The sequence below is a fragment of the Schistosoma haematobium genome, chromosome 6, assembly GCF_000699445.3.
Source record: "Schistosoma haematobium chromosome 6, whole genome shotgun sequence".
NCBI classification, from domain to species: Eukaryota; Metazoa; Platyhelminthes; class Trematoda; order Strigeidida; family Schistosomatidae; genus Schistosoma; species Schistosoma haematobium.
In genome coordinates this window covers 1,161,331-1,265,658 of record NC_067201.1, presented here as the reverse complement: position 1 = coordinate 1,265,658, position 104,328 = coordinate 1,161,331, and the positions used below count along the sequence as shown (strand labels likewise).

The following is a 104,328-nucleotide window of genomic DNA, read 5'->3' as shown; positions in this document are numbered from 1 at the left end:
ATCCCTATAACTAATAAAGTATCTGGTGATAAAAATGTAAAATTTAGACCCACAGCAAAAATCTCAACTTTCCTCAAAACAATGGAATAATTACTGATGTTTCCACCTCACCCTACGATAAAAGGGCACATTGATCCGTATCAGTTTGCTTATATATGCAAAAGAAGCACCTTAGATACCGTTGCTGTTCTGCATCACAATTTAGTGTTCAGCTTGTAAAAGAGTTAGAAGTATGTTCAATGCGCTCTTCTGGACTATACTTCTGCTTTTGATTCTATCCCGAGACACATTTTACTTTTAACTTAACAAGTTAACCAGGTTTGAATGACTAACTGGAAATGTTCTTACCTCTCTGGAAGAGAACAGTAAACTGTGTTTGGAGGAAAATGTTGAACGTCTCTAATGTCCCATGATGGTGTGCCACAAGGAGCTGTTCTTCCACCTCTTCTTTTTTTTGCATGGTCTGCCATCTTCCACATAAAACACTTTTGTGAAATATGTGGACGATCTCACTGTATGTATGACAATTTCTACCACTTTACATCCCATAGAAATGAATGGGTTTTTGTCTCGTATTGAATGTCGGTCTGTCGTCGATGGTTTCATACTTAACACTGAGTATCTCTCATCTGTATGATGTTTGGTATGATGTAGCGAATCGTTTGGGGCCATTATTATTACGGTTGTGGATGGACATTTAAGGTATTGCAAACTCCTGACCGGTGTTACCATATCATATACTAACCAACCCCTTCACTCATATCCTTCTCCATGTAAACCCTCTGATAGAACGAAACGTCAGCACATTAAAACCCATGCACGCAAGCAAAGGCATAAGAGATATATACTACCTTATCCAGCAAATATACTCTGTGACGTAAAGGTTGTTAGAGTTGACCTAGTCAATAACCTGTATTCTTAAACATGTCTCTAGTTGAAAGTTGTACAGGTTTAGTTCTTTTTCAACTTTTTCTTTTCTTTTTCGCTGTTGTTATTTTTTTTGTAAAAGAACTTTTTTGAAATACCTCGTGCTGGGAATTCCATATTGTACCTATATATATATATATATATATATATATATATATATATATATATATATATATATATAGATAGATAGATAGATAGATAGATAGATAGATATATAGATATATATAGATATATATAAAGTCGTTAATAATAATAAAATATCAAGGTGCAAGGTGTCCCATAAAACACAGACCCCAGCAATACAGACTATGATATTCTAGAGTAGAAATTGCAAAAGCAATCTTTGAAGTTCAAGAAAATATTGACTCAAGAATCTATACGATTAGCCAAGAATAGCGAGTATTCTGGACACCAGCTAGTGAAGATAACCTTCCCATCATCTCATATGGCAGTTGCTACTCTTGAAGTATTTTGGCTAATAAAGGCCGGCTGCAAGCTGAAAACCGCGTGCGTTCCGACAGGCCACCTGATTCAAGGACAAAAGCATGTTGAAGCTGATTATTCCACTTGTGGACTGTCAGAATTGTTGAAAAAGTTGAAGGGACTGGGACTACCAACTCGGTAAGTTACTTGTCAATTTACATAGGTTTCATCAGATGTACAGGACAGGTAGACTCATACGTTTCAAATTGAGTACACAATTTGATTATATATGAACACTGATAGTTTACCAAAAATCTGTGAGCTGACTCATATTACACTTATTTTCACGGTGTGTCAGTGCAGGGAACCCTCAAGCTACCGACTGGTAGCACTACCGTCAAAACCCTCGTAGTAGTATTGGTCCTAACCACACAATCCTCGAAACTGAACATGAGGTAACTGGGAAAATAGATATTCAAGATTTGACACGGAGAAAAGACTATGAATGATGAACGCAGGAATAGAGAATTGAATCGAATAAAGTGGCTCAGCCTCGCAGGCGTGGTCATTCTGTATAACCTGTCTTTATTCACTTTAAATATATTATTATATCTTTAGCCTTAAATGGTACTAAGTATCATATTAGTGTCATGTTACGATAAGTCATTATAGACAACGATGTGACTTCCATATTAGGTCTTATAGATTAGGTAGTCATGACAAATCTACAATTTTAGAATTAGGTCTATTATTAGGGCAATACTAATAATTCTACAAGCTCGAAAATTGTGGAATCTACGTGACAACTTACTATTAATAAACCTGTTTTCACCCCAACAGCACGGTTTCAGAAAACGTCACTTTCGTATTACCAACCAGCTAGTCAGGGTGTACAGATGAACGATCAACCTCGGAATGTCCTAATGGGGCCCTTCAGGATTCAGTACTAGAACCACCTCTTTCCTTAACTTATGTAGATGACGTTCCTCAGCAAGTATAGTCTGATTCATTACTCTTCTCTGGAAATAAGTTGTCAACCAACGTGACAAGTCGGCACCTAAGAAGGATTTGACTCGACTTCAAAGTTGGGCGGATAACAATGGATATATTTCTAACACTTCAAAGTGTGACATAGTTCATTTGAGATATGTTTTAAACTACGAATACAACTTAGGTAACTCCCCTCCACAGAAATCACAAATTGAAAGAGATATAGGATTGTTAACACCCTACGGTCTGAAGTCCTGCTCTTACTGCGACAAAAATGCTTTCCGAACAAACCTTTCACTGATAACGTTGAAGCCCATTTCTGGCCTGTTTGACGGAAGAACATTCCACGTTATCTTCAGCAGTTTTGCTTAACCCTATTTGGATTATGGGAACATAACGTTATCCCCTTACTCTTAAACGGTAGTAATATACTGGGATATATCAAACAGAGAGCCATGAAATCAGTTCAGAGACTCAAATTCAAGAGTCATGAAGAGCATCTGAAATAACTGAACATTTATTTAATAAAGTATAGGCGTTTCAGAGATAATCTCCTAATGACTTACAGCATCCTAAACAGTTCTGTACATCGCTATGAATGGCAATCTTAGCTGAGTTCCAAAACAAACCCTAGCGATAACACCCAAATCTGGGGACACAACATAACAAATCGGACTGCTCACACATCTTATACTCCAAATGCTGAAATTCGCTGCCAACTGAGCTAGTCCAAGCGATTTCTCGAGAGTTCTTCAAGAGAAAACCTGACTATTTCTCAAGGACTTAGGACAGTACCTAGCTTCAATTTACTATTATTTTTTTTCCAATTTACCGTTAAATATACCTAGGTTCCTATTTAGCAGCATCGGTGGTCGACTGCCACTAGATGTGAAAGTTCATTAAAGGAAAGCTTTCCTTTTTGTATTAGAGGCGTTTTAATCATTTTAGATAAAGATTACTTTGAGGACAGCGGACGAGCTGAAAAAACATGAACGAACGGAACCCAACTTTGATCAGTTCATTTAAGCGAAGATTGGAGATTCATATAAGATTTCCAGAAAAAGACGAACACAGAACCTCACTGTTTTATCTTTAAATCACAAATCTGGGAAACCTTAGTGCTAAAACGTGGACATGAGGGATAATGACATACTGCGATATTAATATGTATTACTAAGGTACAGTACATTTAGACGCTATGTGGAATATATGTGAACGGAAGCTGTAAACAAAGGTTTAATTACAGTTTATAATTTAAATTTTTCAAGACACTATCATTAATGATTGTTTTACTCTACAATCAATAGTCCTCTGGCGATCTTTTAAATTCCTTACTATTGAGGATGGTTAATTTTAATTAATTCCTTGGAAGTCTGTTCTGGAAGTTTACATTTGATGTAAAATTTGTAAGTTTGGTTTCGCATTTCAAGTGTTACCTCGAATTGTTGATGCTTTAACTCCTTGGTTAGATGTTCATCTTTTTAAGTGTAGCATAAACGAACTCTGGTTTACTCGTTTATACTTTTTTCAGTTTTACTATGTTAATTGATGCTTCGATTTAATTTTTAACTAGTTCCTTTCTACGTTATTTTAGTAGTTCGACAGTATTCTGGGCAGTGGTATAGATAACACGCCATTCTTGAAAATCTTACCTACAGTTTTCTGGACATTGGGGTAGTTAAGTACATTAACAAGATATGTGAATTTTTTAGATGGCAAATGTTACGGATGAACGTAGTTGTATCATATTCTTGTAAGATCGATCCTTCGGATTGTATTCCCAACATTCGCTTGTGACCAGTATATCAACTGCAATTGATTGATTTGATTTTCTTTTCTTATTAAGCATCATATAAAGACCCGTCTAGACATCTCAGTTTAACTGAGACACACTGCAACAAACGTTTCAAAGGACAGTCACTCATGTTCATCCTTTCTACAAAACCTCAGTTTCCGAAGGTCGTATCAAATACTCTCCACGTTAATAACTGAATTGGTTCTTTATCTCTCCTTAATATCGGTTCTCGGATGTTTTTGAAAAAGGCAAAAATAGTCATTTTAAGCTACAGTTGTGACTGAAAGCTCTTCACATGTTTCCGCATACATATTAGCCCACGAATATCCAACTCCTATCACAATTCACCTACCCTAACTCGGCTTTCTAAGCCTAGCCAGAATATCTCATACACTGGCAGTATTATTCTTAATAAAATTACCGTCACATCTGTCAGGTAGATGTGTTAGGATGTTTAAAGTTAATCCTGTCGAACACGATAGAAATCAAACACAAAATGGGACTCCGAAAGGGTCATTTTTATCTGGATTATGTCGTGGGGTTTGCCGTGTATTAGCCGAATACATTCAAATAGTGTTTCTTAAACACATTCGTAAAGGTTAGTCTTATTGTACTACGTTTCTGAACAGAAGCAATGACATTGTAGCCGCATTTTAATTTAAAAACCTAGTATGTTGGCAAAAAACTTACTTTCGCCATAGTGTAGCTTAGTGGTTTGAAAACGACTTACGATCATCAAGTTGCAGGTTAAAATAGCCCTGACTACTTCATTAGTTAGCTGGGTGGCATTAAATTTCGTTAATGGTTTGCACCTTCATATTAATCAGCTCTTCACAGCAAGATGCGTCAACCGTTGCTCCAGTTTAGAAGCTCTACATACTAGAAAGAGCCTCGCTCATCTACATGAACCATTTGTTGAAGTTAGCGTAGTTTTAATTAAATCCGTCATATAAACCATGCATAATTTCTGTTTCAGAAGACTAGCTGATTTCGAGGCTACTTTTAAGAATCTTGTTGACTTATATATAATGTTCTCCATCTCAAGACTGTCTAACGGTTCATTAAAAAAACTCCTGTAATGTTATACGCTTAGAGGAAAAGTATTCATTGCTTCAGTTGATGTTTTATTGGAATTCATGAAAGTGGTCGTCATAAGTTGTCACTGAAATGTATCTAAACTAATTCTGTTTGTGGTGGGACTATAATCTACGGACGACCTTTGAGCGACGCTAGACTTACCTTGAGAGTGTCCACCTGATAACTATGACGGAATGAGGGTTATATATTAGTGTGAGGAATTCGAATTATGATTTACAGTTGATGGTTAAGGTTAGGAATTAGATTTAGGGTTTTCATCACGAACTGACATCAGTTATAATGCCAAGACTCTATTTGGCCAAATAGTTGAGTGAATTTCACGCCAAAATCTGATACCTGTCATCTTATACCTGATTGATGTATCCGTAAATTATAGTCTCACCCTGTTTGTTAGTGAAGTTAGCTTATTGATGGTTCAATGTATATAGGCAATCTTAATTTTGTTAGGTTTTTATTCGTATACTTTTCTTCCATAATGTTAAGAATGGCCATACTAAATTAAGTTCAGCGTAAGAATATATTATCTTACCCATCAAACGCAATTTAACCGGTGCGTCTACACATCACGTTAAACACTGTTTATTAAAAGTTGGGCATATCGTATATGCTCCGAAATAATAATATGAAGTCATACAAAATTCTCGATAGCAACTCAAAATGGTGTTCTGAATGAAGAAACCCTGTTAATCGTAAATGTGTGTTTGTCGGCTGTTATTTTCGGGAATGGATCTTAGATTCTCGGTATACACTTTTGGAACCCAGTGGTTGATTGATGTTGAAACAAAGTATAATGGGAAACAAATGTAACTGCTTTGTAGTCATATCATGTACTGTCCTCCCCGACGTATAATGTTGACTGGATTAGAAGTAAGTTCGAAATTACTAGGAGCTAACTAAGACATGAAGCCAATGTATGGTCACAGACTGTTGGTCTGACTCATTATCATTATCAGTGGATGGAAACGTGTGATAAAAGGTCACAGTGGCGCAAACGTGTTCACTATTTTTCCACGCCTTATGTCTTAAATTCTCGTATTTCTTCTCACGTCCTTTCTGGACTCCATCTCGAACTATGTTCTTAATGTTTAGTCTTTATCATTGTCATTTGTTCTGAAGGCTTTGCTATTTATCTTTCTGTACTGGTGAATTATAGGAACTTGAGTTAATCGATATTTGTGTCAGGCACGAGGTTGATTATAACTGACTAACTCATAGTATGTCACATACTTTGGAGTTTTTATGTAGATATTTTAAATACACTTTTACATTTTATAGCCGTATTGACGTAAAAGCTTTTACTAGCTGTCGAATATGTCCAGGATGCTTGCAGCACTAACAGCTGTATCTGAGTAGTTTAAATACTCAATTTTTCACGTTCGAGTGTCACATTTGGACTTATTCTATTCACTTTAGTTTGGTTAGCCCACTTCATATAATAGGTAAGGTTCAAATTATAGTTTACGAACATGAGGTATGTCACCCAGTTACGTAATGTGGATCTAACAACAGTTTTTACCAAGAGAATATTATAAGTTGTGGTGTATGGTCAGAATAACAAAATACTTTATGAATAGTAACTTAGAAGCTGGAGTATGTAATCGTACGCTATATGACTCATCATTCTATGACACGTTTCCTTTATTTGACCAAATAAAACAACAAGCCCTGCTGAGACGTTAAAATTTATTCATATTCTTTGTTTAAACACATAAACATTGGTAAAAGAAGGCACCAAATACGTATGCGTCACACTTCGTCGTTTAATTTGTGTGAGGGCAGGAATATTGCCCAATCGCCAAAACTGAGACAGGTGGTTTTCTTAGGGGGCCACACCCGGAGCATTCGACCTGAAGGTCTGATCCACAAGGCAACGGAGCATCGTAAGGAGATGCAGTCCCGTGGTAGCCGGTGACCAACGATTGGTTCATACGCCATTTGTTCCTTCAGGATACTGGAGCCCATGTGCACCATTGGTTTGGAATCCGGTTAAAGCGCCGGACATTCGCTTTTCGTCCTTTCATTTTCGTAAACAACACCGCCACGAGAATGCAGTGATTAGGACTTGCCTGGCAGAGGCCATATACGCGTGACTATGTGAGAGCATATTGAGAGGGAGAGTGAACTCTCCCTACTCTCGGCCGTACTAGAGCATTTTGGGGCGGGCCTCCAAATGCCCGGGTGTTGAGATTTCGTCAGACATCAACCCATTAGGGCTGATCAGACTTCCAAGATAAGTGAAGTTGTCAACGCGTTCGACTACTTCACTCCCTATCCTCAGTTCAAATGTAGATGCAGACCAGTTTTGAATCAACAACTTGCATTTAGAGGGAGAGAAGCGCATTCCAAACATTCTGGCATTGTTGCTCAATGCTACCAGAAGACTCTGCATTTTATCAGTGTCTTCACCAAACAGGACTATATCATCTACGTATTCTAAGTCGATAAGTGGACCTCCTTGAAGGAGATCAATACCCGAGAATTCAGTAGACGAGAATGTTATTTCCATCAATAGGTCTATGATGAAGTTAAACAAAAATGGAGAAAGTGGATAGCCTTGACGGACACCACTTGAGGTTGCAAAAGCAGATGACAGTTCGCCATATACTCTGACTTGATTTTTAGTGTTCGAGTAAAGAGCCTTCACAGGGTTTATGTACTTCTGAGGTACGCGTTTCAATGACAGACACTGCCACAGAATCTCGCAGTCTACCGAGTCAAATGCTGCTTTTAAGTCTAGAAAGACCACCACTGTCGGACGCCGATAAGCATGCTTGCGTTCTAGAACCTGACAAAGGCTAGCTGAACTGCTCCTTAAAGTGTTCCGCCCATCGTTCTAAACGTCTGGACTGGGGGCAGATAAGATTGTTTCATTTACACTTCACTTCTTAGTCCCAGTTTCTTTTATTAGTCTGAAAAGCTGTTCGGTGTTACCTACGGCCGCTGCCTTTTCCATCTTTTTTATTTCGTTGCCCACCACTGCTCACGGTCGTTCCTTAGGCTTTTGGTTAACCTAGGTCTGATTTGTTTTCGTTATTCATCGTGTTCAGAGCCTGGTCGGATGAGTTTACGAGAATCTATCAGCGTAATAAACTTAGTAGAAATCCATTGGTTTTTCGTAACCGTTTGTTTTAAATCACTAATAGATTTCGATCACTATAATACAAATGCATCCACTTGTGATTTAAAATCATGGAAATGTTATCACTCATCATTAATTATTGTATAACTCGTTGTTTTGTTCACCTAAATATCACATTTTTGTTGGCATTCTTTTCCTATGATGGTGCGCTTGGCGTGGCAACGTAAACTGATATACTTTTGTACAATATTCGCTTTGATTATCTCTAACAAAATTTCACAAACCTAAACTTGTGTAAATTTTTCACACATGGCTATTTGCTTTACTAGTTTTAACGATTTCATTGTATAATTTTGTTCTTCAAATCAGCGTCCATAGTTTCCGTACTCTAGTATTTCCTGTTAGGTAAAGTTGAAGAGCTGTGGTAAAAACTAACAGTCTAGACCAAATTATGTCTCAAATACCACTATCAAATTTTGTTCATTCTCATGTTTTTATCTTTTCATTAATCTCTGTGTTGTGCCGGTACAAACGGTTCCATGTTGGATTTATCTGTCTGACTAACTGCTAGCGTGAGCTTTTATGGAAAATGTTGTCTATTACATTAACAGTGTTATCCTCGTTTGATATCTTTGATTGTACATTTTTTTCTAAGATGTCATCCTATGTAACATTTCATCGGCAAACTATGGTACCAGTTTTATGCTCTTTACTAATTACCTGCATCAACGTATCTCGAACATCAACCAGTAAGAATAAAAGCGACTTAGAGCATTGCGCAAACGTGTATCGATTAGAATTACCATGTTTAACACTAAAGAGAGTAATAATTTGTCTCACTAAAGTAGAATGTTTTGAATGGTTGTGACAGGAGTTGATATATCGGCAGTTGAAGTCATGGATTACTTAGACACTTATGTGAATCACTAAGACTTCGTGTATTTATCGATTGACCGTGATGCGTACAGAAACATCACTAGTAAATCTAAGGATTGATGAATACTTATAGACTGAACAACTGAGTTGAATAGTGCTTTCCTTTTTCTAGTCATCAGAAGCATTTCTTCTGTTATTTTGTTTACATTACTGTTAAAATGTTCTGTAAACTTTTAGTTCCTGTCGTTTATTTTCAAATCACTTTGAGAACATCACGAGATTTACCAATGTTCTATTTAGTAGACAGCGGAATAGTTGTGATTCATTATCTTTTTTCCTTTCATTTACTTGCATTAACAAAAATAATAGGTATAAAATACGTGCTAGTAAAAAAAAAAAAATCAAAATCTATGGTTTGTTTTGTATGAGACAACAGATACTATTTATATTATGTTTATTTATTCATTATTGTTTCCGAATAGCTCTGGCGAATGAATAATTGTCCACTATATGAAAACTAAAGGAAATTGAAGGAAAAAATTTAGGTCTATGAACCTAGGGTTTAATAACTGAGTGCTGCTTAGATTAATTAATCAGTTAATAGTTGAATACCCTGATCAAATAGGCCAAAGTTGTATTTATTTGAACATAAATACTGGTACAAGGGGGCACCAAATAGATATGCACCACATAAATCATTCGATTGGTGTGAGGGATGGGATACTGTCTGGGTGCCTGAATCGAGACAGGTGATTTTCTTAGGGGGCCACACCCCGAGCCTTCGACCTAAAGGTCTGATCCATAAGGCAGTGGAGCAACGTCAGGATATGCAGTCCCGTGGTAGCCGGTGACCAACAGTTGGTTCATACGCCATTTGTTCCTTCAGGATACTGGAGGTCATGTGTACCATTGGTTTGGAATCAGGGTTTTCCAACTCCCTTAGGTGAACTCTCTGTGCCCACCAACCCAGTTAAAGTCGGTGCCGGACATTCGCTTTTCGTCCTCTCAATTTCATAAACAACACTCGTGCGAGAATGCAGTGAGTAGGACTTCCCTGGCAGAGTATATACGCGTGACTATGTGAGAGCATTTGAAGAGGGAGAGCGGGTTTTCCCCACTCTCGGGTGTACCAGGCCATTTGGGGGCAAACAGTGGAATTCAGGACGTGTGTTTCGTTCTATTTGGGACTCGTCAGCCGGATGTACCTGCATCTCAGAGTTGATGTTTACTCTGGGACTTGAACTCAGTACCGTTCGCTCTAAACGCCATCGTGTTATCCACTTAGCTAGTGAGTCTAGCAAAGTGTATTTAGATCTATCATAAATATCATTTAAATGATACCTGTTTGTAAAATGACTTTGTAGACTTTGATTCGTTTACTAACTTCTGAATCATAAGTTATTCTTAACTCAATCTTTATTTTTATTGTTAAACTAGTATCTGTCATGTTTCCATATTCATTAAAGCTTAAATTAAATCATCATTTTATTTTGTTGATATTTATTCATTGTACTGATATGAGATGTGATAACTTTGATCAATGTTGATAATGATACATAACACTTGTTTTGTACACATGGGTAATTCTCTTAATTAAAGAAAAGTAAAAAAACAATGATTTAAGTAGTATAATATAAATTTATTGTGTTTTTACTCATTTCATGTTATTTTGTATCATTAACTTATACAGATCTTGCAATATAGCACAAGTAAACATGTTATGTTTTCATTACTTATTATAAAAAGATTGTTTTTTCGTCTTTTTTGTTTTTAAGAAAAGATCTTTTTTAAGTATTCGCTTATTACATTTTTTTTTCTGTATATATCTATTTATTAAAGCATTGAATTGGAACTAATTTGAAAGCACACACAGTATGTCAAGTGGTGGGGCAACTAGTGTAGTGACGATGAAAGCAACCGCATCTGCATTCCCACAGTCCAATTCACAAGCACAAAAACAACATTCACAAAATAATTTACAACCAACAAATGTGTTTGATCAACAAATTCAGTTACAACAGCAACAACATCAACAACACCAGCAACATTTGTTACAACAACAACAATTACAGCACAATCCAAGTCAGCATTCTCAATTGCATCGACTATCTCAGCCACATTTATCTGCATCAATTCATCCTGTTCAATCGATTGCTCAAAATGTTGTTGCTGCCAGTGGTCATTCAACTCATCCAAGTGTCTTTCCAAATGCTGAATTTTTTCAAACATTACAACAAACTGCCGCAGCGGCTGCATTACCAACTGTATTACCATACGATCAATCACAATATATTGGTCAATTAATGTATTTTCCTTATCCCACAGCTGCTGCTGCTGCCGCAAATGGATTGTTCAATACTGGACAATCAAATGATACTACTACTCATCATATGTCGATTGGTTCGTCTACACCTGGTGGTAGTGGTGCTGGTAATCAAGCAACAATTATTAATCAAGCATCGTGTCATGCTACAGCTGGACAATTATTAACTGGTGGACTTGTATCAGCCACACCTAGCGGAATGATGACTTTGAATAATGCTACTGGTTCGAATCAAGTCAATAATGCTAATCATCTCTTTGCATCTGGAGCAGGATTAGTTGGAATTGGTGGCAGTGGCGTCGGTGGTGCATCCGGTTCAAATGCGGTTTCTGTGTCTAATTCCGCTTCTTTAGCACCTTTATTTACAACTGCTCATTTTTATCCGCACCATCATACACAGCAAACTGGTCAACAACCGCCACAACAACAGTTTCAAATTCATCATTCATTACAACAACCGCATCATCCGCATACATCTGTACATATGCAACATGTTCAAACACTTACAGGTCATCCAGGTGTCCATCTACAACAACAACAACAACAGTCGACCGCCGCCGTTGCTGCGGCAGCAGCTGCTGCTGCTGCCGCCACTGTTCTGTTGCCAAGCTCCATATCGTCAGCATCACAACTTAATATGCTATCCTCTCAACAAACTCATCAACCGGTGCATTCAACTTCACAAAATCATTCAAATCATAATAATAATAGTAATAATAATAGTAATAATGAAAATTTACAAAAAACTGAAGAAAAATTACAATCTACTACACCAGTGCATACACCACAAAAACAGTCTGATCAAGAACTATTATCCCAGTCTACTCAACTAGGTACACCATCTCAAGGAAATAATAGTAGTTTGGATGCTAGTTCAACTACAGTGAAACGTGATAACAATGGTACAGGACATTTTGTGTAAGTTTATTATTCATGAATGCTTTATTTTACTGATTGTTCCTCTGTAATGAGAACTTGTGATATGCTGCCCGAATACCTTAACTGGAGTAGGCGGGTAGCAAGATTCGAGCTTGTGATCTAGTGGCCGGAAGTCGAACGCCATCGTTTACTACTAAACCACCATTCCGTTTTAAACTTACTAAGTGATGTATACTTGATAAACATGTTAGAGTTTCTTATGTATGCGAGATTTTCATGTTAATCGTTAAGTCAGAGTTTATGACAAACTGTCGTCAAGATTTTCAACCTCAAGCGGTGTTCGTCAAGATTGCTTACTGTCTCCCTCTTTACTTAATTTTTTCATAGATATTCTCCTAGTGGCAGCTCTCATCGTCCAACTTTTCAGGAATCGACCTCTTACCAGATGACTCACTTGTTGACTTAGGATATGCAAATGATAAAATGCTGTTTAATGAGGACGCTGATAAATACAGTGTTCATATCTCGTTGAGCGATGATGCAAGCGTGTTGAGATGGGTTTCTATCCGTCCAAATGCTAAATGCTTCTTCGCAACTGGTCTATGTCAACGTTTGGACCCATGGTAGGGAGCAAAGTAGTTGAATATTATGTTCTATGGCCCGTCAAATATTACATGACAGGATCTCCAATCAGAACACCGGCTTATATGACCTTGTCCCTGTGCTGAACCACTGATACACCAACCAGCACTAACAACCTTGTGTCAACTCAGAGTCTTTAGTGGTCCTCTGTATGTATAGTAGCTTCTCTCCTAACCCAGTTCGTTCAGTCCAGAACACGAATATCAGCCTGCACTGTGTGATTTGTATATTTCAGACATACGTGGTTTATGTACAAACAGGCCAGACCACCTCACACCATAAAATGAAAAATAACAATTATTCAAGATCAAGCCAAAAGTGGGAATAAATTGAGGATGGTAAATCGTATAACAGTAGCCAATTGGTCAAATGAAAGCTTATGATAAAAGGAATATGAATATAGATATAATCTAGTTACTTAATAATTATCCAATAAGAATATATATGTAATAATTGTCCATAAATAATCCCTAGTAGTTACCACTCATTTATTCTTCGTTCGGATATAACATCGAGCGTTTCGATCACTTCATTTATCTTGGAATTCTTATCAGTCCCAGTGTTTTGGTGTCTGATGAAATATTGGTACGAATTCAGAAGGCTCTATTGGTTTTCATCAATTTATGTTGATTATGGTGTAGGCAAAATTTTGAATCTCAGTATTCCTTCGTATATTCTTTCCCACTTTGTCTTTTAAAACTATAATCCCAATGTTCAGTCGTTCTTATTGTCATTGTTACCACATTATTTCGATCTCTTTTCCCATTCATCTTGTTAGTACTTCAAGTTGGATCTTTCTCTACGTTGGTGTTCCGTACTAACTGACTGACTTAGCTATATTTCTCATTATTAATAAACATAATTTCCTGTTTATTATTAAGTGTAATATGTCATGACTTTCTACCTACATCGATTAGTTATTAAATGTTGATTCAACTGTTCACATATCTATAATTTCATATTCACAAATGTGGATCATTCTACGTTGAATAATTGCATGTTCACACTCGTTCGGGGAAAGTGAATTTAACGGTGTTTGTTTATACACATTATGATAAGATTCATTAACTCTTTTTTTTATTTTCTCAAGTATTTGCTGTTCTAAGAGAAGTGATATAAGAATTTGCCACTAGAGTGCAAATAATACCTTTTAGATTTTTAGTGAACTTTAGATGCGTTATAAACTTCGATCAAATGTACAATGTAATTCATCTGTATGTGGGTATATTGTTACCGTTTACTACTTTTAACTTGATATAAATGAAATAATTCAATTAATTTTGTTTATTTAATTTTAGATGCGGTGTATGCGGTCGAGAATTCGGTATGCGATGTCGTCTTATCGCTCATACTCGACGTCATACTGGTGAACGTCCTTTTCCTTGTGCTGATTGTGGACGAGCTTTTTCAGATAGAGGAAATTTACAACGTCATCGTTATACTCATTCAAGTCAACCAAGATTTCATTGTACAGTTTGTGGAAAATCTTTCCGTCAAGTAATCAATTAGTTAATTAATATTTGCACTTGACGAAGTTAGTTGATTTTATTAACTCGATTTTCAGATGCAAGGTCGTGGATGCCCACTCTTAAGGAGTCCCATGCCAGGGAGAAATAACCATCCAGTCCTTACATATTTCTATTGATGGCCTAACTAAGACTAGTTCGTGATTTGAAACCATGTAATCGGCGAATCTTCTTGATACTCCGACAGTAGGGAATTATGAAACATTACCCCCTACTATCTTGCTTTTTTAAATCTCACTAATCCCTCACATCATACCACTATTACTGTTTATGCATACATGTACAATTGTGGGATATACACTGACCATTTAATCTGGCTGTTCTACTTTGTGACAGCTTAAACCGATGCACACATCTGCCAGGTTCTACGTTGCATATGCCTAACTACCTTGTTTCCATTCACCTTTAAATACCAGTGACCCTTGTATAGTGGGACGAAAAATATATATGAGGATTATCTTGAGGATACACAGATAACATCAGAGACAATGTAATAACGGTGGCTTAGTTGTTGAAACACTCAGCTTCTAATTAATAAGTTAATTATTGATACTGTTTCGGTCTGGGTATTCAAATAAAGAATCGCCATTCATCCCATCAAAATTGTGGCTCAAAAGTAATATCCAGCATATACAATAGTTTTGATATCACATTGAATGGTATGAAAGAAGTAAAACTAACATCTTTTTTGGTTCTTATTTTTCTATTTTAGAAATAAATTTGTTCACTAATGTGCGTTTATACTTTTCACTATTATTATCCCATATTCTATGTTCGTTTTTCATTAGGCTTCATGTTTATCAAATCATCGACGTTTTCATTGTGCTGGAGCTACAGGTCGTCCTTGTCCTTTCTGTCAACGTTCTTTCCGTTCTTCATCCAGTCTTCAGATGCATATTCGGTGGAAACATCGTGCTGATGCTGCGGCAGCTGTAGCAGCAGCTGCGGCCGCCGCTGCAGCTAACGGTTCATCTTCACTTTCTGAAGCATTCACACATTTACCAGGATTAACATCATATGTTACAACTGCAACAGTTAACGGAATTCCAACAATGTCTCTAAATGGAAGTAAGTGAACTGTTTTCTTAACAGAGGTATCAGTTATTCAATGTTAGCTCAGATTATACCACTTGGATCCGCTAACGATAAAGCCTTTTAATATTTTTTAAACATAAAAACCCCTTGTATCACTTGTAATTTTGTTTTTTTTTATCGGTTTTAAATCATGATCTGATCGTCATTGAAAATCTGTAAGGACTGAACAATCATTTCTCCCTAGCATGAGACTCCTCAAGAGTGGGCATCCACGACCTTGCACCTAAGAATCGAATCCAGTAACTTCGTTATCGCGCATGAACACTTAACCTTTAAACGAGTCGGTATCCAGTGGTTTTAGTGTCTACACTGATCCTTTTGCCGTATTGTGTGATCATCTATAGCCTGGGCTGATTAATTGTTTCACTCACGACGTAGTTGAATTCCTCAGGCTTTTTTTGCTAACTTGGTGTAGGTCGGTAATATCCTCTGTTCAAGTTTATTTCTGCCTCTTTTTTACGTGTTGTAGTATAACGCAAAGATTAACCAATCTGTCTAGTTTCAAATGAAACCAAAGGTGTTCATTAGGTACTGTCAGTCCAGTCAGTTTTCCTTTTTATTTAAACAGGTTAAATGTGTGCGACTGGAATCTACTGGAAAAATCCATTTTCCACTCTTTAATTTGTTACCTACAAAGTTACACAATATTACTGTCTATAAGCGATAAAAGAATGTAGTCTTGATTTACCATGTTAGGTATTTAAAACCAAGTAAAATAATCATAGTAGGGTATTGCAACCGATTTCATCGGCATAAACAACATACCACTGTGGTTGAGTGTTCTTAAAATTCAGTTAGCGAGATTTATACGATTTAACAGATTTTAAACACTGAGAACTCTAATACAGTTTAAAGCATAGTTTGAGGAGATTAAGAATAAGGCTTAGTGAAATTAAATCTTTAGCATTAGTTACCCATACTGAAAAGAATACAATCAGTGATGAATGAATGATTATATATGAGTAAGCTAAAAAGATTTATGATACGAGGAGGAATGTTAGTAGTGATGAAGTATATGGACTTCAGTGATAATAGTTGTGTTCGTAGGTAAATACTTTCCGGATACCTCACACTATTAAAGGATATTTCTTTTCTAAGGAACTTGAATTAGTATCAACTATTTTTATCGACGTTGTAATGTGACGACAACCACTCAGGAATTGATTGTTCTTAAACATGCACTTGATCTGTTTGACAACATTTGTTTCCAATCACTACATACAGTAACCCCATTGTATAATAGAAGATAGGTGTTTATATTAAAAACTGATTTATTCTGATTTTATTTGTGTAACTGTGAGAAGATAGTTGATATTCTGTTTGAGAAAACCTACTTTTACTGCACTTCGGTACATTCAGTATTATGATTTCATCTAATCTCAAGTTCATCACCTTTATTTCTATCACTTCCAGTATTCAAACTTCGAAAGTTGTTTCTTAGTCAATATGAATGGTTCTGTTGTAGTTTCAATAGGCAAGCCTGATTACTCAACCAGAGTCGGCAGCTTTAACACACTACATTAGTTACTTCAACATAGTGATCATTCCATAGTCTTTGAATCATAAATTAAGTAGTTGTTTTGTCCCCCTCCCAGTTTAGGATTGGTAACTTAGCATGTAATTCATACATAATCCCGTTTTCACAGGTGATCTTCAAAATGAAACCCTCATGTCTTCCACACCCCTTGCTTCTTCAAATGTGAATAGTAGTAATGTTTCCAGTCTTATGGCTCCTATCACTAGTAATAATGGTGGAAGAATGGATTCTATTTTAGGTACAACAACAACGACAACTAATATTGGATCACCGAATAAAAGGAAATGGCGTCGAAAATCTAAACCGAAGCAAGCTCAAAATGCGTTTGGAAAATTGGTAAGCAGTAGTTTTTTCCATTCATTTCTCAATTATTCTATTATTGGAAATTTGAGACCATATAGTCCAATGTGACACTAATTCTTCAGCTTACTCACAGCTTCAATTTCTTCATCTTCCTCAGTGTGAATGCGACAAAGGATCATTCAATTTATTTGCCTTCCTTACACTAACAGTCATAACTCGGTATAGTGCTGTATTTATATATTCATGATTCTATGATAGAGATGACAATGATCGTGTTTCGGTTAACTTCAATTGCCTTTTAGATGAATTCCTTTATGTTTTTTATATCATCTATTTCTTTTGGTTTCATCAAATCAGTCACTAGCTGGAATTGTTCAGTCTTAGGAGATAGAAAATCTCACAAATTATGTTTAATATTTACGGTTGTGAATTGAAGTCGACTGTGGTCATTACAAACTGTTTATAAATCTTCTTCAGTGCATGTTTTCGGGTGTATGTAAGAGAAAGTGTTAGGTCATGAAATTATATAAGGTGTATGATATAATTGTGTATCACTTCATATGTCAAGTGATTACACTCCCAGCATTCGTTAATAATACTAACTGGAACTGATTCACACAATAGGTTCATATTTTGTCTTTCGTCTAATATGATTAGTTGAATTATAAATATCTTTTAAAAACTTCTTAACTGTACTACTGTTAGCTGTGCAATGGCTTATATTAGTCAAAGCACTAAAGTTTCAAATAATAGCTTGAAGGTTCGAACCCCGCTCTAGCTACCTTTATATGTGGAGCGAGAGAGAGAGAAAGTGATTTATCCCATTTATATTTCTATAATAAATTATAATTATATACATATCGTGTATTCAAGCAAGAAAAAAATTATTTCTATCTGTTAAATCGTTGAATGCTATGAAATTTTTCCAATTGGGTAACGTTGTGTAACTAGTTTGGCACATTGTTTGATTTGCACATAATTTATACAATTATTTAATAGCATAGTTTTCTTTACCTTTTATTATTGTAGACCGGTGATGGATTGAATTTATTAGCTGGGATTAATTTAAGTGAAGGCATCGATGTTAATGCTGCTGCAGCTGCTGCTGGAGCGGCGGCTGCTGCTATCGGTGGTCCAGTTCCATTAGATCGTAAAGGTCGTCCATGTAATTATCCTTGTCCTGCTTGTCCACGTCGTTTTGCTTTCCAATGTCGTCTTGCTGCACATCTTCGATGTCATACTAATATTCGTCCATTTATTTGTATTGATTGTGGTCGTGCATTCACACAAAGAGGTTATTTAGTTCGTCATGCAGCTGTTCATAAATTAGATAGACCATTTTCATGTGGATTATGTGATCGATCCTATAAACATTATGGTTCATTAGTAAATCATCGACGAACTCATAGTAAAAGTAGTGGTAATGCAACAAATCTTGGTAATTTAAATCTTTTATCAAATTTAGGAACAATTACATCAACTAATATTGGGACATTATCTAGTTTAGAAGAAGTAGTCAGTGGTGCATTAGGTCAATCACATAAAACTGATTCAACATCAGATACAATGAATAATCAATCAACTACAACCATTACATTATTACCAGTTAGTAAAGTTGAGGAAATTTTACCCGGTGATCTTAATAGTTCTATTCAACAAGTATGCTTATCATCAGGCAGTAATATATTAACTGTTTCTGAGGGTCAAGAACAACAGCAACATAATTCAGAACAAGTAACATCTCATCAGCTTACTGCCACTGCAGTATGGCCAATTTTAGCCACAGGTGGTGGCGGTGGTAGTGTTGGTATTAATCATGTTTCACAAGCTCAATTAATTCCTTCCTCTATTGTACAGCAACAATCAAGGCAAGCTATGGTTTCTGGTTCACATTTCTCTACTATAACGATCTCACCTACACAATTAGCTCAACCTAATCAACCGTCTTCATCATCATCTCAACAACAACAACAACAATTACCACTTGTAACTGCTCCACGACCACCTCACTTAAGTCAATCAACCAGCACAACTATGTTACCAACTGCTAGTGTAATAGCTGGTAATGGTGGTACATCTGCTCCTACATTTGTAACTCTTCCTTTATTTAATGGTTCAATACAAAATAACTTAACAGAATCTGATAGATCTATTATTAATGGTCAGTTAACTCCTCATTCACATAATCAATTTCATTGTCCAACAAGTACATTGTCCGATTCATCACAACAACAACATCATATTCAAATTGCACAAACAACGGCAACATTACAACAACAACAACAACACATTCAAGCAAATAATTCAACTACACGAGTAAGCGGTGTCGATTCAAATAATAATAATAATACAGCTCCAGTACTACATGTACTACAACCATCACCGAGCATTTTCTTCTCACCGTACTATCTACCACATTCGGCAGCATCTCAAATGTAGGCACATACTCACACACTTGCATACATACATGAAAGGAACAGTTGAACTTTGGTAGAATTTATTCTTGCTAATACAAAACATCTATCTATGCACTTATATAAATGTATTTATATGCATGACTATATATATATATATAGCTCAAATAGTGATGAAACTCACTGGTTTACTACTAAATTTTTTTTTTCCATTTTTATGTATGAAAAAGACGTTCCAATTGTAATTTATACTGATAATTAGGATCATGTTCTCTCTATTGTCCTCTATTTTTTTTCCAATCATTTTATCCCTTGTTTACGTGTGTGTGTGTGTGTGTGTGTGTATGGATGTAAATTTGTGCCATATACATGTGTACAACAATTACACGCGTACATTAATTTATCTGCTTATATTATAATTATTTGTTTATTCATTATTTAATAATAATAATAATACTGCTACAATTGTCTTATTCCATAATGATCGATTCGATTCTCATCATTAAAACTACTAATTATTATCTCATTATTATTATTATAGTCAGTATTCAGTATAATTATGATTATTATCAATTCATATGTGATCTCTGTGTTGTTTTCTTTTTTCTCTCTCTCTCTCTCTCTCTCTCTCTCTCGTTTGTATGTTTGTTTTACACCTACTTTCCGTTCTTTTCCCCTCTCTCTTACACACACATATATATATTGGTGTTAGATATAAAAAGATCATCATGTAGAGGATTTCAATCAAGTTGTCTTCTGTTTTGTTTTTTGTCCTCTCTATTTTTAAAGTTGCTTATTCATATTGCATTTCTTTTAACTCGTTGTCTTGTTCACCTATTCTTATTCTCTCTCTCTCTCTCTCTCTATTTCCTTTCTTGTTTGTATTCCTAACTGACTGACTGATTGATTGATTGATTGACAATAATAAAGACACATTCGTCAGAGAGAATAATTAATATATATATATATATATCTTTATCTTTTGTATATTTTCAAAGTATATTATATGAATGACATGAATGTTTAATTGTTTCCATTCTTCTCCTTTCTCACTCACTCATTTACTGGATTTGGATCCCTATCATTACTGCTGTCTCTTATTGTATTGTATTGTATTTCTCTATTATTTTTTTAACAAATCACTTATTGTCTATTGTATTATTATTATTATTATTATTATTATTATTATTATTATTATTCATTGTATGTCTATGTGAATGTGTATTTGATTACATTTTTTAAAATGGTTATTCATACACCATTCAATAATGAGATGATCATTATCATCATGTAACTGGGAGTTTTTTCCATTTAATTTTTTTTCATTTTCTTAAATGATTACTATTTTAAATGAATATGTTTCGTTTTAATTACCAAACTAATCTTAATCTTACAGACACACACGCACACAGACAGATACATAGAGACAAAGAAGATGTCATCATTGTTTGTTGTGTTTCTTTTATGATGTACGAATGAAAATTTCTATCAACAAAAATGTTTCCCATATATTTGTTGATTAGTTATTATGTGTATTATGATAATGATAATGATGATGATGATTGTACTTCCATCAAATAACCATATTAATAATAATCATAGTAATAGACAGAGTTGATTTTAATATTCCTTTTATTTATTTATTACACACAACAATTAGTATGTGTAAATATACGTGTATCTGTGTGTGTGTCTGTGTCTCTTCATTTCTCTTGTAGACCTATATATCTATATACGTGTGTATATTTTCAATCCAAACACATTGTCTTCTTTACCTTGTTATTGCTTGTTTTGTTTTAAAAATGATAAACATATATATATATATATATATACCTTTCATCTATCTATCCATCTCTTCAAATGCATTGAGTGTATTTGTATGTATCTATTTATTTATGTATAATGTATTTGTTTCTTCTTTTCTCTTCTCTTCTCTTCACTCACTCATTCTCTATCTGCCTCTGTGTGTATGTGTTTACTTACTTGTGTTTTTGTGAATGAGTGAATAGGTGAATCAATGATGAGTCTCTCTCTTTCTCTATCATTCATTCATTCATATATACATTTTAATATGATCAGTACTATTTAGTAATGTGTATATCATGTTTATTGCAAAGTATTATTAATATTCACATTATAAATACAATACAAGTATTATAACTATTATGTATTGTTATAATACTTATTTGGTATGATTATCAGTAGTATTTTTATCATCATCATGTTAACAATAATAATAATAATTATAATAATAATAATAATATTACCTAACAAGCGCATACATAAGATAGAGTAGTTAGTTAGCCCCAATTCTCTTCAATGTAGTCTATTTCACATGGATATAAAATGATCAACCAAATAACATGGATATCACCACCACCACCACCACCACTACTACTACTACTGCTACTAGTACTAGTAGTAGTAGTAGGGTAATCTGGAAAGAGAATCTATTCATTATCATCAACAATGAATCCATTTGTCTCTTTCTTCTTCTTATTGTTTATTATTTTTTTTGTAAGAAAAAAGAAAGAATTTTTTTTGGTTTTTCTCTTAAAATAAATTTTCTAAAAAAAATTAATGATGAGGATAATGTGAATGATTTATTCGATTATTATTTTTTGTCAGATCATACATTGTAAACTGATAGTCATTGTGTATGTGTGTGTGTGGGGGGTAGGTGATTGGTTGCTGACGTACATAAATTCAACTTGACAATTGTTTATATATGATGATTCCAATAATCGTTTACGTGAATTGACACATAGCAACATATTTAATAGACGATCAAATAAAAGAATATAAAATAATCGAATGTACTTTTGTTTTATTATTACTAAATTAGTGTATTCCATCAAATTGGGTATTGTTTTGTTTGTTTGCTTGTTTGTTTAATCTACTTCTCTGTTGTTGTTTTTTCCTTTTTCCAATATCATAGTTCACTATTTACTAACAATCATTTCCATATAGGTAACCAATGAACAATAATACTAATTAGAGAGGTAAACAATTGTGTCTATGTATTTATTTATTTATTCATTTACATTGTTTCTTATTTTAACCCGGTACATTTTACTCGTATAAATATATATATATATATATATATATATATATATATATATATATATATTCATTGCATAAATATATATGTAGACGACTTGAAAATATCATATGAATAATGACATATATTTTTATTTGCACTATTGCCACTACGACTAATCGTATTGTTACAATGAAATCAGTTTCTTTATGTGTCTTCCTTTCAAAAAAAGGGAAAGAAAAAAGCAACCAAAAGCGAAAACAACCAGTTTATCTTTGCTGACTCCTCATCTTTTTTGTTTGTTTGTTTTTATTACTATTTACAATGATGAAATGTTGACTGTTATCACATTTAGCCAAAATTGGTTTCGATATATATATATATATATATATAACTATTTATAACACAGGATAGTAAAATTATATTCTGTGGTATGTGTAAAACAAGTTTTAATCGTAATTTTCTCTCTTTTTTTCACTTCTCTATCTTTTTATTCTTCTGTAAAAAGCATTTTCTCTCTCTCTTTTTCTTTATGTCAATTAATTCATTGTTAATTATTATTAATTATGATTTGTGTTTTATTATTAAATGAAATAGCTGGGAAAATAAGTTAGAAATTAGTAATCTCTTTAAACAGAAGAGCTAATCATAATTTAGGTTTACCAGTATAGGGGTTGTGAAGATTATTAAGCTTTCAATTGAGGTTATGGGCTGGTTGATGTTAGACTACTTTTGGAAACCTGCAAGCACTGGACGGCCGTTTCATCCTATTGTGGGACTCCTCAAGCAGTGCGCACCCACGATCCCGATCGCGGGATTCGAACTCAGGGCCTTCAGTCTCTTGCGCTAACGCTTAACATACTGGACCACTATGCCGGCATTCAATGATGTTAATGTCTAACATCAACCAATCCACGAAATTGCGCGACCATCTCCCATTGTATTGAAGTAGATACCTGTGTCTACTCGACACTGATTAGCTCACTAGAACCCTAAGAATTCCCTCATGGAGCTAGTCACTAGTGAGCACATGTGAATTAATTGTTTTATTTGATTGTTAGCTGAGAATAGATCCATAAATATGGTAATATAGTTTTGAAAATACAAAAAGAAAATCACTATTAATCTTTATAATTAATTAAGATGAGTTCATCATTTCCTGACTAATTTATTCATCCAATGATTATCGTCATCATGTTCGGTTAATGGCAAACAGTGTCAAGGTTGTTCTTTTTTTGTGTGTGAAGTAAAAATGATTGCAGATTATAGGTAATGAATTCCATCCACTTCTGTTGGTTTGTTTTAGTTAGAAAGTTTGCGATGAAACCGTTATCATCATATAATGAAGATATTTTAAGATCAAATCATATTTTATCATTGATTAACTAACAATCTAAATCAGGATTAGACAGAGTTATTTAAGATGTACTAAAGATGGATCAATCGTCTCTTTTTTTGTTGTATATACAAGTTTATCACAATTTAAAAGCTGGATATATATTCATCGATTGTTGATGATCATGATTAAGGTATTTTGTAGATATCGGAGATTTAGCATTATAAATATGAGATTGTTTATTCTAAGATGTAAGTCAATTCTATCTTGTCTCATAATGGCTAATTCATATTGTTAAGTGGAAAAATATGGTATACTAGTTTCTTTTGATCTTCATTTACTTATCTTATTGAAAAATCTAATGCTTAATTTTTATAATTTAAATGTGATTAAGTAGTGAGAAATGTTTTTCTTTAAAAATAAAATAGCTGTTAAAATGAACATGAATATACTTTTGTTGTCATATTTGTGACTATCAACAGCATTCACTATGAAATATTGTAAATAGTGATACGGGGTGTGGCCCCCTAAGAAAACCACCTGCTTCGGTCCGGGCAGTATCACAGCCCTTACACATATCGAATGAGATTTGTGTGGGTGTAGATATATTAAACTGATGAATAATAATCTGAAACGCGTTCCTTCGATTGCTGACTGCAACCTCAAAGATGCCGTGAACTTTAATCTAAGGCCATTTCAGATCACTTGCTCAGAGTACGAGTATGTCAACCGAGAATGATCAAACGCAATCTTGAATACATATCTATATTATATTAACGACAGCAAAATGCAAGCGGACATTTATGTCTTTCATCATGTAATATCATACTCACTATTCGATATTACTTGCAAGATCAGAAACTTACCGACTTGCTCACCTCATGTGGAGTAAGGTAAAGAGGTCGAAGCCTACGCTCACTTTCAACATGTATACGTGGACATATCTCGGTATGGTTCTACAAGGATGAAGTGGAAGAGGTTAGTGTTTCCGTCATTCAGCATTTGAAGTGAAGGAGAGCAGCAATTTCAGAAGTTAAATTAACTGAGATCGTGGCTACAATCTGAGTTCATCTGACTGGCCTCGATCTCATATTGTCCTAGATTATAATTAGGGACGCAATTCCGCCTATGATAATCATGCTAAATGCTTCTTCACAACCGGTCTGTGTCAACGTTTGCACTAATGGTAGGGAACGAAGTAGTCGAACGTATCGATCACTTCACTTATGTTGAAAGTCTGATCAGTCCCCGTGTCTGATGAAGTATTGGCACGAATTCACGAAGGTTTATAAACTTTTATCAACTTCTGTCGTTTGCGGCGTAGACGAGACGTCCGCTTGTTAATCAAACAACGAATTTACTCGATATCATTTCATTTTGTATTACCTTAGAGCCGTAACACATAGTATATGAAAGTAGAAAACATTTTTAAAGTACAGGTTTCGATAATAGGTGTCTTTGAAGCCTTGATTGTTTGAAAGATCAAGTAAGGAATATTGAGGCAAAAAAGCCATACAGATTTATGATGTGAATTTCCATCGACTGATACGTTTTAGTTATAAGCAATCACTACGTAACTCGGCGGGACAGGTTTATTGTCGTAGGAGTATGACAGACAAAAGATAGTAGGCATAAAACGTGACGTCACCTAATAAAGTCGTTGACTATAGGACTGATCCGCGTTATTAAATGTAAATTACATGGTTATGGTCTGTGGGCACGGTTAAAACGTTAGGTCCTTTCGAAATGTGCCCGCCCTTTCGTCTCAACGACCTTGAACGGCTTGACTAGAGGCGGTCATTCCGTATTTCAATTGCCGTGGGTTGGTTGGATTGCATGAGTATCAAGTTTTTTCATATATAAGTCGTCTTATGCTGTATAAAAAAGCCCGAAATAACTACCAAAAGCATTAATTTAACATTCTCTGTTTTGTAGTGTACAATTTGGCTCTGTTGTTACTTTGTAATTTGATCTGTGATCCCAACAACTGTAGTAAACCTAAACGAAATGTCAAGTCACAGGTAAATCCTAATTATTTCTAGTATTTCTTTGGGTTATTATTGTTGCAAGGAATAACGTTTTTATAATTAATCATCTCTCTTTGTAGTGCTTCATGCTCAAGTGACATTTCAGTCGACCTTAGCGAAGCCTTTCGAAGTATGATACTGAACAAGCGTTTCGCGTTCTGGGATGACTTTGATATCGCCTTAAAAGAGTTCCAAAAAGTATGGAATAGTAATTTTATCGCTTCTCAGACTACTTATACTCGTTACATTCACACGAAAAGCAGGTTACTAAAGGATGTCAGGTTGAAATACCTGTTTTTAACGTTTAACTGTACGTTTGGTCATAAGCGGAAATCGGAAGGTTTGAAAGTGAAGCAAAAACCGTAAGATCTTTAACTAATATCTTATGTTTAAGGTCTAAATTCCGTAATTGCCAATCTAAATTCCGTGTAAGACTAGTGGAGCAAGGATATGTCATCAAATCCTACAACATGCTCCATAATCATCCATGTGGTAGTTCATGGATGGTATGTGATCCATGGACAAGGAGATTATCATCAGAAGAAAAGAGAACTTGAAGCCAGTAATACTGCACTGTGAGTCAGCAGATGAAGTTATCGAAAGTATTAAGGAGAGAACTGGTAAGCAAGTAACCGCTGCCGATATCAAAGGTATGAAAGCTACACTCTCCACTGGTAAGTGTATATAAATATATTTCAGGTTGTACTCGGAAGCAGGTAATGCACATGATGCGACAAAACGGTGAAGTTAGAGAGCATGTAGAAAATGGATGTATTACGGCAATATGCTTCAGCAGTTATGACCAGATACGGTTGTACAATCAATATCCCGAAGTCGTGTGTATTGATTCTACGTATAAAACTAATAATAAAAAGTGAATATGGTTTTCGTTTTGTTCTACTATGTAGATATTCATTATTCCAGTTGTGACAGACAATCGGGGTCGAGGACGAACTGTTATGTTTGCGTGGACACGAATAGAAAAGCGTGCCGATGTGATATGGGTTTTAGATAAATTTAAAGAGATAATGGGTAACGCAACAATAACAGAAACATTTGTGATGGATTGCGCACGATGTGAAAGCGCGGCTGTCCGTATAACACACGGGCATGCAAACATCATTTTGTGCGCCTTTCATGTAATTCGCGCTTTCCGGAAAAGGTACACCAATGGTTGCTTACATAAAATTTCCCTTAGACAAATGATAAAATACTAAAAACCTACTTGACTCGATTGGTAACTGCAGAAACGGTCGGAAGGTAATTTTTAATGTATTTATTCACTAGATTTAATCAATATTACAGAATAATAAACCGGAGAGACAGAGTGATAGGCCAGTACCTATCACGTTTCTGGATGCCACGTAAAACAATATGGGCGTGTGCCTTTTACGGCAGTGTTTTAACTTTGGGTAACAACACGAATAATCGTGTTGAGTCACTAAATAGGTAGATAAAAGATATGTACGCAAAACCGACAGGTTGCACAAATGCATGTACAAAGCTTTGAAGTGGAGTTCAATGACTTTCTCTAGGAAAAGCATTGAAGACCAAATAATCAGTGGAAGAACGTACAATTATGATGCTCCACAGTGTCTTATCCCCTTGCTTAACATGTTGACTCCATTTGCAAGATCCAAGGTGTTATACGAACTTAAAAAGTGCGTTTCGTTTACGTGGAATATGAAAGCGGCGACTGGTTGTTTATGGTTGACCGCGGACAACATTACGAAGTGGATGTAAGTATTTGTGTCAATGCAATTGTAGCACGTTTATTATGTGTCGATATCCGTGCCGCCATCTCCTACTGGCATATGTTAAAAGACGAACTCTAACAGGTAAGCTATATAAATTATAAAATGTAAACTGCATAGCTCATCAACTTCTTAGGTATTGCTGCAGATGGAAGTTAGATAATACGCACAACTTACAAAACAACACAACAATTTCATTACTGAGACGGAGTAAAGAATATATACCAATTCAACGGCTCCAAAGAATGTGCAAACAACAAATTGTTGAGAAATATGGTGAACGATTCGCGAAACAGGTGAAGAAAAAAGTCTTTACTCCGTCTCTGTAATGAAATTGTTGTGTTGTTTTGTAAGTTGTGCGTATTATCTAACTTCCATCTGCAGCAATACCTAAGAAGTTGATGAGCTATGCAGTTTACATTTTATAATTTATATAGCTTACCTGTTAGAGTTCGTCTTTTAACATATGCCAGTAGGAGATGGCGGCACGGATATCGACACATAATAAACGTGCTACAATTGCATTGACACAAATACTTACATCCACTTCGTAATGTTGTCCGCGGTCAACCATAAACAACCAGTCGCCGCTTTCATATTCCACGTAAACGAAACGCACTTTTTAAGTTCGTATAACACCTTGGATCTTGCAAATGGAGTCAACATGTTAAGCAAGGGGATAAGACACTGTGGAGCATCATAATTGTACGTTCTTCCACTGATTATTTGGTCTTCAATGCTTTTCCTAGAGAAAGTCATTGAACTCCACTTCAAAGCTTTGTACATGCATTTGTGCAACCTGTCGGTTTTGCGTACATATCTTTTATCTACCTATTTAGTGACTCAACACGATTATTCGTGTTGTTACCCAAAGTTAAAACACTGCCGTAAAAGGCACACGCCCATATTGTTTTACGTGGCATCCAGAAACGTGATAGGTACTGGCCTATCACTCTGTCTCTCCGGTTTATTATTCTGTAATATTGATTAAATCTAGTGAATAAATACATTAAAAATTACCTTCCGACCGTTTCTGCAGTTACCAATCGAGTCAAGTAGGTTTTTAGTATTTTATCATTTGTCTAAGGAAATTTTATGTAAGCAACCATTGGTGTACCTTTTTCCGGAAAGCGCGAATTACATGAAAGGCGCACAAAATGATGTTTGCATGCCCGTGTGTTATACGGACAGCCGCGCTTTCACATCGTGCGCAATCCATCACAAATGTTTCTGTTATTGTTGCGTTACCCATTATCTCTTTAAATTTATCTAAAACCCATATCACATCGGCACGCTTTTCTATTCGTGTCCACGCAAACATAACAGTTCGTCCTCGACCCCGATTGTCTGTCACAACTGGAATAATGAATATCTACATAGTAGAACAAAACGAAAACCATATTCACTTTTTATTATTAGTTTTATACGTAGAATCAATACACACGACTTCGGGATATTGATTGTACAACCGTATCTGGTCATAACTGCTGAAGCATATTGCCGTAATACATCCATTTTCTACATGCTCTCTAACTTCACCGTTTTGTCGCATCATGTGCATTACCTGCTTCCGAGTACAACCTGAAATATATTTATATACACTTACCAGTGGAGAGTGTAGCTTTCATACCTTTGATATCGGCAGCGGTTACTTGCTTACCAGTTCTCTCCTTAATACTTTCGATAACTTCATCTGCTGACTCACAGTGCAGTATTACTGGCTTCAAGTTCTCTTTTTCTTCTGATGATAATCTCCTTGTCCATGGATCACATACCATCCATGAACTACCACATGGATGATTATGGAGCATGTTGTAGGATTTGATGACATATCCTTGCTCCACTAGTCTTACACGGAATTTAGATTGGCAATTACGGAATTTAGACCTTAAACATAAGATATTAGTTAAAGATCTTACGGTTTTTGCTTCACTTTCAAACCTTCCGATTTCCGCTTATGACCAAACGTACAGTTAAACGTTAAAAACAGGTATTTCAACCTGACATCCTTTAGTAACCTGCTTTTCGTGTGAATGTAACGAGTATAAGTAGTCTGAGAAGCGATAAAATTACTATTCCATACTTTTGGAACTCTTTTAAGGCGATATCAAAGTCATCCCAGAACGCGAAACGCTTGTTCAGTATCATACTTCGAAAGGCTTCGCTAAGGTCGACTGAAATGTCACTTGAGCATGAAGCACTACAAAGAGAGATGATTAATTATAAAAACGTTATTCCTTGCAACAATAATAACCCAAAGAAATACTAGAAATAATTAGGATTTACCTGTGACTTGACATTTCGTTTAGGTTTACTACAGTTGTTGGGATCACAGATCAAATTACAAAGTAACAACAGAGCCAAATTGTACACTACAAAACAGAGAATGTTAAATTAATGCTTTTGGTAGTTATTTCGGGCTTTTTTATACAGCATAAGACGACTTATATATGAAAAAACTTGATACTCATGCAATCCAACCAACCCACGGCAATTGAAATACGGAATGACCGCCTCTAGTCAAGCCGTTCAAGGTCGTTGAGACGAAAGGACGGGCACATTTCGAAAGGATCTAACGTTTTAACCAAGCCGATCTTTGGGAATCATAAGTCTGATAAATAATCTTTCTTACCAGCACCACCACCACCACTGACATTATAACAAATAAATCACTCATTAAAACTATGATATTTTAAAGTAAATTCCAATGAATTATTTCATATGAAAAATCTTTTGACGGTTAAATTAGTTATAATGAACAATTCTCTTTAACTTAGATAGATAAGTTTACTTATGCAGTTAGATGTTACAGTGGTACATTACTATATTCAACAAATCATTCGAGGTTTGAAATAGAAATCATAATCCATGAAAGCATATGCTATAAAAGAAAGGTGTGATTTGATCTCTTTATCCGTTTATGGTATAATAGAAACATTCGACTGTATAAATATACAGGATTTCTATTAAACAAAATACTGTCATTGAGTATTTGATACAATTACAATGTGATTTAACGACATTTGCTTCCGTCATAGAGATGAATGTAGAAACTGAATTATATTAGTGATTGTATCAAACTTGAATGGTTGGTGATCCTCGTGATTAGTTTTAGTTTCTTCCTTCAATAGATTCGAAAGTTTTCTAGTAATCTTTACATTAGAGAATTAAAAGAAGTACTTTGAGGTGTCATTTCTAATTTATGATCAAAACAACATTATTGAAAACTCTGGTTACCTATCGTAATATATTGACTCTACCTAACATATTGACTGAACTAAACTAGGATGTAATTCACTTTTAGTCTTGCTACTTTCTAACTAGTGAACTTCATGGTAATATAACATCAAGTGAAATAATACCGGTTAGTTGAAATTGTACAATGGAAAATGATAATTAATATAGCAAGTTAACATTGACAGTTTGAGGATATTTTTCTTTCCAATTTGAGTATAAACAAGTCAAACTATCGACACCATCTTCAGTTTTACTGATATTACAATCAATTAGTGTTGTCATCTTGTGCACAAACCTAATAATAATTTCCATTAAGTGTACATTGTATTTATTTATTTTAACACATAGATATTGGTACAAGGAGGCACCAAATACATATACACCACACAGATCTCATTTGATATAGGTAAGGGCTGTGATACTGCCCAGGTGCGGAAACCGAAGCAGGTGGTTTTCTTAGGGGGCCACACCCGGAGCCTTTGACATTAAGGTCTGGTCCACAAGGCAGTGGAACATCGTAAGGAGATGCAGTCTCATGGTAGCCAGTGACCAACAACTGGTTCATAGGCCGTTTGTTACTTCAGGATACTGGAGCCCATGTGCACCATTGGTTTGGAATGAGGGTTTTCCAATTCCCCTAGGTGGACTCTCCATATCGTTTTTCGTCCTCTCAATTTCGTAAACAAACACTCGTTATGAGAGAAGGCAGTGTTTGGGACTTCCCTGACAGAGACTATATACGCGTGGCCATGTGAGAGTATTTCGAGAGGGAGAGCAGAACAAGCTTTGAAACACATGGAGAAATTCGAACACTTCACTTCTATTTGAAGTTTGTGCTGATGATGTCGTTCAGAAGAACGATGAAAGCTCCACGACCAAACCATCAAGCTCAGAGAACAAAACTCCACCAAAAAAGAGCAGACTCTCCCCACTCTCGGCCGTACCAAGGCATTTGGGGGCAAGTGTACAGTGACCTGATTAATTCTCAGTAAATGAGCACAGATATCGTTTTTGTGATTAACCCTATAGTATAATCACGAATTGATATAAGCTATAATACAAAAATATGGATGAATGGATTCCAATCAAAAAAAGAAAACAATATATCCAACATACGCTATATGGATAGTTTGTGCACTATCAGTCTACACCTACCAACATGGCTCACTCAGTCCACTTATCAGTGACTTCATGGACTTGTGCCATGTTTTGGTCTGGCCACCCCTAGCTTTCTTCCAATATACTCCTATACCACTGAACATTGCACGTCGAGGCAGTCGGTCGTTGAGCATACGTAACACGTGTCCCAGCCATCTCAACTGATGAAGTTTCACTTTTTCATCAATCGATTTGCCATCCTAACCTAGTACCCGTTTCCTAACAACTGCATTACTTACTCGATGGTCCCATGATATACGAGCAATGTTTCGAAGACACCTATGATAAAATAGTAGTAACTTACGAATATCCTCTACTCTTACCGGCCATTTTACACTGCCATAAAGTAGGATGGAACGAACTGCTGCACAGTAAACACGTCCTTTGGTTGATAGACGGATGTCTCGCCTACGCCATAAATGACGCAAGTTGGTAAAAGCTAGTCGAGCCTCCTGTATCCGTGCTGAGATTTCGTCACACACCAGACCACAAGCGCTGATGAAACTTCCAAGATAAGTGAAGCGATCGACACGCTCAACTACCTCACTCCCAATCATTAGTTCAGGTGTCGATGCAACCCAATCCTGAAGTGACATTTTGCATTTCGAGGGAGAGAATCGCATTCCGAACATGCTTGCATTGTTGCTCTCACTCTACCAGTTGTGTTCGAGTAGAGAGCCCTCATAAGGTTAATGTAATTCTTTGGTACTCCTTTCAGTGGCAAACACTGCCATAGAACCTCACGATCAACAGAGTCGAATGCCACCTTAAGGTCGCGAAATACTACCATTGTGGGGCGTCTGAATGTGTGTCTGTGTTCTAGAACCTGACGTAGTGTGAATATGTGGTCTATACAACCACGTCCAGGTCGAAAACCAGCCTGATTTTCTCTAGTCTGTTCTTCACGAGCCCTGGTTAAGCGTCGAAGCGTTATTGAAGCTAATATTTTGGACACTATATATTAATCAAACTGATTCCTCTGTGATTGTCACAAGAGGACTTTTGTCCTTTCTTATAGACTGGCACAATCAGTGATTGAGACCAGTCAGATGGGATTACGTCCAGTTCCTAAATTCTACCTAAGACCTCGGTTAATCTCAATGCTAATACTGGACTACCATCCTTAAAAATCTCAGGAGTAAACCTGTCAGGGCCTGTTGCTCTCCCTCGTTTCAGATTTCCTATGGCTTTTTCATTTTCGTAAAGAGACGGAGGACCTACATTAACTTGCCATTCAGGTTGACTGGAGATCGTGAGAAACCGAAGTGTGGCTGAAGGTCAGTTGAACTGATCCCTGAAGTGTTCTGCCCATCGATCCAATCTCCTGGATTGACAATGAATAATATGTCCATTTTTCTTTGAGATTGTTTCGCCAACAGTCGGTTTCCTTAACAAGTCTGAACAATTGTCTGCTATTACCTGTCGCCGCTGCCTTTTCCATCTCTCTTGCTTTCGCTACCCATCACTGTTCACGGTCATTGCGTAGACTTCTTGTCAGCTTGCGCTTAAGCTGACTCCGTCCCTCATTATGTTCAGAACCAGGTGGAATGAGTTTCCGAGCATCTATCAGTGCGATAGATGCTGCTGAGATCCAGTGTCGCTCCCTAACCTTACGGGTTACCGTACTTGCAGATATCACAGCTGTTTCCACAGCTTTTCGAATATCATTCCATGCTGCCTCAGGGTGGGCATCACATACATGGCTGCCTAACTGTTTTCCTAGTTGTTCCTGAAATATACTCTTAGTTTGACTATCATTAAGTAGGCCCCTAAGAGGTTTCCTTGCTGCGTCTTCCCTACGTCCAGTAAGACGCAGACAGATACGCGCTCGTACTAGAGCATGATCTGAATCTAAGCATGTGCTCCAGAATGAGCGACAGTCTTCTATCGAGCCCCTTCATCGGTGACTGATAGCGATGTGATCTATTTGAGTCCAACGTTGGGACGAATTAGGGGGTCGCCATGTTAAAAGATGTTTTTCTTATGCTTAAAGTTAGTATTTGCAAGAAACAAGTGGTTATCTGAGCATAGCTGCAACAGACGGTCGCCATCATCTGTTTCTTGAGCCACGATGCCATAAGATCCACCCAGGTGTCTTACCCTATCGCACTGGTATGAGTGAAACAATCTGCGAGGATGATGGGATGCCAATCACTAACATCCATCGACGTCTTGGACGATGGGCAGAATTTTTTGAAGGGCAGTTCAACTGGCCTGCTGCTCCGGCAACATCGGTCAGACTGTCCTGCCCTCCATGGCCGGTGACGACTGATCCACCAAATAAGGCGGAAGTCCGCAAGGAACTCCAACTTTTGAAGCGTTACAAATCACCTGGCCCAGATGACTTACCTCCGGCTCTTTTTAAAGACGGTGGTGACTTATTGACTAAGGAATTGACAACGTTGTTTACAAAGATTTGGGAACTAGAGAGTGTACCAACGTCATGGAATGAGTTGATAGTTGTCCCCATCTTTAAAAAGGGTTCACGTCGTTCCTGTAACAACTATCGGGGGATAAGTCTACTTCCGATTGCGTCCAACATATTGGCTTCCGTCATACTTCGTAGGTTGTTCAAAACCAGAGAAAGATTGACTCGCGAGGAGCAGGCTGGGTTTCGTTCTGGTCGAGGATGTATTGAGCATACAACCACCTCTCTCTATTGTTCCATTCGAGCAGTGGGGTTAGCCAGGGTTGCCCAATCTCACCATTCCTCTCCAACTTTGCCATCGATGACATTCTGGAAACAGCTCTGATGGATGTAAGTAATGGTGGTGTGGATCTGTTGCCTGGAGAAAGACTTCTCGACCCTGAGTATGCGGATGATATTGTCTTATTGTGCGATAATGCCCAAGGTATGCAATCCACACTTAATCAGTTGGCAATCAATGTCCGTAAGTATGGTATGTGCTTTGCACCTTCGAAGTGCAAAGTATTTCTACAAGACTGGCAGGATCCTAATCATGTATTCACCCTGGATGGTGAGCAGATAGACGTAGTCGAGAAGTTCGTGTATCTGGGTAGCTGCATAAGTGCTGGTGGGGGTGTGAGTGATGAGATCGATGCACGTAAAGTGAAAGCCAGAGCGGCTTATGCCAATAGTAATAAAAATAATAATAATGGGGTAAACGAAAAGGTATGATCAAAAGAAATCTTTCAGTTAAAGAAGAAACAACCATTTTTTCGAAAGTAAAAGAAGGTTACAGCAAGATCGCCACTGGCTTCTGTTCTAAACCATATCTGATAACGGCTCAAGCCACTTATTTTATTATTTATTTAATTGAACACATGAATATTGGTTCAAGAGAGCGCCATATATATGCGCCACACAAAACAATGAGAATTCGAAGAGAAATAAAAAGAAAACTAAGGAGCGCAAAAGAGAAAAAGAAAACAATAACGAAGAGATTGGTGTAAGGTAGTGTGGTAGTAACGAGGGAACGGAAAGGTACAATCAGAAGAAATCTTTCAGGTAAGGGAGACACAACCACTTTTTATGAAGAAAATAAAAGAAGGTTACAGCAGGATCGCCATTGGCTTCTATTCTGAGCCATATCTGATAACGTCTCTAGCCACTGTGTTGCACCATCTCTTAGACCCCAACCAGGGAGTCGTGAAGAACCGACGGAAGCCAGTCCTTTGCAGCTTTCTTTCATACCACGACACCATGTCATGCACTGACCACCTCTCTGCTTCTCCCAACCAGTCCCAGAGTCGGCAAATAATGCACGACGTGGAATTCTCTGGGACGACATTCGGAGAACATGTCCAAGCCACCGAAGTCGGTGTTTCGAGATGGTGACACCAATTGAATTATCATCTCTGTGCCCGAACACACGATGCCGAACCTCTGCATTACTGACATGGTGTTGCCACTGAATGTCAGCAATCCTTCGGAGACAGCGACGATCGAACACAGAGAGTCGTCTAACGTCCTCAACTCGGAGAGACCAGGTTTCACAAGCATAGAGCAAAACTGCTCTCACCGACGCGTTGTAGATCCGACCTTTTACAGCCAGACTAACATCACGAAGGCGCCAAAGGTGGCCCAGATTGGCATAAGCCGCTCTGGCTTTCACTATACGTGCATTGATCTCATCACTCACACCCCCACCAGCACTTATGCAGCTACCCAGATACATGAACTTCTCAACTACGTCTATCTGCTCACCATCCAGGGTGAATACATGATTAGGATCCTGCCAGTCTTGTAGAAGTACTTTGCACTTCGAAGGTGCAAAGCACATACCATACTTACGGACATTGATTGCCAACTGATTAAGTGTGGATTGCATACCTTGGGCATTATCGCACAATAAGACAATATCATCCGCATACTCAGGGTCGAGAAGTCTTTCTCCAGGCAACAGATCCACACCACCATTACTTACATCCACCAGAGCTGTTTCCAGAATGTCATCGATGGCAAAGTTGGAGAGGAATGGTGAGATTGGGCAACCCTGGCTAACCCCACTGCTCGAATGGAACAATAGAGAGAGGTGGTTGTATGCTCAATACATCCTCGACCAGAACGAAACCCAGCCTGCTCCTCGCGAGTCAATCTTTCTCTGGTTTTGAACAACCTACGAAGTATGACGGAAGCCAATATGTTGGACGCAATCGGAAGTAGACTTATCCCCCGATAGTTGTTACAGGAACGACGTGAACCAGAGCGGCTTATGCCAATCTGGGCCACCTTTGGCGCCTTCGTGATGTTAGTCTGGCTGTAAAAGGTCGGATCTACAACGCGTCGGTGAGAGCAGTTTTGCTCTATGCTTGTGAAACCTGGTCTCTCCGAGTTGAGGACGTTAGACGACTCTCTGTGTTCGATCGTCGCTGTCTCCGAAGGATTGCTGACATTCAGTGGCAACACCATGTCAGTAATGCAGAGGTTCGGCATCGTGTGTTCGGGCACAGAGATGATAATTCAATTGGTGTCACCATCTCGAAACACCGACTTCGGTGGCTTGGACATGTTCTCCGAATGTCGTCCCAGAGAATTCCACGTCGTGCATTATTTGCCGACTCTGGGACTGGTTGGGAGAAGCAGAGAGGTGGTCAGTGCATGACATGGTGTCGTGGTATGAAAGAAAGCTGCAAAGGACTGGCTTCCGTCGGTTCTTCACGACTCCCTGGTTGGGGTCTAAGAGATGGTGCAACACAGTGGCTAGAGACGTTATCAGATATGGCTCAGAATAGAAGCCAATGGCGATCCTGCTGTAACCTTCTTTTATTTTCTTCATAAAAAGTGGTTGTGTCTCCCTTACCTGAAAGATTTCTTCTGATTGTACCTTTCCGTTCCCTCGTTACTACCACACTACCTTACACCAATCTCTTCGTTATTGTTTTCTTTTTCTCTTTTGCGCTCCTTAGTTTTCTTTTTATTTCTCTTCGAATTCTCATTGTTTTGTGTGGCGCATATATATGGCGCTCTCTTGAACCAATATTTATGTGTTCAAATAAAATAAAATAAAATAGCCTATCGCTTAGTTTACCTACTTGAGCATTAAAGTCACCGGCCATTATTACTACATCCGAGCGCCTAGCTTTTCGGAGAAGGTCGGAGAGCTTTCTGTAAAACTCATCTTTTACATCAGCTGTGCTGCAGTCAGTGGGAGAATAGGCAGAGACGACGAAGAGGCAACGACGAGTGTCCCTATCTTTTCGGATCCTTACTGTTCCGTTTAGTCGGACAGCGCACAGGCGACTGTTTACTGTAATCCACTCTAAGAAAGCTAGTTCTGCCCTGGGACTCAATGCTATACATACACCGGCGAAGCCACGGGAAGCAGAATCAGGGCTTCCAGATACACGAAGTGTGAATCGAGTCGGTTCTTTATTTTGGCATGGTGAGGTCAAATGAATGACGCTACTCGGATCCTGTATGCGCGTTTCGGAGACGCAGCACACATCGATGGTGCGAGACTCCTATGTCCTAGCCAAGGAAGCTTATTGTCCTATTTGGTACAGTGTTTGGACGTTATAAGCTCCAACATGAAGTTTAGAGCGTGGTTTCAGGAGACCAGGAATAATGTTCCGCGTACTCGAATCGTTTGCCCTAGCGGTGCGAGGTGATAAAAGGACGTCAAAAGGGTTAGTCAGGGAGATAAGAGTGGTATTAGGTGTAGGAAGGATTTGAATGTGACCGACTTGGTCTCGTGTGCTGTTACAGGTATGAGGGCTGGTGTCACTTCCCGGCTGCCCACACCGTGGAAGGGTATTTTCTTGAGGAACCTGAAAAGGAATTCGGATTAATGTCGGCCTTAACGACTTGGGAGCGTGACCGCAGAGCTCAGGGGACAACTGCTTGAGGCCGGTCGCGTTTATAAACATAACATTCACAAGGTTTAATAGTGAATAAACAGACCTGTTACTTATTAGTCGGTAAATTATACCATGCCAGTTAGCTAATCAGATTGAGGTGAATGTTTTTTAAATATCTTGCAGGGAATTATAAAACCTATACTACCATTAACATAAACGATATTTATTTATAAAAAAGGAGTTCTAGATTGCTCCTAAGCGATAAAAAGAGTTCAGTAAACCAGCTACAAAGTAGAACCAGGCACATATATGCATCGGTCCAAGTTGCCATATCTCAAGACTTGATTCACTTCTGCCCGACCGTTGTTGCTACCTTGACGTAGTGGTCGGGCTTGCCTATCGTGATGAAGCAACCAAGCTGTACTGGCTGGAACAACCGTTCCTCAAGGTCATACCATGCCAGACAGGTCGGTTGAAGAACGGTAAGAATAAAAGCAGCAAACACAAGGTCTAAGGGCGAAGCCGTACTGCTGAATGTACAGAGGTGTGATGGCAGTAAGTTGTTTCCTTCAGACAACCGGCATGACAGCGATGCTGCCTTCCCACAAGCAGGGATGGGGTTAGAAAAGGTCGGTACTAAAAATGCACACCTCGCCACATCACACAGATATCCGTCTCAGGAGGTAAGGTCTCAACAACTACTGAGCACACACGAAAATTACTCACAAAAAGGTCGTGTGTGACCGACCTCAAGGAGTTGTCCCTTGGGCACTGCGGTTACCCTCCCAGGTCACTAAGACCACCTCTAATCCAATTCCCTTTTCAGGTACCTCCAGAACAACCGTTCCACAGTGTGGGCAACCGGGAAGTGATAACCGCCCTCATACCTTTAACAGCACTCAAGACCACTGTATTCATAATCAACCTCCGTCTTCACTTTCAACCTCATTAACACAAGATGGACACCGGATTCATAAAAGTAATTAATTCAGTTGTGGTAATATATAAAACTAAGATTGCAATAAGGATATAGTACAGGAAGAAAGAATTAGTTCGTAGAAAGATATGAAGCGATTTTAATCTCTCAGTTTAAGGGAAGACAGATAGTGTATACACCGACACCGTTGTGATCGATTCTGAGCCATGTCACCAAGAGTCTCCAACCATTGGTTACGATAGTCAAGCGAACACCAACCAGGTAGTGTGCATGTACCAACATGGCTAAGACTAGAAGTTAGTGACTTCAGGGACTAATGCTACGTTTTGGTTTGGCCACCCCTAACTTTCTTCCAACCATCCCGAACACCGGTTAGCATTGCACATCGTGATAATCGGTGTTCAGGCATTCGTAACACGTGGCCCAACCATCTCAGTTGATGAAGATTCACAACGTCATCAACTAATCTACCATTATTCCCTAATACCCAGCGTCTAACCTCACTATTACTTGCCCGGTGATCCCGGCAGATGGTGGTAATATTTCCAAGGCATCTGTGGTCAAATACTAGTAGCTTACGAGTATCTTCGACTCTTTTTAACCTGATTCAAGAGAAACAAAATCATAATTTACGACGGATATTCTTTCAGCTATCTAAAAAGATTATGAAAGATTAATTTATATACTTAGATTAGCTCAAATTTGGGAAAGGATAACTGGTCTTTACCAAAGCCGGTATCACAGTCAGTCAGTTACAACGTAGGACTAGGCACATATATGCATCGGTCCAATTTGCCATTACCTTATTAGCACAACAAGATGAACACCAAATCCATACAACATATATATCTTACTAGTCAATGTTGCCTTATTACGTAATCAATGTTATACGTAAATATGCATATGTAGATTGGGTAACATAAACACATACCTACACACACACATACAAAAGAATACAGATCATAATTGAATAAAGAAAAAACAAAATTATGTCATATTCTTATGCATTTTATAAGTGAACATTTTGTTGGCTGACATTAGAAATCCTTGTGAAAAAGAAGTGGTTTTTGGTGGAGTTTTGTTCTCTGAGCTGGATGGTTTGAAGTTTGTACTGATGATGTCGTTCAGAAGAACGATGAAAGCTCCACAACTAAACTAACCAGCTCAGAGAACAAAACTCCACCAAAATCATCCACCTGAGCTACAAATCTTCTCCACTATCTCAGAAGAAGAAGTACACAATCACATAATACACAATCATACAGACGAATAGATTCACAAACAAACAAACAGGGAGTAAAGTAACACAAATCAACAACAATGTGTTAATGATTTTTTTCTTCTTTTTTTATTGTTATCAAGGAAAAATTGTACATTGAACAGATTATTCATTGGTTCTTTATACAAATTAGAACAAAATTCAAACATCATCATAAGATCAAACAAATTTTTAATTTATCAAATGAGAGAAAAAAAAAGTGAATTACAATTAGATAGTATTATGTAAACAATGATAGATACTACTTATAAAATTATTAAAAACAAAATCTTATTTTATGATGGATACAATTGTTCTCAATCAAAATATATACCATACATGTATCGAGTAGAGTATGCAAGTATACAAGACCTACACATAGATAGATACACACATAGATACACACTACTTTACATATACACAATGAGTATAAACTTTAATACTACACTGTACAAATGTATTAAATGATGTAAAATAAAATGAAAAAGTAAAGTAGCACATAAAATTCAATAACAAATACATGTAACTAAAGTTGAAACTTGAACTGGTTTATCCTTTGTGTGTGTATCAGTGTATATGTATGTGTATGTATGCATTGTTTGTGTTGGCATGAATATTCTAATCACAGTGTTCATACATACATGCATTGATATATTGGCACCAAGTGATTACATATATAAGTGGGGGGGTGTGAGTGTGACGGAGACAGCCATGAAAAAATAGAGAGACATATAGATACAGAGTATATTTCTCTGGATTTCTTTTTTCAATCTAAATTTTAAAAAAATGATGAACAGTAGGCACTCACTTTGTAATTTTACATCAAGTAAAATGAAAATGAATACTGTAACCAGCTGGATTAGTCTGTGGATTTACAAAATAAAAACAAACAAAAAAAGGAAGATAAAAAATGATAAACAGAATTAATAATCATGGAAATAAACTATTATTACTTTCATTTCACTAATTATGAATTAAAGATTCATCAACAATTCAGTTCTGAGTATCCAGACATGATGGGGATGCTATAAATAATGTGAATGAGAATCAGTGAGTATCTGGACTTAGTAACTCATTGAATAATCATTTATACATTCTGAAAATAATAATTACAGAATTCACGTCAGTTTACAGGGGCATGATCAATCTGATATAAATAGTAACATTAGATGTACAGAACAAACATGTGATAGAAGTAAGTTTTAAGTATACTAGTTCAGTAATTGTTGAGGTAGTAGTACATGTATTATACAGCGATCCAATGTATCAGACGGGAATTTTTAATATTTCTTAAATGGACACAACCTGTTGATTTATGAACGGTGTTATATTAAGGTCATTTCCTGTGCCAGATCGAATTAATGATAATTATCTACAACTAGAGAAAGTAAGATGGAAACAGGGAACACGGAACAATAAAGCAGTAATTACCCAAATATATCAATCAGGTCTACCTAAATGCGTGTATCATGTGACATAGTGATATACTGTTGATGTTATTCACATTAGTTAAAGTTGCTAGGGACAGTGTTAACATAAAATGACAGCAAGTAGGTGGTTTTATTTAGAGAATGCACTAATAAAAATGTCTAAACATTTAAAGTGCCTATAATATCACTTGTGGAGTGAGATACAGTCAGCATGCTTATAGTCTCTATATTGAAAGGTTTTTTGAATGGGTCGGTTAAAAGAGGGATAGATAGGGAGAGCGCAAACTACTATCTTATGGTCACTGCTTTTAAATTCATCGTATACTTTTACAGATAGTGGGATAACATCTTTACTAAATATTAGATCGAGTATACTATCGCCTCTAGTTGGGGTACGAATCCACTGTGACCAGCAGTGCATATTAATGGTTGCCGAGAGCTCATCTTTACATGACTGACAACTACCGGTACTCCAGTTAATCCCAGGATAATTGAAATCCCCAGTGATAACCTTAGTATTAAAGTTTAGAGAAGATGCATGTATGAATGCATTGATAATAAGATCATTCCCATTATTCGAACTATCAGGAGCTCTGTATATACATCCAAGGAGAAGACTATGATTCAGGGTGTTGACTGATATCCAGACTGATTCTGATAAACTATTCAGGACACTATCTTCAACTTTATTAGTTGTTAGGGTATCCAAAGCATATACAATAAAACCACCTCCTCACTTAGTTTCTCTGTCACAGCGATACAGTCGATAGTTCTGGATATTTAATTCTGAATCATATACTGTTTGAGAGCACGATGTTTCAGTGATAAGTATGAAAGAAGGCTTGGCTAGAAAAGATAATGTTCTCAAGGCTGAAATTTTGTTCAGAAGTGAACGTGCATTGATAAGTAATAAGTTTAAAAAGAGAGTTAAAAAACCGAGAGCTTCCCTATTGACGTTGTGCATTTTGGATTTGCATAGACTGTGGTTTATTATGTTTGACTGATCACATGGGCTTTCGCTTGAACAAACTGTAGTGCTAGTGAGACAAGGGATTTCCGAAGGCCAAAAAATCATTATTTTGATAAAGTGGATTAATTTGTTGAACTTGACTAGACGGACAGTTAAGACAAGCACCTGCTAGTTGGGGTTGGGTTGATAGTGAGTAACCTAGTAGTCCAATCTTGCCCAATGGGAAAGTGTTGAGAAAAGTTACGTCTTACAGGTTTATTATTTAAAACATTTGAGGATAACCGTAGGGTGCGTTGGTTCATTGTGGTCTGTCCAATATTAGGCCTGCTTACATAACGATAAGTCATGATTGAAAGTGAAAAGCACTGGGCTCGAGTTCTAATGTGAACATTTATACCGAGTTCCACGTAGATTGCAACTGACGAGTCCCAAATAAAATGAAAAGTACGTTTTGTATCCTACCTACTGCTAACCTTAATTCATCCATCCTACTTATAGTGGATGTATAGAAATAATTATTTGAAGTATAATTCACAAACTATGTAAGGTATATATAGTTTGAATGCAGTTTACACAATCTGATATTAGTGTATTATAGATTAGAATATTGCTATTTCTAAATTATGCCTTAAAGTTAGGTAAATACATCTTGTGATGATGGGGAAGATTTGTAGCTCAGGTGGATCGTATCGATGGAGTTTTGTACTCTGAGCTACATGGTCATTCAGAACAACGATGAAAGCTCTACAACCAAACCATCCAACTCGGAGAACAAAGCTCCATCAAACAAAGAAAAAATCTTGTATTTAAGAGAATGAGTTGAATTAATTTTATAGTATTGGATTTGTAGAAACAGTTCAATTTGTAATTCATTTTTTATAGATGACATAGATATTGCGAGGTGATTACAGTTAGGAATTATGTAAAATCATTGAATTTCAACTTAATCATCTTAAGGTACTTTATACAGAACGAAATACGAAAATCTGAAATAGAGACTGATAGACCCTGGGTTCGAATCCCGCGAGGCGAGGTCGTGGATGCGCACTGCTGAGGAGTCCCACAATAGAACGAAACGGCTGTCAAGTGCTTCCAGGTTTTCCATGGTAGTCTAGCTTCAATTGACTCATGATCTCAACTGTTGGAATTACTACAGTCTCCACAAAACTCCTGATACAAATAGAGTATGATTGAAGATTATTACTGTGTTATAAGCTAGAACTGGTTAACATCATTTTGTAATGAAGAAATAAAACTACCATTTAGACTATTCAGTGATAAATAAGAGACATAATACTCAATGTTTTATTGCATTAAATAAGTTAAGGTTGAATATACATATAGACACTATCGAAATGTTAATAGGAAAGATTAAGTCTACATAGTGTACGGTTTGACGTTGGATGGTAGTAGGAAATTACGTATACAGTGACGTGGTGCAAACACTTCTCTTATGAAATACAGTGAGCTAATCAGAAATCTTCAAATGATAACTACATGTGATTGGCGGTAATTCATGAAAAGTCGCACACGAAAAGCCTATATGTGATCGGTCTCACGATGTTGTTTTGTGGACTCAGCAATTGTACTCCTGGATTGTCGAGATCACTCATAACCCAGTTTCCTTCACAGGTACCTAGACAAGAATAATCTTCCCATGATATGGGAGACAACGAAGCAAAACCACCTACACAACTGTAACACCATTTGAGCTAATCTAGCCTACAATGACTGGGAGATACGATCCTGAATTATCAAATTCATTGAGTAATAAACGTAAAGTCTGAGACAAGTGTGCATCAATTCAGGTATTTATGCTACATGAGCACGACGATGAGAAAATAACAAGATGAATAGTGAAGAAGTGGAGTTAATGTAGTAGCAGTGATAGAGAGAAGTACCAAAAATTGAGAACATAGTTTTAGAAAACGAAATGAAAAAGGTATATATGAAGAAATGATGTAAATGAAGATAAAAAGTGAATGTTGTAGTTGATTTCAAGTTATTATCACCCGTCTCTAACCATTGGTCACGATTGTTACCAGTAAGCGTGGTTATCTTTTGGACTTTAACCGAGTAGTCCACATCTACAAACATAGGTCTGATCAATAATCAATGACCTTATAGATTGATCCCATGTTTTAGTCCGAGCCTCTAACTGTCTTTCCACCTAATCCTAACACCAGCTAGCTAATAACGCGCATCGAGGTGGATAAGAGTTGGATATATGTAACACATTTTTCAACCATTTCAATTATAGAGCTTAAAGAAAGATGTCCGGTAATACTGTTAAGAATAGGAAATTGATGAGAGAATCGTTATATAATAAATACAATTTACACACACAGTTCAATATGGAACTTACTAGATCAAATAGAAGGTAAAGCGGACATTATCATCATCATCATCACCATCATGTATCATGAATTGATTCTTTATAAGAATTTGTTGTAAAAAACTTTTGTTTCATTATTTTCCTACCTGTAGGACTAATTATAGGTGATATGGAAGAATTGCAATGTTTAATAAATGTATCTTCTTCATTCTCTCCCAATGGATTTAATTGACCAGTTTCATTAGAAGTGATTAACAATGAGCTAGTAGGATCATAGTTTTGTGATGGATGAAATTCAGATGAAGAAGTAGTAATAGCACTTTTATTATTATTATTATTAATAAAAGGAGTAGTAGTTGCTGTATTAGGAGCAATAAACATACGTCGGAAATGATGTGCACGATAATTACTGAGATCAGCTGCTTCCTCGGATTCACCAGGATTTAATAATAAAGGATTAGAAAATAGTAAATCATTCTTTGATATATCGTCTAAATATTTTGGACTACTATTATCTGATGATGAGATAACAGTAAAGGGCAGTCTGGAATAATGAAGACGTGCTTCATGATCAAGAAATCCACCACCACCACTACCGCTAACACCACAACTACCAATATTTCCATCATAAGTTTTTCGAATAAATAATCGACGAAATGGTTCTACAATACCTGCCGTACTAAAACGAGTTTTTGATTGACGATAAACACGATTTGGTCGTTGTTTTATATAAACTGGATTACGAAAATCTGTAAGACCAGTCATTAAGCGATTCCAAATACCACTGTTATCGATTGAATTACTGTGTGAAATGCCACTTTTTAGATTATATTTAGACATTTCAACAGTACTCATTATCAATTTCGACTTGTCACTATCACCAGTGTTAGGTGCACCCATTCCACATGTGAATTGATCAAAATCCGCTGTAGTTTTATGAGATTGACCTGATGGTGAACTACGCCTTAGTCGAGTTTCACCGCCATAAATATTGGCACCATGTGTTGATTCATATGTATCAGTGATAATTTTTGAATGACTCAATTCAGGTGATGTCTGCTTTTCCGGTATAAAAATAGCTACTAGAATTGCTAACAGAACTAGAATAGCACCAAAAGCAAATGGTGGTCCTGGTATTAAACGCTTGAAGAGAGAAAAGTGTTGAAATGAAGAGAAAAAAAGAATTAACATCTGTGTAAATAAAAACCCTAATGAATAACACAGTAATGATAAACTTATTGTTATTGATGTTTGAGACATGATTAAATGACTGACGTTTGTACTGATAATTGAGTAAATACTTGACAATTGATTATGTAATTCATTTTTATTAATGTATGGTATATTACATAATGATTATCTTATAAATCAAACATTCCAGCTTTTATATTCATTTAAACCTTTAATGTATAAATGTACATAAAAACAATATACAGAGATTGTATTAATTAGATCAGAGATTATGACAACTACAAGGTATATCAATCTACAAAAGTAGGGTTCTTAAATGAACACTTCTCAAGGCTTGAACTTGAAGATTTAATTTATGAACATTGATGATTATTTAATTAGCCTTGGTTTGAGACACTAACATAGGATATACAATGTACATGTGATGAGTAGAACGCTTTTCGCATAGATACGTTAAAAGTACTATAATACTTGAGGGTATTTTTTTATTTATTTTATTTGAACACATAAATATTGGTACAAAAAGGAACCGAATAGATATGCGCCACACAGATCTCATTCGATATGTGTGAGGGCTGTGATACTGCCCAGGTGCGGAAACCGAAGCAGGTGGTTTTCTTAAGGGGCCACACCCGGAGCCTTCGACCTGAAGGTCTGATTCACAAGGCAATTGAACAACTTTGGGAGATGCAGTTCCATAGTAGACGGTGACCAACGATTGGTTCATATACCATTTGTTCCCGCACGATACTGGAGCTCATGTGCACCACTGGTTTGAAATCATGGTTTTCCAACTCCCTTAGGTGGACTCTCCATATCCACCAACCCAGTTAAAGCCGGTGCCGGACATTCACTATTCATCCTCTGAATTTCGTAAACAACACTCGTTGTGCGAGAAGGCAATGAGTAGGAATTTCCTGGCAGTGACTGTATACGCATGGCCATGTGACAGTATTTGAAGAGGGAGAGCGGACTCTCACTACCCTCGGCCATACTAGAGCATTCGGGAGCAAACCAACCTTGATCGCACTAGCAATTACGATTTGATAGTTTAATCATGAACCCATGATACAAAATATTCACTGTTGTTGTTTCTTTTTTAAAAAGATATTCACAAATTGATGTTGATTCATCAGAAGAATTAACATTTAAACTTTAATAAATGAATCATTACAAGATCATCCGATCATATGAAAGACCTTTATAAAAGATAACTAGTTGGGAAAATGCTTAAGAAGACGTCAGTTTATGTTATTGCATTGTAAAATAAAAAGAACAATGTACAGAAATAGGAACTATTGATCCATCACAACCCCTTGGTTATAATCTCTTAGTCTTGATCGATAAGAATGCATCAGCAAATGACATTGTAGTTTATCAGTGTAGGGTTGTGGAGATTGTTAAGTTATTGATTGAGATCATGAAACGATTGATGTTAGACCACCATTGAAAACGTGGAAGCACTGGACGACCGTTTCGTCCTATTGTGGGACTCCTCAGCAGTGCGCATCCACAATCCCGCTCGCGGGATCCGACTAACTTCGTGAGAGATTTCTCGGAGTTCTAGTGAGAAGACGTGACCATTTGAGCTAATCAGTGTCGGGTAGGCACAGGTATTTACTTCAGTAAAATGGAAAATGGTCGAGCAATTTTGTGGATTGGTTGAGGTTAGAAATTAATACCGTTTGATGCCGGCCAGCTCAGTGGTCTAGGTTAAGCGTTCGCATGAGAGACTGAAGGCCCTGGGTTCGAATCCCGCGAGCAGGATCGTGGATGCGCACTGCTGAGGAGTCGCGCAATAGGATGAAACGGTCGTCCAGAGCTTCTAGGTTTTCAATGGCGGTCTAACATCAGTCGGTTCAAGATCTCAATCAATTTTAGTTTATCACTTAAATCTTAGTTTCATCTCAGATTAGTTATTATTTTGTTTAACTACCAACTAAGAAAATTGTACGCTTATTATAAATGTAACTAACACTTTCATTGATTTATTTTATCTTATTTCTACTCAATGATTCGTATGGGTAGGTTTAAATTTCCTTTAACTTTCTAACTGATTAGATAATCTTACGTTTTTTGCACTGATTGTATAGAAGAAGTAAATTTATATGGATGATCCTGATCAATAAACCAGAATAAAGACAGTGGTTATTGGTTATTTAAAATACAATGATGAATAGCTCGTCGAAAGCTAATATTTTGCTTTTTAGACAATAAAAACAAACATCATGAAGCTAAATAGAATTGAGACAACTTTGAACACTTCTTAGAATAATGATGTAAAATTTATTAATTTTTTTTTAGGAGAAAATACTAGAAATTGGAATTCTCGTGTGTTGTAAGGTAGATTGAAAGTTCTTGAGGTGGTGCCCAACTTTATGGAAGTACTAAACACACTTATATCCATTTATTTGTATACTGTAAGAAATAACTCTTATGAAAAGTTTCATTATTCATGTCTAAACTTTTTATTACTCATAATTTGATCGCATTTTTATTAGGAAATGCTTCATTACCATGACACATTTTTATTAGCTAGTTGTCAGTCGAAGACAACGATGTCATTGAAAACTGGACTGAACCATATTGATAGATGTAGATCACCTAGTTGGAGTCTGCATGATTATCGTAATCAATGGTTAGAGGCTTTGAATGATATCGCTTGAATTGGTCTGGAATCGTGCAGGTGAATCCATTCATTGTCTTCCTTTGAATTCTGAGCTTTTAAATTCTTAATTTTGTTTCAATAATTTATATTTTGTTTTAGAGCCATATCTTCGATGCCTAATTTTTCTTATTACCGCTGATACTATTACTACCTCTACTATTCTAAGATTTAAACAGCGATAATGGGGTACGAGAATTTGAACCGATCTATATACATATCATGCTCAATGATGTGATCGATTGACTGAGACTCGTACTGGATCCAACACAAAATGATTTATTTATATTGACACCATAACCACTAATGATATGAGTAATAATAAAAAAACTCCGCCTGTAGCTCTTCCAGAGTTATTGCCGGTCCCAAGCCGAACAATGTGGGAGACCGGGAAGACCAGTCTAATAGCAACGGAAATGAAGAGATACAGCTTGGCAGTACTGGGAATCAGCGAAACCCACTGGACCCAAGCTGGACAGAAAAGGCTAGCTACGGGAGAGATGCTACTATACTCCGGTCACGAAGAGGGAAATGCTCCACACACTCAGGGAGTTGCTCTAATGCTGTCCAAAGTAGCACGAAATGCACTTGTAGGATGGGAATCTCACGGATCCAGATTCATCAAAGCATCATTCAAAACAAAGAAGGAGGGGATCTTAATGAATATTATTCAATGTTATGCACCCACCAATGATAGCAACGACGACATTAAAGATCAATTCTACGAGCGGCTACAGTCAATCGTAGAGAAGTGCCCAAGAAACGACCTCACCATTCTGAGATCTAAACTCAAAAGTCGGAATAAACAACAGCGGATATGAAGATATTATGGGACGACATGGACTGGGTGAGAGAAACGAAAATGGAGAAAGATTTGCGAATCTGTGTGCATTCAACAAATTGGTCATAGGAGGCACAATATTTCCACACAAACGTATACACAAAGCTACATGGATCTCACCGGACCACACTACAAAGAACCATATAGATCATATCTGCATCAATAAAAAATTCCGAAGGACAATGGAAGATGTGAGAACCAGGAGAGGAGCTGACATAGCTTCAGATCACCATCTAGTTGTAGCCAATTTAAAACTGAAGCTAAAGAAGAACTGGATAACTGGACAAACAGCACTACAAAGGTTTACTACAGCCTTCCTTCATGATACTAACAAACTCAATGAATTCAAGATAGCTCTCAACAACAGGTTCCAAGCTTTACAGAATCTACTGAAGGAAGAAGAAACTACCATGGAGGACAACTGGAAAAGTATCAAAGAAGCATTAACTTCAATGTGTCAAGAGGTTCTGGGTCTAAAGAAGCACCATCATAAGGAATGGATCTCTATAGAAACACTGGACAAGATCAATAAAAGGAAGAACAAGAAGACAGCAATTAACAACAGCCGAACACGAACAGAGAAAGTCCAAGCACAAGCTGAATACATAGAAGCAAACAAGCAAGTGAAGAAGAGCATTAGAGCCGAAAAGAAGAGATACGTGGAAGAACTAGCAACGACGGCGGAAAGAGCTGCAAGGGAAGGAAATATGAAACAACTTTACGATACAACGAAGAAACTAGCAGGGAAATACAGTAAGCCAGAGAGACCGGTCAAAGACAAAGAAGGCAGGCCAATCACTGAAGTTCAACAACAGCAGAACAGATGGGTAGAGTACTTCGAGGAACTCCTGAATAGGCCGGCTCCAATGAATCCACTGGACATCGAAGTAGCGCACACAGATCTTCCTATAGATGTCAATCCATCAACGACGGAAGAAATCAGAATGGCCGTCAGACAAATCAAGAGCTGGAATGCAGCACGACCCGACAACATGCCAGTTGAAGCACTGAAGTCAGACATCGAAGCAACCACAAGCATGCTTTATCTTCTATTCAAAAAGATTTGGGAGGAGAAACAAGTGCCGATGGACTGGAAAGAAGGACACCTCATCAAGATTCCAAAGAAAGGAGACCTGAGCAAATGTGAACACTACAGAGGCATCACACTACTGTCAGTACCAGGAAAAGTCTTTAACAGAGTTTTGCTGAACCGGATGAAAGATGCAGTAGACGCCCAACTTCGAGATCAACAAGCTGGATTCCGTAAGGACCGGTCGTGCACAGACCAAATTGCGACAGTGCTGATCATTGTCGAACAATCAGTTGAGTGGAACTCATCACTGTACATCAACTTCATTGAGTATGAAAAGGCATTTGACAGTGCAGATAGGAGGACGTTATGGAAACTTCTTCGACACTTCGGAGTTCCTGAGAAGATTGTCAATATTATCCGGAACTCATATGACGGACCACAGTGCAAGGTCGTGCATGGAGGACAGCTGACAGATGCATTCCAGGTAAGGACCGGAGTCAGACAAGGCTGTCTACTCTCCCCCTTCCTTTTTCTTCTGGTGGTTGACTGGATTATGAAGATCTCGACGTGTGAGGGAAAACGTGGAATACAATGGACAGATCAGAATCAATTATACGATTTGGACTTCGTAGATGACCTGGCCCTCCTATCACGTACACACGAACAGATGCAGATGAAGACAGCCAGTGTAGCGGCAGTCTCTGCATCAGTAGGCCTCAGCATACACAAAGGGAAAACCAAGGTCCTCAGATTCAAAGCGGAAAACAGCAATCCAATCACTCTTGATGGCAAAACTCTGGAAGATGTAGAGTCCTTCACATAACTAGGAAGCATCATCGATGAACAAGGAGGCTCAGATGCAGACGTAAAGGTGAGGATTGGCAAAGCAAGGGCCGCATTCCTTCACTTGAAGAACATATGGAACTCAAAACAACTTTCAAACAATATCAAAGTGAGAATCTTCAATACGAACGTCAAGGCAGTTCTACTGTATGGAGCTGAAACTTGGAGAACTACAACAACCATCATCAAGAAAGTACAAGTATTTATAAATAGCTGTCTACGCAAGATACTCGACATCCATTGGCCGGATACCATCAGCAACAGCCTTTTGTGGGAGAGAACAAACCAGCTTACAGTTGAAGAAGAAATTAGGAAAAGACGATGGAAATGGATAGGACATACATTACGCAAATCGTCAAACTGCATCACGAGACAAGCCCTAACCTGGAATCCTGAGGGAAGGTGGAAAAGAGGAAGGCCGAAGAACACATAACGTCGGGAAATAAAAGCAGATATGAAAAGGATGAATAACAACTGGAAGGAGCTGGAACGGATTGCCCAGGACAGGGTTGGATGGAGAATGCTGGTGAGCGGCCTATGCTCCTTCACGAGGAGTAACAGGCGTAAGTAAGTAATAATAATACCAATGATAATCATCTAAGAATTTAATTTTAATCATAACAATACTCACTTCTTGTAAAAGTTGTACAGTATCAGATACTAGGGAGTTACTCTTATCTTTGTTGATTATATGTACACCTGATGTATGTTCATTGAGATCAACCTGTGTAAAAAAAGAAAATTTAAGTATATACATATGCGATAATATTTTCAATAGTGTATTTCTTAGTCAATTGGTCATAGAAAATTAACAAGGATCTGTATTATGAATACATAAAACTGATATAAGTTATTGTTATCTGTAAGTGTAATTCAAAGAGTAAACTATCAAGATGAATAGTAGGCGATATAGAAATACCATTAAATGTTGATGAAAAAGGTTTACCCACGTATGGGTCAACCAACATAAACAGCAAATATGACAATATCTATTTGACAACAATTGTTCAGGCAAGAAATCTGTCTATGTAAAATCAAGTATACAACATTATAGCACTTGATTAGTTATCTAGGACTGTCCAGTTCAGAAAATCAGTACTGAATTGTTATATCCGAACGAAGAATAAATGAGTGGTAACTACTAGGGATTATTTATGGACAATTATTACATATATATTCTTATTGGATAATTATTAAGTAACTAGATTATATCTACATTCATATTCCTTTTATCATAAGCTTTCATTTGACCAATTGGCTACTGTTATACGATTTACCATCCTCAATTTATTCCCACTTTTGGCTTGATCTTGAATAATTGTTATTTTTCATTTTATGGTGTGAGGTGGTCTGGCCTGTTTGTACATAAACCACGTATGTCTGAAATATACAAATCACACAGTGCAGGCTGATATTCGTGTTCTGGACTGAACGAACTGGGTTAGGAGAGAAGCTACTATACATACAGAGGACCACTAAAGACTCTGAGTTGACACAAGGTTGTTAGTGCTGGTTGGTGTATCAGTGGTTCAGCACAGGGACAAGGTCATATAAGCCGGTGTTCTGATTGGAGATTCTGTCATGTGATAATTGACAGCGCCATAAGCCATGACATGAATATATATTGCAAAGTGAAAAATATAATTCATTTTATAATTTGCATCAGGGATTGATTTTAGTTAGACAACCATTGAGAATGAAGAAATACTGGACATCTCTTTCATCCTAATATGAGACAATTTGTTAATGTACGTCCATAACCCCAAAATGGATCGAGCAAAGGATTTCCGAGACTCGTGTCGAGCTTAATTAATTTGTCCACCAATCAGAATACGACTTATACAATCTTAGCACTATGCCAAACCAATGACGTTCAACCGATATGAGCAGTCTAGCGTCTTTATTGGTCCTATGTCCTGCTAACCCGTCCACTTAGTTCCAGAGCACAATACCAGCTTCTGCAATATGAATCGAATCTTTTATTTCAAACATACTCGGTTTATAATATATCAACCAGACAGGCCACAACGTACCATAAAATAGAAAACAACATTTGTACAAGATTTGGCCAAATGTGGCTGTGAGCGTGGGAGGTAGTAGTCAATAAACTGAACATAGCCTAAGAACCGTAATTTGTACAATAATAAATTATAGGTCAAAATAAAGCTTAGAATAAGAGGAATATAAATATACATAATCTAATTGCTCAATAGTTATACCATAAGAATATATAGATAATATTAGTCCATTAATAGTCCTCGGAAGTTAACCATAATTTATTCTTCACTGGAATATAACAATTGATAGTTAATAACTGCACTTCAATCACATATCCAACTGATTATTGACTTCAAAAAAAATCGTCCATTTTTCAACTGTAAGTTGTATATCAATATAAACTGTAATACATGTAACAACATGTAATGGCTTACTGTGATAGTTTTACTTACTATTATAAGTAAAACAATTTTAACAATGTTTAACTATTCTAATTTTAGACAAATTGAAGAAAAATCTTATATGAACATTATTTTTGTAATCGTTGAAATCGACAAATGATATTCGCTAGACCATCATTGGAAATCTAAGGATATTGGATAGATGTTTTGTTCTAGTGTACGACTACTACTCAGAAGTAAGTATCCATGATTTTTTTTCTCTCAGTTAAACATAATTTTGTTTAGACACATACGCACACAGGCAGACTGTTACCTAAACATTGTACTATTATTATTATCATTATTATTATTATTAATGTTAGTAGTATTTTTCTTGTGATAATGATGATTCTATTAAGATTATCAAGTAGATATGACAATTGAGATCATGAACCGATTGATGTTAGATCACCTTTGGAAACCCGGAAGCACTGGACGGCCGTTTCATCCTATTGTGGAACTCTCCTCAGCAGTGCGCATCCACGATCTCGCTCGCGAGATTCGAACCCTGGGCCTTCGTTCTCGCGCGAGCGGGATCGTGGATGCGCACTGCTGAGGAGACTTCCACAATAGGATGAAACGGCCGTCCAGTGCTTCCGGGTTTCCAAAGGTGATCTAACATCAATCGGTTCATGATCTCAATCAAAAACTTAATAATCTCCACAACCCCTATATTAGATATAATAATGTTTCATTGACTTAATTTCTAACAATGAATGGTTTATCTTGTTTATGCCCTTTTATTCCGAATCTTTACAGGTATTACTAGTATATCACCAACACCAACAACAACAAAAAAATAAATGAGTTGTTTGTAAAAAATTTTTACAATGTAAATCAATCAATAAGTTACAGAGGTGTATAAGTGTGTGTGTGTGTTTATGTGTCTATAGATTTCTGCACATAAATTGGCATAGATACATACGAATACATACAATAATAAAAATAATAATGTGGACTAGAAGTCTATTAGATTTTATTGAAATAATCATGATGTACACACAGATACAACACATACAAACAAACAAACAAACAGACATTGATACAAACTTATCGTGAAATGTACATCAATTGATAAAACTTTTATCTGTCCAAAAGTAGACCGATTGAAAACAAAAAAGAACAAAGAGTAAAAGTACTCGATGAGATGGGAAGGGATTTGTCAAAAGTTGATGACGTCATTTGTTTAAGGTAATTTGTATACATGCTAAATAATATTGTAATTAGGTTGGTTAATGCAAATCAGGGACTGTGTGGTAAAATAGTTCAAGGATGTGATAGATTCGAAATTTGGAATTATCATTAAAGAAGTCTTTGTATCAGATTAGTTTAGATCAACTAATTATGTCTATTGATTGCATGACCTAGTACGGCTGAGAGTTGGGAGAGTCAGCCCTGCCTCACGAAATGCTCTCACATGGCCACGCGTATATAACCTCTGCCAGGGAAGTCCTACTCATTGCCTTCTCCTACAACGAGTGTTGTTTACGAAATTGAGAGGACGAAAACCAAATGTCCAGCGCTTTAACTGGGTTGGTGGACACGGAGAGTTGGAAAACCATGATTTCAAGCCAATGGTGCACATGAGCTTCAGGATCATGAAGAAATAAATGGCCTATGAACCAGTTGTTGGTGACCGGCTACTATGGGACTGTATCTGCTTATGATGCTCCACTGTCATGTGGATCAGACCTTTAGGTCGAAGGCTCTGGGTGTGGCCCCCTAAGGAAACCGCTTGCTTCGGTTTGGGCATTCGGGCAGTATCACAGCCCTCACACAAACCAAATGAGATTTGTGTGGTGCATATGTATCTGGTGTCCCCTTGTACCAATATCCAAATGTTCAAATAAATAAATAAATACTAATAATCGCATGTATTTACGCTTTTATAATCTATTAAGAATCTAATTATACAAACAATCAAGAATAGCACTAAGGTAGTTTGTACACTTATCATTTGTAAGAACAAGAAGTGATTACCATAGAGTTCATATACCAAGTATATTCGGCAATGAAAAATGGTGTCACGAAGACACGACTAATGATAAACATTATTTATCCCAATTTTTTATGAGTAGATGAATAATACATTCAACTGATGAGTCTTAAATTCTACTGTTAACCAAAATCCCCTTCTATTGTATTTGTTTGCTCATTAAGAAGTTTGGTATTTTTGTATGTATATTCGCGTAATATGTTATCGGTCTGGACAACCGGATAATATCACGGCCCACACACAAAATCAAATGACTTGTGTGTATTCAGTGTCCCTATGTATCAATATTTATGTGTTCAAATAAATAAATATCATGTAATCCAGTATATGTATGAAGTGAATCCTAAAGTACCAACTTAATTCACATTTATATGTTAGCATATGCTCACTAGAGGTATAACCTCAATACTCCTCACTCGGGTATTCCACGAAACGTAGTGAATTCTTCGAAGGCACCCGTGATCTACAGTCTATGTGTGTCTTCTTTCACAGATCGTGTTACACAACCATAGACTATAGGAGAGCGGATTGCCGTGCAGTATACACACTCTCTGTTTGACAAACAAATATCTCGCCTTTACCACAAATGATGCAAGCTAGCAAATACCAAGCGTTCGGAATCCGTGAGGATATATATATACATATATATAAACCTTGATATACACATATTTATGTGAGGAAGTTAAAATTGACAAAAGAAAAATGCACAAACATATAGGTATGGTAACTATAGGCATTGTCCTTGACCTTGCAATTAAATGTATTTTGCTATTGTCTCTTTTTATTCATGAAGTCTTTTATTTCGTGCATAACTTTTTCAACGAATATTTGATAAAACCACCCACATACATGTTATTAATTACTAAGCCGAAATTTTGCACAGAGATAAAAATATACACATTGGAATGATGTTTGCTAAGTACAGACGATTGATTCATCATAATGCTCTTGTTGATTCACACACAAACATACAAATAAAACAACCATATGATTGACATGAAAATGATTAGAGAACAAAGAATTAGTTTTAATTACTAATTTTATATGTGAGTTTATTCATCCGGTTTACCAATGTTGAATAAACATGCGGTAACCAGCATTTCAAGCTAATTTCCCGTTTGTTTAAGTTAGCAATGAACTTAAGAGCTAAAGTTATCCATATATGCATGCTATAAACACGTCAGTGTAGTGCATTCGAACACTCCAGATTCAATGAAAATTCAAGGGGTGGTTGAAATTAAATGTTATATGAACATCATATTCTTTTGTACAGTAATCACCAATTCAATGAACGTAAAAAGCATGAAAAATATTGGATGCCGTACACTTATTGAAAGGCGGATGAATAAACTGAGATATTTTTCTCGAAGGTCAGTAACTCGCATAATGATCTTTTAATTAAAAAGGTGAATAGACCGAGGTATGATTTGGAAAGGAGCAATCGTGACAAAAAAGATTGTAGTTAAGTGAAAATGCAAACCAACAGCATTACAATATTAAGTATGAGGGGAAAATTACTTTCAAATTGTACACAACCAATTATATAATTATGTGCTTACACAAGTGACTAACTAGATGTACATCTCTGGAAGATCAAATAGGGTGAAAGCCATAGCCGGTTATTGAATCAACTTGTGCTAATACATCAAAGTACGTAAGATGTGTTAAATTCTACCAAATTGGCTTAGATCGATGTTTGACATTTTATGGAGATGTTAGGGTATACCCATTGATAAGGAGTGGGAAACTAATTTATAACTCTAAGTAAGACTAATTGTTGTATACATCTTAAAGTGTAGACAGAATCAAATTATACCAGTTTAAAAGTAACTTGCGGTTTAAAATGTAACAACATACCAGTTGAAATGGTGTTAAAACGGAGTAGAAATTAATGTTAGTCAAACATTACTTTGTAAAGATCCAGATTGATTACACGACTGTTGGAGTTGACTTTTACATACTGAAACAGAGTGTGAGCTAGTTCAGGGTATAAAAACTGCTTTTAATATGTGATTTACATCTATCTTGACAAGGAAACACTAAACATGTTTAAGGTTTACCAGCCCACATTAGTTATGGTATCCATTTTTGCTTAAGAAATCGTACAGTGAATAGTGTTTAGTTCAGATAAAGCGTTACATTTCGTTGAAAAGATAAGTACTTTGAGAAATTAAAACAAGTTACTTTGGTTTAGGAGACTGGATTTTATCAAACAAGTCAAATTCTAACTTAATCCACCGTGCTAACTGAAGTAGGATGATAACCAGAGATGGATGATGATCACCAGTGGAATCCAGGACGTGAGTTTCCTACTATTTGGAACTCGCCAGTTGAATGTCCTAGCATCCCAGAGTTGATATTTACTTCAAGAATCGAACCCAGTGCCAAGATATATGTGAAAAACATCCACCGCATTGCACAACCCGGTAGCTATCCGAAATCAGTAGCTAAATGGATAGTGCGACGGCGTTTGAAACGAAAGGTACTGGGTTTAAGTCTCAGAATAAACATCAACTCTGGGACGTTGGAACATACAGCCGATGAGTCCTACGCAGATCAAGACGCACGTCCTGGATTCCAGCTCTGCTTATAATACTTGAGAATTAAAGGACTATCGAGGCAATCCACACATAATGCGCATATGTCAATACGAGACTGACTAATTGCAGTCCTAAACGTCAATGGGAAGAAGAATGATGTCTGAAGAGAAAAAGCCAAAAAGTACGCAAATCTAATCAAAATACACAATACAAATATTTATGATATTTTCTTGTGTTTGAATTTACAATAGGAATTTCCTGCGAGAGATTAACAGATGCAGCGCAACAACTATCATTAATTTTCATTTTGGCCATACTACATAATGGCAGAAAGAGATACAATACTGACAAGATGAACAATAAAGGAGTAGCAATATTGGTAGTATAAATGAGAATAAGAACGATAAGTTCTGTCGCCAACCAGTGGTCACGATAATTACACAGACCCTAACCAGGCAGCTTACACGTACAAAACCGACTCAAATCCATAGTTCACAGCTATATGATTTGGTTATTGTTAGATTCGCTTCAACGTACGCCAAGCAAGATTGCACTTCAAACTGGAGTGTGGTTGGAGATACGTAATGTTTGTCCCAGCATCTCCTTGAAGAGAACATTAGAAATTAGTGATAGGAAACTCGTATTTCACAGTCGATCACGTCAACTACCTAATATCAAAACAATGCTTCCGATGTCGAGTCACATAGACTAACGACCATATTGTAATTTGATCAACAGAATCCGACCGACGTTAAAAGACTAGACAAACATAAATTTAGAATTAAAAATCAGTAGTCATTCCATTGTAACTATTTAAGTGCTACAGACAGTCAGTCGTAAGTCTGAATAGCTTGGTGGTAACATCTCAGATTGTACAGCTGGTTATCGAAGATTTGAATCCTACAGAGAACATCAGTAATGGAATGCTATAAAAAGAATCAAAAATTATTCCAGGAAATCCTGTTGACTAGCTGTCTAACCACTACTAGTACACATGATCCTTCATCAATATCTATTCATTAGTCACTATCATAAAAACAGTTGTGAATTCTAATATGTAAACGGAGACATAAAGAGAATACATAATCAATCAATTAATCCACACTAAAATTGTTAAAATGAAGAGAGAAAAAAAAGAGAAAAAATAAGTAAAGAATTTACAATCAGTTTTCTTTTAAATTCTACATTCATTTCGATAGTAATTGTGAACCACAAATAAAACAAACGACATTTATCTCTATTTTCATCATCCTCCTCCTCCTTCATTGAAACCGAAACACAATTGAATTATAGTAAAATAATTAAGTACATAAAATGAAGAGAAAAGTTGTAACCACAACAACAACAACAACAACAACAACAACAAATAAAAAAGAAATAAAATAAAAAATTAAACATAATTCTTACAAGAGACATGATTTTATTTTGTAAATGTGATGTATGATGAATTTGATAAATGACGATTAGAGTTAGAGATAATAGAAAAAAACGAGAGAAAAGGAAAAAGAACTCGAAAATATAAAAATAGTTACCAAAAATCCAGACAATACGTGCACATGGTAGTGAGCATAATCTGAGAAAAAAAAATGAACAGCGCGCGCACGAGAGAGAGGGAGAAGGAGCACGAGCTCGCTCAGTTAATCAATAGTAGTATATGAATCAATCATAATTGTCTAAGAAAAAGTTAAATAATTAATAGTGTAGACAAGTCATAGACATAGAAACAAAAAGTGAGAGGGACATAAAATAAGCAACAAAAAAAAAGAAAAGTTGTGGTACAGACACATATACACATGTGTAGATATACAGACATAGAAATGTAAAGTGTTGAATAATCCAAAAAGAAAATGATCAGATAAGAAATTAGTTAAGAATACACATCGAGTCTAGGCACATATAGAATATGTAATCAAGGCAACAACAACAAAACCCCCTCAGAAAACTGGTAAGTGATGATAATAATAATAATACACGACAAAGTAGAAAGTTACTAAGAGAAAAAGAACGGAATAACTAGTGGAAATTAATTTTTGTTAATTATAGGGTTTAAATCAATAATAGTAAATTTATGTTTAGATGACAACTATTGTTACTATTGAAGAGAGAGAGAGAGGGAGGGAGGAGAAAAAAATATTTTGAAAATGGTTATTAAATAACATTTTCTGTAAAATGAAGAAAGTAAATAAGAATGTTTGTATGTCATATATACTAAGACAAAGAAGGAACGATCAAAATAAGAAAGTATGATAGATTAGTTAGTTTAGTAATTGAAATGATCAATTATGGAAAGTGTTCCCCCATAGATGTATTTCAATACAATGAAATTACTTGAAAATTATTATATACAAGAAAAAATTAAGGGTAGTGATTCAATTAACCTACTGATTTGTATTAAGTAGTAACATTGGAACATGGAAAATACATAACCTAACTATTGAAAGAAACTAACCATATAAATTCAATTGTTGAATAATGTGTTACAGAATTTCACAGGTTGAAATCACGAGTCAACTGAAGCTAGACCACCATGGAAAACCTGGAAGCACTGGACGGCCGTTTCGTCCTATTGTGGAATTCCTCAGCACTGCGCATCCACGACCTCGCTCCCTGCGAGATTCCAATCCAGGACTTACTGGCTTCGCGCGTGAGCACATAACCACTAGACCACTGAGCCGGCATCCAACGGTGTTAATGTTTAACTTCAACCAATCCACGAAGTTGTGCGACTTCAGGAGATACTTCTGGAGTACTGGTTAGAAGCCGTTACCAGTGGAGTTCAACCAGGTCTGTTGTGAGATACTACCTCACTGAAGATAATGGAGTATGGTGTCGCAACTTCGTGGATTGGTTGAAGTTAGACATTAACACCGTTGGATGGTGGCTCAGTGGTCTAGTGGTTAGGCGCTAGCGTGCGAGACTAATAGGTCCTGAGTTCGAATCCCGCGAGGTGCGGGGTCGTGGATACGCACTGCTGAGGAGTCCTATGCTAGGACGAAACGGCCGTCCAGTGCTTCTAGGTTTTCCATGATGGTCTAGCTTCAACTGACTAATGATCTTAATCATTGAAAATATATATTTGCGATTGTACAGTTTTGAAAATGAATTCGCCGAAAAAGGGAGAACTCTTCGCTGAACTAATCTTTCTTATTGAATAAAATAACTAGTCAAGAACTCATTATATCATGGAGGAAGAATGTAATTGTAAAATGTCAGAGAATGAATTTGAATGAATAAAATCAAACGTTTCACTTGATCATCCAGTTCTAGCTTTTTCAAGGAAATATAATCAAAATGATCGAATGTAAATAAGTATATACTTCTCTGGTTAATTGTATATTAAATAGGTCATCCAATCAATGTTAACAGTATTTAAAGTACATATTAGTTTTAATGTGTAAGAGATATATGGTGTGATTAGATGACCTATTTAGTAATATAATTAACCACAGAAGTATATACTTATTTATATTCGATCATTTTGATGATATTACCTTGAAAAAGCTTAGACCAGATTATCAAACGAAACGTTCGATTTACTTTAAATCCATTCTCTGAGATTTTAAAACTACATTCTTTCACCTTAATGTCTGAAATACATTTGGCAACCAAATACTGTGAAATTATTCGATCAAATTTAGACGCAAGTTCTTATACTCATAATATTTTTACGCTCAGTTGTTAGAGTTAGTTATAAGAAGACATTGTATCAGTTCGTGAAGTCACTATCTCAGTTATGTTAGTAGATGTAGACTATCTGGTTGAGATCTATAGTTTGAGAGCCTTGATGACATGGAACAGAAGTATTTACTCTTTATCTTCATCTCCATGCACAATTCCAGTATTTCTTCATGCATAACAACCAACTATTTTTTAAAACCATATTTCCAATATTGACCCGTTCTCATTATTGCTGTTACTACATTATTTAGATCTCCTTTGCTGTTCATATCTTTGTGCTAATATAGTATGGCAACTTGAACTAACGTACATTTTTGCCGGACTCTACTTTGATAATGACTACCTATGAATCGATTTAATCATTATCACGCTCTAAACGCTTGACTAACCATTCGATCAGGTATGCAAACGGTGCAAAGAAATTGAATGTCGAAATTCAGACAAACATGCTGACAACTCATGCTAATACAAATGTATTCGAATCAATTCAGACAGGAGAATAAGGAAGGTGGATTAAGATAGGTGAATAGTAAGAAAAATACCCCTACAATAGCTTGTCAGCTTACATAGTAGGATTAAAGCATTAGATGATATATTCGACCTTTTTCTAAAAGATTAAGGGTCGTCTTGAAGAAATAAAACTTCATCTATTCCAAGAGTGAAATACCTGTATACCACACACAGACAGGAGAACACCATTGAAAAACAAGAAGTAAATAATTACAAACAACTTTACAAAATACATAATATTTATGTTAGTTTACAGTGTACACAACCGATTATATCCGAACTGTATATACGAATCTCACTATACTTATCTTACTTTTGATATTTGAATAGTTTGAAACTAACTCTCTCTTACACATATACATGGAAAGAGGTGACTTGAGCAGATTCGTATCCTAATAACAACGCTGGTGGAACAATAGGAAATTAGTAATCAGCAATCTACCAGGCTCGAATCCCAACATACCGATTACAGACTAGAGGTAACCAATCACTATCTCTAACCATTTATACATGAAAAGTACTGTTCAAAGTCAAGTGAACATAGTATTTGTACTTGAAAGGAAAAATAGTCGACAATAGACTCCATAATTTTCTACATTCTAACAGAATAATCTTTGAGAAGGCACAATCTATCTAACTTAAAAATGATACCAATAAAGTAATACACAAAAAACACACACGCTGAAACTGACACACAGACATTGAGAGAAACAAGTAGCACAAAAATGATCGATTATATAATAAGTAAGTCAATCTTTATAGAGCGCAAGAAAGAGAATAACACAGACTAGGTCACAAATTTAACTTGACCTAAACATAATTAGATAGAATAGTATTATTTTCTAGTGAAAAAAGCATCAATTAGTCTGGTTATGAAATAGAAAAGATTTTTATCTGTAATATTGAAAGAGAAGTTTATTCATTGAAGAGTGTTTAAAATAAAAAATATCAACGAGACGAAGCGAAATACATAAGCAGTAGTTATGGTCCATATATATAGTTTGGATATTTTTCATGAATAACCAAGCTCATTTGATGAATACCATTGTTCATAGACCAAGAATGAAAATTTTACAAACAATGATTAACTCAACAGTAAAAAACACAATACAACACATTATTGAATAAGTGATGGCTCCAACGTAAAGAAAACATAGGCGAACACTCATACACTTTATCTATTCAGGAAAGTCAACATTCAACAGTCTTCTAATAACCAAGAAATTACTGGATTTTATAATACTGAGTCAAGTAGAGCTAGAAACACTTAGAAAATATGGCAAATTGGTAGATGAAGTAATGAATCTGAATGGATGTGTTACATAAGACCAACCACCGCCTACCTCGATGGGTGATTTTATTTGGCATAGAAGTAGGTTAAAAGAAAGCTAAGAGTGGCCATACAAAGATATGGCATCAGTCCATGAAGTGACTAATAAGTGGATTGGGTGATTTAAGTAGATGCAGAATACCTGATTAGGAGTCCGTGTGATTATTGTAGTCAATGGTTAGAGATCTGAGATGAAATCGCTCAGAAACGTTCCCGATAGCTCACGTGGATTCACATTATGTATTCTTTTAGATCTTGAGTCTCGAAATCTCATTATACTTTTGTTTCTGTATTCAATCTTTCCTACTATTCTGAGATTTGTCTCGAAGTAATTTCATCTTTCTCTGCTAATGTACTGTGGCAACTTGAACTGATACACATATGTAGCAAGATTCTATATCATATTTGACTGACTGGGCAACAATCAGAAAATCAATAAAATATCTGAGCATGATACAACATGGTATGGTTGGGTTACAAATTAAATACACAGCAATAATTAAAAAATAATAATCAATAATGATTACGAAAGTGATGTTAAATATAAAATTGCACTACAACGGATAAAATTCTTCATGTATTTACCCGTTCAAAGAAAAGGTGTGGTATTTTAAAACATAACTTTGTAGATATACTCCACACACACACACACTTAAGATATCAATGTTTTATATACACTACTTAGTAATAACAGTTCATTGTTTACAATAGTTATTATTAAAACGACATGTATTTCGTCAATAACGATATAATATTGTTGTATACTGCTGATGAAACACTCCACATCATTATTATTCAGTTAAACACAATTTGCGGATTATATATCTTTTTAAATGGTACAGTCATATATACTTCCTTAAATATCACTTCTCTTTTGTTGAATCAACGTGATCATAGCTGTATATTGGGATGTGGGTTTGGATAAATTATTCAATGTATCAAGTGTTTGTTAATGTGGAGCGTAGCATAATATATGCGTTCGCCCGAGATACTGTGATGCCAAATTAGTACGGTAAGATGAAATTAGCAGGATCAATAACATTGGCATCGAGATAATTGTGATGTTCAATGATGATGAAAGGCTAGGCATTGAGAATATGGTTCTAAAAGACGTGATAAAAATGTATGAACGAAGAAACAGGGGAATTCAGAACTTAATCGAAGAAAAAAGAGTAAATGCATTGGTTCTAATTCAAAGTCCTCAACCAGGTAGTCTGCATTTATATAGCTGCCTTAGACCAACCATTAATTACTTCAGGAATTAGTCACATCTTTTTCGTTCAATCACCACTAGCTTTTTCTCAAACTACTTATCTCTGCATTGAAGTAGACAGTGATCGGTTATATGTAATACATGTCCAAATCACTTCAGTCCACTAAATTTTACAAAATTATTAAGTGGTTTACTATACTTGGTTCAATGAATAGAATGTAATTTAGTTTGTTGAAAAAACTCAACAATTTAAATAACTTACTCGAAATATATAAAAGAATAACCCAAACAGAGCAGGTCCAAGTCCGTTGCATAAACCTCGTATTCCAGTGATAAGACCCTGACAATTACAAAGAGCATAGTGAATTAACTCAGATTTTAAGTTAAAGAAAACGTTGTTGATGGATACCCGAATTCAACTGTGACTGTTAGGCGATCCAACTATCTCAAGAAGGTCGGAATGAGGACAATTACAAATTGATGCTTATTGCATAATTATCACGGTAATGTTAGATATGGAGTAATACAGTCTGTCTAAAGGTTGAGCTCACTGACTTCGATGATAATTCCTCGAAAGTGTTCTTAGAAACCATGGAAATGCAGATAATACATCGAATGATCGGTGTTCTTTTTAAATTTCAAATACAATTCTAAGAAACGAATGATTTTCTTTATTGTCCCGACTGAAAAACCATCGATTTACTATTAATTTTTTTCATGTTTGCCAAAAAGATCTAGAATTTTAAAATCATATACAATCTTAAAGATACCCTTGTTTTTTGTACCTACAATAGGTTTCGAAGTAAAGCATTCAAAATAGATAAGATTTACCTCTTAACACATTTTGGCATCTTTTAGTCGAAACTAAACATTTTGTTAGTGAATGCTAATTTAAATTAATAATTAACTCATTTAACAGATACTTGATTAGAATTCACAATCGAAAAATGAAGGGTAAAGATGTTACTCCGTGTAAGGTGGTAGCTAGAGGTAGTCGACAAGAAACCTTGAACCTACGTCTTATGGTATTTGGCACTCATCACCAAGGCGCATTTGTTATCTTGAGAGAACTGATACTTCCTTCGGACTTGATCTTGTGTCACATAGCTTCACAGTCAGAGGCGTTACCACCTCCTGTAATATTGAGATGTGTTTACAACTGATTGATCACTGGGTAGTGACCAATGTCATGTACGAATCGAATTATATCAATAAAGTTAAAATGTGGCCACCAATCTAAGTGACCCGGCATCGTAGGTACTATATTACTCGATTACTGAAACCAAAATAGACGGAGTGGGGTCCAAACCTAGGACTTGATGACTGAAACTCGAATACTTTATATCAGTGAATGTAATCAAATCATGATAATCGAAAACTTTATATTTAGTCAGAATCTGATAGTAATCAATAATAATTAACTTACTTGTGCTACACCTTGTTGATCCGCTGCAGCATGAGTTGATATAAATGTACTTAGAGCAGGATATGTGATAGAGCCCGTAGCAGCAATTAAACCAGCTGACCATAATAAGCCAGAATTTGTAACAAAACCATATAATGTTAATTGAATTGCTTCAAATATTAAACCAAATATAATAACACGTTTTGGTCGCATAATACGATTTAATAAAGATAAAATAAGTGTCTGTTAATATAGAAAAGAAAAAAGAAACAACAGAAAAATAGATTAACTCATTTATCAGGTAGTTTGACATGTGTCATACACAAATTACGAAGGCTATTGATACTAACTAGTTGTGCAAACCGAAGTAGAAGAAAGATATAATCAGGCAAATGAAAACATGGTATCAGACCATGGAGACACTGACTGCTGGGACTTGGTCACGTACATAGGTGTAGACTACCTGGTTACGTGTCCACGTGACTATCATAACGACTGGTTAGAAATGTTGAGTGCTATGGTTCTAAATCATTCGCAATCGCACAGTGCATTCACTATTTGTCTTCCTTTAAATCTTAAGTTTCTAAAACTGCGATAAATTTCTTATTATCTGATTAATTTATATTTTCTTCTCGAATCGTATAACCGTATAATCGTATAATCTTTTTATGAACAATAATATTTTTACTATATCTATTACTCTGGGATTTCCACCGACAATTTCATCTTGCTGTTATGCGGAAACATAAACCAATGTACACATGAACGAGGTTCTATGTTACCTACATTTGACTGACTGGAACCAAAGTAAGGGAAGCGTATTTGGAATCTAAGGCCTAGTGATTGGAAGTCAAACGACTAAACCACTAAGCCAACATTCAAACTTATACCTTCAGGCATATGAATATCTAGGTAATTAAGTCAAATCGGTTAACGAGGTAGAGAATCCTCAACGACTGAGATGGATGGGATATGCTTTACAGATATGATGGGAAAATGATATATGATTGATTTATAGTGAGGCCTGTGTGATTGGAGTGTAATTACAGGAGAGCAGTTGTATGATCTATTCCGAGTATTGAATTATTTTGCCTTGATTTATTCATTTGAGCACATAAAAATTAGTATATAGAGGCATCAATTATGTGTGTACCACACTTTGTAATTCGATATGTGAGAGGGCTGGATTACTGCCCAGGTGTCCAGACCGGGACAGGTAGTTTTCTTAGGAGGCCACCCCGAGCTTTTAACAGATAGGTCTAATCCACAAGGGAGTGGAGCAATGTTAGGAGGCGCGAACGCGTGATAGCCGCTGACCAACAATAGGTTCATACTCCATTTGTTCCTTCACAAACCTGGAGTCCATGCACACCATTGGTTTGGAATCAGGGTTTCCCAACTCCCCTACGTGGACCCTCTATATCCACCAACTCGGTTAAAGCACTGGATATTCGCTCTTCGTCCTCTCTATTTCGTAAACAAAAACCTCACCGCGAGAAAGCAGTGAGCAGAACTTCGCTGAAAGTGGCTGTAAGAGCATTTCGAGAGGGAGAGCTGAATCTCCCCCATCCTGGACCGTACCAGGGCATTTTGCGGCTTTGCTTTGAATGTAAATTTTGTATCAATGGCTTTCTGTTAACGACTATTGGTTCAGGCAAACAGTATGAAAAAATCTCTACAATCCTCTAACAAGAGTGAAGATAAACTCTACTTTTGTACGTAGTTTCAAACTTGAGCCTGGCGACCAATTAGAATGAAGCGAAAATGTTTATTTACATTATCCTAATCCATGATAGAAGGAGTGTTTTATTATAAGATTTTCGTCAGCTTATATGTAAAATGTAGTTTTCTACGACGAAAATACCACTCTATTATGCTACGGACATGTAGGGCAGTCAGTCAGTCATGATGGGAGAAAAATTACAACACAGACAAACCCAAACTTCCAATTAATTCTACAATGGAAATTAATAAAAATATCTACAATTTAATAATTGAATAAACGAAAACATAACCGTGATTACTGACTATAATATACTTAGATTGATTTGACAATGTAAAGTTTATCCCTAGACTCTTACAACAAGAACTTTACACTGATTCAATTAAAGGTAAGGCTGATTCAAATGATCAATTAACAAATGAGTAGTTCGAAAAATATTAAAATGATCAAATCGACAACAATCTTAAGTATGAAACACCAACGAAATAAATTAACAGGTAAACTGTACTTGATTTGTTTTTATTTTTCGGTTTGTTTAAATACTCTACAATTGAAATGAGTTATGTCGACTACAAAATTATACGTTATATGCACTGAATTACATGTGTTTTGATTTTAGTACCTATACAGTGTATGTAATACAAATCGAGTAACATATATCCATGTCGAAAAATTGGTGATATACATAGGCTTTCTCTCTCTCTCTCTCTCACTCCCTCTTTCATACACACACACACAAAGCATAAAATAACAATAAAGAAATTGAAATAGAAATACAGATAATAGAGAAGATTGGATATGATTACGGAACAATGAACAAAAGTGTTCAACATTGCTACTATTATGATGATGTAGTTTATACTTTAATGTCAATATATTAAGTAATTTAGTCAATTGATTATAGACAATTTATGATATAACATAAATGAATATCAGTATAACTTGTGACATTTGCAGTTCACAGAAAAACGGAGAAAGAATAAAACTGTAAGGCTCAACATAAGAATGAAACATTCAACAAATGAGATAGAAGAATGAAAAGTATGCAGGAAATCGGTCAGTCAGTCAGTCAGTAACAACGTAGAACTTCGTACATATGCACATCAGCTCGAGTTGCGATACCACATCAGCACAGAGATGCAGTTGTCGATTCAAATCCCGTAGAGGTAGTAAAAGTATAAACAGTAGTCGGAAGCATTAGGGTTTGAAGATGTTATTCAAGGAGTATAATACAGTGAAATAAAGTCGGAAAGAGAAAAAATAAAGGGACATGAAGAATTCAAAATATTAGAATTTGGGAGAACACAAAGAGTAGATTCGCCTGCGCCATTGCAAACGATTTTGAGTCATGTCATTCAAGGTCTCTAACCATCATTCGCTATCGTCTCGCAGATCCCAACCAACATGGCCCAGTTCGCTTGTTAGTGACTTTATGGATTTGTACCATGCTTTGGTCTGTCAGCCCCTACCTTTCTTACAATCTACTCCTACATCATAAAACATCGCACGTCGGGACAGTCGGTGGTTGGGCATACGTAACACATGTCCTATCCATCCTAACTAATGAAGTTTCATTACTTCATCAATTGATTTGCCATCCAGGAAATCGGTACAAATATAAGAGCTTAGATTTTAAATACGTGATTATTTATCATAAATTATTGTGAATTAATTACGGACCGATTGCTCAAGTTTGTATTACTTAAAGTTTATAGTGAAAGTTCTCATTTTGAAATGTATTGTAAAAAGAAGAACGAATAGAACAAAGACACTTTTTTTTAAAATTAGTCCTTCATTATGACTTTTACACTAACATATATATGATTTTAGTAGTTGAGATCATGAGTCAATTAAAGCTAGACCATCATGGAAGCACTGAACAACCGTTTCGTCCTAATGTGGGACTCCTCAGAAGTGTGCATCCACGATCCCGCCTCGTGAGATTCGAATCTAGGACATATCAGCGCTTAATTATTAGACCAGTGAACCAGTATCCAACGGTGTTAATAACTAATTTCAATTAATCCACGAAATTGAGCGATACATCTACCGTTGTCTCCAGTGAGTTATTATCTTACAACAGACTCAGTTGAACTCTACTGGTTACTGCTTCTCATTAAAACTCCAGGAAATATCTCTTGTATGATTTACAACAATGAAATACTTTAGGAGTAGTAGTTATGTAACATAATAATTATATATAATGTCATATTGATTATAAAATAATAGTGAATAATTAGAAGAAACAAAAGATTTTAATAATCAAAGTAATTATTTGAAGAATTCAATTAAGCAGTTACTACATTATAATTTAACTATTGTGTAAACTATGATTTCTTATTTGTAGCGCTTTGTAATCAAGCAATTAGTAATGTATATAGATTTATGAATATATAGGGTTTTATTTACTTGATGTATTCAACTCATGATTAACTACTACTACTACTACTACCAGGATAGATGGAAGTTTAATCTTGGAGTAAAGGTTTTTTTTGTGCAATTATTGTTCAAGTTTATTTGTTGTTAATCAAATTGGGTCATTGGTTAAAATGAAGAACAATTTAGTCTGATCAGTATAAAGCATACTTGTATTAGTGGAGTATAACCTCACGTGATTCAATTAAGAGATTTATAAGATTAGAACAAATAGCCAATTCATAATGTAACACCATAAAACTTCTAACAAAGTCTTAGAAATAAAATAAAATAAAATCGTACCATATTAGTGATTTATTCTATAATAATCATATTTATTAAAATGAGATAGATTGAGAAAAACGCACATACACAAATACACTAAATGAATACATTTTTCAGTGGTTAAGATCATGAGTCAGTTGAAGCTAGACCACCATCTGATATTAAACAACATATGCTCACTAGTGACTGGCTTCAAGAGGTATATCCTGGAGTTCTAGTGAGAAGTAGTGACCATTGGAGTTCAACCAGGTCTGTTGTGAGATAGTAACTCACTGATGAAGACAATGGTGAATGTGTCACTAAAATTTCGTGAATTAGTTGAAGTTAGATATTAACACCGTTGGATGCCGGCTCAGTGGTCTAGTGGTTAAATGTTCGCGCGCGAAACCAGTAGGTCCTGGGTTGGAATCTCGCAGGGGGCGAGGTCCTGGATGCGCACTGCAGAGGAGTCCCACAATAGGACGAAACGGTCGTTCAGTGCTTCCAGGTTTTCCGTGGTGGTCTAGCTTCAGTCAGTCAGTAACAACGTAGAACTTCGTCTGTACGTACATCAGTTCGAGTTGCCATACCACATTAGCACAGAGATGCAGTGGTCAATTCAAATCCCGTAGTGGTAGAGGTAATAAGAGTATAAGCAGTAATCGGGAAGATTAGGGTTTGGAGATGTTATTTAAAGAGTATAATCCAGTGAAATAAATTTGGGAAGAGAAAAAAAACAGACAAGGAGGATTCAGGAGATTAGAATTTGGGAGAACACAAAGAGTGGATGCACCTGCGTCATTGCAAACGATTTTGAGTCATGTCATTCAGGGTCTCTAACTATCGGTTGCTATCATCTCGCGGTCCACAACCAGGTAGTCTAGCTTCAACTGACTCATGATCTTAACCATTGAGAATACATTTTTCTTTAATTACTAGTACAAGTAGTTACAGAGTAAACAAAATATAGTCCAGGTACGATAAATAATAATAACTATATAAACAATATTCAGAATCAATCGGATCATTATTACTATTATTATAAGAATATAATGATGATGATAATAATGGCAAAATCCTTCTTTTATTGTTTCTTCATCTTCATGACTCAAATTCAATCATTAGTAGCAATAACAAACAATAATGTATAATATGGATTCAATTTGTTTATTTTCAACACTTTGTTACTACTAATCTCTTATTTTCTTCAATCACTCACTTAATCGCTTGCTCATACATTCATTGAATACATTTTCTGTGTGAATGCAACATGAGTGTGTGTGTGAGAGAGAGAGAGAGAGAGAGAAAGAACGAAGCTGTAACAGGATATTACATATTATTGTTGTTGTACAGGTAATGATAGACACAGTCACATATTGTTGAACCACTTAATTAGTACAAATATGGTACGATTATTATGTACTAATTATTAAACAGATAACAAATACATAAATATGAATCATTATGAAAAATTTTATGATTGAATATAAATATATTTATTGATAAGCTTAAAGTATTGATAAATTCTTATCAACAACTCTATAGAAGTTTTCTTCTTGTAAAGTAAAGACCAATTATGAAACACTAGTTAATGTAAATTCACTTTGTATTGTTTGTTTTCCTTGAATCTTCCCACTGATGTTTAAGACTGCAATTGATCCATCTGTTATTGGTATATGTGCATACTGTGTGTATTGCCTCGATATTACCTTAATTCACAAGCTAATTGTAAGCAATGATGGATATTGGCTAGCAGTGGAATCTAGGACGCGCGTTTCATCCTATTTGAGACTTGTCAGTTTGATGTACCTGAATCTCAGAGTTAATGTTAACTCTGGATAATGTATTTTGTCTTATTTGCAGACAACCATAATAAGATAGGAGTTAGTCCAGGTCATAATACATAACATCAGTATGAAGAGACGAAAAGTAAAGAAGTTGAAGTAACGTGGTTAGAATGATAATGAGGAAGATTGAATACAAGGAGTATGGCTTGATAAGACGGAATGAAAAGGTATGTACGTATACTGAGAAAAACAAAATCTACAAAAAGACGAAGATAAAATACATATACACTATTATGGCTTGTTCCTAAACCTCTGTAAACCACGCCCTTAAATATTGATCAAAATAGTCGCGACAATCGCAAAAAAGTAGTCTTCAGCTGATAATATGTCTCGAAAAAAACAGTGAGTGGCTTCAGGGAATGATTCCACATGTGAGGTTTGACCAAACCTAGTTTCCTGTCAACCCACCCTTACACTCTAAATCGACGTAGATGATGATTGAGCATATGTAGTACATATCTTAGACATTTCAAGCGATGAAGATTCGCAATCACATCAACTGACTAGATTGGCTAAACATAAGTCATATCTTGATGGTTAGTTACTACTTCTCAATAGTACTTGTAATTCTATGGCCATAAGAACGTTACAATTTATTATAATAAGGGAGAAAATTATACTTACTTGTGCAATACATGACATGATACCAACAACAGCAATGAATAGTGCCACATTTTCTTCAGTGAATCCCATGACCTATTATTTTTATTAGAAAGAACAGCATGATTAATTTGAAGTATAAAATATAACACTACTGACCATCTCTTCGGTATCCCTGACGCGGATGCAATGTGAAATTTTCTGAATATAATTGTATACCTACTACAGGTTATTGGAGCACTATAATATCATCTGATTGTTTGTTAGGGCTTGTATAGTCCAGTGGATAACATGTTGGGTTTTTGAAATGAGAGTTAGTAAATTTGAAATCCAGTGTTAACATTAACATTAGCATGCACGCATATTCAGTCGATCAGTCTTGGATAGGACAAAACTTGCTTCGCGGATTCTACAGCTAACCAGAATGAAAATCTATTTAAAAAATTGTGACTAAATGGCAATATCAAGACTATCCGCTTAGGATCCATGAATGCCAGTGGATAATAATTAGTAGCCGTTCTTACTATCAATTATGAAGAAATACAAACTGTTATAAATATAACTAATGCTAGTTGCACAAGCTATTAGCTATCCGGATTAAGCGATTCCATGAACAATGGGCTGTCATCTGCAATTAATGATACCGGGTTCGAATCCTGGTATCAGTGGTGACACTGGGATAAAGAGATATCTTGGTTTTCTCTTATCTTGTTAGACTGTTGTTAACTGATGTCTTCCTGTTTTTCCTCTCTTGGATTCTGTCCAAGGTGTTGATAGAGATCCATTCCATGTGATGATGCGTTTTGAGGCCAAACACATCCTGGGACGCTGAAGTTAATACTTCTTTAATCCCTTTCCAGTTGTTCTCTATTGTAGTTTCTTCTTCCAGTAGATTTTGTAAGGCTTTGGACCTGTTGACAAGAGCTATAGTGGATTTGTTGAGTTTGTCAGTATCTCGAAGTAATGCTGTTTGTCCAGTGCTTCTTTAAATTGTTACATCTTAGCAACCACCACGTGGTGGTATGAAGCTATGTCAGCTCCTTTTCTGGTTCTCACATCTTCCATTGACCTTTTGAATTTTTCAGTGATGTAAATATGATCAGTCTGATTCTTTCTAGTGTGATCTGGTGAGAGCCATGTAGCTTTATTTGTGCATTTGTGGGAGAATATTGTGCCACCTATAACCATTTTGTTGGATGCACATAAATTTGCAAGTCCCTCACCATTCTCGTTTCCTTCTCCTAGTCCATATGACCTATGATATATTCATACCCGGTGTTGTCTATTTCGACTTTAGCGTTGTCAGGTCCTTTCCTGAGCAGTTCGTTATAGTTGATTGCAGCCCCTCGTAAAACCTATTTTTATCGTCGTTTTTGCAATCATTAGTAAATGTATGACATTGGATAAAATTCATTGTGATTGCCTTTTTTCTTGAAAGATGATTGGATGATTCTGGATCCATAAGATTCCCACCCAATAAGTGCTTTACGTGCTACTTTGTACAGAATGAGAGCAACTACCTGCGCGTGCGGAGCATCTTATTTTTTTCATGGCCAGAGTACAAAACCATCTTTCCCGAAACTAACTGTTTTTGTCCAGCTTGAGTCTAATGGGTTTCACTTATTCCGAGCACCAACAGGTTGCATCTTCTCATTTTCGCAGCTATTTGACTGATCCTATCAGTCTCCAACATTTTTTGGACATTTCATGTACCAATAATAATTGTTGCTCTGGCTATCAGAAACGGGCATCGACTTTGAGACTTTCGAAAAATCTCGGCTTTCACCATGAGACATCGTCATAATACTTCTGAATAAAGATCGTTCAACTCGAATAGCATAGTTTAAATGGTTTAATTTGCTTATTCTGGTTAGTATTTTTTTTAGCAAGGTTGTTTTCTACAGAATGGGGATGCTGATCCTATACCCGACCCTCCTCTTCTATCCGAACTTGAAACTGATAGTAACCCTAGAAGGGTTCTAGCAAAAGAATAACTTAATAACAAGGACAAACAACACAAACGATACTCTATTGACAAAGTTGACAATTGGATTTATCATTTTAGTAGAAAAAAAAGGACGCACCAAAAAAACTGATTATAAAAGATGTTTGTAAAAGATAAACACACTATTGATCGATAGTAACCAAGTTGTTTACGATATAAATGTTGCTTATTTATTTACAAAGAAAGAATGAAAATGACAATAATGATGAACTAAAACATGTATATAGTTTGTCTATAATTGTATTACACCTAAATTGTATAGCTTTTTAAGTAGAAATAAGATATCGTTTGTCCATACAGCTATATCTATATATCTATATATGAACGCATACATGTTCTCATACATGCATACTTCGTTTTATCATTTAGAAATATAATTTCTTTGAGATTGATATCTCTATGTATGCGCATAAGTAAATTCATACCAAAAATATATATATAACAAGGTATAGAATGCTTGTTGTTATCGTAAACAATTTGTGTATATTTACAGTACAATCATTGTCAATGTATCATATTATTTCATAGATTGAAATCATGAGTCAGTTGAAGCTAGACCACCATTGAAAACCTGGAAGCACTGGACGGCCGTTTCGTCCTAGTATGGGACTCCTCAGCAGTGCGCATCCACGATCCCGCACCACGCGGGGCTCGAACCCAGGACCTACTGGCTTCGCGCGCGAGCACTTAACCACTAGACCACTGAGCCGGCATCCAACGGTGTTAATGTCTAACTTCAACCAATCCACGAAGTTGCGCCGCCGTACACCATTGTCTTCAGTGAGTTCCTATCTCACAACAGACCTGTGGAGTTCAACCAGGTGGTGGTCTAGCTTCAACTGACTCATGATTTCAATCTATGAAATTTCTAAAATCTCCACAAAACCCATTCTGATATCATATTATTGTTTAACAAATTCATTGACTAATAATGCATGAAACAAACAATAGACACAATCCATATTGCAAGACATTAAAATGAGTTGAAAACACTTATACAATTATATTAGAATGAAGTGATTGATTGTAAAAGCAAGGAATATCCATAGTTACAAACTTGTTTATGAAGTATCTACAAAGTCAATTTTATCATGTAATTAACGATATTGGATTTGAAATCTGGTGACAGTGTCGTAATTGAATTCAGATGACATCTACACTTCTTACTATTGAATATTTTCGATTTTATGATAAAAATATTACATAAGGTAATTATTTAAGTTAAGATTTATTTTACTATCGATGGTTGTGAGACGTGAACTTTAAAAATGCAGGATATTCGTACGTTACTAGTATATCATTGAACTGTTTGTTCGTATGAGTTGGGATCGATGAGGCAACGAATTTTTATCAGCTGAGATAGTGGTTGGAGCGAGTATTACGTATGTTCAACCACCGTCGACCTTGATGAGCAGTGATAGCTAGTTTAGGACTAAGATAGAGGAAAGCTAGGGATGATTAAGCCACGGGGTGAAATCAAACAATCAATTCATTGACTGTTGAACTGAACCATGTAAGTAGGTGCAGATCACCTGGTTAGTCTGAGCAACTATCATAACCAAGTTTGTAAGCTTTGAGTGACAAGCCTTGGAATTGTTCATGATGACTCGGGTATATTCACTTTTTTTCTTCCTATGGTCCTAATTTTCAATATTTTCTTTCCCAATCATATCTTCTACACATAATCTTTCTACTATCACTAATACTGTCCCTTCTTATATTACTCTGGAATCTCATTGTGCTAATGTGGTGTGGCAACTTGAGTCGATACACACAAGTAGCAGGTTATACGTTGTATATGCCTAATTAACTGCTGACTATCGATCCACATTTGATAGAACAGAAAATCAGACGATTGAAAAGACGTAAAAAATCGGGACAATATGTAGATGTATACAATAAATTGTAAGGTTACACTAATTTCGTATAACGATTCACAATATATACGCTTAATTATTCAAAATTTGAGTCCTGGGACAGGGTTCTTGAATTCAGATTTGATATTTTTATTTTTTAATTAATTTACCAAACACAAATCAGTATACTTAGCATCAAGTCACACTTTAAGTGTGAGGACTAGTGATATTTACTATGTCGTGGGACAGAGTTCGAACCTAAGACTCAACTAAATATCTTAACGATTCAATAACCATTTCAGACTCCATAGTAAAAAAATAACGATAAAATATCTTCCATATATATACTTACTAAGCGAAGATAAACGAAGAAACATGAATATTGTCCAGCTTCTGGCAAATAGGATAAAAATGTTGTAATACATATCATAAGAACAAGATGATCATTTGTCATTTGACGTAATGTCTGTAGAATAGATAAACAAGATATGAACATAAAAAAAACATTGTACAATTAAAAACGCATACAGAAAACAATTAACCTTCAAGCATTTACATAGATATATAAGTAAGTAACATGTAAATTTAAGGAAAACACTCATTATTGGAGGTGTTGTGTTCGTTGAGCTGATTGGTTGGCTTGATTATGAAACTGTCATTGCTCTTCTAGACACGACATCATTAGCACGTACTTTGATGAGAAGTGAGCAATTAGAATTTCGTATTAACGCATTAACGATGCCGTGTTCAAAATGTAAATGAAAACGGCAAGATTACAATTTATGGACAAACCAATCAGATTTAAGATGGCAAGTTTTGGATTTTGGCGAGAAATTCATTCATCCTTACGATTAGATAGCATCTTGGCATTATAGCTGATATCTAATGGTAATAAAAATCCTAACCCTCTAAATCTTAGTCATAATTCCCCGTACTAATTTGTAACCCTCTTTTAAACCTATTAAGTAAGTGAATATTCTCATGGTTGTTTTATTGTTGCTTAAAGGTCGTCCGTAAATTATAGTGCTGCCATGAAAACTTCCCAACTAAATTAATCATCCATCTCCGAGGTCAACATATATGGTTTAATGAAACTTGTTTGATTTGTAATTTACACCATAAACCAATAAATAAACAAATATTCTCCATAATGAATAAATTTGAAAAGGATTGCTGAAGGTGCAAGAAGAGAAATAGCAACCAATGGGGTTCGAATATTTCAGGATTAAGAGAAATATCATCCTGTGGCAATATGATGATGATCATGAAATAATGCGAACTATCTGAAATTGGAAATATAAACCATAGTATGATAATTCGGCAAAGATGGATAGTGGCTAGCAGTGAAATCCAGTTTGACGTGCGTTTCGTCCTATTTAGGACTCGTCAGCTGAATGTACCTGCATCTCCGAGTTGATGTTCGCTCCTGGACTCAACCCAGTACCGTTCGCTTCAAACACAATCGCGTTATCTAGTTAGCTACTGAGTACTGATAGCCACCTGCTAATTTATCTAACTAAAAAAATACCACGTTCACCGTTGGGTCTGATGGTGGTCATATAATGAAATTTAATAAAAACACTCTACACTATTTTTGCTTCTCAACAACTGTCTGGCTAAAGTTAGTTCATGACTTTAGTAATAATTTAATCAGGTGTCAACCAATATCAAAGTTAGGATCATCAATACGAACGTCAAGACAGTTCTACTGTACGGAGCTGAAACTTGGAGAACTACTACAACCATCATCAAGAAAGTACAAGAGTTTATAAATAGTTGTCTAAGCAAGATACTCAACATCCTTTGGCCGGATACCATCAAAAACAGCCTACTGTGGCAGAGAACAACCCAGCTTCCAGCTGAAGAGGAAATTAAAAAAAGACATTGGAAATAGATAGGAAATACATTACGGAAATCATCAAACTCCATCACGAGGCAAGCCCTAACTTGAAATCCTGAAGGGAATCAGAAAAGAGGAAAGCTAAAGAGCACACTACGTTGGGAAATAGAAACAGATATGAAAAGGATGAATAATAACTGGAAAGAGCTGGAAAGGATTACCCAGGATAAAGTTGGATGGGAATGCTAGTGGGTGGTCTATGCTCCTCCACAAAGAGTAACAGGCGTAAGTAATCAGATACATTACACTGTTTATATAATACAAAAATCAACAATAGTTTTCTTTAGCACTTTCTTTTTTCTTCATGATTTATGTATATTGTTTTAATATATCGAATTGTAAAATGTGAAAATTTCAATGGGTATTTTTGTTTTGTTGTTGTGGTGATTGTGGTTGTTTAAATAATCGATTACAAAAACAACAACAACAACAATAACAAAATGGGGCGAGAATTTTGAAAATTAAGTCAATTAAACATGAATATTAATGTATCAATCATTTGACTTTAATTTATTGTAATATCTAAGAGAGAGAGAAAGAGGGAGAGGGAGGAAGGAAGGGAGGGAGGGAGGAAGAAAATAATAATAATAATAATAATAATAATAATAATGAAACTGTAGAATAATTATTTAAATGATATTAGTTCATGCTTTAAACTAATGTGAACTTTATGTCAAAACAAACGAATCCGAGTTTGAGTGTTCACATTGTTCATATTAAAAAAGTTTATTTGTGCATTTTGACACAATAACAACAACAACAATAATAATAATAACGGAAAAACTCATCCTTCTAAGCTATAATACATAAAGCTTAACGATTGATGACATCGACACTACTATCTGAAGTTTGTGCTGCTACTAATGATGATGATATTGTTCAGAAGAACGATGAATACTCTACGACTAAACCATCCAGCTTAGACAATAAAACTTCATCAAAATAAAAAAACAACAGTTGGATGATACTATTCAACTGTCAGTGAAATGATGTTCATTTTGTAACTGTTGAAAACAAGTTCAGTAAAAATCAATCCTCTTAAGATAGATAATATTTAGTTCTTATCTTTTCCTAGAGCTTGAGAGCTTTAATAGTATAATACGGAGGCGCTTCTCACTTTCTCGAAATGCTCTCAAATGGCCACGCGTATATAATCTCTGCCAGGGAAGTCCTACTCACTGCCTTCTCGTGGCGGGGGTGTTGTTTACGAAAATGAGAGGACGAAAAGCGAATGTCCGGCGCTTTAACCGGATTCCAAACCAATGGTGCACATGGGCTCCAGTATCCTGAATGAACAAATGGTGTCTGAACCAATTGTTAGTCACCGGCTTCCATGGGAATGTATCTCCTTACGATGCTCCACTGCCTTGTGGATCAAACCTTCAGGTCGAAGGCTCGGGGAGTGGCCCCCTAAGATAACCACCTGCTTCGGTTTCGGCACCCGGGCAGTATCACAGCCCTCATACATATCGAATGAGATTTGTGTGGCGCATATGTATTTGGTGCCTCCTTGTACCAATATCTATGTGTTAAAATAATAATAATATATATAATGGTATACTAATTAAATTACCAGAAAATGTGATAGAAAGTAATAATGGATGTGTCGCTGAAGTTCATGGATTGGTTGAAGTTAGACATTAACATTGTTGGATACCAGCTCAGTGGTCTAGTGATTAAGCGCTGGCGCGCGAGACTGATGGGTCCTGGGTTCGAATCCCGGGAGGCGGGGTCGTGAATGCGCCGTGCTGAGGAGTCCCACAATAGGACAAAACGGCCTTCCAGTGCTTCCAGGTTTTTCATGGTGATCTAGCTTCAAATGACTTATGAATTCAACTACGACAATCTCCACAAAACCCTTTATGATACTACTAAATCATAGTTTACAATTGTTACAAAATAAGAACTATGACAGAGACTCGTTTGAAGGTGATGAAATATGTATGAATTGGTCAATTTAGTTAAATATTGAATGTATATTAGTCATTTGTTGAAAAAGAATAGTGAATCACCTTGAGAGAAGTCAATCTGTATAGCACACATATATATATATATATATATATATATATATATATATATATAGGTACAGTTACACATATGTGTACGTTTAGTCCTTTTTTTGCTTTATGTCCAAGATACATATTATTCACATGTCATTGTCCAATTAATGGATTTCGTGTTTACGCATAAAGATCAATAAATCCAGTGCTAGTTAATATATATATATGCATATGGGTGTATTGATTTGTTTTAACCAGAGAGAAAAAATACAAGTGTCTTTATACTTCTTTTTAGTATTGTTTTCTCTCGCCTTTCTTGACTGCTGAGCCGATAATCTGCCACTCTGTGTTAACTCAATACGTACCTAACAGTTTACTTAATTTTGTGGGACAGGTTCATTGTGTTGGCTACATAAAGTGGTAGCTAAATTTGTTAAGGTGTTCGATTTTCAACCACTAAGTTCTAGGTTCGAACCTCATTTTATATACTTTAGTTGGGGTAACCGGGAAATATCATCAGCTTATAATCAAGTATCTGGTGGACGAATCAATTTATTTTATACTCTACCTAAACGTGTTTTTGATGATGGAACATCTCGTCAATTATGATCATGTAGTTTCTGCCTCCGCGCTCCGTTCAACAGAAGTAGTAACTTTCAAAGTTATCAATTTGATCCAAGTAGAATATGAAAGCTGTTCAAAGCTGAAGTTTTGAGAATTTATTTATTAATTATTTATTTGATCACATAAATATTGATACAAAGGGGCACCAAATACATATGTGCCACACAAATTCCATTCGATATGTGTGAGGGCTGTGATACTGCCCGGGTGCTCAAATCGAAGCAGGCGGTTATCTTAGGCGGCCACACCCGGAGCCTCCGACCTTAAGGTCTGATCCACAAGGTAGTGGAGCATCATAAGCAGATTCAGTCCCATGGAAGCCGGTGGCTAATAATTGGTTCAGACACCATTTGTTCATTCAGGATACTGGAGCCCATGTGCACCATTGGTTCGGAATCAGGGCTTTCCAACTGCACTAGGTGGACTCTCCGCGTCCACCAACCCGGTTAAAGCCGATGCCGGACATTCGCTTTTCGTTCTCTCAGTTTTGTAAACAACACTCGTGCGAGAATGTAGTGAGTAGGACTTCCCTGGCAGAGATTATATACGAATGGCCATGTGAGAGCATTTCGAGAGGGAGAGAGGATTCTCCCCACTCTCGGCCGTACCAGGGCATTTGGGTGTGTATGTTCAAAAAATGAAATGACTAAGTGAATCCTTTTATTCTACGATGATTTTAAAATGGCTTACTCTTTTCTTCATCACCTTTTGTTTCGTCTATTTCAGTATTTATCAAGTGGACAATTATCATTTTTTTATTTCTTTTATTATACTTCTCATCTACGATCTATTTGCATTTGATCATTTCTCATTATCATTATATAATTGTTATTTTAATTTCCGAGTGATTTTCTTTTCATTATACAGTGAAATACTAATTTGATTTGATTATAAACTTATCTGTATAGTAAATGATAGTGTTGAAATGAAAATTCACTATGTGGAATTATTTCAACTTCTTTCTAATGAATGAAATTATAGGATTATATTATTTTTAAAATGTTACTTATTTACTAAGTTCGCGTGTCTAACCATTGGTTACGATAGTCACGCGAACACCAACCAAGTAGTCTGCACCTACCAACAAGGCTCAGATTGGAAGTTAGTGACTTCAAGGATTGATGCCATGCTTTGGTTTGGCCAACCCTAACTTTCTTCCAACCATCCCCAACACCGGTTAGCATTGCACGTCGTGATAATCGGTGTTCAGGCATACGTAACACGTGACCCAACCATTTCATTCGATGAAGATTCATAACCTCATCAACTGATTTACCATCATTCCCTAATACCCTGTGTCTAACATCACTATTACTTACCCGGTGATCCCAGCAGATGCGAGCAATATTTCTAAGACATCTGTGGTCAAATACTAGTAGCTTACAAGTATCTTCTACAATTAATGACCACGTTTTGCAGCCGTAAAATAAAACAGAACAAACTGCCACGTAGTATACCCGTCCCTTAATTGATAGACGGATATCTCGCCTTCGCCATAGGTGAAGTTGACAAAAGCCAAACAAGATTTCGTCAGACATCAACCCATTAGGGCTGATCAGACTTCCAAGGTAAGTGAAGTTGTCAACGCGTTCGGCTACTTCACTCCTTATCCTTAGTTCAGCTGTTGACGCAGGCCAGAGTGATGTACGTGGGGGCAATATATATTTGAACTTGGGTAAAAACGTAGTGTTTTGTGAACTATTACGTCACTACAATTTATATTGAATTAGATCATACAGTATTCATTTAACAACAAACATTATATACATTATGAATTCAATATTTAACATGGAATGGCAGCAACTCAAGGTCTAGGGGAATAAATATTTGAACCGTTGACTGTACAGGGATTTGATGGCACCAAGATATTTCCCTCATACAATCAATATGTGCAGTGATGCTGCCTTCTCACAACGGAAGGAGTGAGTTAGACAAGGTTGGTCATAAGGAAAGCAAACTTCACTTTACCCTTACAGATTTCCATCTGCTGGGGTAAAACTTTCAAAGTGCGAAGCTAACACATAACAAGCACTAACCACAAAAAGCCGTGTGTAACTGACTTCAAACATTTATCTCTTAAACACTCTAATTATGCTTACAGGTCGCCAAGATCACTACTAATTCTGTGTGTTCCTCAAGTACCATAACCAGAAGTATCTTTCTATAGTGTGGACATCCAAGAAATGAGAACCGCCAACATACCACTAACGGTACTGGTAAACAACTTGTTCACAAGAAATTCCCAATGGAAAACAGAAAAAAATTCATTCGATGAAATCTCATCCAGTTATAAACATGAATAAATACGATTAATATAGTACGATTATGTAAGGTAGTGATAGTTGATCGGAAGGAAATCCTACTTTGCTCCATACCATTTTAGCATCAAATTTTGACACTAAATCCTATAGTTTGTAAACACACAATCTGAATACACTTTAATAAACGCGCAGCTATACCTTGTTAACGAATAATAACAGAAATGGAAACAGGTTTTGAGACCATTTTTATTAGGATCTCTGCCAAAAAAAGACTCCATATAAGGTTGTGAAATAACGATAATAAATAATAATAATAATAATAACAGAAGTACTAAAGCATAATAAACAGAATATAATCTTACCGCAAAAGGATCAGCTTTACCCCATGAGAATTTACCAACTGGTCCACCCAATGTAGTTACAGAGCACAAATGACCAATACGTACTTTTTCCGATAAAGATTCAGGTACACAAGCAAGTATAAAACAAATGTCCAAAAATGCAATAGCAGTAGCTAGTGCAACAACTAATTCTTCACTATATACACGACCAAGATAAGCTCCAATTGCAGGTGAACTGACAAGACTGGCGGCAAATGTAGCTGAAACCTTTGTTAAAGAGAGGAAAAAAAGAATGTTTATATCTATATAATTATATAGTTGTGAATACATTGAAAATAAAAAATTGATTTGATAGTAGAGAAAACTAAACAAGTGTTTAATAAATGACTTCGAATGTCCTGATGCGGTCGAGAGTGGGGAAAGTCAGCCGTCCCTCTCGAAATGCTGTCACATGGCCACGTGCGTACAACCACTGCCAGGGAAATCCTGCTTACTGCCTTCTCGATTATATATATATATATATATATATATATATATATATATATATATATTTATTTATTTATTTATTTATAATATATATAATATATAATATTACTCCATTGTTAGTTCTCAGAATTTATCCGTAACTTAATCTTCAACAGGATATAACAGAAATGATGGGTTGACATAAGTCACCACACTTTTAAGCGAGTATGGGCACCAAAAATTGACCGGTAGATCCCAGGATCTTTAAGAACGGTGCACCAGGACTGTCACTAAAATAATAGTTGGAGTACTTACTAGAGTTTAAGAGCTGGATAAAATCTCATTTGACAGCCAGAATCGCTTATTGTCTCAGTTTACAAGAAATAACAGAAATCCTCTAGGGAAAACCTTAGTTGAACTGATTTCACCATCATAATTTATAAAATATTAGCTCCTACAGTTATTTGACTCTTAAATAGAGCTTTAGAACAATAAACATAAGAGAATCATAAGGTTTTATTACTGGTCAAGAATTTGTCGACCGAATCCACGCCCGTCAGCGGGATTTAGAGCACAAGCATAGACGTACATACACAGACTCGGAACTCTTCATTTGAATACTACTAGTCGAGTCAGAGCTTATGGTCAACTTTTAGCTGGATTAGAATAATGTTCCTCATGGATGTCTACGTTCGTTATGGATATACTTTTAGTAACGATACTTCACCTAAATTTTCGGAAGTCGATCACGTACTATGAGACTTACTTATCGGCTTGGAGAATGCATGGGGACCACAGAGTCCGATTTGGAGACAAGAAAAATGCTGTTTTTTTAATCCCCAGAGTAACAACGCTTGAGTGTTTGGAATAGGTTTCTTCCCCTCTAAATCGAAAAGCTGCTTCAGTAGTGATTTTTTAGAGCTTAGTTTCATAATGAGGATAATAGTCTGGTGCACCAATGATTCTCAACCTGGAAATATCTCGACATACTTAAAAAAAACCCCAAAACCTATGGAAACCCTGGCCAGTTGTGTTATACGCGGACATACCAATTTCTTGATGACGACCAAGTACACTAGACAGTTGTTTGTGTTCGTCTATGGTTTTGAAACATATACGCGATTTACCAGTAGTTGATTGTAGATGTCTATTGAAGGTTATTCATCTATGGTGGGGTGGTGCTTGAATCAAAAGTAGAGCACTAGATAAAGATGGTGAGTTGATGAGGACATAAGCATTCACTGACAAAGGTAATTGGGACAAATTTTATACATGCTTAGCCATCAACGACCTCAACGTGCGATAATCGTTAGGGACGGAGTAGGGTGAAAGTTAGAGGAGACCAGACCGAGACATGACATCAAATCGTAGAGTTATAGAATGTTAGTTTGGGCTGTGTCAGTATGTGCAGACCTTTTGTTTGGGATTCGGCAGATAGTGGTTGAAAACGTTGGATGACATGGTACATAATCGGTTGCAGCGTAGATGATATGTAATTTATTATCTTTTGGTTTTATTATCCCATCAGAATTCTCAATCTAGGGATTTGCTTCTTTTCAGAGTATATTCATGTTTAGTTTTTTTTCATATGGATGAGAACCACCATAAATCCAAAGTCTTTGCTATATATCATGCTAATCCCATCTCGCTTGTGCTAGTACACATTGTGCCAGATCTTAAGTTGTTTAGACTGAATGCCTGGTCTGAAATAAGGGACCTGAGCGAATACTGCTGTGTCACTGACTCCCTGGGCAGGGTCTTATAAATAACATGACTCTATGTCATTATTACTTAGATCTATTGATAAAATAGCTTAGAATAACTGCGAACTTATTAAATGGGCTACACAAAATAATAGTGGTTTTATGAAATACAGGAAAGCTGCTTATTCATAACCAGAATGAAAAGAACGACAATTCAAACTCATCCTACTGTTTATGAAGAACATAAAAAATGACGATGGGATAATGACTGTTTTCTAATCTAAGCAATACCACCATCTAATCTCAATACATAGTGCCCGCAGTGTCGAGTCACCTAGACTGGTGGCCACATTGCAACATGATCGATAGCATTCGATCTGCACTAATAGGGACTAGACAAGCATGAGATTGATCACCGCCCAGTGATCAATCAATTGTGATTACATCTCAGTCCTACAGGAGGTTAGTCACGGCTCGGATAGCTCAGTGGTAACGTCTCTGACTGTGAAGCTGGGTGACACGAGATCGAATCCGCCAGGGAGCACCAGTTCCCTCAAGATTACAGGTACACCTTGCTGACGAGTGCCAAGTAGCACGAAACCCGGGTCCAGGGTTTCCTGTTGACTACCTCCAACCACCATCTAATCTCAATACATAGTGCCCGCAGTGTCGAGTCACCTAGACTGGTGGCCACATTGCAACATGATCGATAGCATTCGATCTGCACTAATAGGGACTAGACAAGCATGAGATTGATCACCGCCCAGTGATCAATCAATTGTGAATACCTGATGATGTTTCAAGTTACTACATTGATACGTCCTTATAATCACATCCAGTGTCTCATGCTGAGTTATTATTAACTGACAATTATTTAGTCCCAAAACTAGCTAATAGTCCTTGGTCTAAAAATCAATGAAAATTTATGGCTACTAGATAATCTGGGAAGAGTTTAAGATGACACAACCAAGTGACTGATGGTCTCCAGTAGCTCAACATATGAACTGCTTGACTTCAGTGACATATGTGCGTATCGTCACATAATGCTAGCAATTCATTTGAGACAACTACAACTGCACACTGAGCTGTAGAATATCCTAGACTCGGAGAGGCTATGCTTCAGAGGTAGCGCGAAACTGACCTAATTAGGTCGTAAAAAATAGAATAATGTTAGGTTTTCACCACTTGGGTGAAATCCAACCAGACCTAAGCAACTGAGTCTCTCAAGTTCTGCATGATGTGCAGTACGATAACGACCAGCATTCCACACAGAACTGGTATATTTATAACACAACAACATAAGACATGTAAACGGATGCGACAATCGCTTGACGTGGTGGTCGACCTATCGTGATGAACCAATAGAGCTATACTGGCTGGAACTATCGTTCCTCAAGGTCCTACCATGTCAGACGGGTCGGTTGAAGAACGGTGAGAATAAAAGCAGCAAACGCAAGGTCCAAGGGCGAAGTCGTACTGCTGAATGTACAGAGGTGTGGTGGCAGTAAGTTGTTTCCTTCAGACAACCAGCACAACAGCGATGCTGCCTTACCACAAGCAGGGATGGGGTTAGAAAAGGTCGACCCTAAGAATGCACAACTCGCCCCATTCCACAGATATCCGTCTCAGGAGGTAAGGTCTCAACAACTACGGAGCAAACACGAAAATTACTCACAAAACGGTCGTGTGTGACTGTTAGCGGGACATAGGCTGGATTAAAACATGCTCAATGCATGATTGCCTTGGTGCACTCTGATTGGCTAATTCTTATCCAATTAGCACTAGTCGATAGTTGGAGAATACTCTAGAATCTTCTCATGTAAAAACTATAAATATACTGACGTTTTCTCTATTGTGCTTCCTACTGGCTTTTGACTTGCTATTTGGAATATAACCTCTTTCCTGTTCAACCGTGTTCTGATTTGGGGACTTGTCGAGTGAATCGGTGTCCGAGAATACTAAGCAATAGGAATAGCTGGGTCATCATCGTAAGAAGAAAGAGATTATAACAGTGACCAACTTCAAGCAGTTGTCCCTTGGGCACTGAGGTCACGTTCTCAGATCACAAAGACCACCTCCAACACAAGTTCCTTTTCAGGTACCTCTAAGAGAGCCTTTCTACAGCGTGGGCAACCAGGAATTGGAAACCCTGGTTGTAAACCAATGGTGTACATGGGTACCAGGATCCTGAAGGAACAAATGCCGTATGAACCAATTATTGGTCACCGGTTACCATGTGACTGCACCTGCCTATTTTGCTCTACTGCCTTGTGGATCAGACCTTTAGGTCTAAAGTTCCGGGTGTGGCCCCCTAAGAAAGCCGCCTGCTTTGATTTGGGTACCTGGGCAGTATCATAGACCACACACACATCAAGTGACTTGTGTGGCGTATATGTATTTGGTTTCTCTTTGTACCAATATTTATGTGTTCAAATAAATCAATAATTCCTAATTAGTCTCCCTTTTCAATTCCTACTATTCCTCCTACCTCGAATTTAAACTTAAAACTTCCTTCTCAGGTGTGGGGCGAAATACTGTCCCAGGTCTACTAAAACCTTGCTTCAAACTACACATCGGAGCCTTCAACGTACGCACTCCATTTCAAATCGGCAAGCGGGCCTTCCTGGCTAAGACCCTTGAATCGCGTACGATTGGTGTATGCTGTATCTCCGAAACACACACACATAAGATTCCAATGTGGTCATTCATTCGACCTCACTTAGCCCAAACGGAGAGCCAACGAGATACACCCTCCGTGTATTTGGCGACCCGATGGCAAGTTCCCGTGAACTGGCGGGTGTAGACATAACACTAAGTATGAGGGCATAAAAATCACTGTTATAAACTCTCTGTTTCCTACTACGTGAGGAAAAATGTATCTTCTTCATGCATTCGATCAAATACCTTGGTTTTATCTTAGATAAGAACGGTCGCCGACCAGACCCTGCCAACTATCGACTAGTGCTGATTGGATAAGAATTAGCCAATCAGAGTGCAACAAAGCAATCATGCATTGAGCATGTTTTAATCCAGCCTATGTCCCGCTAACAATCACCCTTTGAATGGATCTATGGTAACAATCGCCTATACGCTGTTCGAATAAACGGCTAGGTAAGAACTCGGAAGGATAGGGAAACATGTTGCCTTTTCGTCGTTTCTAACTACGCTCCCACTGACTGCAGCCCGGATGAAGTGAAAGATGACTTTTACTTCCTTATAAAACTAAGCGCTCAGAAATAGTACATGCAGCAGGTGATAGGTAGGATAAAGTAAACAGAAAGATATTTAAATTGATATTTTTGGTATTCCGGCACAGTGAACAGATAATGGTGATCGTCTTCTGCATCTGTGCTCAGATAATCGTTTACTTTTAGCAAACACTAATTTTAAGCATAAGGAGAGACATCACCTAGCATGGCGACCCACTACATCAAACCAACGATGGACTCAAATAGACCATATTGTCATCAGTGATCGTTGGAGAGGCCCGATAGAAGACTGTTACTCGTTCTATAATACCTGTTTGAACTCCGGTCATGCTCTAATACGACCACGCATTTGCTTGTGCCTCAGTGGATGCAGAAAAATCACACTAAGAAAACCCATTAGAATTGAACTTAGTGACAAGAAAGCTAAAAGTAGATTCCAGGAAAAACTGACGTCACACTTAGGTAGTTCTGCAAACGAAGCTGACCAAGATGTTACATGGAAAGATATACGAACAGCTGTGATGTCTAACAGTGATTTAAACCAAAAGGTTACGAAAAACCAATGGATTTCTGCTAAGTTTATAGCACTGATAGATTCTCGTAAACTCATCCGACCGGGCTCTCAACACGATGAAGAACGAGAGGAAATCTGATTTAGGTTAACCAAAAGCCTAAGGAACGACCGTGAGCAGTGATGGGCAACGAAATAAAAGAGATTGAAAAGGCAGCGGCTGTAGGAAACACAAGACAACTTTTCAGACCAATAAAAGAAACTGGAATTAAGTCGGTGCATACACTCTTTGTCTTCCCTTAAACTGTGAAATTAAAATTACTTTATATCTTCCTTTCTACCAAGTCTTTCTTCTTGTACTACATCCTTATACACAATGTTTCTTTTAGATATTACCACCAGTGAAGTAACTTATATGAATTCAGTGTTCATCTTGTTGTGCTAATGAGGTGTGGCAACTTGGACCGATACATATATGTGCCTGGTCCTACGTTTTTATTTATTTATTATCTATTTTAACACAGATATTGGTACAAGGAGGCACCAAATACATATGTGCCACACAGATCTCATTTGATATGTGTGAGGGCTGTGATACTGCCCGGGTGCCCAAACCGAAGCAGACGGTTTTCTTAGGTGGCCACACCCGGAGCCTTCGACCTAGAGGTCTGATCCACAAGGCAGTGGAGCATCATAAGCAGATTCAGTCCCATGGAAGCTGGTGGCCAACAATTGGTTCAGACACCATTTGTTCCTTCAGGATACTGGGGCACATGTACACCATTGGTTTACAATCAGGGCTTTCCAACTGCACTAGGTGGACTCACCGTGTCCACCGGCCCGGTTAAAGCGCCGGACATTCGCTTTTCGTCTTCTCAATTTCGTAAACAACACTCGTTGTGCGAGAAGGCAATAAACAGGACTTCCCTGGCAGAGGCTATACACGCGTGGCCATGTGAGAGGATTTAGAGAGGGAGGGCGGGCTTTCCCCACTCTCGGCCGTATCAGGGTATTTGAGGGGTCCTATGTTGCAGCTGAATGACTGATTTTGGAATAATGAAATATTACTGTCACACTTCCTGTAGACAATCCAGTTAATTTTTTGATGAAAACGTCATTTTGTGTTTGAGAATGGGTGAGACAAGGCATTCTAAAGAGTGCCTTAAAGCTCGAACTAGACATTTCAGTCTATATAACTAACGCTGACTCCTATTGAAGGAAAATGTTTGACATCGTCGAGTCGCCGACAAACCTCAACCTCGAACTTCAATCGTTGGCAACGTAGGTATGCTAAGTGACAAAACACCATTCATAATACCAGCTGTTTTGGAGTTTGTTAGCGGGACATAGACCGGATTGAAGCATGCTCAATGCATGATTGCCTTGGTGCACGCTGATTGGCTAATTCTTATCCAATCAGCACTAGTCGACAGTTAGAGAATACTCTAGAATCTTCTCATGTAAAAACTATAAATATACTGACGTTTTCTCCATTGTGCTTCTGACGTGCTTCTTACTTCCATCTAACCTTGTTATTTGGAATATAATCGCTTCCTGTTCAACCATGTTTTGATTTGGGGACTTGTCGAGTGAATCGGTGTCCGAGAATACTAAGCAATAGGAATAGCTGGGTCATAACCGTAAGAAAAGAGCGATTTATAACAGAGTTCTAGTAAAATAAAATCAACTGTTGACGGATTAGTATCACTCGACTCTTAGCGCTTGATTTTCCAGATGGGTGAGACTAGATTCTACTGCCATAAGGTTGCCATACAAACCCATAAAGAACATTAAACTGTTGAGCCGCCTAGAAATTCCAATCACACGATGGGTCTTCGAGAACAAAATGATAGGGCTCTTGATTCACAAATCCAATGTACGAGACATCGAAGCAACATCAAATGGATATGTATAGACTCCAGCAACTGAGTTACGCTCTCAGGGTCACATGATCTCTTAAGTTATGGAATCCACCTGAACGACTCGTTTTGAATTACGGTTTGTCAATTATACTAGATAAAAACTTTGAATCTGATAACTCAATTTACACACAGGATGCCCCCTTACCGCGCGACATTAAGGAAGTAAATAGGAACTCCTTCGAAAAGTTTTTGAATGGACAATATGAAGATGTTCAAAAAGATTGATTGAACTCTGTTTTATTAAGACATTTGGGCAACATCCTGCAGTACTGAAAATCGATTAATGATTGACGTCCAACTCATTGAGGTCGAATACAGAAAATACTAATAATAAGTTTAAATTTAAGTGATCGATTATGTGAAATAAATAGTGAAGCTGCAAACAGACAACCAGTGCCACACAAAATGTAAGCAAATAGAGGGCTCATTGGGTTCATTCTTTCTGCATAGTTGGCACAGCAATCGCAGAAATTGACACCAATATAAACCGGCATGTCAGTCCAAAGATGGTTTGAAACAATAAACTAATACACGAAATAATCCACCACAGACTACAGTAAGTTATTTGCAGTGTTCGCATCACTGGTTAGTGTATAAACTAAATACTAATAATAAACGCACGAAGGTAGTACACTGGAATGCTATACTTTAGGCGATCAATTATAAGAGCATGGGAAATCTGTCTTTTATATCTTATTGACCCATATTTCAGTTGGGTAATTAAGGCTAACATCGAACATGTCAAATAACGCTACTGATTGAGAAAAAAACAGTTCAAACTACATAAACCAAAGAGGCAGGGCAAAAGTGTTAGCTACCAAAAACCTTAGTCAGAACACAATTAACTATCGAAACTTTTAGTCCATTACCTGTTTCGTCAAGAAATGAAGTTTTACAGACTAAAAAACCTTAAAATTGGTGTGGTATTTGTGAAGGAACAGAAAACCTAATTTTTGGACAATTAACTTCGGTGTGGAAAAGTTACCAGTCATATTTTCATATCCGAACTTACTAGTCCATATCCCCAGCTTCTATCTTCTTCTGATGTGATATCAGCGACATATGCCAAAGCAAATGAAAATGTCACTGCGAAAATACCTGATATACTGATCATTGTAAAATACCACCAATGACTGATTTTCATCAGTGGTATTGGAGAACAAGAGAAGGTTACTGTTAGAAGTAGGAAAGGCTTTCGTCCAAACATATCTGAGAGAGCACCCAGAAATGGTGCGCTAAGGAAGGATAATATTCCCTTTACTCCGTGAATGATACCATTCATCAGAAAGGTATGTTTGGGAAATGTCTCATCTAAAACCTAAAACGTATAAATGGTAACATAACTGGAGTATACCGAGATCATTGGGGTGGTTAGCAATCCGAAGGCAAAGAACTCTAGGAATATCACGATGGCAGCATGATAAACAGTGGGTTTGTACCAACATGACTGTTCCTGAGAAGTTTGTTGAAGGTCAGCACATCTTACTTCGGGCTTGTGATCGCCAGATACAGTTAGACGCCTCCTACTAACCATGTTTTACAGCCTAGCCGTCATAATTTGAAAATAACGTCAACGTCTCATTTGATTTTGGCGCATGTCGAGAACACCTGTACAATATGCAGCATTCAATATCTCCCTAGAAAACTAATGCAAACCAAATCATTTATTTACTCTTTCCCTTTGATGTTAGTGTAAGGCTATAGGTCTTTAATATTGTCAGTTCAACACTACACCACTACACAATAGGTGGATTCGTGCTGCCCAAAGTAAGAAACTATAAAGATTTAGGAGTCATATTTAGCAGTGATCTCAAAACCACTAGTCACTGTAAGGCTGCTGCTGCGAAAGGCCGTAGGGCATTATGGTCTATTCGTAGGTCTTTCCAGTATTTAGATGGTGGAATGTTTGGATCATTACACCCGATTTATGTGCGACCACATTTAAAATATGGGATTCAAGCAGCGGGTCTTTGTCTCAAGTATGAAGCAGAGATGCTGGAAAGAGTCCAGCGACGAGGTACTAATATGGTACAAAGTCTATCTGGCCTATCTTATAAAAACAGACTGAAACACCTTCACTTATTTCCGTTATCTTACCGTAGAATACTGGGTGATATAATATTGGCTTATCGTACACTGAACGATGACCTTGGTATTAACATTTCTTATATTTTACTTCCATCTAGGACAGATCATTTGAGAGGACATTCGGAGAAAGTTCGAAAATCGAGATCAAATAGTTAACGTCTGGAATTTCGTTTTTCGCACCGAGTAGTGAATTACTGGAATTCTCTACCTGGACACGTAATATCAGCACCTTCTGTTGATATATTCAAAACGACATTGGACCTCCATAGCATTACAAACTGCAAGGATTAATATGGGTCGATAGACCTCCTATCCTTATTACTGAAGATTGAAGACTGAGAAGTCTAGGCACTCAGTGGCACTAATCATGGTGAATTTTAAAGTTGTTTGCTGTATATCTTATCTAAGCATTAATCAAAAGAGCTTTCGCAACGCCACTTATGAGGATATATAAAAGGAATTAGAAGAAAATCGCGAAATTAGACTGTGGTTTAAAGAAGTAAACAAATTGACTACGTAGTCGGTATAAATAAACAAATATCTAAAAATAACCAGTAAATATGGGTAATTAAGAAAAGACTTAGTAGAAATAATCTCAAGATGGCGACAGAAATAGTGGAAATAACGAAATTGTAGAGGTACATAAACACCCAAAATAAATAGCTCTATAAGTCTTGATGCTGACCTGATTAATTTTAACAGAAACATCTAGCTGAAGGCGCTTAGTGACGCGTCCGCACCAGATCATGAGTGGGTGCGCCGCATCACTTATGACAGTTAGCCAGCTTACAATAAACGCTTCTCGATACATCGATAGCCTTTCAAATATGTCTTCGAACCTTCTCATTCTGATATCTGATTTGACTGGATTGGCCTAGTAGGATTATAAAGATGTAACATGTAAAGCCATTGTCAAACTCCAAATATCTATGGCATGTTTAGTATTTGTAGTGATAGGTTTCAAGACATGGTCCACAACTTTCTGGACATCACTTTCATGTGCAATTCGTTATAGGTTGTCTTATGAAATACACTGTTGAGTTTTTGGTAGAATTTTGTTACTGGACCGACATAAAGTACTTAGTACGGCGAACATGCAGTGCTATTGGGAATGAAGCCAAAAATTGTAAAATAATCATTTCCGATCAGCTGATGCTGGCTTCTTTTTGATGCACCTCTCATTTTCTCAATACCTGAAGAATCCTTCTTCTCTTCGTAACAAGCGAAGGATAATCCCACTTACTTTCATATCGAACTGACATCATGTTGATTCTAATGGGAGAGTAATGCATTGTTTCTGGTCCTTAATCACATGATCCTTGAGGCTGAACGTACGACAACTGATGAGATGTATACTCAGTGTTTACGTTGAAGAATTGGTGAGCGCGAAAACATCTAATTGTTATGTCATGGCTTGGCCATGCAGGTATGGTAGCTGTACGTTGCTTCTTCCTTGTCATATTAAATATATTATTCTACCCCCAGCTAATATATGTTCATCAGAAATGTTAAACGTAATACATATGGCTATCACGTAGGACGAGTCAGTGTAGAAAATCAAGTAACTTGTATGTTAGATATTATAGATTAGGTAGTCACATCATGGGGACTTCGCGATTTTCGTATTAGGCCTATTATTCTAGCATTAAAAATAAATGTAATTAATACCGAATTAGGCATCATTCGAAAAAACATCACTATCGAGTCGTCTTGTAATATTCTGTTACCTAGCAATCACAATATCGATTGATGACAACGGTCTTCATAGAGTTTGTACCGTATTCATACAGTAAACGCTTTTGTGCATGCTCTATGAGATTTATGAACCTTTTAGGGGGTAGGTTGCAAGGACTTTGTAAGTTCCGAGATAAAGGAATGTATAGGTCTAGGATAGTGCCTGAAAAAGCTCAGGATTCAGCGTACCCATTTGCCTTTGGATGAAGTGAGAAGCAACATAGACTTTGACTGGACTCTTCAGTAGTTGTCGGTAATGTCTAGGTAACAGACCTAATTCGCCGTCCATTGAGGTGCAATATGGGAAGTTATTGTAGAGCAAGTGGTCACTTGTTTGCCCCCCCCAGTGGCTCAAAATAACGTCGTTTTACACGTCCGGAGACCAAATACTGAACCATGTTTTTTTGTTTATTCCTACAGCAACAGATATCTTCAGAGATTTGGTGAATCGCCTTCATAACTGATAGTTATTCAGCTTAATTTCTCCTGCACAGTTAATGGTTGACGAATTAGAGACGGCTAGTAGGTCGTTGATGAATATGAGATATCACAAAGAGTCCAGTACTATTCACTGAGTAACCAAAAATGTGTACTCAGTTTACTTTGGTGCGGAGTTCTCGGTCATATAGGTAGTTCGTTAACAAAGAGAATGTTAGACATTTGATCTCTAACCTGGCAGCCACTTATAATCGAACATGTGTTGAGACAGGTTGCTTAATCAGTGCATGGGGAATTCCGCGAGCTTTTTTAGTATTGTAGGGCTTACTTCGTCACAATCAGATTACTAAGTTTCAATATTTTTCCTATATCTGGATCATGTGTAACTTGTTCAATAACGTACCGTACTTTTCTGTTGTCCTTATGTCAACATTGTCTAAGCATTTTATCCGGCCAGTTTAAAAAGTACATCCTCGAGACTTTAGCGGCGCCGAGAATTACCTACTTTCAGATCCTGAGGTGATATTAATTCTCACTTTGTTCTTTTTTCTTTGTAATACAAGTCAATACTGTTGTTTTGGATTTGACTGGAGTTTTTAGGTTTGATTAGGAAAATGTTTTATCCTTTATTCCTCTTATTCTGTATATGTGTAAGATCCCTGTGCATGTAGATGGGTGCGTATGGGTATGCGTAAGTCTTTGTATGAATACATTCCATGAGATAATAGATCTCCGTTTCGCCTCATATACTGTGTTAACTACGTGACTCCCTCAATAATTGTGTGTTCTGTTTATCAATACTCTTCATTTTCATATTCCATTTATGGTCGATTAAAGATTATTTCTTTCCGACACGGCGGGTTAGAACCATATTTGCAGGTCTGCTAAATAATTTAAGACATGTGTTTAAAAATGAGATGCTACTCAAGTAGAGTTACCGAGAAAGTAAAATCAGTAGGACTGTACCACAGTTTATTCAGGCAGAAACGAAACAAGTTTGTGTGATAGCAGAGCATAACTAGCCTAAAATCCTTGTAAAATGTACAAAATGACATGCCCTACGAATTGTGACCATGACAAACGCATGCTGACTGTTTGTATTTGAGATTCATGAGCGAAAGGGAGATGAACAATAGTGGTTTGTATATGTTGCTGTTTGGTACCATTGACTGATAAAGTGAGTCGCTATCCCGTTAGTCCTATTCTGTGCAGTGAATATAAAGGATCGCTTTATCCGCTTTCTTTTGGGTCATCAGTTTGCGACGTGAAAAACCTGTTACACGCATACATGGTCCACGTTTGAGTAGAAGCTCTATCTTTGCGTGTTACAATCGCGGCAGTGAGAAGGAAGACGGGAAAATAGCAATAAGTAGTCTATAAACCCTTGTCGTTAACACAGGAACAAGAAAGATTATGTTTAATCAGCAGGTAAAACTCAGTCCAGTAACTATCATTAGTATAAAACTGTTATCAAAAAACTACAGATGAAGCACGGAAGCTAAATACTGTGTTTGGTAGATTGTAAAACGAGAAAACAGGTCATGAATAATAATAAAAACATGGAGAGTTTACGGATAATATTCTACACAAGTGGGTTAATTAAACAAATAAAAGCAATGAAAATAAGCGGCAGAATATTCGTGTAGATATATGGACGGCCTAATAACCTGATTTGCCCAACAGTAATAAACTTTGTGTTCATAGTCATTAAGATCTGTTCAAAAATGGCATCGAGTCCAGTTTATGACGTTGGCGAGCGCAAATTTGATCCAAAGAAGCATTTGCGTGTTAGAATCAGTATGTTGCTATGTATTCATGTGATGTAATTATTTTATAGGTTTACGGTCGTTATAACGTAACTATTGAAAGGTGCTTTGTATAAGCTGCGTACGTTGCGTCTATTGCAGGCGTAGGAAGCAGCTTCATGGCAGTTTACTGAGAATGTGATGCATAAAAAGGGAAACAAAAGAGCAGAAACGCGCTTTGATATAACCCTGAACAATACTTGGCAACTTGTGGCGGAACAAAAGAACGTATGAAAAAATGGCTCTGTTTGTCTTGTAGCTATTGTTCTTATGTTCCACAATTAGCCTGTTTGCCCTTCTTTTTGCTATGGTTAACGAGGATGGTGGTGGAGTGTAGGATGATTCGGAGCATAGGCTTATTTCGTTCAGTGTAATTATGTACACTGGTCCTAACGATGAATTTGTTTCCGATCGTTCAGTATTATATATTTCCTTGATAACGGTCAAATTAGATGTCGGATGTGTAGCCGTGTCTTTCATCGGCTGAGTGAGGAATGTCTCAGTTTTTGTTGGTCAAGTGAGAAGGTTCACTTCATAATCTGAGGACTGTTATCGGAACCACGAGGACTGATGGCTCATCACGATTATAAAGTACTGCATAGATATCTCACAATCACAAACATTGTTGGTCCATAGACGACAAAGAGTGTCATATTTGTTGGTTGCTGTTGTGCTTACTTTATAGTTATCACTGTTGTCATCTGCTATATCAGTATTTCGGATGTTCAAAACATTTTTCTGTGGTACCTTTTTTAATTACGCTTTGATTGCTCGCTTAAGGCTCTGGTGAGGGGAAGTTGACTTGAATTCGTGGAATAACTGTATTTGCCTCCTCTCCTCTTTATTTTAGAACTTACTTTTTAAACTGTAATTCTGAGGCGTGTCTTTCGGCAACAGTTTCGGTTATATTAGGATCCTTTGGTTTCAGGTTAGGATTGAGACACGTTGCTCTTGCTACGTATGTAAAGAAAAACGTATGCTGAGAGGGCGGTGTCTGAAAAGACAAGTTAGGAGAGTTTAAAATAGATTACATTACAAAGTCGTAGTAACGCTCACAATGTAAACTGTGTCATGGAACGTCGTAGCAAGCTGCCTACTATGGTTCTTGTATCCATTCAACTGGTCCTGTATACCCGAGTGAATGGGTGAGTAATTGTTATATTTGCAGCAGTAAGAAAAATATCGGTCGTCTAAATCGGCTAGACATACCACACATAAGTTCAGTCTTGGACTGAAATTTTTCTACAAGCAAAAGAAAACAAGAATACTATTTATTGAGTTATCAAATGTTCCAAATTGACAAATCGGAACGAGTGATTTCAAGTTATTGGCGAGCATCCTGATAGATTACGTAAAATTCCGATGAATGTAAAATAGTGATTCAGACATGCGAAAAAAATCGTTAGGGGATTACCACAGTTAATAAGTTGTCCGTGAGTAAACTTGAATCAGTAGTTCTGGCTCACACGCCTTTAAAAATGACACACATATCATCTGTAACGAAAAATGCTCTGAAGTCTCTCACGTAATATTTTGCAAGACCCTAATGGTGGGAAGCTTTCTAAATAATTTTGTGTTTTTTCCTAGGCCGATTAACGAATACTTGGAACCGCACTGAAAACAATAAGAAGCAAATGCGATGAAATTAATCGGTTTATGAAAGCTGATGACATAGATACCGTATATATTAGAATAAAGCTATTATTCTAACAGTCGTTTTCGGCTGATTATTAAAATACCAAAGACATGCGTTTCTGGATGATATTAGTAACGGACGAAATTTAGGTACCGCGCCTAATATCAATCGTCAAAGGATATATCTTGAAAATTATAGTCAGTCCCAAAGCATACAAACAAAGACCTGAAAACATGAAGTTATTAAAAATTCAAGGATGCATACAGTATATTTCATTAACGATCATTCGTTTGATCTAACTGGAGTCAGATTTAGGGCCACTAAAAGATAACTATCCAATATCGCAAGTTGATTCATGTTGCAAATATAAACCATTGAATGGTAGTTTAATGGTTTATAGGTTAAGTGTTTTTGGTGAGACTGAAAGGTCTTAGGTTATATCCTTTGTGTGGAGTCATGGATGTACACTATTGGGTGAGTTCCATATTAGAAGAAACTAACTATCTAGTGATTTTTGGTATTCAGTGGTTGCCTAACTAAGATCACTGTGTGTGATGTAAGCATTAAAATTCAACTATCTCCAGAAAACATTCATTCGAAAAATTATTGAGATTTCACCTATTCTCAACATTTTTCTATTTCATTTACTTGATCAATTGATAGAAACTTATTTGAAACACTTATTTACATCCTAAAATAAGCATTTCTTGCTATATGGAATCAGTTTATTGAATATATCTTATCCCTAATGTCGTTGTTTCTAATACGCATTGAAACCCAGTGCCTATCGCTACAAAGGATTGGTTGTTACCAACTAAAAAAACTGCGTCTAGTTAGATATTAACTTGTATAAAAGGGATAATATTAGATGTTAATTATAAAGATTCGAGTTTTCTCTTTTTCGACATTCGATACTAAGGTTCTATCAGACGTCTTCAAAGATTTTTGATGTTTGGTAATAGAAATTTATCTTTGAACTTGTTTACGGACAAAAATCTACTTATTATATCTTAAGATACTAATTGATATTACGTATTAGATTTACCGATCCGATTTCGGATTGTAATTTTCCTAAACTTTGCCAATTATACGTTCTCATTTGTAAAGTTAACTTTCAATCAATGTAAGTTACAATCCTATTGGTCCGCTGAATTGCAAGTTTTCCTCGATCCCTAGTCTCATATTGAAAGAGAATTCAGTATACAAACCTTCATGATTCATCATAATCCTACATAGCTTTATATACCACTATACCAGATTATATATGATTATAAAATAGAAAATTATTTCAAAAGTTGAAATCATGAGTCAATTGAAACTAGACCACGATGGAAAACCCGGAAACATTGGAAGGCCGTTTTGTCCTAGTATGGGACTCCTCATCAGTGCGCATCCACGATACCGCTTCGCCAGATCCAAACACAGGACCTATCAGTCTCGCCCGCGAGAGCTTAACCATTAGACCACTGAGCCGGTATCCGACAATGTTGATATCTAACTGAAACTATTGAAATTACTGAAATATCTCTACAGAACCCTTTCTGAGAAAACTATTGTTATACACAAACCGATCAAAAAAGTCAGTGAATCAAACAAGCTGTAAATTATTAATTAACAATAATAGGATGTATAGAAATGGTTAAAGTCAAACAAAATCTTACAATAAACTGAATATAGAAGTATAATATTCCAATTATTTGGGGGTGTTAATTCTGTCGAAGCGTCTGAGTAACTCCGATTGAGATACGCGCAAAATCGAAGGTTCAAAACAACGATTTGTCTACAAAAGCGGTTCTTTATTGAATAATACACAAATTTTAGTTACAAACCTCAACTTGTGAGGTGTCTAGGCATTTAAACGCGTCCTTCAAGAATGAAAATAACAAAGGCTTCCTGTGAGAATAACATAAAGAATAATTATAACATACGATAGTATAAAGGACAGCTGATAGCTGTGTCTAAATTTGATAACAGTTTACGAACAACCGAAACCCGAACCAAGAGCAAACAATATAGAAACTGTTGCGTTTAAACAAATGCACAAATCTGTGGATAACGGCTACAGCGATTAAGATACAGTAATTATAATTATAAATACAATGATGAGTAAAATTAACGTTATACGTATGTGTGAACATTTCAGAATATTACAGTACAACTTGCGTTACAACATAAGTGTGAATATTTTCGGTAATACAACTGCTTACTGAATGTAAATAAGTAGTATAAAACAATATACAGAAGAGTAGAAATAGAACAAGTAGGAACAATGTAAGACAAACTTAACAGGGGGTAATTATACAATAATAATGATCTATTCAATGGTTCTTGGACTTATTATTTCTCCAATCATTGTTCTCATATACATCATCAGTAATTTTGTAAATAAACCAAGATCAACTAAAACCTTCTAGTAACCAAAGGAACTGAGTCTTTACAAGAAAAAAACTTTATATTTAATTGTACCGAATAGAAATAACTAAATTAAAACTCATTTGATGTCATGTGATTAAAGATAAAGGACAGAAAAAAGACTTTAAATTAATTTATTGAAGTTCATATTCTAATAAAAGAAAGATTCCTTAATCATGAATTCAATCAAAATTGTTTGGCGAGACTCTAATTTATGGACGACCTTTGGACGAATCTTAAGTGACCTTGGAAAATGTTGACCAATCAGCAAACAGTCAGTTTAGAGTAAAAATATGTTATACAAAACCAAGGAAATAAAGTGGATACACTTCTTAAACGTGATTCAAAAACTTGTCAAGGTTAGAAAGAGGTTCTGAAATTGTAACGCATGCAGCAGAGGAAATCATCCATATGACTACAGAATAATCGGCCTCTGGAGTCATGATAAAGTCTCTAAAGCTCTTTCAGCCTCAACTACATAGTTTCAATATTGTTTGTGTGCACTCCGGTTGTTGAGTACACAAAATGCTACTTGTGGTTAACGACACGATACACATAACCAAGTCTATGTAGGAGTCTGTACGCTCTCCAATCCTCCTTATATATTGTAGTACCTGGCTGCAGCCAGTGTTACTGGTACTTTTATTATCCAGTTCGCAATAACTGTCATAATTTGCCTCAGTTAGGAATTATATATAGGGTTTTCATCACGAATTGACATCAGCTATAATGCCAGAAATCTATTTAGCCGAATAGATGAAAGGGTTTCGCGTTAAAATCCGAGACCTGTTATCTTATACCTGATTGGTTTATCCACAAATATTAGTGTTGCCATTTTATCTATTATAACCGCTAAATTATCACGTTTTGTATAAAATGATCTGTGAACCGATCGTACCTTAGCCATAAGCACTGAAGTTGGCGCCGTAACTTTGAAATCTCTGAAATGCTTCTAATTGGCTCATCCATAAATTAGAGTCTCGCCAATTGTTTTTTTTGCATCTTTGATGTCATTTTCCAGTAGTATATTTACATCTTAAATTATAAATTCAGTATTTTTCCTGGTTATTATCATTTAACATATACTGTGATGTGTATTACGGATGTCGACAGATATAAGTAGTATGTATCATCAACCAGAAGTGAAATGCTTGGAAGCAGAAGGTCAAGAAGATGGAAAAGTAAAGAACGAGAACAAAGAATGATTGTTTTGGAAATGAAGGAACAGTTAAGTTT

At 36.5% G+C, this 104,328-nt stretch overlaps 3 protein-coding genes across 4 annotated transcripts; 1 reads left to right on the top strand and 2 right to left on the bottom strand.

The window, feature by feature from the left end:
- The first annotated feature begins 3,641 nt into the window (after positions 1-3,641).
- On the top strand, positions 3,642-17,716 carry MS3_00000551 (uncharacterized protein). Its single transcript, XM_051208274.1, has 6 exons — positions 3,642-3,746; positions 3,935-4,733; positions 11,028-12,429; positions 14,331-15,217; positions 15,347-15,626; positions 17,300-17,716. The coding sequence occupies exons 3-4, from the start codon at positions 11,063-11,065 to the stop codon at positions 14,539-14,541; spliced, it is 1,578 nt and encodes a 525-aa protein (XP_051065229.1). The 5' UTR covers positions 3,642-3,746; positions 3,935-4,733; positions 11,028-11,062; the 3' UTR covers positions 14,542-15,217; positions 15,347-15,626; positions 17,300-17,716.
- A 12,484-nt stretch (positions 17,717-30,200) lies between these two features.
- On the bottom strand, positions 30,201-33,493 carry MS3_00000550 (uncharacterized protein). The gene is made up of 2 exons (XM_051208273.1): positions 30,351-33,493; positions 30,201-30,264 (listed from the first exon to the last, which is right to left on the bottom strand). Exon 1 carries the CDS (start codon positions 33,089-33,091, stop codon positions 32,660-32,662), a length of 432 nt encoding a protein of 143 aa, XP_051065228.1. The 5' UTR covers positions 33,092-33,493; the 3' UTR covers positions 30,201-30,264; positions 30,351-32,659.
- A 5,708-nt stretch (positions 33,494-39,201) lies between these two features.
- On the bottom strand, positions 39,202-94,572 carry HIAT1_1 (Hippocampus abundant transcript 1 protein). 2 transcript variants are annotated; one of them, XM_051216637.1, is made up of 11 exons: positions 94,466-94,572; positions 94,334-94,432; positions 93,992-94,297; positions 85,191-85,436; positions 78,396-78,509; positions 74,207-74,278; positions 67,355-67,576; positions 66,191-66,268; positions 52,855-52,947; positions 45,681-46,793; positions 39,202-41,779 (listed from the first exon to the last, which is right to left on the bottom strand). In XM_051216637.1, the coding sequence occupies exons 1-10, from the start codon at positions 94,511-94,513 to the stop codon at positions 45,729-45,731; spliced, it is 2,343 nt and encodes a 780-aa protein (XP_051065226.1). In that variant the 5' UTR covers positions 94,514-94,572; the 3' UTR covers positions 39,202-41,779; positions 45,681-45,728. The 2 variants fall into 2 exon arrangements, with proteins under 2 accessions (XP_051065226.1, XP_051065227.1); XM_051216638.1 differs by having other exon boundaries at positions 39,202-42,293; positions 66,191-78,509.
- Positions 94,573-104,328: the final 9,756 nt, after the last annotated feature.

Bases quoted from the DNA above. Each gene is read 5' to 3' on its own strand.
- MS3_00000551 (XM_051208274.1), top strand. From the start codon at position 11,063: ATGTCAAGTGGTGGGGCAACTAGTGTAGTGACGATGAAAGCAACCGCA. The intron at 12,430-14,330 runs GTAAGTTTATTA...ATTTAATTTTAG, and splicing joins AATGGTACAGGACATTTTGT to ATGCGGTGTATGCGGTCGAG.
- MS3_00000550 (XM_051208273.1), bottom strand. From the start codon at position 33,091: ATGTTCGGAATGCGATTCTCTCCCTCGAAATGCAAAATGTCACTTCAG.
- HIAT1_1 (XM_051216637.1), bottom strand. From the start codon at position 94,513: ATGGTTAGTAGGAGGCGTCTAACTGTATCTGGCGATCACAAGCCCGAA. The intron at 94,298-94,333 runs GTATACTCCAGT...TATACGTTTTAG, and splicing joins TAACCACCCCAATGATCTCG to GTTTTAGATGAGACATTTCC. The intron at 67,577-74,206 runs GTAAGTATAATT...CTATATTAACAG, and splicing joins TCATGTCATGTATTGCACAA to ACACTTATTTTATCTTTATT.